General features: G+C 63.9%; 10 protein-coding genes across 20 annotated transcripts in view; 7 read left to right on the top strand and 3 right to left on the bottom strand.

Annotated features, from left to right (window-relative positions):
- Positions 1 to 2,076, top strand: part of PRKAG1 (protein kinase AMP-activated non-catalytic subunit gamma 1) — a 9,016-nt gene extending 6,940 nt beyond the window's left edge. For both annotated transcript variants that reach the window (XM_075901977.2, XM_075901978.2), the window contains 3 exons: positions 222 to 259; positions 658 to 804; positions 1,135 to 2,076. In XM_075901977.2, coding sequence (XP_075758092.2) covers positions 222 to 259; positions 658 to 804; positions 1,135 to 1,239 — 290 coding nt within the window. In that variant the 3' untranslated portion in view covers positions 1,240 to 2,076. The remainder of the gene's footprint in view (positions 1 to 221; positions 260 to 657; positions 805 to 1,134) is intronic.
- A 1,336-nt stretch (positions 2,077 to 3,412) lies between these two features.
- Positions 3,413 to 8,600, top strand: DDN (dendrin). 2 transcript variants are annotated; one of them, XM_075901979.2, is made up of 3 exons: positions 3,413 to 3,772; positions 5,118 to 5,204; positions 6,073 to 8,600. In XM_075901979.2, exons 2-3 carry the CDS (start codon positions 5,131 to 5,133, stop codon positions 7,916 to 7,918), a joined length of 1,920 nt encoding a protein of 639 aa, XP_075758094.2. In that variant the 5' UTR covers positions 3,413 to 3,772; positions 5,118 to 5,130; the 3' UTR covers positions 7,919 to 8,600. The 2 variants fall into 2 exon arrangements, with proteins under 2 accessions (XP_075758094.2, XP_075758096.2); XM_075901981.2 differs by lacking the exon at positions 3,413 to 3,772 and adding an exon at positions 4,188 to 4,618.
- A 14,655-nt stretch (positions 8,601 to 23,255) lies between these two features.
- On the bottom strand, positions 23,256 to 29,920 carry WNT1 (Wnt family member 1). Its single transcript, XM_075901982.2, has 4 exons — positions 29,068 to 29,920; positions 27,374 to 27,627; positions 25,811 to 26,076; positions 23,256 to 25,111 (listed from the first exon to the last, which is right to left on the bottom strand). The coding sequence occupies exons 1-4, from the start codon at positions 29,193 to 29,195 to the stop codon at positions 24,623 to 24,625; spliced, it is 1,137 nt and encodes a 378-aa protein (XP_075758097.1). The 5' UTR covers positions 29,196 to 29,920; the 3' UTR covers positions 23,256 to 24,622.
- A 12,148-nt stretch (positions 29,921 to 42,068) lies between these two features.
- WNT10B (Wnt family member 10B) lies at positions 42,069 to 52,419 on the top strand. 2 transcript variants are annotated; one of them, XM_075901984.2, is made up of 5 exons: positions 42,069 to 42,217; positions 45,326 to 45,474; positions 46,857 to 47,119; positions 50,048 to 50,409; positions 50,977 to 52,419. In XM_075901984.2, the coding sequence occupies exons 2-5, from the start codon at positions 45,434 to 45,436 to the stop codon at positions 51,433 to 51,435; spliced, it is 1,125 nt and encodes a 374-aa protein (XP_075758099.1). In that variant the 5' UTR covers positions 42,069 to 42,217; positions 45,326 to 45,433; the 3' UTR covers positions 51,436 to 52,419. The 2 variants fall into 2 exon arrangements, with proteins under 2 accessions (XP_075758099.1, XP_075758098.1); XM_075901983.2 differs by lacking the exon at positions 42,069 to 42,217 and adding an exon at positions 42,226 to 42,408.
- Positions 52,420 to 57,858: 5,439 nt separating this feature from the next.
- On the top strand, positions 57,859 to 65,481 carry ARF3 (ARF GTPase 3). Its single transcript, XM_075901988.2, has 5 exons — positions 57,859 to 57,997; positions 61,528 to 61,747; positions 62,869 to 62,979; positions 63,333 to 63,457; positions 63,606 to 65,481. Exons 2-5 carry the CDS (start codon positions 61,600 to 61,602, stop codon positions 63,765 to 63,767), a joined length of 546 nt encoding a protein of 181 aa, XP_075758103.1. The 5' UTR covers positions 57,859 to 57,997; positions 61,528 to 61,599; the 3' UTR covers positions 63,768 to 65,481.
- A 13,009-nt stretch (positions 65,482 to 78,490) lies between these two features.
- Positions 78,491 to 85,017, top strand: FKBP11 (FKBP prolyl isomerase 11). 2 transcript variants are annotated; one of them, XM_075901995.2, is made up of 6 exons: positions 78,491 to 78,622; positions 79,746 to 79,811; positions 81,317 to 81,404; positions 82,522 to 82,555; positions 83,419 to 83,489; positions 84,783 to 85,017. In XM_075901995.2, exons 1-6 carry the CDS (start codon positions 78,599 to 78,601, stop codon positions 84,998 to 85,000), a joined length of 501 nt encoding a protein of 166 aa, XP_075758110.1. In that variant the 5' UTR covers positions 78,491 to 78,598; the 3' UTR covers positions 85,001 to 85,017. The 2 variants fall into 2 exon arrangements, with proteins under 2 accessions (XP_075758110.1, XP_075758109.1); XM_075901994.2 differs by lacking the exon at positions 78,491 to 78,622 and adding an exon at positions 79,302 to 79,548.
- A 728-nt stretch (positions 85,018 to 85,745) lies between these two features.
- Positions 85,746 to 92,913, bottom strand: DRC2 (dynein regulatory complex subunit 2). 2 transcript variants are annotated; one of them, XM_075901990.2, is made up of 9 exons: positions 92,780 to 92,913; positions 89,639 to 89,777; positions 88,588 to 88,755; positions 88,178 to 88,347; positions 87,817 to 87,955; positions 87,339 to 87,536; positions 87,002 to 87,220; positions 86,505 to 86,657; positions 85,746 to 86,218 (listed from the first exon to the last, which is right to left on the bottom strand). In XM_075901990.2, the coding sequence occupies exons 1-9, from the start codon at positions 92,797 to 92,799 to the stop codon at positions 85,919 to 85,921; spliced, it is 1,506 nt and encodes a 501-aa protein (XP_075758105.2). In that variant the 5' UTR covers positions 92,800 to 92,913; the 3' UTR covers positions 85,746 to 85,918. The 2 variants fall into 2 exon arrangements, with proteins under 2 accessions (XP_075758105.2, XP_075758106.2); XM_075901991.2 differs by lacking the exon at positions 92,780 to 92,913 and adding an exon at positions 90,919 to 91,068.
- RND1 (Rho family GTPase 1) lies at positions 90,997 to 102,694 on the top strand. 3 transcript variants are annotated; one of them, XM_075901992.2, is made up of 7 exons: positions 90,997 to 91,096; positions 97,458 to 97,597; positions 98,293 to 98,517; positions 99,019 to 99,106; positions 100,590 to 100,699; positions 101,523 to 101,657; positions 101,875 to 102,694. In XM_075901992.2, exons 2-7 carry the CDS (start codon positions 97,586 to 97,588, stop codon positions 102,118 to 102,120), a joined length of 816 nt encoding a protein of 271 aa, XP_075758107.1. In that variant the 5' UTR covers positions 90,997 to 91,096; positions 97,458 to 97,585; the 3' UTR covers positions 102,121 to 102,694. The 3 variants fall into 3 exon arrangements, with proteins under 3 accessions (XP_075758107.1, XP_075758108.1, XP_089630753.1); XM_075901993.2 differs by lacking the exon at positions 97,458 to 97,597 and having other exon boundaries at positions 91,033 to 91,096; XM_089774627.1 differs by lacking the exon at positions 90,997 to 91,096 and having other exon boundaries at positions 96,691 to 97,597.
- A 1,684-nt stretch (positions 102,695 to 104,378) lies between these two features.
- DDX23 (DEAD-box helicase 23) lies at positions 104,379 to 115,309 on the top strand. Its single transcript, XM_075901996.2, has 17 exons — positions 104,379 to 104,532; positions 106,826 to 106,995; positions 107,081 to 107,173; positions 107,814 to 107,913; positions 108,553 to 108,618; positions 108,803 to 108,941; positions 109,102 to 109,235; positions 109,540 to 109,652; positions 110,155 to 110,298; positions 110,535 to 110,760; positions 111,407 to 111,552; positions 111,681 to 111,858; positions 111,929 to 112,171; positions 112,381 to 112,532; positions 112,721 to 112,829; positions 113,673 to 113,847; positions 114,297 to 115,309. Exons 2-17 carry the CDS (start codon positions 106,826 to 106,828, stop codon positions 114,518 to 114,520), a joined length of 2,412 nt encoding a protein of 803 aa, XP_075758111.2. The 5' UTR covers positions 104,379 to 104,532; the 3' UTR covers positions 114,521 to 115,309.
- A 601-nt stretch (positions 115,310 to 115,910) lies between these two features.
- On the bottom strand, positions 115,911 to 130,874 carry CACNB3 (calcium voltage-gated channel auxiliary subunit beta 3). 4 transcript variants are annotated; one of them, XM_075902004.2, is made up of 13 exons: positions 130,809 to 130,874; positions 122,753 to 122,875; positions 122,231 to 122,353; positions 121,935 to 122,050; positions 121,516 to 121,580; positions 121,041 to 121,060; positions 120,619 to 120,699; positions 119,789 to 119,847; positions 119,535 to 119,644; positions 118,916 to 119,067; positions 118,455 to 118,550; positions 117,364 to 117,513; positions 115,911 to 117,063 (listed from the first exon to the last, which is right to left on the bottom strand). In XM_075902004.2, the coding sequence occupies exons 1-13, from the start codon at positions 130,845 to 130,847 to the stop codon at positions 116,782 to 116,784; spliced, it is 1,416 nt and encodes a 471-aa protein (XP_075758119.1). In that variant the 5' UTR covers positions 130,848 to 130,874; the 3' UTR covers positions 115,911 to 116,781. The 4 variants fall into 4 exon arrangements, with proteins under 4 accessions (XP_075758119.1, XP_075758118.1, XP_089630711.1 ...); XM_075902003.2 differs by lacking the exon at positions 130,809 to 130,874 and adding an exon at positions 129,348 to 129,566; XM_089774585.1 differs by lacking the exon at positions 130,809 to 130,874 and adding an exon at positions 125,932 to 128,030.
- Positions 130,875 to 131,602: the final 728 nt, after the last annotated feature.

Here is a 131,602-nt window from a genome sequence, read left to right as displayed (position 1 = left end):
CAATTGTATCGACTACACAGTTCGCTGGTTAACCACAATTTCACACCCTTACCGCCCCCCCCCCCCAACTCTGCGCTCCCACAACCAGGCCCAGTCCCCAGAGAGCCCGCAGGGCTGGAACGGACCCATCTGGCTAGGGGGAGGGATTCCCACCCTGCAGCCACTGTGGGGCAGGGAGGGGGGCCTGTGCTCATCTAACCAGTGTCTCCCCTCTGTCTTAGGTCGGGTGGTCGACATATACTCCAAGTTCGACGTAATTGTAAGTACTGGAGCTCCAGGGGTAGCCGGGTACTGACCCCAATGCAGAGCTTAGGGGGCGCTGCCTGCGTGGGCCAGTGGAACGGGGTGGGGGGTGCCGGGTGCTGGGACAGGGAGGGGTGGCGGGCTGGGGGGGGCCTTCGGGGCACCTTGCCTGTGCGGGCCGCTGGGACAGGGCAGTGAGACTGCAGGGGCTGCTCTGGCCGGTGGGCAGGGTGCTTCCCGCCCCCCGGCATGTGGCTGCCACATGCGCACTCCCCCGGCAGAGGTGCTGGTGGGTGCCTGTCACTGCTGGGCGTGGCCGACCCCAGCGCCTGCCACGGGCGGTCTCTGTGGGGCAGAGTGAGGGGAGCAGGCAGGTTTTGCCCTGCCCTGGCTCACCCCCAGCCCCGCCCCCAGAACCTGGCGGCCGAGAAGACCTACAACAACCTGGACGTGACGGTGACGCAGGCGCTGAGGCATCGCTCGCAGTACTTCGAGGGCGTCCGCACCTGCTACCGACACGAGACCCTGGAGACCATCATCAACCGGCTGGTGGAGGCCGAGGTAACCTCCCCCCCACCCCGGGACCCTTCATGGCCCTTCCTTTCCCCTGGGGTCCCTGTGGCCCGCAGGGCCCCTCCTGTAACTCCTGGGGAGGGACACGGCCCAGCAGCTTGGAGGGGAGCCCGGGGGAGGCCCTGGCTGGGTGTGGCATTAGCTGCACTGTCCCAGCCAGTCCCCCGCTTCGCCCCCAGCGCCTCCTCCCTGCACTTCCTGTCCCAAGGCAGTGTCCGTGCTGGGGGGCCGGCCTCTGGGTCTGCAGAGCCGTGGGAGGGAGCCGTGGGCTGCAGCGCCCCGTCTGACGTCCGTCCGTCCGTCTGTCTGTCTGCGCAGGTCCACAGGCTGGTGGTGGTGGATGAGAAGGAAGTGGTGAAGGGCATCATCTCGCTCTCGGACATCCTGCAGGCGCTGGTGCTCCCGGGAGGCCCCCGGCCCTGAGGGCGGCCCCGTGCTGCCTGCAGAGAGACTCTTGCTGAAGTGGGGGCCTGAGTAACAGGGACCAAGGAGGCCAGGCCCCCCCACCCAGCCATGCATCACCTGCTGGCTCTGCCACGGCTCCACCAGCATCATGCCTGCCTCCTTCCCCCTCCCCCCCAGCCAGCGGGAGGGGGGGCGTCATGCCAGCCAACAACCAGCAATAAACTCAGCCCCTTCTCCGGGGCAGGCTTGGTTGCTCCCTCCACGGGGCATGGGGCAGGGCTGGGCCCAGCCCTTTCCAGCACGTCTGTACCATGTGGGCGTTCGCCTGGGTGGAGCCTGGCCGGGCACCCGGTGGTGGTGCTGCCAGCCCCTCCTGCCTGGCCAGGGAAAGCCTCTGCGATCAGCTGCCCCCAAGCACCAGGCCTGTTCCCATTTCTGCACTCCGGGACCCTCGACTTTCCCATCTGGGAACTGGATCCGTTTCCTTATTTCCTTCCGGCCCCAGTGTGGGTCCTCAGCCAGCTCCTGCCCTGCAGCACTGCATGGCCGGTGCCCCTGGGCATCTGCCACGACCTTCCCCAGAGAGTGCGCCCGCGGTTTTTACTGAGCACCATTTTTGTAGCCTGTCTCCGGAGCTGGCTCGGTGTGGGCCGGGGCCTGGCTCCCTCTCTTCCTCGCGGGCCCAGGTTTGGAACCCATCCCGCCTGGCGTTGGCGGGTCTGGGCTAGTGCTTGTGGGGATTCTGGGGCGAGGAGCGTCTAGGGGCTTGTGTCTGGGCCCCCGCCCCGGCCCCCGCTGCACCCATCACTGTTCATTTATTGCAAGTCTAATAAAAACCAGGCCCTGTGTCTAGGAGCGGTTACTGGCCGGAGGCTGTTCACGTGGATGCGGCGTAGCTGGGGGGGGTGCGACAACTCCAGGGATCGATGGTTCTCCGGGGCCACTGGAGCCAGGACCTGCAATGGGCTTCAGCCCCCTGGGGACTGTTTGGGTCCGGGAGGGAAATCCCCCGCTCTGGGTGGAGGTCTCTGTCAGGGCGGGGCAGGTTCCTAGCCCTACCCCCACAGCCCCTGCCCTGCACGTCTGTGCTGCCTCCCCGGGCGGGCGAGACCCCCAGCCCAGCTGGGGGGCACGTGGCCTAGTGCTCAGGTAGCAGGGAGCTGAGAACGGGAGGAGTAAGTCCCTGTATGGAGCGGAACAGAATCCTGCAGCCCCCAAGGAGGCTCTCCCCAGCTTGGCCTGAGCCCGCTCCCCAGCTCCGCTGCAGCCCCTTCTGGCCCAGCCCTGTGGGTCAGCCAGCAGGGGGCAGTGGGGGGGGGTTTGCTTTCTTCCCTACCCCTCCGTGTAACCATCCCTGGGACAGGACGCTGCTGAGCCTGCGCCACCGTCCAGCCCGTAAATCCCTGTTTGTTCCACCCGTGGGTTTTCTAAAAAGGCTGGAAGCCAGAGCGGCTGCCGGACCCCTCCCCCAGGCGCGGGGGCTAGAGCTGGGCTCCAGCAGCTCCTGATCCCCCTGGCTCAGCAGGGAGCCTCCGGCTGGGCGGAGAGAAGTGGCCAGGGCATCAGGGGCTGAGGGTGGCTGCAGGGAGGGAGCATGAGCTAGTGGTTAGAGCAGGCCCAGGGCACTTGGGCAGAAACATGAGCTGGAGGTAAGTGCCTGGCTCGTGCTCAGGACACCTAGGTCCCTCTGCTCACATGAGCCTCCTTGGGGCCCAGCAACCCCCCTTCCTGGGCCAGTTCCCCCCTGCCCCCCCCCCAACACCCAGGGCAGCAACTGCCAGTCTCCCCCACTCCCTCTAGACTGGACCCTCCTCTCAATTGGGTGGGGGATGGGCAAGGCTGGGAGCAGAACGAGCTAATTAGCAGCTGCTTGTGGAGGGCAGGAGGATGCAGGGTGTGGGGGGGGTCAGGGAGTGGCTGCAGGGCGTGGGGGGTGTAGCAGGCACAGACTGCAGGGGGGAGGTGATGGATACAGGCTGGGGGAGGGGAGTCAGGGAATGAGTGTGGGGGGGTAAGTGCCAGGCACAGGCTGCAGGGGGCTGGGGAGGGCAGGTGATGGGTCCGGGCTGCAGGGTGGGGTTCACCAGGGGGTGAGGTACAGACTGCAGGGTGGGGGGGCTGGGAGCAGGCTGATGGGTAGAGGGGGAGGTGTTGGGGTGGGGGCTGGGTGCAGGGGGGTACCAGGCTCAGGCTGCAGCTCCCGAGGGGGGCTGACCCAGCTGGCTGAGGCGGGTCAGGGGTCTGCAGCTCCAGTGAGCGCCAAGCTGGGCAGCGCCACTAACAGGCCTGCTGAGAACACGGGTCTCAAGGCAGGGGGGGGCTTTCGATCCCCCCAAGTCCTCTGGCATCTCCGGGCCCCGGCTCCCCCGCCGTTGGCATGGTGCCGACAGCCCTGGCGCCTCCCCGGGCGGTGCTGAGCGAGGCACATTCCCTGCCGGGTGGGAGGCTCCGGGGGGCTGCCTAAGAGCACGGCCTGGAGCCGCCTGCTCGTCAGTGCGAAGGGCCCAGCTCCAGGGCCCTGCAACCCAGCCGGGGTTGGCGTCAAGGCCAGGTAGGGTGCCCGGGGCGCCCCAGGGTGCCGGCTCTGATCCAGCCCGGGCGTGACCCACACGGGGCTGCTGCTGGGATGGGCGCAGGGGGCTCCCTACTTGGGTACAACCTCGTCTCCAGAACCAGGCCCAGCCTGGCACCTCTGTGCCCTGGGGCCCAGATCCTGCTCTGGCCCAGGAGGGAGCCCTGAGCCGACCCGCTCACCTGGGCGCTCTGGCCGCTGTGCTGAGCAGGGGCCGGTCAGAGCCCCTCCCTGCCCCCTCCCTCCCCCCGCGCCGCGGCTTTACCCAGAGGCACAACCCCCAGCCCCCTCGGTGCATCCCTTGCTGGAGCCCAGCTCCGGGACGGTTGCCATGCCGGCGCCTCGTTGCTAGGTTTCGCTCCGAGCCCGCGTGGGCTGCAGCACGTTGTGCCAAACCTTATAATTTGTGTGATTGTTGCATCTCTTGGGGCGATGGGGGGGGGTCCCTGTGCAAGGCCTGGGGTGGGTCTGAGCCCCGACCTCCCCCGGGTGTTTATGCCGCCACTCCCCCATGGCAGGCTCAGCTCCCAGCCTCCATGCACAGGCGGTGCTGGCCCTAGCTGAGGGAGGCGTCCCAGCCCCCTGCCCCCTCCCAGAGCCGGGAATAGAACCTGGCTCTAACCACTAGGCAGGCTTGCCTCTGAGTGCCCCCCCCCCCTCCATCAGCAGGCTGGGGGGATGTGGTGCCGGCAGGGCTGGGGGTCCTGTCTGCGGGGCCCCTTCCAGAGGCTGTCACAGGCCGCAGGTAACTGTCCCTTGTAGAGGCATCCGCATCAACGTGCTGAGCTCTGCCCGGCTGGGCTTGCAGCAGGTGCCTGTTGGCAGGTACGTGGGGGCAGCTCAGGGTCGGGGCGCCTGCAGGGCAGAGGGAGAAGGGGCCGTGCCAGGCGTCCTGGCTGATGCCGGGTTGCAGGCCCTGCTGGAGGGCTGTGTGTCTGCACGGGGAGGGGCGGGGGTGTGCGCACGCTGCGTGCCGTGTGCCTGTCTCCCCGTGTGCACGCTCTGTTCCGGCTGCTGGCAGGCTGGCACTCACCCGCCCGCACAAAGAGCTGCTCCTCTTGCCGACACAGCCCTGGCGCTCAGCTCCCAGGCTCACCAGCAGCCCGTGGGCACAGGCAGCCCCCATCCCTCCCTCTCCTTGCAGCTCTGCCTCGTGGGCACGCCCGGCTCCCTGCGACCGGACAAGCAAGTCCCCTGGCACCATGCTGGGCTGCTCGGCGCTGGGGGGCCCCGGGCAGCAACGGGGACCAGGCCCTGGACGCCTGCAGATCTGCAAGCGGACGGACCTCCTGGTGCTCGAGATTAACACAGTTTCTTGTTGCAGCCAGGGAAGCACCATGGACCCAGGGCACTGGCCTGTTCAGGCCCCCGGCACCCCCTGGATCTACCGGAGCATCTCGGGGGAGTACGCGTGAGTCAGGGCCTGTCTCGCTAGATCAGTCATCCTGGCGGGGGCGGAGGGCACCATGTTGCAAAGCTTTTCCCTATGCTTGCCTGGTGGGAAGTGGGGGGGGGGGCACCGGCAGGGCTGGGGGCGCCCAGGGCCGGGCTGGCAGGGGCTGCAGGTCGTGACTGAGGGGCACCAGCAGGGTTGGGAGAGCCCAGGACTGGGCTGGCAGGGGCTGTGGGGCGGGGGTGAGGGATACCGGCAGGGCCAGGCTGGCAGGGGCTGCGGGGCAGGGGTGAGGGGTACCGGCGGGGCTGGGGGCGGCCAGGACTGGGTGGGCGGGGGTGAGGGGTACCAGCAGGGCCAGGCTGGCAGGGGCTGCGGGGCACGGGTGAGGGGTCCCGGCAGGGCTGGGGGCGCCCAGGACTGGGTGAGCGGGAGTGAGGGGTACCGGCAGGGCTGGGGGGAGCCCAGAGCTGGTCTAGCTGGGGCTGTGAGTTAGGAGTGGGGGACACTGACATAGCTGGGGGGAGCCCAGGACTCAGGTAGGATGGGGCTGTGGGTCGGGCTGCATCTCCACTTTCCCCGACATCCTGCCACACAGGGTGCCCCCTTGCACTGCTGGCCAACGCTTCCTTTTGCCTGACCGCTACAGACCCTTCACAGACTCAGCCAGGGCACCTCCACTCGCCCCGTGGGCCAGGAAAGCCCCAGGGCGTCTGCCAGGCTGGGCGGGGGTGGTGCCAGGGTCACCCATGTTCCACCCTTGCGTGGCGCCCCAGTTAGCAGGATCCCTGCCCCCACAGTGGCCTCTCCGTAGCCCCCCTTGCAGCCGGGCTGCCAGTGGGTGGTGTGGATGTGTCCGCTGAGCGGCTCTGTCTCTGCCCCGCAGATGCCTGGAGAAGCGGTTCGCAGCGGAGCTGTGGCCAGCCCGGTCCCCGAGGCCCTGCGAGCGCCAGGACCCCATGTGGAGCAAGGCACCTCCCCAGCCCCAGCCGCCTTCTGGCTGTGACCCCCGGAGCCTGCGGCTGCTGGGCAGAGCAGCAGGAGGGCACCAGGCCGCCCCCCAGGAGAGAAAGCCCCGCAGCGGCTCTGTGGGCGGGAGGGGCCTAGGCTGGTCAGCTCCCCCGGAGAGACTGGGGGAAGCGGCATTGAAAGGCATGCCAGGCAGGCGGCGGCTGGCAGGGGACACCAGGGGGCCACTCCCGGCTGGGCCCCCCAGCTACGAGACCCACATGCTGAGGCGGCTCCGGGTGGAGCAGAGCAGCCGCAAGCCCAACGAACTGCGGCCCCCACCCTACATCTCGCCGCCCGCCTACGACGCGCCCCACCGCACCCTCCCCACCAAGCGGCCCCGCACCACCCCCAAGCCACCGGCTGCAAAGCGGGGCCGGGCAGCGCCCCGTGGGAAGGGACCTGCCGGAGGCAGCCCGGAGCCCCCCCGCTGCTCAGGAGCCCCCCATCAGCGGCGGCCCAGGCTTCCCCAGGAAGTCCTGAGTGGCTGGAGCTACCACGCTGGGTCAGGCTCCCTCGGCCACCGCACTGGATCGGGGCTGGCGGGTGCAGCCCGGCGCTGCTCAGCCGAGTCCCTCTTCCACCCTCTGTCCAGCCCCGATGGCGGTAGCCACACGCTGCCCCGGGCAGCTGGGGGGTCTGTCAAGGCCCACGGCTGGGGGACGGCGGGGACCGGCTCTGCCCCAGGCTGGCAGCGGCTGCCCTCTGGCTGGGGGTTTGGCTATGCGCCCAGCCCTGCGGGCAGTGCCAGGAGCGGGCAGCAGGAGGGCTGGGAACAGAGGGGCCGGGCAGGGCCTGGGACGCTTCCCTCTCCCTGCCCCAGGCGGAAGGCGCCTGGCCAGTCCCCCACCACTCCAGGCCGACGCCGTCACGGAGGGGTGTTTGTGATCGATGCCACCTGCGTGGTGATCCGGGCCGAGTACATCCCGCCTCCCCGGCGGGAGCAGGTGCAGCTCCTGGGGTCCCCCCCACCCCGGGAACCAGTCTCTCCTTGTCAGAGGCTGCTCCAGGCCAACCGGCCCCACCCTGGGGCCTCCGAGCAGGCAGCGGGGCCCCCACCCCCTTCGCCTGGCCACAGCTCCCTGGGGCAGCGGGCAGCCCGGATCTTGGGGCTCCCTGCTGCTGAACTAGATCTGGTGGAGCCACAGGAGGCCGGTGCCCTGCGTGGGACCCCTGGGCACTGGGGCCAGCAGACAAAAGCAGCCCCTCCTAGCAGCCTGGAGCCATTGGCTGGGGGCCCCACAGCGCCTGGGCTGGCCTGCCAGGCCACTTCCCCCAAGCAGCCTCCTGGGCACCTGGGTGGCAGGGAGACCCCCAGGGGGCTCCTTGGGCCTGGGGCCAAGCCCCCCACGGAGCCGGGCCCCCGTTGCACTAGGGAATCTCCCAGTCATGGGGAGCCGCGGGCCATGCCCCCCCATGCCCGGCCCTACGCCAAGCGCCCGGCGCTGTGCACCCATGATCTGCGCGAGGCCGTGTCCCGCATCCGCCGCCACACGGCGCCCGACTCAGACACGGACGAAGAGCCCGAGGACCCGGCCCCGCGTGGCCCTATGGCCCGGAGGCTGCGGCCGCGCCACGAGGCCCGGGTCTACAGCAGCAGCAGCAGCTTGGACAGCAGCGGCTCTGACACCACCGTGGTCCCTGCCGGCAAGGGGGAGCCCCCAGGGGTGGCTGTGGGACCCAGCCTGCAAGCCTGGGAGCTGGGCCAGGAGGGGACGAGCTGAACCTGGGCGGAGACAGAACCCAGACGGGACGGAGGGTGACGGAGGGTCCCCGCTCCTCTCCACTGCTCCTGCCCTCCTCTCTTCTCATTGGGGTCTGCAGGGCATGTCCAGGGCCTGGGGCAAACCCATGAGGGGCGGGCCCAGGAGTGGGTGGGGCCTGGCAGGGTGTGTCCAGAAGAGGTGAGGGTGTACCAGGGAGGAGCAGGTCCTGGCATGGCTTAGCTTGGGAGGGTGTGCCCAGGCTAAATACCATTTTGCTTTGGGAGGACCAGGCCGAGCCCCCCGAAGGTCTCCCCAGCCCAGAGAGCTGACTGGAGGGAGAGCCCGGCGTTCGACCCAAGACCGCCCAGCTGGGCTCCCTCTTCACCTCCTGCATAGTCTGGGGCGGGTGCACCTCCCCGGTGGCCCATTCGGCACGATTCCTGGCATAGCCGTACCTGGGAATTTTAGCATCTGCGTGAGCAAGCTGGTTTGCACCCCTCCCCCCCATCAGGCGGGGATTTTTTCTTCATCGTTTTTCTGCCTTTGCAGCTTTGCACCCTGACCAGCTGCCCTGCCAGAGCTACAGCCCCTGGCGTGGGCAGTTAAAGGAGGGGTCTGTGTCCATCCCCAGACTTATCTGTATCACTCCAACCTGCTGTAAAATGGTCTGCAGAGAAATAAACCCCTTGGCGGCCTTTGCCCCAGACTTATTGCTGTTTCTGTGAGCTTATACCTCACCAGCCCCTCACTACTTGCGGCTGCTCCAGCCCTGGATTCCGCTAAGAGGCTTGCCCCAAACTCCTGTGCAGTATTGCTGTGCAACAGCTGCGGGGCTCCTCCCCAGAGGTGGTTGCATCTCACTGCTGGGTGAGGGATTCCCTAGGCCTCCAAACAGCTGCTGTGCCCCACCCAAGAGGCAGCTGCATGTAAGTGCTGGGTGCAGGCAGTAAGTGCTGGGGAAAGAGACTTTGGGCTCCTGTGATGTGAAAGCAGCACATGATTAGTGGCTGAGTCCCCGAGGGGCGGGGTGAGCGTCCCATCCCTGGTGCAAAGGTCAAAGCCAAATACACCAAGGGAGGGTAGGTGGGAGCCCCCCCCCCACCAATAATTGGGAGGTGCCTTTCCCTGAACCGCCACTAGAGGGCACGAGGCACCCAATTTTCATCTTCTTTCTGCTACACACCTGGCCACAGCCCCCCACCCGCTGCACAAGGTGGGGGCCCTCCAAGGCCCAGCTGGGTTCCATGGTTCTATGTCTGCTGGTGCTTCACCCCAGGCCCAGGCATCCCCTCAAGCAACCTGTATTAATAACAGGAGTCCTTGAGGGCTACTGCTCTCTCAGAGCTGGGAGAGAAACCAAGCATCCTGGCTCCTAGCACCCCCCAATCTAACCACTAGCTCCCACTCTCCTCCCAGAGTAGGGAGAGAACCCAGGTGTCCTGCCCCCCCCCCAACCAGTAGTCCCCAGTCCCCTCCCAGAGCAGGGCAAGAACCCAGGCATCCTGGCTCTCACCCACCCCACTCTAACCACTAGTCCCCAGTCCCCTCCCGGAGCTGGGAGAAAGCCCAGGAGGCTGGTACCCCCCACATGCTCCAACCCAACAAATCCCACTCCCCATCTAGAGCTAGAACCCAGGAGTCCTGGCCCCACCCCATGCGTGAATCCTGGGGTAGTATTTCAGTGCTGGGCAAGGCGGGGCTCTTTGCAACTCCCCTCCCCTCGTTTCCCCTCCAGCTAGTGTGGCTGGTGAGTGAAATGCCCCCCCCCCCCCCCCCCGTTTGGGTTTGGGCAGTGGCTGAGGGCTCTGACCTCACGGAGCACGGGGGGGGGGTGCTGCTGGGACTCCAGCGAGTGAGTCACCGGGGAAGGGGGGGAATGTGATGACAAACCCCCCTCCGCTGGGACAGCCACCACCTGTTACTCATGCTGCCCATGGGGCAAGGATCCCCCAGCTGGAAAGAAAACAAACCGCAGGGCTAATGTGTCCAATTTGCACTTTATTTAAAACCAGCTCCTCCCCCTCCCGCCCGCCCTGTCATTACCCGACACAGGTTTGCAGCGGCCGGGCTGGGAGTTCACGCGCAAGGGCAGCCAGGAGGTGCCAGGCATGAACTTGGACTCCAGGAGTCCTGCTTCCCCCGGAGCCAACCCGCTTAGCTCCCAGTCCCCAGGGAACCCAGGAGTCCTGGTTCCGGGCCCTTGTGCTCTAACCACTAGACCCCACTCTCTTCCTGTCAGTGGAAATAAGGTGTCCCGGGCCTGCTCCCAGTCATCCCCCTCAACCAGTCCGACGCCTCCCTTTCCAGCCCTGCATCTCCCCTCCGTCGCTGGAGCCCCTGCCTGGCCCTCAGCCAAAGGGCTCCATTCCAGGCCGCGGGCTCGCGGTGGGGACACGTTCGCTGTCCTTTAGCTAACCCCAGCCCACAGGCGGCCCCGACTCCGGCCCCCGCCGCGCTGGCCCAGATTCTGGGCAGGGTGAGCGCGAGCTGAGTCAGGCGGGTAAATAACCCCCCCCACCCCCACCCCTGGCGGGACCCTGCAGCCAGCGACTCACCGTTTCCTTTTTTAAGGAGCCTTTTCGAGGACTCCGCCCACAAACACAGAGGCCTGGCGCTGGCCGCTCGCCCGCCCCCTGCGGTGCCCGCCAGCCCTATTTCAGGACTGCGATGACTTTTCTCCTTGTTCCTTTTTAAAGGGACCCGGCAGGTTAAAAAAAGCCTATGCCCCCTCTCCCCCCAGCTGGAGGGCTCCCCGCTGGGGCCGCTGCCAGTCCGGTGGCCCCAGGGCCCCAGTGCAAAGTTCTGCTCAGCCTCGGCTCTGCGGGAGAGCTGGGCGCTCAATTCCAATTGTCCATGGCCCAGGCTGGGAGTCCCAGCTGGTGACTCTGGACTCTGGCCCTTAGGGCCTGGCAGGCACCGCTTGGCTGAGCACTAGGGAGAACTGCAGGTGTGGGCTGTGCCCAGCAGCCCCCTAACGGAGTCCTGCCTTGGTCCTCCCCTGGGAGCCAGCCTCACACGTGGCGCCCACCTGCCCTTCTGCCCAGCATCTGGCTGTAGCACGGGCAGGGCTCGGTGCCCCCTGGACGGCACGTCCCACAGCACCTTTGGGCTGCCCCCTTGGCACGAGGCATGAACACAGCCAGCTGGGATGGAGGCGGAGTGGGAACGGCGCTGGCCCTGTGGATCGGGCTGGGTGTCGGGGGGGGGCACCCAGTAGGGCCAGGTCCCCATTGCACAAGGAGCTGTGCTGATTCCTGCATCACGCCCCCCCCGCCTTCCCCAGGGGTCACTTGCCCTGGGGTAAAATGCAGCCCACAGCAGGAAGAACCCCAGAGGTGCAGGTGCTGAGTAGGGTTACCAGGTAGACCCCACCAAAAAACCGGACACACTTGATGGGGAAATCGGCCGGGAGGGGGGTGGGGCTGGCCGGGGGGGGGGGCAGAGCGGGAAGCAGAGCTGGCGGGGGGGGGCCTAGCCAGGAGGAAGGGGGAGGACAGGAAGCAGAGTTAGGGGGGGCTGCGGGGCTGGCCGGGAGGAACGGGCAGGGGGTCTGGGAGGAAGGGGGGCCGGGAAGCAGAGCTGAGGAGCGTCGGGGGCCATGGGGCTGGACGGGAGGAGGTGGGGCCCGGAGGAAGGGGGCCGGGAAGTGGAGCTGGTGAGGAAGGGGGTGCAGCCACTGACCGCAGCCGGAGTCCAAGGGGCCACGCCCCGGCAGGCACTCCCTCGAGTTGCTAGTAGAAGCCGGGTGGGGGGAGTGGCTGGGAGTCCCAGCCCCCCCCTTGACCTCCCCCCAGCTTTTGCACATGACTAGAGGCTCCTAGCGCCAATCGTGGCCCCGCCTCCCAGTCGCTCCCCCGCCCCCGCCCGGCTTCCATCCGGCACCCAGCCGGAAATGCAGAACATGCCGGACATTGCACATTGCACGTGTCCGGTATTTTCTGAATTTCTCTACCGGACAGACTGGACACCTGGCAACCAGCAGGCAGGGCCTGATTGCAAGGCTTTGGCCACGCTGGGCCCAGGGCGCCTTCCTCTGCTGGGGCCGGGCAGGTCCAGCAAGGCGCTTCTGTGACAAGCTGAGACCCACCCAACTCGACTCAGATGGGAGCCCCCTGCCAGAGCCACTGAGCAAGGCCTAGACTGGACCCAGCCACTCCCAGGAGAAAGGCTCCAACCACTGGCCAGCCTGCCTGGCCTGCTGAGCCCTCCCTCCACCGATGCGCCGCAGGGCAGGGGGTCCCTGAGATCTGCTCTCCACCCCCCCATGTTTCCTGTTGAGGCCTGTCCCCCATTGTCCCCAGGTTAGACCGCAGAGCCCAGGCGACTGGAATAAGCCCTACCCTCCTGTGGGTCATGAGCCCTGTAGTGCTGACGGTTAGGAGGGATTCTCCGCCAGTGGGAGCGGCCGGGGCAGGGATACTCAAGACGTGTGCCTGCGGTCTTGCAGTCGTCCCAGGGATCTGCACTGAGCCAGGCAGCCATGGGTTTGTGGCAACACCTTGGCTAGTCCCACCTAAGGCTGGAGCAGAGCCCTGCGGGACTGGGTCAGCTCAGGGAGCACAGGGTGCTGGGCTGGGCTCGGTGCTGAACCAGGTGAACCACCTGGTGAGTGGGTGTGGGGGGAGGTGGAGCAGAGGGCCTGGGTGCTGTGAGCAAGGGGGTGTCAGGCCCCCTGGGGCTGGGGGTCCGTTGCAGTGGGCATGCCACAGACAGCGGGGGAAGGCAAGGCCGACGGTTTCCATGAGCCGAGTGCAGCCCAAACCCTCCCTGTTCCCTGCTGAGAAAATGGTTTTCTCAATCCAGCTCAGGCCCGCACCAGAATGTCTGCTCCCTCCCTGCGCTACCCCGAAACCCAGGGCCTGCTGCCTGACCTCAGCCCCCAGAGAGCGCCCCCGGGAATCACTCATCCGCCCTCCCGGGGGTCTGAGCATAGGCCAAGGGTGGGCGCTGGGTCCTCCCCCCAGCTCCCCCCATGGGACTGCTGCCCCAAACGCCATACCCAGGGCCAGCTCCTGCCCGCAGAGGGTGTGCCCAGGGGTGTGATCATGCACCTCCTCATGTGCGTGCTCGGAGTCTGCCCCCGGGACACACACATGGGACCCATGAACACACGCGGTGACAGGTAAATGCTGGCACAATACACGGCTGTGGTGGGGGGTGCACGCACACACTGGTGGGTGAGTGGGTGAGTCACGAGGGGGTGTGGAGAGATTGTGTGTGCACGGAGGTGGGTGAGCATATGAATCACTGGGGTGTGTATAGATTGCATGTGTGCGCGTGCGCATGTTGGTAGGTGAGTGTGCGCGTCACTGGGGCGTGTGCATGGATAGTGTATGTGTGTGCATGCACGTTGATGGGTGAGTGGGTGTCATTTGGCCGTGTGCGTGGACCGTGCACGCGCGTGTGCACATCTTGGTGGGCGAGCGTGTGTTCGTAAGGTGCTAGGTTTGTGCACGTGACACACAGTGTGGTGCCGCACAATACACCAGCTCTACAAGCCGGGCTGGGCCCATGGGCTCCCCTGACCCCTGACCCCAGCCATGGCGGAAGAGCGGGCGGCGGTGCCCACAGGTGGGCTGGGCGAGCTGCCCAGGGCCCCGGCCACGCAGCCTCTGACTGTGCCGGGTGACACAGGAGCTGCCCGCGCCCGCCGGCAGACCTGCAATTAGGACAGATCCCAGCTTGACCACAGGGGCCTCTCGTCTGGGATGCCCGGGGCAGCACAACGTCACTGGGTGGATTCTGCTGAGCAGCGTCTGTCGCGTTTCCACTGCAACCCCCTCCGGCTGGGAAAACTCCCCCTTCCTGCGGGGGTAGGAGACCGCGGCCAGGGCAGGAGGGGGCCCCATTAGGGAGAGGAAGGAGCCCCCGACTCCCCCATGTCCCAAGCCCCCTTTGTCCTGTTGGTCTGTCCAGCCTGGTCTCCTCCCCCCTTCCACCCCGCCGGCCCTAAGCACAGCACAGGAATCTCCGGCATGCCTGGCCTGGGTGAGCCATTGGGATTGGAGCCAGCCCAACCCAGGGCAGGGGAAATGGCCATCCCATGAGGTTTCGGGGGCAGTGGAACGGGGCAGCACGTCCCCCCCCCCCCGGCGGTGGGTCCTGCACCGTCTTATGCCGCTTGGTGTGAACCGGGCACAAGCCAAGTGCTGAATTTCCAAACACACAGAAAAGCCGCACAGCCCTTTGGGTAACTGACCTGCTGCTCACTTCCCTACACCCCCAGCCAGTGCGCCTGCCCCACCCCCACAGCGCCCCCTGCTGGAAGGGGCCAGGGCTGGGCTAGTGGGAAACTCCCCATTCAGCCAGCACCCCCACCTCACAGCGCCCCCTGCTGGAAGGGGCCAGGGCTGGGCTAGTGGGAAACTCCCCATTCAGCCAGCACCCCCACCTCACAGCGCCCCCTGCTGGGAGGAATCAGTGCTGGACTAGCCAGGCGCCGCCTTGCAGCCAGCACCCCCCCACCCCAGGGTGCCCCCTGCTGGTGGGAGCTGGAGCTGGACTAGCTGGGAGTTCCTCCTGCAGCCAGCATCCCCACCCCACAGCGCCCCCTGCTGCAAGGGGCCAGGGCTGGACTAGTGGGGAACTTGCCCTGCAGCCAACCCCCCCCACCCTACAGCGCCCCCTGCTGGCACTGTGTTTTGCTTGCTGCTCTCTGGCTCAGCTGTATTTGAGTCTGTCTCTCTCGGCAGCACGGAAAACAGCGCAGCCAGCAGCCCCAGCCAGCTCTGGAGGGGAGGGGGTAGGAATGAGGTGTTCTGTGGTGAGACAGTAAGGGGGCTCCAGATGTGAACCCGCCGCCCGCAGAGGAGCGTGGCCGCCCGCCGGAGCGAGCGCCTGAGTCACAGCAAGCGGCCGCCCGCCCTGTTCCTGTAACGCCCAAGCTGGCCGGGCAATCTGCTTCCAATTTGCCTGGGCTGGCGCGTCCTCCAGGACAGCCAGGCCGAGATAAATCCTCCTTCACCTGGTGGGTGGTTGGAGAGGGAGCAGAGGCCTCTCAGGAAGGCCCTGCGCTTGGCCCAGACTCAGCTGCCTTCCAGTGCCCGGAGGTGGCCGAGACCCCCTGCCCCCACCCCTCCCATCCACAGGCCCCAGGCGCCGGCCTTGCCGCGTTTGGAGTGATGCGAGTTGTTGTCTGTCCCAAATGACAATTGTGCCAAGGCGGGTCCGTCCCGCCAGGCTCCAGCCTGCAATCTGGCCCTGATTACCAGAAGGTTGTGTTGTCGCGGCTGCTGCATCAGCTGCTGGACAGGTGGGGATCGCCGGGAGTCTGCTGCCAGGCGCTGTCCAGGCAGGAATCAGAGCCGGGCCCAGCAAAGGTCAGCCCACCAGGGTGAACGTTAGGTGCTGGCCCTATGGTGTGCATGTGCACGCTTGTGCACGTGTGTGCGTGCGCGCATACCTGCGAAAGCACATGCACGTGTTTATGCGCGTGTGCATGAGCCCATGTGTACATGTGAGCATGTGCCTGTGTTGACACTCATGTGTGCACGCATATGTGCCTACATGCACATGTGTGTACATGCTCGTTTATGCATGTGTATGTTCACGCATGTGTGTGGGTGTGCGTTCATGGGTGTGTGCATGCCCACGTGTGAGTTCACACTTGTGTATGCACACACCCAAGCCTTGCACCCCTCTGTGTGGCCATGAATCCTGCACTCTGCCTCTGGATGCAGCGAGTCCTGGGATCGGGGTCCCAGCCATCAAGAGCCAAGGAGTCTGGCTGGGGAGAGGGCCGGGTCAATGTCTCCCTGCTGCTTTCCTGCAGGCTGGAACAGCTCCCCAGGCCCAGCCTCCTCCCTGCAGCCCCCCGGTTTGGGGGAGCCCTGACCTCCCTCCCTGCTGGCCACACAGGCTGGGGCTGGGCTGGGCCAGGCTTGGCCTCTTGCTGAACTGCCCAGTGAGAGCAAGCAGCCCCCACGAGCGAGCGACACGCCCAGGGCCCTGGCTCACCACAGCCGGGAACAGCTGCTCACTCGACCACAGCCACCCTCTGAGGCCTGGGGTTCGCTCCCAGCCCCACCCTGCTGGCCACCAGGCCTCTGCCACAGCATGGAGCCAGCTGGGCCCAATGCCAGCAGGGCCTGGCCCTTGGCAGGGGGGGGAGAAGCCAGCTTGCCTCCTGCCTGGCCAAGGAGGAGTGTGGTGCACAGTGGCAGGCTGGGGTCACAATACCAGGGTGATGGGCACGTTGCAGAGCGACAACCAGAATGATTCTGACAGTCCCAGAGCCTTGTGTAACCTCAGTGCATGATAAACCTTGGGGAGGGGCTCTCAGTGGGGACCAGGGACTCCATATGCCTGATATTTATCCAGGGGCTGAGAGGGACGCAGACCTGTGGGGAGCTGGGCTGGGGGGTACAGAACTGCAGGGGACTGGTCTGGAGGGGTGCAGGGCAATGTTCCCTCTAATCTTTTCCACCCATGTGCGGAATAATTGTATGTGCACCGAGGCATGTGTGAATGTGCACCACCCATAGAAATAGCCCCTAGCCATGGGCGTGCTGGTGCTCAGCTGGGCGGCACTGGAATGTCTCCTGAGTGGCCACACAAGAGCCCTGCTCACAGGGACACTGAAGAGGAGGCTGGGGGTGGAGAGCTGTGGGGAGGGGAGCCAGGCTAGGGGGACCTTCATTGGCAGGCTGTCTACCCCCCCCTTGCTGCTCCATGAGCCTGACCCCTCAGGGATGGGGCCCAGATTCACTGCAGCTGGGCTGCCCTGGAATCCAATAACATGCTGCAGCTAAAAGCAGGATCTGGCCCCTGCCCTTCCCCTCTCCCAGCCCCCGCCCTCAGGCTCCAGCTAGTCCCCGAGGTGGGATCTGGGGGTCCTAGGAGTACAAGACCCAGGGCTGGAGGGGGCTGTGACCCTGGGGCGATGTTAACACGGGGCTGCTTGGGGTGGCCGGATCCCTGGAAGTTCCCTACATGGAGGATGCTGCATTGCTCCTTCCTGGAGCCCCCAGGCCAGGCCAGGAGGGTCAACTTCCTGAGCAGATGGGGCAGCAGCCCCTTCTCCTTGGGGCCCAGCTGGTGCTGGCCTGGCAAGGGGGGCAGCTCTGGGTAGGTGTCAGGCTGCTGCGCTGTGCTGTGCTGTGCTGGTGCCCAGGCCATGGGGAATGGGAAGGGGGCTCTCTGGGGGCTGCGGGCTCCCAGCCTGCAGCCGTGCCCCATAGACTGAGCAGCTGGTTAGATTGCCTCCTTCCCAGGCATGTAAACCAAATCTGGGGAGCACCCAGAGCACCCATAGGCTGCTCCATCTCTGGCCCCCAGGGACACCTGTTTGGAGCCTGCCTGACTCCCCCACCAAGCTGCCTTTGCCCCCCTGCAGGGCAGGCGATGGGGCATCCTGCTGGGCCAGCACTATCTCCTGCCCGCTCCCCAGCCCCAGGAGTTGCTGCCTCTGCTCAGCATCAGGCGAGGAAGGGAAGAGGAGCTGGGAGCCTGCCTGAGCTTCCTCCCTGCAGTGCCCTCTTGAGGCCTGAGCTGTGAGCTTCCTCGTGACAGTGCCAGGTGGGAACCCCAGCACAAAGAGCTGGAGGGGGTAGGTGAAGGTGCACAAGTGTGTGTGTGAGAGACGGGAGGGGGGTGCGTGTGCAGGTGGACCCTGGCCCTGCCCGCAAGAATGTGCCAGACCCTCCCGGAGCCAAGCACCTGCCTGTGATCACAGGCCTCCCTGCCGTGTGCTGTGCCAGCCAGGCCACCCCGCTGCAGGGCAGCCAGGCTGGGAGCAGGGCAGAGGCGGGGGCCAGTGGGGTGCTGGTAGCTCCCTTCCCTGCCCCAATTCAGGGCCTGACAAGACCACCACTGTGGGGCTGGCAGGCTGCGCCGGGTGCTTGGCTCAGCTGTTCCCTTGCCCCTACCCCACAGCACCCTGCTCTCTGCAGCTGGGAGGGGGAGTCAGGGGGAAGATGGTGCTAGGCTGGGCTGTGACAGGGCCCCTCCACTTCCACACTGCTCCCTGCCCCCTGCCTGTCCCCACGGGGGTAGCACCTGGGCCGGCTGCTCCCCATCTTCTAGGCACCCTGTGGTGGGGACCCCCGGCTCAGCACTGTGCAGGCCAGCCCGGGAGGGGGCGGGGTGCTGGCCAGAGTGGGGAGGGCAGCAGAGGCTGGGGAGGGGGGTGGAGAAGGGGAAATAGAGGAGGGGGATCTGGGGGTGTGCAGGTGGGCAAGGCACAGGGAGAGCGAGAGCCCTCCTCCTGGGGTGCGGTACCCATGGGTGGCCACAAGATGGCGCTGTGCAGTAGGCCAAGGCAGCACTACTGGGGGGGGGGGGGGGGAGTCCTGCATGGGACCTTAGGGAGGTGAATTCTCACCCGTGCAAGGTGCGTGCAGGGGAGAAGTGCGGGAGAACAGCCTGGGCACCGAGGGGCTCAGATTGCTGCAGGATTGGCCCTGCCCTCCCCCCCCCTTAGCTACAACACCTGCTCTGGCAAGGCATGAGTGGCACCGGGGCGGGGCACTCACAATCAACACACCTGCCCTGAACCCCTGGCCCAGCATCTGGGCACACCAGCCCCCTCCCCCCGCAGGACTCCAGAGGGCTGGCAGCAACCTGCCCATGGGAAAGGAGCAGGCCTGTGAATCCGGGGCCTCCATCTCCGCCCCGCCCGGCCTAGATCCTCCTTTGGCCAGAGCCCGTTGCCCAGGCGGACTGAGCCAGCTGGGAGACCTCGCGCGCTCCCAGAGATGCCCGTGGCCGGACCAGGGGCTGCGTTTGCCCCTTGGCAGGCGCAGGGCCTTGTGGGCTGTTGCCGGCTCTCCCATGCTGCGCTGCGCTGCGGCCCCTCGGCTCAGAGGAGCTGCGTGGGGGGGGGACAGCTTTGCGGCGTGAAAGCGGCATTGTTAGGCAGGGCTGGAGTCACAGATAATTACCTCAATTAGTTACAATGGAAGAGTAATAAATACAGGCTTAGTGGCTCCTACCCACTGTGGTTTCTCAGATTAATCCAGCCCGGCCGAGCAGACCTGAAAAGCATGATGGACAATTCATTAAACTCCCCAAATGCCACACAACCGTCCCATGAAGGTTTGTATTAGACCCCTGGGGCTCGCAGCTTTGTCCCTAATTGTTTCTCTCAGGCCTTGGTCACCTAACAGCCAGTAGGTGACGGGCTGCCTTCCCAGCAGATGCCGGCGTGCCCGCGGATTACTGCCGATCCCGGCCACGGTTGCTGGGGCGCATTGGCCCGTCGGGACAGGAATGCTCCCGGGGAGGGGGGAAGCGGAGAGGCGGGCCCGACAAGGTGGGGTATTCGCGGGACACAAAACCGGAGGCGCAAGGAGTTAATTAGAAGCCAGGCCAGGGGCTGGTCGGGCCACAATGACGGGGCTGCGAGCGGAGACGGCTAAATTACTTCCGAGGATTAATATGAACCGGGCTGAGCTAAAGCCGACGTTGAGTAATCGGTGCAGGGGAGCGGCTCCTGGGTTCCCACCACAGCCCCCTCCCCTGGGCCAGGATGTGGCTGGGGGCACATGAACTAAACGCCACATCTGGTCTCTCCTCCCCCTCCCTGGTATTAAGGGCCCCGATCTTGCGCACCCGCTGGCGTCCAGGAGGGGGGTCTCCCTCCTTTGAGCCCCTTTGGTGATAGGCGTGATCCTGGCGTGAAGGGAATTTGCACCAATGTAGCTGCAGAGGTGGGAACCCCCCTGTCCTCCCCGAGAGAGAGGCTGGGTTGGTGCCAGCCACTCCTCTCGCTTCTCTCACTGCTGAGAGGCAGCCACCTCTGGGATGGAGCACAGCAGCTGTTTCATGACACAGTGGTGCCAGGCCTGGCTGGGGCAGGAGGAACCAGAGAGGGTGGAGCCCACAGGGATGGGGCAGGAGCAAAGAGGAACTGCCCACCCTGGGCTTTATGATGCAGGCTACCTTGGCTGGGCCCGTGCGACACTCTCTAGCTGCTAGTGCTGTACTGACAGGAGCTGCCCTGGCCAGCTTGGTAAGGGGGCTGGCTCGTCTCACACAGCCAAGCTCCCCTGCACCCTGATGGCAGGTACCCTTAACCCATCTCTCCCGAACCCTCTCCGAGTCTGTCCCAGGGCAGGCCTGGCTGGTCCCAGCAATGGCATCCCATGGGTGCCTGTGCAGGCCGCAGCTTCTCCATCCTAGCTCACCCACCCCCTATCTCGCTTGCTCTCTCCCTGAGCCGCTGGCCGAGAGAGCCCCCCCACCCCTGGCAAACCGATGGCGCTCACGGCCCAACTTTTCCCGGGTGCTCGGGCCCCACCGCCGCAGCCTCCATTGCGCAGCACAAAGCTGAAGTTCGCAGGGAGTGTGTGGCACAGGCGAGGGCGAGTGTGCGTGACACCAGCACGCACGATTTCGTGCGCTGAAAAGCTGGCACGTTTCCTGCAGCGCTCAGCTCCCAAACCCCACCCTCCCCCAACAACAACAAGCCCTTCTCGAAAGTCCAGCTCCAGATGTGCGCAGCTTCCCAGCTGTGCTGGGCTTTCCACTGGCTGGGGAGGGCAGGGCGTGCATTTCCCAGCTCAGGCCCAGAACAGTGCAGGCTGGAGGAGGGGGCGGGGAGCTATATTTAAAGGCACCCGGTGTATTTATAAAAGCCCAGCTAATTTGCACCCTGCAGTCCAGTTGTGAGTGAGTGTGTCTATCTCAGGGGGCTTTGTCTGCTGAAGGTGCGATACGGCCCAGCAAGCCCGCTGGAAAAACTGAGTAACAGAGGTGACTTATAAGAATGTCATTATCTATATTCTTAACTCTCCACCGCAGGCAAACAGGGTTATTTTCATGCCCCGACCATGGCAGAATTTAGCAGAGAGATAGCTCCTGGCAGACAACGGGGATGCTACAGGAGGGTTATTTCGGGATGTGTTTCTTTCCAGTCGGGGTTTTTTTTTTCGTGCATTTCTTCAGGGAATGTTTTTACCTTGGCAAGAGAAAGGGACTTTTTTTCTTCTTTCTTCTTTCTAAGCATCAGCTTTTCCACTAGCGCCACTGGAAGGTATTTCTGGACCCGCACCCCGTGTCATTGCTGAGCGTTTGGTACTGTCCCGTGTGCGACGCTGCTTCGCTGGCTCGTGGCCTGCCTCCTGCTCTCCGTAGGGCTCTTGGGGGGGGGGTGCCAAGTGCCGATCCCTGACAGAGATCAGAAGGGGACCAGGAGCAGCTGGAGCTGGCAAGACAGGGCAAAGCCACTTCCCTTCGGCGGTATCGGTGGGAAAAGGCCGTGCTTTTCTTCCAGCTGGCATTTGTCTGGTTTAACCACCAGTGGTGTGGCCTGGCCTGGCCTGCCCCAAGGGAGTGGGCCCAGCCCCTCCTGTGTCAGCAGCCTGGAGAACCCCTCCTGTTCTGCCCGGGGTAGCGCTAACACAGAGGGCCACATCTCACGAGCGTAGCACCCAGTGTCCTAGGGACTGTCTCCAGGACTGAAACCAATGGGAGTTGTGTACCTCCCTGTACCTGGGGCTGTAATGCTGGGTCAGGGTCGGGGTTCCCCTGCGAGTGGCCACAGTTAGTGGGTGCCCACTGGGCTTGGGGGTGAACCCACCAACCTGCCAACCACCACGGCGGGTTCACAGGCACCGCGCTCACTGCCCACCCTGCTAAAAAGGCCAATGGAAAATTCTGCCCAGGGAAAAGTGCAGCGTGGAGGGCCCAGGTCTGGCCCAAGTCAGCCAGCAGCTCCTCCCCAGCTGGCCCCACAGAGCAGGGGAAAACACTGTCCCTAGAGGCCCTGCCCCAGTGGATCAGGCTCCATGAAAGCAGGGCACCCTACAATAACATCCCGCTCCCTCGCTTTGCTGCCCATGAGCTGTTGGCTCCTGGCCAGGGGGCAGCGTTGGCCAATGCTCATTCACTGCCTTGGCATCTTTTGCCTCCAGCGGTCGCTAAAACCCCTTGGTACCAGCCCCACAGCCCCAAGCAAATGCCAAAGGCCAGATCTCCCACTGTATCAGGGTGCCTGGATGGCACGGTGAGGGGCACAGGAGAACTGCTGAGAGACGGACAAGCATTATGGATGGATTAGGTTAGACCTTGAAAGGACGCATCATGACTGTGTGGCTGTTAACCAGCTACCCCCTCCACCACAGAGGGGGCTGCAGTCCATGGCGGGCGCGGTGACTCCTGTGTGCAGCAATTCTGGAGGAACTGTGTGTTACTCTGGAGTGTCCTGGCTCTTCAACATCCTCTTCCCCAGGGCGACCAGCCAGGACTGGGCCAGCTAGAGCAGGGCCCTTCGTCGGCATCGCACACCGGGCAGCAGGGGCTGGTGCAGGGGTGTTCACCAGCATTGCACATTGATCACTGTGAGCTGGTGCAGGGGTGTTACCCGCATCGCACACCAGGCAGCACGGGCTGGTGCAGGGGTGTTCACCAGCATTGCTCATTGATCACTGTGAGCTGGTGCAGGGGTGTTACCCGCATCGCACACCAGGCAGCACGGGCTGGTGCAGGGGTGTTCACCAGCATTGTGCATTGATCAGTGTGAGATGGTGCAGGGGTGTTACCCACATCACACACCGGGCAGCACAGGCTGGTGCAGGGGTGTTACCCACATCACACACTGGGCAGCACGGGCTGGTGCAGGGGTGTTCACCAGCATTGCACACCAGATGGTGCAGGTTGGGACAGTGGCCTTAGCCGGCATTGCACGTCAGGCAGCACATGTGCTTGCTTGTGGCAAGGAGTTTGACAGCATGTTGGCAGCCAGGCCCTCGAGGGGATGTGACGGTGGCTCCCTCCTCCCCACCCAGACAGTGCCCCAGCTCCTTGCCTGCTTCCACTTAGTGCCGGCTCTGGCGGGCAGTTTGCTCTCCGGCTGATCCCGCCCGGCGGGGGCAGGGCTTTGGGATTTTTCTTTCTCCCTGTCAGAAGGGAGCTGTGGGGTTGAGGCGCCCGGCTCCCTACGCACTCGCTTACGCTCCTGAAACCCCAAAGCCGGTGGGGAGCCAAGTGTGCCAGACCGGGGGCAGGGGACTCGCTATCCTGGGGGCTGGCTATTGGAGGGGGGAGCCAGGCCCAAGCGGCAAGGGCAGAGCACGTAGCCTCGTGGGCTCACAGCCACCTCGCGGCCTGCTCCTTGCTCCTGCTTTAGCCCCCAGGTGCAGCCAGGTCCTGCCTGAGGCTCCGGGATCAGGGCAGGGCGATGTGGCCCAGGAGCTGTGGTGCCTGGGATCCATGTCTTCCGCATCCTGCACCGAAGCCAAAGCGCAGGGCGCGTGACAGGCCGAGCTCTGGGTGCCACAGCTCCACTCTCGGTCTGGCAGCGAGGGGTGGGGGGAATGCAGGTTGTCTCTAGTGTAAAAGAAGGATCCCGCCCAATCCAAAGCTCATACCCAGCTAGAGATCTCCCAACCCGGCCCAGCGGAGAGTGTGTGTCTGATGCAGGCGGCTGAGAGGAGCCTGGGGGAGGGGAGAATGCAGCCACCTCTGGGGGGGAGCGTGGCGACTGGTTGGCAGCCACTCGGCCCAGCTATTGGTGTAGCGTTCATAGTTCTGTGTCAACGGCCCTCGTGAGACTCCCCACAGGCAGCGGGCGCCTGAGGCCAGTGGCCGGACGCAGAATGGGATCAGTTCAACCTGGAAATAAGTCCCAGCGACCGTTGGAACCAGCTGTCCTGGGTGTGGGGTGGGCTCACTACCACTAGTGCAGCAGCTGTGGGAAAGTGCTGCTCCTTCAGGGTGGCTCTATTGTGCACTTTGCACTGGTGTTAATGCCACCACGGCGTGCAAATTAACCCCCCTTCCCCACATTAAGCTCCACCGGGTCGATAAAAATAATATCCTTTATTCCTCCCTAGCCCGCGGTGAATGAGATCCGTCACAAAGCATTGTTGATTATTTTAATTAGAAACCAAAAGGCAAGGGGGGGGATCTCTTTCTCCCCCGCGAGGAGGGGGACAGGCGAGGGGACCCCCTCCCGCCCCGGCCTGGGCTAAGGGACAGAAAACCCTTCACAATAAATATTCTATTTACAAAACCAGGCTGGCGATACCGACCACTTCGTCAGTGCACGTTCCGGACCAAGCTCCCCCGGCCTCTGCCCAGCTGGGACCAAGCAGGACTTCCTCCCGTGGCCTTGGCAAAATGCTCTGCCTCCGAGAAGCGGCCAGGTGGCATCGGTGAGAGTTGTAAACACGCGGGCGGGCGCCGGGCGCTTTGCGAGCTGCCTTTGGCCTGGCCACGGCGGCGGACGGAGGGCAGGTCACATCTGTGGGCACCCTCTCTGCCCAGGGCTGGGAGCAGCAGGGAGGAGGGGCTGGCCTTCCGCAGTGACGGCCCCCAAGTGCAGGGGCCCACCCCCACCTTCTGCGAGGGGCATCAGCAAAGGACCCAGGGAGGTATTTAGCCAAGGACGGGATCCAGGCTGCTGATCCAGATGTGCCCGGGGATAAGACCTGCAGGGTGGCACAGAGGGATCTCCGCCTCCCTGTAGTGGTCCTGGCTGGACGAGTTTGGAGGGGTCAGGGGATGGTCCCTCCCACCATGTCTGCCTGACCCTCCCCTTCCTCTCAGTGTCTTTATGGCCTCTCGGGATCTGAGCTCCTAGGCTGGACCAGGCCTGCGGCGAGGGAGCCAGGTCTGCCATTGGGAGCGGAGGCTTCAGAGCCACCCTGCACTTACAGGGGCTGCAGAATCCATCTTGCAGCGGGGCCAATGCTCTCGCTGGGCAGGGTGGGGGTCTTGATTTTGATCCCCCCCCTGGGGAAGTCAGTGGCCTCTGTCTCCCTCCTCCTGCCCTGCCCCGGCTCACAAGCACTCGTGCAACACTTGTGTGTTGGTGCAGTTCAAGCAGCTGACGTGGCAGCACCAGTGGAAGGTGCAGTTGCAGCGCTCGGTGACGCGCTGGGTCCGTGTGCGGTAGCCCCGCCCACAGCACAGGAGTTCGCAGCCGTCCAGAGCGGGGGAGGAGCTGTTGCAGAAGCGCCCCGCCGTGCCCGCCGTGCCCGCCTTGCCGCTGTAGGTGCAGAAATTGGGCGACTTCTCGAAGTAGACGAGGTCGTGTGGGGAGGGGGGCTTGTGGGCTGGGTTCTCAGGCTCCAGGTGGGGCCCCTCCACCCGTGAAGCCCGGTTGCTGCCCTTGTTGCCGTAGATGACGCGGGAGGCGCCGTCGAAGCGGTCCTTGAGGAAGTCGCCCACCGTGCGGAAGGTGGGGAGCCGCATCCAGCAGGTCTTGACGGTGCAGGAGCCTGACATGCCGTGGCACTTGCACTCCTGCCGCATCTCGGAGAAGACGGTCTGCAAGACAGGCACGGCGTGGTGAGCAGGGGCCGAGTGCTGTGAACCTCCCAGCAGCAGTGCCCTGGTGCTGTGAGCTTCCCCATAACAGTGCCCAGGTGGAACCCCAGTCCATCTTCCCTAGCCCGGTGCCCATGGCAGCCTCCACTATGTGCGCGCCCTCCCTGCCCATGCTCGCTCGTTAGCCAGCACGTCTGACAGCTCCGGCCAGAGGCGGTTTGCTCTGAGCAGAACCATTCCGCAGCCGCCGTCCCTGCGGCGCTCCGCCTGCCCCCACGCTGGAATGCCGAGGCAGCCCGCGGAGGCTCCCAGGGCTCCTGTCCAGGGGGGTTTTACTGCAATTAGAGGAATTGGCGTCATTTCCTCCCACATGTGCTGGATGCCGGCAGGGTCACGCGCGGCAGCACGCCTGGACTTGAAGCCCTGGCTTTGCCCATCAGGGCTGGCGTGTCCTGGCTCAGCCCCAGCCTTGCTCCACCCATCACGCCTCCACCCTCCCTTCCCTGGGCTCCCGCTGTCCCCTTTGAATGGTGTACAGTGTATGTCTGACCACACGGGCTGGCAAAGGGCCTCAGAGATGAGGCCTCCCCACATGCCCGGACATACACACCCGTGCACAGACACGCATAGGTGGTCTCCCCGCCCCTGCGGCAGGCACACCTCCGCGTGCCCACCCGCCCGTGCACACATGTGCCTCACCATCCTTCCCGCCTCGTTATTATGCAGGTTCATTAGGAAGCGCAGGTCCCGCCCCTTCTCACTGGAATCCACGAACTCGCGCCCGAAGACCCGGCCAAAGTCGATGTTGTCGCTGCAGCCGCCCCAGTGCCAGTCGGGGCCCCCGGGGCCGCGGCGCCGATAGTCACACGTGCAGGACTCGATGGAGCCCTCGGAGCAGGAGCGGGCCACGGAGTGGGTGACGCCGGCGCTGGTGATGGCGAAGATGAACGCCGTCTCTCGGCAGCCTGGGGGTAGGGAACAGAGGCTCTCAGGCACCAGCACTGTGTGGGGGCTAATGCAGACACCCCAGAGTGCAGGAGAGGGACTGGTCCCAGCCTGCTGGTGCTGCAGCCGGCAGTGAGCTAACCAGGAGCTGCCAAACCCCCACTGCACCCATCGGCCTTTTGGAGAGCACCCGAGGACACTGGCCAGCCACGCCGCAGTGGACAATTTGCAAGGGGAAGGGGGGGGGCAGAGATGACAATGGAGCAAAGGCGGGGTGGGGGGTGGCTGAGCCAGGCTGGGCCTGAGTCCCTCTGCCTCCCAGCTCTACCTTGGAGAAGTACCTGGCAGGGTCAGGTAACACACCTAGTGCCAGCTGGTGGAAGCTCCCCGCATCCTCTATCTGAGACGGGCCCAGGAAAGGTGGGTTCCCACCTGAGGCCAGGTTCGCCTGTATCCTGCGCTCCCTGGCTCCCCCTAGCGGTGGAGAGGGGGAAGTGACGGGGTGGAAGGCGTAGGTGCCCCCCAGCGAACTGAGAGGCCGGGGAGCCGCAGAGGCTGTTCAAGGGGAAAGGTGGGTTGTGACCGGGGGGGGGGGCCCTATGCGGGGCGGAGGCTGCAGCCATCACGGGGGCTCGCCCCAGGCGCTCTGGGGTGGGGGCACCCCGGGACAAGGCCTGACCTTTGCCTGTTTTCCTTCTGATGGAAGAGTCTGGGCCCCAGGACTCCTGCGCTTGGGGGGGGGCGGCTGGCAGGGCGGGATTTCTGCCTTAGAAAGGACCCCCCCCCCCCCGGTCACTGGCCCTTTCACTCTGGCGTCTCGTGGGGAGGGGACACTAGCACCGCCCTTTGGGCGGGCACGTGTTACCGCGCAGCCGGCCTGCACCGACCAGGCCTCCACCGGGGGCCCCCTAGGCTAGGGGAGCGGGACAGTGGCAGGGCAGAGCCGGGAGAGAACCCGGGAGCCACAGACCGAGGAAGGCGGAGGCGCTGGGGCTGGCACATCCCGAGTCTCCCCGCTGGCGGGCCGGGGACACGTGGGGAGAGGAATCCCCTGAGCACGTGTGGCGGGGGGGGGGGGGGGAGCGCGTCCAATCAGGGAAGGCGAGGTGACGTCATGTCACATCCCTGGCCAATTGTGTGACGCGCGGGGATGGAGCGGGGACACCCAATTTAGGCGGGGGGAGGGGCGTGTGACCCACGCAGGGAGAGGGGGCCGCGTGGCACATGGAGCCCCTGGGCCTGCCGCCCTCCCTGCCTCAGTTTCCCCCTCTCAGCCTCCCTCCCCCCCCCGCCGCCGGGAGCCCCCTGCTGCCTCACCGCGGTTGACGATCTTGCCGAAGATGTTGGGCCCCGGGGTGGTGGGGCAGTCCCAGCGGCGGTTGCGGAACTGCCACTTGCACTCCTTGATGGCGCTCTGCAGGCCGCTGCTCACGCTGTGCAGGATGCCGGGGTTCTGGCGGATCAGCTTGCGCTGCTTGCGGCTCAGCAGCTGCAGGCTCGGGTCCAGCACCAGCTGCACGTTCTTGGAGTCCGTCAGGAGGTTGGTGGACGAGGCCACGTTGATGATGCCCCTGCGGCCGGCGGGGGCAGGGGATAAGGCGCCATGCCGCAAGCCGCAGGAGCGGCCGTGATCAGTGCAGTCCCCTCCCCTGCCCGCCAGAGACTGCACAGACCAACGGGACCCTGGGGGTCCTAGCGCCAACCCCCATCTAACACTAGGCATCACTCCCCTCCAGATAGAACCCAGGAGTCCTGGGTCCCAGCTCTAGCCACTGAACCTCACTCCCCTCCAGGTAGAACCCAGGAGTCCTGGGTCCCAGCTCTAGCCACTGAACCTCACTCCCCTCCAGGTAGAACCCAGGAGTCCTGGGTCCCAGCTCTAGCCACTGAACCTCACTCCCCTCCAGGTGGAACCCAGGAGTCCTGGGTCCCAGCTCTAGCCACTGAACCTCACTCCCCTCCAGGTGGAACCCAGGAGTCCTGGGTCCCAGCTCTAGCCACTGAACCTCATTCCCCTCCAGGTGGAACCCAGGAATCCTGGCTCCCAGCCCCCTCTTCTCTGCTCACTAGGACCCCCAGAACACGTGCCCTAAGCTGGCCATTAAGCCGGCTCATGGGCGAGGAATGACCCCAAAAGGAAGGCTCTGACAGCCCTTCCCGGCTCCGAGGTGCCAGGGTGCAGGATCTGGCTCCAGGCTGTGCTCCGGATGAGAAGCCAAGTACCCCCCCCCCCCCAGCCGCCGCCCTAAATCAGCCCGACAGGCCCGGACTAGGCAGTAATTAAAACAAGAGGAGGGCGAAGCCTTTCCCAGAGCCGGCCAGGGAGGGGAAGGAGCTGCCGCTGCCCCCCCGCCCCCAGCAACCGCAGGGATGGGATAGTCCGTCAGACAAATGTGCCTCCACGGAGCCTAATGCCCCCGCGCACACCCGTACAGCACCGACGCAGCGGCTGTCTGGCAAGACACCTGCAGCCCTTGCCGGGCCCTGCGGGTGCGCGCCTCGCCGTGCGCGCGCAGGGCGGGATGTCCGCGCGGAGCGGTGCAGCAGGTGTCGGCCCGTCTAGCGTGTGTGGACAGACCCTTGGTGTCCGGCGCGGGCTCAGACGGGCCTTGAATGCGCCCCGCGCGTGCTGTGGGTCTAAACCGCCCGGGCTGCGTGGGGCTGGATGGAGCTGGGTGTCTGGGGGGAAGTTATAGAAAGTTCCCTCAGCAATTCCCCCTCCCCCCATGGACAGAGGGGCACAGAAAAGGGTTTGGTGTAATCGGTCTGCAGGGGAAAAGGCTGGAGGGGCTGGCGGGACTGGGGGTGGGTGAAACTGGTCCAAGCTCCTTGAAAGGCGCCTTTCCTCCTTCGAAGCCAACACCTGAGCTCCTATGGAGAGCAGCTGCCTGCACCGAGCTCAGCCCCCATCTGCACTTGTCTGCTGGGCTCCGCTCTCCCTCCACCGGCCACGGGAGAATTCAGAGCTCGGGGTCCTGAAAAGGGACCGAAATGCAGGAGCCGACACTTACCACCATCTCCCGCTGTTATTCACCGCCAGCGTGTTGGAAAGAGACGAAAATGCCAGAACCCACAATGTCTTCAACCCTACCATTAACGCCACAGGTCTCATGGCTTGGGCGGCAGGGCAGGGGCTCATAAAAATTTCCCCAGCCTAGTTTGTCTGGAGGCCAAAAGAAAATAAAAACGACCAAAGAAAATATCGACCTAGAAAGTCCTGCTGCGAGTAGAATTCTTGGGCTGCCTGGTTGCTGGGTCCCCACGGCGAGATGATGCATATGGCGGCGGATAAATCTATAGATCCATAAATCTATAGATCCAGGGAGAGACACTCCAAAAAAAAAAAAAGGCTAAAAATAGACTCGAGATCAGAAGTGGTGTCCCACTGGAGTTCGCAGTAGCGATGGCATCCCCAGAAGTATGAAAATGCTGGAGGAAAGGCTCCAATCTTCTGGTTTCTGGCAGCCACTTAGAAATGATTCCCCAGAGAGGAATTAAACCGCTAGGGGAAAGTTTGATGGTCTACGGCTGTGGAGCGCTTAGCATCCTCCAGCCATCTCCAGAGCACCCCAGCGCCCCTTCCTTCTTATAGAGCCGGCGAGGAGGGTCTCCGTGGAACGGGACATCTGTGTCGGACCCAGACAGCGCTCTCATGCTAACAATGGGAAGGGGAAGAGACGCGTCCCTTCTTATGGGGCAGCCCGCGCGGGGCTCTCAGACTGTCCATCACCCCGGGTCGAGATTAATTCTGTCAAGTGTCCAGGCTGTGTAAATCCATCGGGTGCTCCGAAATCCTTCTCTGCATGGGAGCAAATCCAGATGGGGAGGGGGGGAATGAATGTGAGTGTCTGTCACTCACACGCCCCCCCCCTCACCCCACCCCCACCCTACCCCTCTCCTAGCCAGCTCCAAGCAGCAGCATCTGTTCGGCCCCGGCTGAGTCCAGGAGGTTCCCTCCAACTCATCCCCCCCCCGCACGCCCCCCCGCAGCAGGAGAGTTCGGAATAAGGGCTTGCCCCTGGCGCAAGGGATAGCGGAGCCCAGAGGTGAGGGGTTGCGGAGGAAGGGGCCGCAGCTCGGATCTGCCGGCTGGACAAGGCTGGGGGCAGCAGACTGGGTCTCCGGGCTGGTCCAAATCCCCCTGCTGAGGCTGACCCGGGCTCAGGCCCTGCAGATGGTCCCTGGCTTCCTGGCGGGGTCCCGCCGCCTCCTGCTGCGCTTCTCCCCGGGGTGCTGCGCTCACAGGCAAGCCGGGGTCTCCGGTGGCCACATTTGGCTTCCCTAGGCTCTTGAGGCTTCTGCGGCCGCTCGGGTCCCACTCCGATTTCGCTCCGCGCTTGGCTGCGCCTCGCCAGACGTCATCCCGCCTTTGCGCTCGGCTTGGCGGGACCCGCTGCGGCCTCGCGTCCCACGGGGCCGGCGGTCAAGGCAGGCGCTCCGGGAGATCAAACCCGAGCAAGTCCCCAGCCCCTCCGAGCAGCTGTAGCGAATTAAGGGCGCAGCAGCGCGCGGGCTCCCGTCCCCCGAGGCCTCCCCGAGCGGGAGCCCCGAGCTGGAGAGGGGGTCGCCTAAGGGGGAAAGAAACAAGTCAAAGGCTGGCACGAAAGACGAACGCTGCCAGGCGCCCTGCGGCCCTGCCCGGCCAAAGCGAGAAGGGCCGCGGGCAGGTGGCCAGGGCGCCCGGGAGCGGTGCCCCGCGCTGTCAGGGAATGGAGAACGGGGCATGGAAAGAGCTGGAGAAAGGGGCCTGTTCTTGGGCTGCGCCCCCCACCTGGAGAGCCCCCCTCTGGCTGCACCCCCCCCCCCTCAATCCCCGGAGAGAGAAGCCCCGAGGGGGCGCGCAGAGCCGGTGCCCGCCGGACCGGCTGTGGTCCCACGTGCACGCCGGAGCTTCTGCAGGCGGGGTGTGGGGGGCGGACCCCCGGACCGGGATGCTCCCCGCCGAGTGACTGGGGGGTCCATGTTCGGTCTCCGACGAAGCTGGACCGGGGCTCGCAGGGCCTCCGGGCGGGGTGGGCGCCGGGCTGGGGGGAGGTTCCCACAGAGGGGCCTCCTGAGCCCCCCAACCCCGCGCGACCCTCAGCGATGGGGTTTGTGTGTATGACCGGCCACCCCACGTGCGTCCCCTCAGGGCGGGAGAGGAGGCGGTTCAGGGCCCGGGGGCCGGACACCTTGGCCTTGTCCCGGGCCCCTGGTTCAGCTAGTCTGTGTGGGCCTTTGTGCCTGAGTCTACTTCCGTTCAAATCCAGGGGACCCCCTCCTGCCGCCGGCCGGATCGGGCCCTTTGACGCGTAGTGACTGGTCGGCCGAGGGGTGCGCAGATGCTGATGTCGCTGGGGGGCCTGTGGGGGCAGCGAGGAGGGGGCGACACTCCCAGCCAGGGGACCTCGCCGCATGCCAACCGCAGGCTCGCGTGGCGGGGATCCCCTGCAGGCGGCCCGGGGGGGCCCGAAGCTGTGAGAACGGGGCCTAAAGTGGCTGCGGTCCCGGGCTGCGTTTCAGCAGCTGGACCCCAGTCCCGGTCCCCCCCCCCCGCCTTTCGCTGTCCCTGGTGTCTCCCTGTTGGCTGTGAGACCCACCCCGGCTGAGGCTCCGCAGTGACTCCCCTGGAGAACCAAAGGAAATAGACACACGCAGGCGCAGGCACACACCCCTTTTATCGCTCTCTCTCTCTCTCACACACAACCTTTTATGACCAGCCGATTACATACACACACACACACACCTTTCTCTCTCTCTCTCTCTCTCTCTCTCTCACACACACACACACACACACCTTTCTCTCTCTCTCTCTCTCTCTCTCTCTCACACACACACACCTTTCTCTCTCTCTCTCTCTCTCTCACACACACACACCTTTCTCTCTCTCTCTCTCTCACACACACACACCTTTCTCTCTCTCTCTTTCTCTCTCTCTCACACACACACCTTTCTCTCTCTCTCTCTCTCACACACACACACCTTTCTCTCTCTCTCTTTCTCACACACACACACCTTTCTCTCTCTCTCTCTCTCTCACACACACCCCTTTTATCGCTCTCTCTCTCTCTCTCTCTCACACACACAACCTTTTATGACCAGCCGATTACACACACACACACACACACACACACACACACACACACACACACACACACACACACACCTTTCTCTCTCTCTCTCTCACACACACACACACACACACCTTTCTCTCTCTCTCTTTCTCTCTCTCTCTCTCACACACACACACACCTTTCTCTCTCTCTCTCTCTCTCACACACACACCCCTTTTATCGCTCTCTCTCTCACACACACACAATCTTTTATGACCAGCCGATTACACACACACACACACCTTTCTCTCTCTCTCTCTCTCTCTCTCTCTCTCACACACACACACACACACACACACACACTTTTATCGCTCTCTCTCTCTCTATCTCACGCACACTCACACACACACCTTTTCTCTCACACACACACAGACACACACACACACTTTTATCGCTCTCTCTCTCTCTCACACACCTTTTTATGACCAGCCTCTGCAATGGGCCAGAAGGGTGCTGTTCCATGTCTGTCCAGCAGGGGCTGCTGCTGGCTTGGCTATTGCCATGGGGCATGCCGGTGCCAGGCCGGTGATGGGGGGCTGCGGGGAGGAAGGGGCTGCCAGGGTGGGATTCAGCACCGGGGGAAAGCGCCCCCCGGCTCCCCCGCAGTGAGAGCGCCCAGGGGGCAACCCTCCCCCCACACACAGAGGGCAGGGGTCCGGGCCGGCATAGGCCCTATGGGCAAGAGGAGAGGGGCGGGGGTCGATGGAGCAAGCCCATGATGGGTGTAAGGGTGAACGGAAGAGATGGGTGGGAATGGATGAGGGTGGGGGGAAGGTTGAGGTAGGTGGGGGTGAGGGGATGATGGATCAGATCAGCAGGAGCATGGGGGTGGATGAGGCAGATAAGGGGTTGGGGGGTGAGGCTGGAGGGTGGAGGAGATCACCAGGTGTGGGGGGTGGATAGTTGAGGCAGGTGAGAGGTTGTGGGGGGGTGGATGAGGCTGGCAGGTGTGGGGGGTGGATGAAGAAGGTAAGGGGGTGTGGGGCAGTGTTCCCTGTAAGCTGGATACTTATGCAGACACTCAGGAGAAATCCCAATGCTGCCCAGCTAATTAGCACAGTACCCACAGCCAGGTTTGTTTCTCCTGGTGGTGTTCATTCACACATGACTTGGTGCACATAACAACAGTTATTCTGCACATGGATGGAAAAGAGAACACTGGTGTGAGGTGGTGGATGGAACTGGTAGGTGTGTGGGGGTGGCTGTGGCAGTTAAGGGAGTGCAGGGGGAGGCTGAGGCTGGTAGGTGTGTGGGGGTGGCTGTGGCAGTTAAGGGAGTGCAGGGGGAGGCTGAGGCTGGTAGGTGTGTGGGGGTGGCTAAGGCAGTGTGGGGCAGTGGATAAGGTCAGTAGGGGCCTGTATGGGAAGTATAGACAGTGGCTGGCAGGGCTCTGTGGCAATGGATTATTTGATGGAGGAGTTTGTGGCTATCTCCCCCAGCAATGGTCCAGGGGCTCAGACACCAATTGTGCCCCCTCCCCAAGCCCTGCACCCAGAGCCGTTGCTCTGGGCCCCCTTCCATCCCCACGCTTGTCTCTAGGAGGTGCCAGGAGCTCCGGGCCACGTGGCGTTAGTTGGCTGTGAAATGAGCAGCAGGCAGGCCCGGCTCTTCAGCGGCCTCCAGCCCCCCCAGGCCTAATCCCCAACACCGTGCGTTTCCCTGCGGTCAGTCATGCGCGGGATGGATTAGCCCCGCTCAATCCCTTTACTGCCTTGAAATGGCCCTTTCTTCTCCTGTGCCCAGAGAGGGGCATGTCTACATTCCATTAAATGGCAGACAAAGCCCTGGGGCTGAGCCCCCCGCCCCCAGCGACCCTCATTTCCTCCTGTACAGGAAACTCCACTTCCCAGGACCTTCTGAGAACTCCCCCACCAGGGGCCCCACTCTCTTTAGCCTCATAGACACCCCCCATCCTCCTCCTCCAGCATCCCCACTTCCCCACACACCACTGCTCCCCCCACCCCTCCAAACACGGGGGCCCTCAGCTAAGGCCCCCCCAGCATAAGGTGCTGCACAGGCCGAGCCCCCAGATGGGTTTGGGTGGGGTGGCCTGGGACCCAGCAGCCCCTCCCCCAAACCGTTGGTTGTTACAGGTGTGGGGGGTGATGGTTTAAGGGTAGGGTCAGATTCCTTCTAGTGCTATTCACGGCATTCGTGAATACAGACCCTGCCCCCTAGCCTTACAGCAGTATAGGGTCAGGTAGGACTTTGCCCCACCAGGGGCACTCAGGGACGGTACCTTTATCTCAGGAGGCGGGGGCGTCTGGCTGGTTTAGCACATGCTGTTTTGGAAAAGTATTACTTCCAGTGTAACCTCATCCTGGCGGTACTATGGACAACCTGAGACTTGAACCAGGTCTTCCCTGAGCTATGTTAAGTGTCTCACCTCCTAGATTAGCTTGCCTTTCACGCTGTCCTATCTCACTGGCCCCACCCCTCAAAAACATCCCCCCCTCCCACTCCATGCTAATCGCTGCTCCTTTTCCTCAGTGGCTGGACTGGCAGGTCCCTCTCCATAGTGTGGAGGGGGTGGGGGGCTATCCTGGACAGGCAGGGTGTGGAGACATTGCAGGGCCGTGAAGGCACCCAAAGCAGCCAGGACATTCATGGCTGGAACAACTGTTGCCTAGGTGCCGGAGGCAGTGGGAGGGAAGAGCTGGCCAGTGGGATGGGGTGAGATTTAATGTTTCAAAAGTATGAAAAATAAATGCTCAAATACTTTCTCAGTGCAGACTTAATGTTGCCCAATAGGCAGCGGGTTTAAAACAAACAAACAAACAAAAGTTTTTCTTCGCTCAGCGCACAGTTAATCTGTGGAACTCCTTGCCAGAGGATATGGTGAAGGCTAGGACTTTACCAGGGTTCAAAAAAGAGCTAGATAGATTCATGGAGGTTAGGTCCATCAATGGCTATTAGCCAGGATGGGTAGGAATGGTGTCCCTAGCCTCTGTTTGTCTGGAAATGGGTGACAGGGGAGGGATCACATGAGAATTACCTGCTGCATTCCCTCCCTCTGGGGAATCTGGTATTGGCCACTGTAGGCAGACCGGATACTGGGCTATATGGACCCTTGGTCTGACCCAGTGTGGCTGTTCTTATGTAATGCTGCCACCGACGCAGCCTTTCCAGAATGTGGCACGTGGCTAAATGTAAATCCAGGAAATACAGAGTTAAGGGCCACACTAGACTTGCAACATCACCTTAACTCTGCCCTTTGCCCAGACTAGCCTGTTACAGAGCCCTGTGGGAGCATCGCCTGTGAGCGATGCAGGGGAAAGCCTAACACTGGCTCTTTGCTAAGGCCTCAGTGGATGTTGGCCAGTATCACAGCCCCTTGGCAGCTGCACCGGTGCGAAAATAACCTGCCTCCTGGCTGACTAATGAAGTCTGGTGTTAGCCTGAGGAACTCCTGGGCCTTATAAAAAGGACTATGAGCAGTGGAGTGATCCAGGAGCTAGCGCCAGCAGGCAGACCGGCCCATGCTGCTGAGGGTAGGCTCTATTGGAAGCCAGGGGTCCCTGGGGGAGGCAGTGGGGATTTGGCCTGGAGGAAGCAGTGCTAAGCAGCCAGGGCAAAGCCGAGCTCCGAGGAAGCCCAGGTGAGGCCCAGTAACCTTCCGGTGGCTTGACTTTCAATTGGACTCTTCTGCACTGGAAAGATGAGCTGGCCGCTGAAGTGGGGGAAATGCTCGGATGCTGGATCCCCCCTGTTCTCTGCCCATGGCACACAACAGTCTAGCAGCCTGTGGGCTGTTGGGTTGGGGACCGGTGCTGGGAGGTTGGACTTTATGACCTGGTGGGGCTCTTCTGGCCTTCAGCTCTATGACTGGGCACTGACGCAGGGGCTGCAGTGGGAGAACTCCTGCAGCGCTGTGCCCTGACTGTAGGGGGTGCCCTGGTTGTGTTTCCCCCTGTAGGGGCAGGAATAGAAAGGGGAACTGCTGCCCCTGCCCGCAGGGTTCACCCCAGGCCTGTGAAGGATCCTCAGCCCTTGCTGCAATGCAGGGCAAGACCCCTCACACCTCTGCTGCAGCATGCAGTGCCCTGGAAAGGGGGGGCCGTGACCCCTCACGGCACGCACGCACCTCTCCTTGGCTCCCGCAGCGCAGCGCAGGCGGGCGGAACGTGTGCAGTGGGAGGTGGCCGTGCAGCTCCGTGGAACACGGCGGCGGTGTTCACCATGGCACACGCCTGCTTATTGGAGAGTCAGAAACTGTGGGGCTGGGAGTGGGGAGGGACAGGATCAGGGAGTTTGACCTGGATATTGCAGGCCAGATAATTTCAGCAACTTTCCCCTGGGCCGAGCCTAAATTGGGTTTGACTAAGCATCTTCCAGCCAAGCTGGGAGGCAGGACTGGGCCACACCCAGAGCCCAAAGCCAGTTCACTACCTTTTTTTCCCCCTTGGACATGTTCTGGGATGCGGGTCTAGGCCTTTCTCCGGTTTTGGAGGCAACCCCGCCTACGCCTCTCCAACAATAATAACCCAGCCTGCATACACGAGCGCAGGCTGCATTTGGCCAGGCCCTGCCCCACGTCTGTGGGACCAGGGCCGGCCCGAGCCATTTTGGCGCCCTGGGCCTCAGGTGCACAGCGCTGCCCCCGGGGTGCACGGCCCTGCCTCCAGGCGCATGGCGCATGGCGCATGCATGGGCCCACCCCCGAGGCGCGTGAGCTGACGTACGGTGCATGTGCTGCCCAGTCGGCCTGGCCACTGTCGATGGTGCACGGCCTGGGGCCACCCGGGGTGGGCTGCACCTGGCCAGGCAGGGCCCTGCAGCCGCGGGGGGAAGGGTGCTGCTGGCCGGTGCTGCGGGGGTTAACACGGCCTCTGCCCCAGATGGCCGCTGCAGCCCCCACAGGTTGGTGCCTTGGGCAGCTGCCCAGCTAACCCACCCCTTAGTCTGGCCCTTGCGGGACGTAGCCATACTGGGAAAGGAGACGTCCTTTCTGTGCTGGTTAGGTATCAAGTCTTTACAGGCTTGCATGTTACCTCTCCGGGTTACGCTGCCTGCGCTGAGCCTGTCCGAGGCCCATGGGGGAAGAAGTGAAGCCATGCGGCAGGGTGGCAGGGACCGTAACTCATCGTGCCTGGGCTTCAGAGGGGTAGGGTTAGGTGCTCGCCATGTTGGGGGAAGGCACAGGGAATTGCTGGGCGACCTTGGCTGCACGAACTGACATTTGGGGCGGCTAATCGATTCAAACCTGGCTTCCGTCTCTTGTGAGATGCCCAGAGCTGGAGGAATCTGTGTCCCCTCTGGATCTCACTGGCCTGAGGCCACTACAGCCAAATGGCGGCAGGGCCCCCTCTGCTCTGCTTTAAATGTGCAAGGAGGTGGGACCAGGCTGCCCCCCTACCAGCTGGAATCACCACTTGTCCATCCCCACTTTGCCCCTCCCCCATTCTCATACTCACTCCTTACAGCACCTCCTGCAGGCTGGGGCAGGGAAATGACTAGCCTGCCCCTCCTGCAGGATTCATTCCAGAGCCTGCCTCTGCTCTAGGTCATGGACTCCTCCCCCTGCTCCCCCCCCAGCAGATCTCTCCAAAGCGTCCCTCTTTCTGAACCGGTTAAGCATTAACGGCTCCCACAGGGCCTAGGGGGATTGCACGTTGGCCTAGCGAGTTCAGACAGATTCGTCCCAGCATGGGGATGCTTGGAATTCAGGAGAACTGGAGGCTCGCGCCTGCCCGGGCATCTGTCCCCAGAGGAGATCGCACATGCGCAAGCCCTTGTAGCTGTGTGGGGCATTGCGGGGGGAGATGTGGGGCATGGCAGGGGGAGATGTTCTAGGGACAGGCAGAGCATTTCTGGAGTGAGAGCCATGGATAAGCAGGCCCTGGGCACCCCACCTGCAGCACAGAGTGAGGGACCCCCCTCCCCAACCCCACCAGGAAACACACAAACCCACTCCAGCATGGGTCACAGCAAGCTCTGAACCCCAGGCCTTCCACCACCATCGTCCAGCCTGTCACCACTGCCATCCCAGCAGACGCAGGACACCTGTCCCACAATCAGTGGGGCCACTGGTGGATGGAAGTGCCGAGGGGGCTCTCAGGGAACACCAGGCGGTTGCAGAGACAAATCCTTTGCCTCCACCTTCATTGCAAAGGACGTGCGGGAGATTCCCAGCCCTGAGCCATCTTTTTAGGTGACAAATCAAGGGAGCGGTCCAAGATTGAGGTGTCAGTAGAGGAGGTTTTGGAACAAACTACTAAAGTAGACAGTTATAAGTTATCAGGGACAGGTGGGAGTCAGCCCCTCACTCCGAGCTACTCGCTGGGGAGTGCAACCTGTCCTTTCCAAGCCTCAGAACCAGGTCGGGGGAGAGCGAATGTGATGCAGATTCTACCGGGTAAATTGGTAGCAACGAAAGCAGACTCCACTAAAGGCAGGTTGTTAGGGAAGAATCAGGAAGTGGCTTGGGTGTGGGCAGTTGGGGGGGCTGATGGAGCAGGGCATTAGTGAGGGCAAGGGGTTTACCCCACCTCCGCCACCCCACAGGGGTTCACGCTGCCAGCAGCAATGGGGCAGATGGACTGAGACCTTCCTAGACTTGACACAGGCAGAGTCCACAAACTCTCTCCCCCTCCCCCAGGCTGGCCAGGGAGCCAGGTAGGGTCCAGGCGCCAGCAGGCCCCAGGGCAGGGTCCATGCTCCAGCCCCAGCAGCTCAATACGGCATCCACCCCACCCCCCCAGAAGACAGCAGCCTCGCTGGGCTAGTGGGAAGGGGGCAGAGAGCAGCATATGTGGGGCATTACCCCCTGCTGTCCCCCACCCCTCCCTGGCTCCCACTGACCCCTCCAAGCCATGCTTTGCCATGGGGGGGGGGGGGGAGGGGCGGAGTCCCTGGCACTGACTGTTTGGAAATCAAGCCTGCATGTTCTGCTCTGGGAACTGTGCTGGGCAGGTCTCTGGCCTTCGTCCCCCAGACCAGCCTGGGCGGTCGCTCCTCTTGGCCAGAGTCTGAGCCAAAATTCACGAGCTCAGCGCTGGGTAACTGGGGCCTTCCCAGTCCTGGCTCCCCGCCCCTCCCTAAGCTGCGCATAGAACCCCAGAGTCCAGGCTCCAGTGGCTCCACACTGAGATCTAGAACCCTAAGAGAATCCTTTCCACAGTGTGAGGCCAGGGTCATGAACCCCCCAAAGCCTTAGGGTGTGGGGGACCCCCGGGGAGCTGGGAAATGCCCCCATCCATCCCTCTGGGGCTCTTCTCTGGGTCAGCCCCTTAGTCACCATCACCTCTGGCAGTCCCAGCAAATGGAAGAGGGAGAGCTTGGGGGGGTGCACTCTGGGCAGTGGGGTTCCAGATGTGGGCTGAGGAGGAAAAAGCTGTGCTCTGGGTGGGGGAGGGGGGCTATTCCCAATGAGGCTGCAGTTAGGAAGGGTGGGGCTTGGAAGGGGAGACAGAGATGGGGGGGCTGCGCTCCGGGAGGGGGCAGGAGTTGGAAGGGGAGACAGAGATGGGGGGGCTGCGCTCCGGGAGGGGGCAGGGGTTGGAAGGGGAGACAGAGATGGGGGGGCTGCGCTCCGGGAGGGGGCAGGGGTTGGAAGGGGAGACAGAGATGGGGGGGCTGCGCTCCGGGAGGGGGTTAGGGGTTGGAAGGGGAGACAGAGATGGGGGGCTGCGCTCCGGGAGGGGGCAGGGGTTGGAAGGGGAGACAGAGATGGGGGGCTGCGCTCCGGGAGGGGGCAGGGGTTGGAAGGGGAGACAGAGATGGGGGGGCTGCGCTCCGGGAGGGGGCAGGGGTTGGAAGGGGAGACAGAGATGGGGGGGCTGCGCTCCGGGAGGGGGCAGGGGTTGGAAGGGGAGACAGAGATGGGGGGCTGCGCTCTGGGAGGGGGCAGGAGTTGGAAGGGGAGACAGAGATGGGGGGGCTGCGCTCCGGGAGGGGGCAGGGGTTGGAAGGGGAGACAGAGATGGGGGGGCTGCGCTCCGGGAGGGGGCAGGGGTTGGAAGGGGAGACAGAGATGGGGGGGCTGCGCTCCGGGAGGGGGCAGGAGTTGGAAGGGGAGACAGAGATGGGGGGGCTGCACTCCGGGAGGGGGCAGGAGTTGGAAGGGGAGACAGAGATGGGGGGGGCTGCGCTCCGGGAGGGGGCAGGGTTGGAAGGGGAGACAGAGATGGGGGGGCTGCGCTCCGGGAGGGAGCAGGTGTTGGGAGGGGAGACAGAGATGGGGGGGCTGCACTCCGGGAGGGGGCAGGAGTTGGAAGGGGAGACAGAGATGGGGGGGCTGCGCTCCGGGAGGGGGTTAGGGGTTGGAAGGGGAGACAGAGATGGGGAGGCTGCGCTCCGGGAGGGGGCAGGGGTTGGAAGGGGAGACAGAGATGGGGGGGCTGCGCTCCGGGAGGGGGCAGGGGTTGGAAGGGGAGACAGAGATGGGGGGGCTGCGCTCCGGGAGGGGGCAGGAGTTGGAAGGGGAGACAGAGATGGGGGGGCTGCGCTCCGGGAGGGGGCAGGGTTGGAAGGGGAGACAGAGATGGGGGGGCTGCGCCTCGGGAGGGGAGGTTGCGGGGGTGGGGCTGTGTATTTGGCCAAAGGCACGTGCGGCTCCCCGCCCTCCGCGGAGCCCAGAGGGGCGGCAGGGCGGAGGCGCTGCGGGCCCAGTCCCAGCTCCAGGGAGGGGGCCGAGGCGCGCACGGGCCCTGCCCACCAACGGGGGAGATGAAACGCGCATCCCCACCCCGGAAAGTCCCGGCTGCGCTGGCCGCGCGCCAGCTGGCAGGCATCGGCGGGCCGCGCAGTCTAGGGCTTCCCCTGCTGGCGCAGCGGCCTCGGGAGCCCGCTCGGGCTGGGGCCGCCCAGTCAGCTGCCCCCCGGGTCCTATTGCCCCGTGCGAAGAGCTGAGGTAGCAGCGTCTGCGCCTGGTGTCCAAGCCAGGCCCTGCGCTCTTGGCGCGGCAGAGCGCAAGTGCTTGCCCGGTTGCGCGCTGGCTGAGCCATGACCCCGGCGCTGTGCCCCTCGCGGGCGTGGCGGAAGAGTGGGGGAACCTTTAGCAGCTGACCCCCTGACAAGAACCCCGGCCCTACGGGCCCTGGAATTGCCTGGGAAGCGATTACTTGACACCCCTTCGCTGCAGGGCAGCCACCTCTGGGGTGGAGCGCAGCAGCTGTTCGGCGGCGCACAACGGCGAGCTGTGGAGCTCGCTCTCCCAGCACTGAGCAGTCCGAGTCTGGGGTGCCGCAGCAGCACGTGGCAACAGCTACACAAGGCTTTGGGGGCAGGAAGTAGCCAACCGAGGGGGCAGGAGGTGGCAGTAAGACCTGACCCAGAGCGGGTCTGGGCCAGGACACCGGGGTTTGCCCCCTGAAAGTCACCATACGACACCCCATGATTTCTAGGAAGCGTAAACTTTGGGGACGTTGTCTTCATTAGCAGAGCACTGAGTCACGGTCACCAGCGCCTGCAGCTCCTGGGGGACAGTGGGTAGGAGTGAGCTCAAAGGGAGGGAGGGAGTGCGAGGGCGGAGGGGTGCATGGGGTGGGGGTAAGGATGGCTAGGGAGAGGGGATTGTGGAGTCAGAGAGGGGGTGAGCATGGAGAGGAAAGGATGGATAGCTAAAGGGTGTATATAGACACGGGGGTGCATGGGTCAGAGGGGTGTATGGGGAGGGAGGGTGACTAGCTAGGGCGCATGGGGCAGAGGAGTGTATGAGGAGGGAGGGGTAGCTAGCTAGGGCGTACGGGGACAGAGAGGTGTAAAGGAAAGGAGGACTGGCTAGCTAGGGCGCATGGGGACAGGGGGTTATGGGGAGGGAGGGTGGCTAGCTAGGGCGCACGGGGACAGGGGGTTATAGGGAGGGAGGGTGGGTGGCTAGCTAGGGCGCATGGGGACAGGGGGTTATGGGGAGGGAGGGTGGTTAGCTAGGGCGCACGGGGACAGGGGGTTATAGGGAGGGAGGGAGGGTGGCTAGCTAGGGCGCATGGGGTTGGGTAGGGGCCGCTCAGCGGTCGGGGCGGATGTTCTGCCGAGCTGGCTAGGCACAGGCAGGGGGAGCGGCCCAGGGAGTGGCTGCATCTTCCCCCCAGATCCAAGAAAAACTTGCGAGCGGCTCTGCAGTCGCAGTGTGAGCCTCCGATCCCAGCGGGGCCGCACCTGGGGTGGGGCGGGGGGCTGGAGCGAGCTCGCTCGCAGAGCCGGTGGGAGGGTGCAGAGAACCAAGTCGCCCGGCGGGGGAGCGAGCGGGAGCTGTCGAGCCCGGCAGATGGAGAGGAGCGGCTGAGGAGCCAGAGTGGAGCCGGCCGGGCCGGGCGGAGAGTGAGCAGCGGAAGGGAGGGAAGCGAGGGAAGGGAGGAGTGCGTCCGGCGCACGGCTTAGCTGGGAGGGGGGACCCTGCCACTGGGGGGACGCAGGGTGTCAGGGGGTACAGGGTGTGTGGGAGGGAGTTAGATAGACAGGGTGTGCGGGGTGCATAGGTAACCGGACAGAGGGGGATGGATGGGTAAATAGACAGGAGGTGTTTGGGGATGGATGGATGGATGGATGGATGGATGGGCAGATAGACGGGGGCACGGGGACAGACAAAGGAGGGGATGGGGATGGGCAGGCAGACAGAAAGAGGGGATATGGGGATTGATAGACGGGGGAGATATGGGGACTGACAGACACACGGGGATGGATAGACGGACATAGAGCGTATGGGGATAGATAGACAGGCATGGGGGACATGGGGATGGATGGGTGGACAGATAGACGGGGGTATGAGGATGGACAGACAGGCGTAGGGGACATAGGGCTGGACAAAGGAGGGTTGGGGTGCACTGGTGGACAGAGTCGCTGTGGGGGCGGGCAGTGAACGGGAAAAGGGAAAGCAAATGTCTGAGGGCGCTCCGGAGTTGTGGGAAACACACGAGAGTGGGGGGAAGCAGAGGAGGAGGCGCGCTGGGGCCAGAGGGAGGCATGTGGAGGACCAGGGTGCGCAGTGTGCTGGTGTGTGGCGCAGGAGGTTCGCAGTACACGTACAGTGGACTGTAGCGGGGTGCTGTGCCAGTACAATGTAGATGAGTGTGCAGTGAGTGTACAGTGCGAGCTGGGGACGTGTGGTGCAGTGTGTGTGTGCAGTGAGGTGCAGGGGATGTACCATGTTGGCTCTGGGGGTGTTTAGAGTGCCTCATCTTTCCAGAAGGGACTGTCCCATCCCTAGAAGGAGGAGGGCAGGGCTGTGGTCAGTCTGCCCCATGCGCTGCCAGGGAGATGCCCACTAGCTCATCCGTGTGCCCGTCAACAGATCCCAGGGCTTGGCCAACTCCAGGAGTGGGACCCCCGCCCCAGGACAGCAAGTCCATCTCACTCCGTCTGGATCCCCCTCAGATCCAGCGTCAACCCCCCTTTCCAACCAGTGCCCTGTCAGCCACCTGCCCCTTTCACACTCCTCTTGGAGCGTTTGGCCTCAAATATGTCACTGGAGCTGGGAGCCAGGACTCCTGGGTTCTCCCACCGGCACTGGGGGGTGGGGGGGCTGGGTGCCAGGACTCCTGGGTTCTCCCATCGGCACTGGGGGGGAGCGGGGGCTGGGTGCCAGGACTCCTGGGTTCTCCCATCGGCACTGGGGGGTGGGGGGCCTGGGTGCCAGGACTCCTGGGTTCTCCCATCGGCACTGGGGGGGAGCGGGGGCTGGGTGCCAGGACTCCTGGGTTCTCCCATCGGCACTGGGGGGGAGCGGGGGCTGGGTGCCAGGACTCCTGGGTTCTCCCATCGGCACTGGGGGGGAGCGGGGGCTGGGTGCCAGGACTCCTGGGTTCTCCCACCGGCACTGGAGGGAGGGGGGGCTGGGAGCCAGGACTCCTGGGTTCTCCCATCGGCACTGGGGGGGAGCGGGGGCTGGGTGCCAGGACTCCTGGGTTCTCCCACCGGCACTGGAGGGAGGGGGGGCTGGGAGCCAGGACTCCTGGGTTCTCCCATCGGCACTGGGGGGAGGGGGGCCTGGGAGCCAGGACTCCTGGGTTCTCCCATCGGCACTGGGGGGAGGGGGGCTGGGAGCCAGGACTCCTTGGTTCTCTCCCCGGCACTGGGGGGAGGGGGGGCTGGGAGCCAGGACTCCTGGGTTCTCTCCCCGGCACTGGGGGGAGGGGGGCCTGGGAGCCAGGACTCCTGGGTTCTCCCACCGGCACTGGGGGGAGGGGGGCCTGGGAGCCAGGACTCCTGGGTTCTCCCACCGGCACTGGGGGGAGGGGGGCTGGGAGCCAGGACTCCTGGGTTCTCTCCCCGGCACTGGGGGGAGGGGGGCTGGGAGCCAGGACTCCTGGGTTCTCTCCCCGGCACTGGGGGGAGGAGGGGCTGGGAGCCAGGACTCCTGGGTTCTCCCACCGGCACTGGGGGGAGGGGGGCTGGGAGCCAGGACTCCTGGGTTCTCTCCCCGGCACTGGGGGGAGGGGGGGCTGGGAGCCAGGACTCCTGGGTTCTCTCCCCGGCACTGGGGGAAGGGGGGGCTGGGAGCCAGGACTCCTGGGTTCTCCCACCGGCACTGGGGGGGAGGGGGGGCTGGGAGCCAGGACTCCTGGGTTCTCTCCCCGGCTCTGCCAGTGCCCTGCCGCTGAGGAGATCCAGGCTCCGGAGCTTTCTCGGGTCAGTTTTTCGCGGAGCAGGCAGGACGCTGGGGAGAGGGGCCGGTCCGAAGCGCTTAGCTCAGCTTGTGGCTGGTTGGAGCTGTGGCTCCCCCAGGCGCGGGGCGAGGCCCCTGCGATCGGTTCCCTGCCCTGGCCCTTGGGGTCCCCACCCGGGTGGGGGCCCTGCAGCCTGGCCCCGGGGCAGGGTGGGCGGGCTCTGAACCCGCCCAGCTCGGCGATGCGGTCCAGGCTCCCGCTGCTTGGGGACAGGGAGGGGGCCGCGTTCACGGCCCCGCCCGGCGCAGAGCAGCAGGACGGGGAAGCCCCCCCAGCCGGACACCTTGGGGTGCGCGTCCCACCGCCTGGGGGGGAGCCTCGGGACCTGTGCTATGGGGGCCGGCGCTGGGTTCCGGGGACCCCCCCCCCGTCCCTTCAAACCCGTTGGCTGTAGGAGCTGGGCTGGGGTTGTCCTCTGGGAACCCATTCGTGAGGGCGGGTCCGGAGTCCCCTGGCCTGCCTCAGTTTCCCTGCCTATACCGGGGTGAGGCCCCAGGGCTGACAGGAGGTGGCGTGGGGGAGGGGACTGGGACATCTCTCCCCTAAAAACCTCCGCCCTTTCCTGCCCCCAGCCCGCGGCTGCCCGGAGCAGGAGACGAGCCCTCTGGACCGGGACATGAGGGAGGAGGCGCCGCCCGGCCCGCCACAGCAGCCCCGGCGCCGGCCCGCCATTGCGCAGCATGGGGCTCGCCCCCCTTCTTGCCCTCTGCCTCTGGAGCCGGTAAGCAGGGGGCAGGAGCTTGGGGGAGGGGTGGGGGGCCCGGTCCGGAGAGGCGACCGCGGCCTCGGTATGAGGTGTCTGGGTGGGGGGGGGGGTCTAGAGAGCAGAGTGGGGGCGGGGCGGGGCCGGGCGCCAGGATCCTTCTAACCCATCTGTGGAGGGCAGTGGGGCCAAGTGGTTAGATTAGGAGTGGGGCTGGGAGCCAGGAGGCGGCCGGCGACTGGATCTCATGGGCGGCCACGGGGCGTTGGGGGAGTTGTGGGGGGCAGGTCTCCTGAGTTACGGGGCGTCCCGGGGGGGTCACGGGGTCACGGTCCCGCCTCACGGCTGGGAGCTTCGCTATTTCCCCTTCAGCACCAAGATGTTCTCCGCAGTCTCCGGGTTGTTCGTGCCCCTCCCTCCGTTGCCGTGGAAACCTCTGCTCTAGACCTGGGGGCTCTCGCATCGTCACGGGAACACCCCCCCCCCCCGTGACGCACCTAATCCTCACACCCCTTTCATCTGGTTCCAGGGAGCGGGGTGGAGCGTGAGGGGGGAATTTCCCCTGCAAACGGGGCCAGGTGCAGAGCTCCGGCTGGGGGAGGGGGGTGGTCCCAGGTTTGCACTCCTTGCACACGCGGGGGGGGGGGTGGTCCCAGGTTTGCACTCCTTGCACACGCGTGTGATGCAGGCTGCACGTGGGTCCAGCTGCCAGCAGGGCTGGAGTGCGCATAGCACATTGGACTTCTGGTTCTCTGCCCAGCTCAGGGAAGGGAGTAGGGTCTAGTGGTTGCGGGGGTGACCAGGGCCCTTGGGTTCGGGGGGAAAGCAGGGTCTGGTGGGTTGGAGTGGGGGGTGGGGGGGGCAGCACTCTTGGTTTTCTGTCCAGCTCAGGGGAGTGGGGTCTAGTGGTTGTGGGGGTGACCAGGGCCCTTGGGTTCTCTCCCCAGCTGTGGGGGTGGGGGGAGCAGGGTCTGGTGGGTTGGAGTGGGGGGGGGCAGGGCCCTTGGGTTCTCTCCCCAGCTGTGGGGGGGGGGAGCAGGGTCTGGTGGGTTGGAGTGGGGGGGGCAGGGCCCTTGGGTTCTCTCCCCAGCTGTGGGGGGGGAGCAGGGTCTGGTGGGTTGGAGTGGGGGGGGCAGGGCCCTTGGGTTCTCTCCCCAGCTGTGGGGGGGGGGAGCAGGGTCTGGTGGGTTGGAGGGGGGGGCAGGGCCCTTGGGTTCTCTCCCCAGCTGTGGGGGAGGAGCAGGGTCTGGTGGGTTGGAGGGGGGGGCAGGGCTCTTGGTTCTCTCCCAGGCTCTGGGAGGGGAGCAGGGGCTGGAGGGCTGGAGCCGGGGAGGGCTGGGCACCAGGACTCCTGGGTTTTCTCCCCTCCGCTCTTCTCCCCTGCTTCGCTTCCCTTCCAGGGCCCTGGGGAACACCGTTCTGGGCCCGAAGCAGCCGAGTGACCCCCTCCTGACTCCCAACACCGTGTGCCTGACGCTGCCGGGGCTCAGCAAGCGCCAGATGGGGCTGTGCGTGCGCAGCCCCGACGTGACCGCCTCAGCCCTGCAGGGCATCCAGATCGCCATCCACGAGTGCCAGCACCAGCTGCGGGACCAGCGCTGGAACTGCTCCAGCCTGCAGGGCGCGGGCCAGGTGCTGCAGGGCAGCGCCATCCTCCAGAGAGGTGAGGGCAGAGGGACCCCGCAGCCCCCGCACAGCACGGTCCAGGACTGGGCCCCCCCCCCAGCCACAGGGGCATCAAGGGGAACGTGCCCAGGGGTGGGCTTTGCAGTCCCCGGTTTGGGCCTGTCTGCGGAGGGCATAGGAGCTGGGCTGGGGAAGAGGGGACCATCGGGGAGAGGCTGCCCTCTCCAGGGGTCTGGACTGACCCTCCCCGTTCCGCTTGGCACTGGCCCCTGCCTTGGATCCACGCGCGGCCCCTCAGCTCCTTGGCCTCCAAGCTACCCATGCCCTTCCTGCTGGCCCCTCTGCTGTGACTCCCCTCCTCCCCCACCCTCCGACTGCCGGGATGGCTCGTTGGGGCTGCCCCTTCCCTGCTCCCGGGACCTGAAGCTGCCTCTGCCAGAGGGAGAGGAGCTAATAACGCCAGGATCAAAGCGAGGGAGCTGGAGCCAGCTGGAGCCAGGCTGCTCCTGGGGCACAGGGCGTTTTGTGGGTCTCGGCTGGTGCTAATGGGGCAGCTTCCGCAGAGACGCCCCATGGCCCCAGCTCTGAGAGACTGGGAGGCATGGCTGGAGGGCTGGTCAGGGGAGCGTCCCAGGTCTGCTCTCCCGAATGAAGGGGAGACAGCACCCCCAGGGCAGCGCAGGGGAGGGGTTCCTGGCACCTTTAACCCTTCCGTGCCCATGGAGCGTGGCAGCCCAGCTGGGAGCAGGGGTCACTAAGGCTGTGGGCTCTGGAGACCTGCCTTCAAACACCAGTGCAGCTCAGTGGGGTTAGTGGTTTTTGTCAGGGGCCGAATCAGAAAAGGGTTAATAGGGCCCTGCAGGTCGGGAGTGAGGGGCACGGGCACCCCGGAGCTGGAGGGGGTAGAGCCTGGGTTGGAGGGCTGGGGGTCAGGAGTGCAAGGCAGCGGCAGAGCTGGGCGGGGGGGGGGGGGAGAGCCCAGGGCTGGGCTGGGAGAGGTTGTGGGTCAGGAGTGAGGAGTCTTTGATGACTCCCATTCCCCAGCTGGGTAAGCAGCAGCTGCTGCCTCCAGGGACTTTCCCAGGGACAAGTTGCAGCAGGAACATCAGGGGTCGCTGTGCAGGGGGAGCGATTGGGCGCAGCGCACAGGGCTGGGGCTGTGCAGTGAAGGTGGAAGGAGCAAGAGCAGCTGGAGACACTGTGCGGAGGGAGTCATTGGAAACAGTGCACAGGGTTGGGGGTGGGAGGGGATGCAGCGCTGTTGGGATGGGGGGCCATGCAGTGGGAGCGATTGGGTGCAGTGCACAGGAGTGGCAGTGGGAGGGGATGCAGCGCTGTTGGGATGGGGGGCCATGCAGTGGGAGCGATTGGATGCAGTGAGCAAGGTTGGGATAGGAGGGGATGCAGTGCTGTGGGGGGGCCATGCAGTGGGAGTGATTGGATGCAGTGCGCAGGGTTGAGGGTAGGAGGGGATGCAGTGCTGTGGGAGAGGCATGCAGAGGGAGCGATTGGATACAGTGCACAGGGTTGGGAGTAGGAGGGGATGCAGTGCTGTGGGGGCATGCAGTAGGAGCGATTGGACACAATGTGCAGGGTTGGGGGTAGGAGGGGATGCAGTGCTGTGGGGGGGCGTGCAGTGGGAGTGATTGGATGCAGTGCACAGGGTTGAGGGTAGGAGGGGATGCAGTGCTGTGGGGGCATGCAGTGGGAGCGATTGGACGCAGTGCACAGGGTTGGGGGTGGGAGGGGATGCAGTGCTGTGGGGGGGCCATGCAGTGGGAGCGATTGGACACAGTGTGCAGGGTTGGGGGTGGGAGGGGATGCAGTGCTGTGGGGGGGCATGCAGTGGGAGTGATTGGATGCAGTGCACAGGGTTGGGGTGGGAGGGGATGCAATGGGAGTGATTGGATGCAGTGCGCAGGGTTGGGGGTAGGAGGGGATGCAGTGCTGTGGGAGAGGCATGCAGTGGGAGCGATTGGATACAGTGCACAGGGTTGGGAATAGGAGGGGATGCAGTGCTGTGGGGGCATGCAGTAGGAGCGATTGGACACAATGTGCAGGGTTGGGGGTAGGAGGGGATGCAGTGCTGTGGGGGGGCGTGCAGTGGGAGTGATTGGATGCAGTGCACAGGGTTGAGGGTAGGAGGGGATGCAGTGCTGTGGGGGCATGCAGTGGGAGCGATTGGACGCAGTGCGCAGGGTTGGGGGTGGGAGGGGATGCAGTGCTGTGGGGGGGCCATGCAGTGGGAGTGATTGGACGCAGTGCACAGGGTTGGGGGTGGGAGGGGATGCAATGGGAGTGATTGGATGCAGTGCACAGGGTTGGGGTGGGAGGGGATGCAATGGGAGTGATTGGATGCAGTGCGCAGGGTTGGGGGTAGGAGGGGATGCAGTGTTGTGGGGGGGCATGCAGTGGGAGCAATTGGATGCAGTGTACAGGGTTGGGGGTAGGAGGGGATGCAGTGTTGTGGGGGGGCATGCAGTGGGAGCAATTGGATGCAGTGTACAGGGTTGGGGGTAGGAGGAGATGCAGTGTTGTGGGGGGGCATGCAGTGGGAGCGATTGGACGCAGTGCACAGGGTTGGAGTGGGAGGGGATGCAATGGGAGTGATTGGACGCAGTGCACAGGGTTGGGGATGGGAGGGGATGCATTGGGAGCGATTGGACGCAGTGTGCAGGGTTGGGGGTGAGAGGGGATGCAGTGCGCAGGGTTGGAGCCGTGCGATGAGGGTCGAAGGGGCAGAAACAGCAGGGGACACTGGACGGTGCAGCTGCATCCCAGAACAGGGGGTCAGCGGAGCGGAAAGGATCCTGTGATGCTCTGGGAAAGCGCCCTGGTGAAATCTGACTCCAGTGACGCTGGGCCCTCTCCCTGGCCCTGTCCATTTCAGCTGGGTCCCTGGTGTCCCTACTTGGGAGGGGTCCGGCCTGGGCCCCAGCTCACCCCCTTGCCATGTGCTCCACAGGCTTCCGGGAAAGCGCCTTTGCCTTCTCCCTGCTGGCGGCCGGCGTGATGCACTCCGTGGCCACGGCCTGCAGCCTGGGCAAGCTGCGGGGCTGTGGCTGCATGTGGGGGGAGCGCGGCAGCCGGGACAAGCCGCGGGCGAAGCTGAGCCAGCGGCAGGTGCAGTCCCGGGGCAAGGGGCTGCCCACGCACTTGGCCTCGCTCCTGGGGGAGCCCAGCCCGCAGGACACCTGGCAGTGGGGCGGTTGTGGCCCCGACGTCAGTTTCGGGGAGCGCTTCTCCCGGCAATTCCTGGACTCACGAGAGGCGCCGCGTGACATCCAAGCCCGCATGAGGATCCACAACAACTGGGTGGGCAGGCAGGTACGGTGCCCATGGGGCATGGGGCAGGGATCTGGGGGACAGGGGCACAGTGCCTGCAAGGCATGGGGGCAGGGATCTGGGGGGCAGGGTCACAGTGCCTGCAAGGCATGGGGGGCAAGGATCTGGGGGGCAGGGTCACAGTGCCTGCAAGGCATGGGGGCAGGGATCTGGGGGAGCAGGGGCACAGTGCCTGCAAGATATGGGGGGCAGAGATCTGTGGGGGCAGGGGGGCAGTGGCTGCAAGGCATGGTGGGGCCAGCACCAGGACAGGGCATGGGGGTGCGAAGAGGAGGGGAGGGGTGTTTGGGAAGACAAGTATGGACCAAAAGGGACCAGGGTTCAGAGACACGGTGCTGGGGGGCAGGGCGCTATTGCTGAGGCTCATGGCAGACACCTCAGGCCTCAGTGCACCTGAGCGTGTGTGTGGGGGGGGGGACACATCTGGTGGGAGCAGCCAGTGATGAGCTGCAGAGGGTCCAGCAGCCTGTGGCTGTGGCAGTTGCTGTGGAACTGTCCAGTGGCAGGGAGTTCCACCGGCTCACCGGTGTCCCTGTTTCCCCCGGACAGGTGGTGACGGAGAACATGAAGCGCAAGTGCAAATGCCACGGCACCTCGGGCAGCTGCCAGTTCCGGACGTGTTGGCCGGTGGCACCCGAGTTCCGGCTGGTGGGCACGGTGCTGCGGGAGCGGCTGCAGCACGCCGTCTTCATCAACGCACACAACCGCAACACGGGCGTCTTCGGGCCGCGGCTGGGCCAGCGCCGCCTGGCCCGCGAGCTCGTCTACTTCGAGAAATCGCCCGACTTCTGCGAGCGCGACCCGGTCCTCGACTCCCCCGGCACCCGCGGCCGCACCTGCAACCGCACCAGCCCCCGCATGGACAGCTGTGCCAGCCTCTGCTGCGGCCGGGGCCACAACATCTTGCGCCAGACCCTCAGCGAGCGGTGCCGCTGCCACTTCCACTGGTGCTGCTACGTGGTGTGCGAGGAGTGCCGGCTCAGCACCTGGGTCAGCGTGTGCAAGTGAGCGGGGCGGCGGCTGCGCCCCAGGACTGGTCCCCCAGCCGCCCTGCCCTCCTATGGGCTGGAACGGAGCAGCCCCTGGCCAGCAGTGACTCGGTCCCACGCTCCGCGGCGTGCCAGGCTCAGAGATCCAGGGGGGGTTCCCCCTCTGCCTGACAGGGGGGTCCTTGCAGGCACTTCGGCCCGGGGCAGGTGCCCCAGGAATGAGCCCAGAGTGGAGGTGGCACCCCCACCCCACAGCTGGAGAGATGGGGTGGGGAGACATAGCTCCCAGGGCGCTGCAGGAAGGAAAGAAGAGACATGGGAGGCAGGGGCTGTAGCCGGTCCCAAGACGTGGGCAGGAGGGAAGCTATAGACGGGAGTAAACAAATGTAGCAAATGCTTTAAATGCTGCAGTGAAAGAGGGCACAGGGATCAGTGGGGGGGGGGGGGGTACGGGAGATGCCAGGAGTCAGTGGAGTTTTGGGGAGGCCTGGGGGACTCTTGGAGAAACAATGGGGCATTAGGAAGCTCCAGGAGCAGAGAGGATATGGAGGCACTGGCCCTGCACAGCAGTGCAGTGGGGTGCCTGGGGCACAGTGGGGTATCAGGGCTGGGAGATGTTCTGGGCAGCAGGGCTATGGGGAAGCTGCATAGCAGAGCAGTGGGGAGCCAGGGGGCACAGTGGGGTATCAAGGCTGGGGGAAGTTCTGGCCAGTGGGGTTATGGGGGAGCTGCACAGCAGAGCAGAAGAAGCTAGGGTGACCCAGTGTGGTATCAGGGCTGGGGGATGTTCTGGGCAGCAAGGTTATGGGGGACTGGGGTGGGTGAGAGCACCGCAGGGTTAATTTACGGCTCTAGGGCAGGGTTACTCCGCTCTCAGGGGTTCCCGAGCACAGTCCATGAGCGCCTTGTGCCCCCACTGGTGTCACCCCCAGCCCGAGGCGTACCGCAGAGCAGCACCCCATGTTGTCACGCCAGTTACTACCAGTAAACGCACCTGCCTGGAGAGCCTCTGGTGAATTCACTGGTGCCAGGTCCCAGTGCCCTGTGTCGGGTGGTGACACGGAGCTTCGGCCCAGCCATGCTTCTCCGACACCACCTTTGCTACCTGCAGCTGGCGGCTGCCCTCTGCCGTGATGGGTCCCACTGCATGGACGCTTTCACTGGGGAAGGACTGTGGGGCAGGGAGAGCTCTGGGGTAGCAAGCCCCAGCTCTCAGACCAGGTCCAGCAAAGAGGAGAGTTGAAGTAGAAGGAGGGCTGGGTACCAGGACTCGGAGGTTCTATCCTCAGCTCTGGCAGGGAAGTGGGGTCTAGTGGTTAGAGCAAGGTGGGGCTGGGAACCAGGACTCTTGGGTTCTCTCCCTGGCTCTGGCAGGGGAGTAGCGGGCAGGCTCCGGGTGATGCTTCATCTCATGGGGCCTGTGTTTGGAGCTGGCAGGGGAGCCCCAAGCGGACCCCTTCATGGTGTGGCCCAGGTTAGTAAGTGGCTCATTGCCAAGGAGAGGCATGTGCAGTGTGGGTACACACTGGTGTGAGCATGTGGGGGGGGGTGTATCCACCTGATTCGGGGCAGCTCTTAGGGCTCGTAGGAACCAGGCTAATGAAAACAGCGGGCAGCCAGGGCCTATGCACGTACTGTGGCTGGGCGCAGCAACAGCTAGCGAGGGGCTGCCGGGACAATAACGGAAAGGTGGTGCCAGTAGCAGCCACGGGGGACTCCCACCTTCCTAGTGAACTCACGTGGCCCCGCTGCTGTGGGACTCCTTGCGGACGTCTCATTGCGGCAGGGCTCCCGATGGGGCTGGGAGCTTCCTGGCAGCAGTGCCCGCACCCCACCCACCTGTAAGCTTCCTGATGGCAGTGCCACCAATAGGGCTGTGAGCTTCCTGGGGCCCCGTGGCTTGGGCAAAGCAGAGTCCCAGTGCCAGTGTTCCCTGTAAGCTGGGCGCTTGTGCGGCCACCCAGCTGATTAGCAGAGCGCCCACAGCCAGGTTTTGTTTCTGCTGGTGGTGCACATTTGCACATGCCTCGGTGCACCAAAAATATTCTGCACATGGATGGAAATGATACGGGGGGACATTGCCCGGTGCCCAGGGGTGAAGGCTGTGGAAGCTGACGGATGGTCCTGACCTGGCCCGTGGAATAGCTGGTCTGTGTACGGGGATTTTATAGCAGCTGCTCAGGGATACAGGACAGGGAGCTGCCCTGCTAGGCTGCAGGTTCAATTCTCACCCTAGGAGGCTGGGGCTGGGTTACTAGCTCATTGTGAGGTGAGTTTGCTGGGGCTCTGCTCACCGCTCCCCACCCTGCCCAACTCGGCTGACCCTGAGAACAGGTGGCTCCTGGCTGGCAGCTCAAGGGACACACTCTCCCCCCTCCCCTAGTGGCTTTTGGGTGCCATGACCCAGAGGAGCCAGTCTGAGCCAAAAGCACCAGGGGGCAGAGGCAGTCCCAGCCCAGTGCAGGACAGGACACAGGGCTGCAGGCACCCTTTGGCAACCAGCCTTGCTGCTTTGCATTCCTTGCTGCAGCCTCCCTGCCCACCTACAGGCAGGACAACCAGTGTTGGTGCCTCCCCTCCCCCCAACCAGGGGCAAAGATGAAAGTTCCCAGGAGGTGCCTGCAGCTACAGGCACCAAATTAACCAGAGCCATTGGCCCAGGGAGGGCCGCCATCCTGCCCACTGACCCGCCCCCCTCCCAAGTGCTCTGGGTTCCCTGCACAGCCTCCCGTCGGCAGCACTGCAGGGCAGCGAATGCAATTGCGACCTAACTGACTGCCATTGGCGCCGTGTGCAGGTGACCAGTGGAACTCACAGCCACTGGGCGTTAGAGGGGAGCACAGCAAGGTGGGGTCAGGCTGTTGTGCATGGAGAGGGCGAGCAGTCAGCAGGGATAGATGCCCTCCTTCACGGGGAACGAAGCAAACCCCCCCTCCCCGGTAGAGCAGGGGCCTCCCCTCTGGGCCACTGGTTCCAGAGCTGACCGCTGTGGAGTTCCCCAGAGCAGCAGGCCCTGGGAAGCAGATTAGATGGGCGCTCCTGGGATCCAGGACCCCGAGTGAGGGGGCCCCCAGCGCATAGGCTGGCCCGAGGGCAGAGACCCTGATAGAAAGCGTGCTGGGATTCTGGGGCAGGTGAGCAGGGCACAAGGGGGCAGGACATATCCATGGTGGGTCACGGAGTGTGGAAGCCATGGGGGGCTGGGAAGAGCCCCACCTTGATGCCCTGACATGAGGCTGAACCCCCATGTGCAATGAGGTTTGGGGGGCTCAGCCCCTGCTGCTGGGACATGCCTTCCCGTGCCCCCCTCACCAGCCTCGCTGGAGCCGGGCTGAGGGGCGTCAATAGGAGGCTGAGCCTGCCCTAGGGATGCCTCACTCGCCAGCATCCTTCTCTGCTAGCAGTGGAGTGAGGACACTCCCTGGGAGTCGCACACTGACTCACGCTACAAACACACAGCCTGACCTCAGCCTGCCCTGCAGCCCAGCCCAGCCTCCAGCCACACAGCAGGGCAGTGGAGCCACTGGGCGGGGGAGGGAGGGGTGTACAGCGTGCGTGCACATGTACTCCATGAGCAGGGCTCTGTGAGTGTACATACAGCTCGCAAGGCTGTATGTAGGCACATATACAGGGAGCATGGCTTTGTGTGTGTGTGTGTGTACAGTGTGCCAGGCTGTGTGCACACAGGAACAGTGAACAATGCTGTCTGTGTACAATGTGTGCATATGTATGCATATGTACAGTGAGCATGGGTCTCTATGTGTGTATACAGTGCGCACAGCTGTATGTGTGTGTGTGTGTACAGGGTGCCGAGCTGTTTGCACACATGTCCGGTGAGCACGGCTGTGTGTGTCCAGTGTGTCCAGTGAGCACGGTGCTGTGTGCACACATACAGTGAGTGGGATTCTGTGTGCAGTCACTCATGTATCAGGGAAGAAGGGCACCCAGGAACCCCGATTCCCAGGCTGCTGCACACCCCTTGCTCTGCAACAGCCCCAGCGCCCTGGGTCTCCCCCATCTCCCGTGTGAGCAGTCCTGGCCAGTGGAAAGACAAGCCTCCACATGGTTCAAACTCGGCGGCTGCCCATGGGCAGAGGTAGCCAAGCCCAGCTCCCAGGGCTAAGTTCATGTTAGGATGTGGAGACAGTGGATAGAGCTCAGAAGCAGGCAATGAAGATGATGAGGGGGCTGGAGCACGTGACCGACAAGGAGAGGCTGAGGGATTTGGGCTTATTTAGACTAGGGATGTAATAGTATAGTCGATTAACCGATAAGCAAAAGCTGATAGGTTAATGCTATAGGCTACACGCATTCCCCGCCCCCCCACTTGCCAGTAAATATTTTAGCACGCTGGCCGGCAATCTGGCTCAGTCCTGGTTTGAAACAGGTCCAAGACCTACCCCTGCTGCAGATCTCCATTTAAAGTGTATTAGAAGCCAGGCGGGGCAGGCAGTCCAGCTAAGTTCTGGCTTGCACTGGATTCGGGAGCTCAGACTCACCCTAGACAGAGGCTGCTGCCACCCTGCGTTGCTGCCTCTTTATCAGAGGCAGCAGTGCAAGGCAACAGGCAGCTGGTCGGCGAGGGGAGCTGGTTTTTAAAACGGCTCCCTGTGCGGACCAGCTCCTGCCTGGCACCCTGCACTGCTGCCTCTGTATCAGAGGGGCAGAGGGCTCCTAAGGAGTGAGGCCAGAGCGTACCAGCTGCTGGCCCTGCCTCCGGGGACTATAAAACAGTCGACTGATAAGAATTCATGAGGTTGCTCGATTATTCAATTAGCCGATATTTAACATCCCTAATTTATACTACAGAAGAGAAGAGTGAGGGGGGATTTGAGAGCAGCCTTCAACTTCCTGAAGGGGGTCCAAAGAGGATGGAGAGAGGCTGTTCTCAGTGGTGACAGGTGACAGTATGAGGAGCAATGGTCTCAAGTGGCAGAGGGGGAGGTCTAGTTTGGATTTTAGGAAAAGCTATTTCCCTAGGAGGGTGGGGAAGCACTGGGAGGGGTTCCCTAGGGAAGTGGCGGAATCTCCATTCCTAGAGGTGTTTAAGTCTCGGCTTGACACAGCCCTGGCTGGGAACACTGAGTTGGGTTGGTCCTGCCTTGGGCGGGGACCTGGACTTGATGACCTCTGATGGGTCTATATCACAGCCAGGCGAAAGGCGCCACCTGCTGGGGGAGAGCGGCACAGCGCACTCCCCAACACCCATGGGGTGCAGGGACACGCTCGGAGCCACTGCACGAGGGAGATGTGCCCCACTCCCACTGCAATCCAGTCGATCAGTCCATGGCAGAGCTGAGGCTAGGACCAAGGAGTCCTGGCCCCCAGCCACCCCTGCTCTAACCCACTAGCCCCACTCTCCTCCCCATGCTGGGGAGAGAACCCAGGGGTTCTAGCCCCAGTAATGTTCTTTAGCCATTCAACAGCCCTGCCATGGCGAGGGGTGAGTTCACTGCCTTCTGGCCAGCCCAGGAGCAGAAGGGTCACAGAGCCAGAGAAGGGGACAGCTCTGAGAACAGGGGGATGGGCTCCCTCCCATGACCCTACTCACCTGGCAGGTCCAAGTGGCTGGGCTGAGTGTAAGGCTGGGACTAATAATCAATACCCAGCTCTCATCTAGCTCTTCCACAGGTGGGGAAACTGAGGCACAGAGAAGGAACTGGTGCTTACTCCAGGCCTCCCAGCAGAAAGGGGAATAGAATCCAGCATCTCAGTCCAACTCCCTAGCCACTAGGCCACACTGTCCCTAGCAATGCAGCAGCACCTCCTGGCTGCTCCAGAGGGACCCCCAGCAGGCAGCACCCAAGGAGAGCCAGAGGAGTGCAGCTCCTACATGTCCCTCTGGCTGTGGTGTGTTGGACCCTGCAGGAGGCTCTGCAGTGCCTCATGAAGCCTGTTAAAATAAGCTGGGGCAAGCTACCTCCCCGGGGTGGGGTCCTGCCTTCTGCAAGTAGCGATGGGGCCAGGCCTCATCCCTTACTCACACAGCAGGGCAACCAGCTCCTATTGCATTGCACCTCTCTCCATGCACATCACTCCCGCTAATGCAGCATGACCCCCATGCACACAGCCTGCTCATGCACCACAGCCCCCCATTAATACAACGTGCTCCCCCTTGCAGACCTCGCATGTCAGCCTCACCATCGCCATAGGAGCCCTCCATGCATTTCAGCCTCCCTACTCACGCTCCAGCCCCCGCGTGTTCCACCCCCACGCTGATGTGACCCCCCCCCCCACGCATCATCCACCGGCGTCGAGCCTCCCGCCCCCCCAGGCACGCAGCGCCCCCCCCCAATACTTCACACCCTTAGGTCCCCTAATACACCCCCATGCCGTCCTCCCTTGCACTTCCCCCCCCCTACAGGTGCAACCCCCCCCCCATGCATTGCAACTGTTGCCATAGCGACCGGCTCTGATGTCGCGAGGTTTGCTGCCCCCCCCTCCCCGGCTCCCCAGGGCCAGGCGAAGCTCTCGCGAGATCGGTGGTGCGTGCCCTGGGCTTGCTGCTTCCGGCCGGCGGGGGCTGGGTGCAGAGTCAGCTGGGGAGGAGGGGGCGGGAGGAAGAGCCCGAGCCGGAGCAGGTAGGCGCGGGGCGCGTCGGGGGGGGAGCAGGGCAGGCGCTGCAATGGGCCCGTACGGGGGGGGGGGAGCAGGTAGGCGCGGGGCCCGTCCTGGGGGGGGGGGCAGGGCAGGCGCTGCAATGGGCCCGTCCTGGGGGGGGAGCAGGGCAGGCGCTGCAATGGGCCCGTACGGGGGGGGGGGAGCAGGGCAGGCGCTGCAATGGGCCCGTACGGGGGGGGGGGGGGAGCAGGGCAGGCGCTGCAATGGGCCCGTACGGGGGGGGGGGAGCAGGGCAGGCGCTGCAATGGGCCCGTACGGGGGGGGGGGAGCAGGGCAGGCGCTGCAATGGGCCCGTACGGGGGGGGGGGAGCAGGGCAGGCGCTGCAATGGGCCCGTCCTGGGGGGGGGAGCAGGGCAGGCGCTGCAATGGGCCCGTCCTGGGGGGGGAGCAGGGCAGGCGCTGCAATGGGCCCGTACGGGGGGGGGGAGCAGGGCAGGCGCTGCAATGGGCCCGTCCTGGGGGGGGAGCAGGGCAGGCGCTGCAATGGTTCCGTACGGGGGGGGGGAGCAGGGCAGGCGCTGCAATGGTTCCGTACGGGGGGGGGAGCAGGGCAGGCGCTGCAATGGGCCCGTACAGGGGGGGGAGCAGGGCAGGCGCTGCAATGGGCCCGTACGGGGGGGGGGAGCAGGTAGGCGCGGGGCCCGTCCTGGGGGGGGGGCAGGGCAGGCGCTGCAATGGGCCCGTCCTGGGGGGGGAGCAGGGCAGGCGCTGCAATGGGCCCGTACGGGGGGGGGGGAGCAGGGCAGGCGCTGCAATGGGCCCGTACGGGGGGGGAGCAGGGCAGGCGCTGCAATGGGCCCGTACGGGGGGGGGAGCAGGGCAGGCGCTGCAATGGTTCCGTACGGGGGGGGGAGCAGGGCAGGCGCTGCAATGGGCCCGTACGGGGGGGGGGAGCAGGGCAGGCGCTGCAATGGGCCCGTACGGGGGGGGGGAGCAGGGCAGGCGCTGCAATGGGCCCGTACGGGGGGGGGGAGCAGGGCAGGCGCTGCAATGGGCCCGTACTGGGGGGGGGGCAGGGCAGGCGCTGCAATGGGCCCGTACTGGGGGGGGGGGCAGGGCAGGCGCTGCAATGGGCCCGTACTGGGGGGGGAGCAGGGCAGGCGCTGGGGGGGGGGGGGAGCAGGGCAGGCGCTGGGGGGGGGAGCAGGGCAGGCGCGGCAATGGGCCCGTCCTGGGGGGGGCAGGGCAGGCGCGGCAATGGGCCCGTCCTGGGGGGGGAGCAGGGCAGGCGCTGGGGGGGGGAGCAGGGCAGGCGCGGCAATGGGCCCGTCCTGGGGGGGGAGCAGGGCAGGCGCTGCAATGGGCCCGTCCTGGGGGGGGGGCAGGGCAGGCGCGGCAATGGGCCCGTCCTGGGGGGGGAGGGGGGGCTGGGGGGGGGAGCAGGGCAGGCGCGGCAATGGGCCCGTCCTGGGGGGGGAGCAGGGCAGGCGCTGCAATGGGCCCGTCCTGGGGGGGGAGCAGGGCAGGCGCTGCAATGGCCCTGCCCGAACCAGGGAGCACCCTGAGTGGGATGGGGAGGCAGGGCTGAGCGTGCGGGGTGGGGCAGGTCGTCTGGGGTGCACACACTTCAGTCGGGTCTATTACTCGGAGGGGAAGATGGGAGTCTGAAGCAGGGTGGGGGGGGCATCAGGCCTGCCCATGTCATTGCCAGTAGGGAGCCCTGAGAATGGGGATGTCTCGGATCCAGCAGAGGGGCAGGACCCCAGGGTGCCATCCAGAGTGGGGTGGCTGGGGCTGTGCCCTTCAGCCAGAGCAAGGAGCCCAGCACGCAATGGGGGCAGCAGGACTCACCCCTGCTGCTGGGGGGAGCTATTTTTGGGGGACTAGATGCTGCCCCGTTCTCTTGAGTGTGCCCCCCTCAGCTCAGGGGCTGCCTTTCTCCCTGGGGGGCCCATCTTCCCCAGGCAGGGGGGCCAATGAGGAGGCTGAGGGACCTGTGCTCTTGCCCCCATGCTGACCAGAAAATAACCCCCCTATGGGTTTTCCTGCCCCCCCCCCCCCCCATTATTCCATGTAAAGAGTTGGGGGTGGAAGGCAAGGACCAGTGTCCTTACCATTAGCCATTTTCCAGCCTGGGCCTTGCCTTAATGTGGGGTGGCTTGGAGCTCCTGGGGCCAGGGCATTCGGGCCCAGGGAAAGTCTGAGGGGGCCCTGGCAGGGCAGCATGACGGCTGGAGATGCAGGCAGGCTGCCGTGGGGAAGGATCAGATGGCTGGCAGGGGGGCACTGGGATCTGAGGGAGCCAGAGGAAGGTGTGGTGGGCAGGGAGTGCTGCTACACCGAGGCAGGGAGCGGCGTAAAACACCGACCCAAGGAAAAAGGGTTGGAAGAATGAGAGGCCATGGTGCTCCCATCCCTTGTGCAGGGACCACAGAAAGGCCTACTGGCTAGTATAGGGGAGCTGAGAGCCAGGACTCCTGGGTTCTGTTCCCAGCTCTGGGAGGGAAGTGGAGTCAGGAGTTTGGGAATTCTTCTGTTGACTCCTTGGCCTTGGGCAAGTCCCCGGCTCTTTGCCTCAGTTTCCCCTTCTGTGCAGCATGTTATGGCTGGTCTGGACTCTTCTCCTGGGGGCTGAGGTCTGTGTGTGCTGCGGGGAGGCCTGTTTTGATTGGCCAGCATGCAGTGATGGAAGGGGGGGGGCCTTTCCCTACAGTAACCCCCCCCCCATCCTGCATGTGCTGTTCCTTGCTGGCAGCACTGCTGTGACCCTGCGCCCATTGCCTTTGAGGCCAACACTCAATAGAGGCAGAGTGAAGGCTGCCGATCCAGCTGGCCGTGGTGGGCGCTGAGCACAGCCTGGCACAGCCGACCCCCAGCTCTGCCTTTCAGTATTGTGATGCAGGGAGAAAGGGCCCTTGTGGGACTGTGGCCCTGCCCTGGGCTCTGGACTGATCTGTCTCACAGGTTGCCTGCAGGTCTTCCTACCCCCCAGGCTGCGGGGCTGGGCTGGGGTAGCCTGGAGCCAGTGGGTCAGTAGCCCCCCACCTCCCCTCCCCTCCACAGCCATCACCAGCTGCCCGACTAGGAAGGCCGGATAAGGGGCGCCCGAGAGGTGGGGCGGGTTCTTGAGTGGCCTAGGGGTTAGGGCATTGGCCTGGGGATGCCCAGGTTTGTGGGTTTGAGCCCCGCCCACCTAGGGTGCATCCTGAGGGCCAGCACCAGCTGCCCCATTAGGAAGGCTGGACAAGGGGCACCCTGGAGGAAGGGAGGTGGGGTTGGTTCTTGAGTGGCCTGGGGTTAAAGCATTGGCCCGGGGACCCCAGGTTTGTGGGTTCAAGACCTGCCCACCTGGGGTGCATCCTGAGGGCCAGCACCAGCTGTTGAACACATGGAGGTCTGTGCTGGCATAGAGCTGGGACTCAGGGCCAGACCCACCTTGCCATGGAGCTGAGCTTCTGGGGTGTGCGCCCCCAGCAGCCGGCTGCACGGGGAGGTGTTGTCCCCCGCGGGCACCAGATGCCAGCCAGCCTTGCCCTTCCTGCTGCCCAGGAACCGGCCTCGACGCCAGGCGTGCGCTGCAAGTGATCCGGCCCCAGAGCCCCTGCACTGCTCCCCGCCGCCATGGGCAACATCTTTGGGACCCTGCTGAAGAGCCTGATTGGCAAGAAGGAGATGCGTATCCTGATGGTGGGGCTGGATGCGGCCGGGAAGACCACTATCCTCTACAAGCTGAAGCTGGGCGAGATCGTCACCACCATCCCCACCATAGGTAGGGCTGGAGTGGGGCCATGGCCCTCGGGGTTCAGACCAACCGGACTTGTCCCCTCCTCCCCTCGTCGGTCAGGCTCACGGGACTCTGTTGTGACAGGCATGGGGTCCTGTCATGCTAGCCTGGGGGTGGGAGGAGAGGACTGTCTGACCCAAAATGGGCCTGGGCTCCGGCTGGTTTCGTGGGGCATTTGGCACCCCACAGAGCACATCATTGAGGCTCCTGGGCAACGTTCGCTTGGATTTCTTCCATTCACGTGCGGAATAATTTTTGTCACTTGCACTGAGGCATGTGCAAATGTGCACCATCTGTTACACAACACCTAGCTGTGGGCGCTCTGCTAATCAGTTGGGTGGCATTGGGATGTCTCCTGAGTGGCTGCACAAGCGCCCAGCTTGCAGGACTCGCTGCCTCTGGGTCCTGTCTGCATCACTGGGAGGCGAGTGGCGGGTGGGGTACAGTGATTAGAGCAGATCTGGCCTGGGAGCCGGAACTCTCAGTTCTATGCCCAGCTCTAGGAGAGGAGAGGGGTCTAGTGGTTAGAGCAAGGAAGGCTGACCGCCTAGATGCCTAGATTCTATCCCTGCCTCTGGATGGCTAGAGAAAGGGGGAGGAGGATGGACTGGGAGTCAAACCCCTGGGCTCTTTGCCCTGCTTTGCTGCCCTGCTGGAGGCAAGTTGCTGACTTAAAAACACATAAGGACGGCCACACTGGGTCAGACCGAAGGTCCATCTGGCCCAGTATCCTGTCTGCTGACAGTACCCAAACCCGCATGCCCCACAGGGAGTAAACAGAACAACCCTCACATGATCCCTCTGCTGTCGCCCATTCCCAGCCCCTGACAAACAGGCAAGGGACACCATCCCTCCCCATTCTGGCTAATGAGTGATGGATCTAACCTCCATGATGGACCGTCTGTGCCTCAGTTTCCCCATCTGTACAATAAACCTGACCTGCCCCACTGAGGTCCCCCGTGCTGTATCTCAGGCCAGTACCCAGAGACCCCGCATTGGCTGGTGCTGAGCAGTGCCCCTTGCTGACAGAAATGCCTGGGCAAAGAGGATTGAGCTCCCTGCCGGGCACAGGGCCAGACTGCGGCTAACCTCTTCCCCCATTGCAGGGTTCAACGTGGAGACCGTCGAGTACAAGAATATCAGCTTCACCGTGTGGGACGTGGGCGGCCAGGACAAGATCCGGCCCCTGTGGCGGCACTACTTCCAGAACACCCAGGGTACATCGGGCAGACACCCCGCCCCCGACTCCCTGTCTTCAGAATCCAGCATGGAGGGGGGGGGTGGGGGGGTGTCCCATGCCCTTCCCTTGGTGGGGGCTTTCCCTCCCCCACCCAGCAGTAGTCCAGGCCTGGCTGAGTATATGTGGGTGCAAGGGAAGGCTAGAGGGTTTGTCGATTCCCACCCCGCACCTGCCCCGCCATGGTGTGAGTGAGTAGGGGGAGGGGAATTGGTGAATGACTTTGTGCGACCCCCCTTTCAGGGGTCGGGTGTGCCCGGTCACACACCCCACCCCACAGCAGAGTGGGGCTTCCTAGCTGGGAGTCAGCGGGTCGCACCCTTCCCCCCTCAGGGCTGATCTTCGTGGTGGACAGCAATGACCGGGAGCGGGTGAACGAGGCGCGCGAGGAGCTGATGCGGATGCTGGCCGAAGACGAGCTGCGGGACGCCGTGCTCCTCGTCTTCGCCAACAAGCAGGTGGGTTCCCCCCTTCTCCCTCCCCCCCCCCCCCCCCCGCGTTCATCCCCAGAGCTCCTGCCCCTGGCTGGCCCCCTAACCAGATGGCAAGGTGCCCATCGCTGTGGTGTCTGGTCAGGCCAGCTTGTAACCCCTTCCCTCCCCGCAGGACCTGCCCAACGCCATGAACGCAGCGGAGATCACGGACAAGCTGGGCCTGCACTCCCTCCGCCACCGCAACTGGTACATCCAGGCCACCTGTGCCACCAGCGGCGACGGGCTCTACGAAGGCCTGGACTGGCTGGCCAACCAGCTGAAGAACAAGAAGTGAGCGAGAGCTGCCCCGTCCCACCCCCCGTGCTGCGAGGGGCCGGGCGGAGCCGCCTTTCTCCCCACCCCCTCTCAGGCTGGCGGGGCCCATCGGCTGCCCGGGCGGGGCTGTTTGGGTCTCTTCCCTCCTCCCCCTCTTGTTGGGTTTTGCTTTCTTTCCGGCACCGGTTGCTGTGGGTTTGATTTGGGGTCTCAGTTCTGGTCCCCCTGGGGTTTGCATGGATCTCAGTGTGTGTGCGCGTGTGATGAATATATAGATATATAAATATATATGGGGCGGGGGGCATCTGCTTCCAAGTGGGGCAGGCTCCCTGCCACCTGGGGGCCACAGGCTGGGGAGGGACCAGGGGGACACAGACTGCCCCATGTGTGGCAGTGGCCTTTTCTTTTGTGTTGTTTTTATGTTGTTCTTGGTGCCCTGTGATGTGATTCTGAACACGGAGGTGAATTCCTCAAGGCAGCTTTAAGTTTTGTGTAAGGGGGTTTAGGAGGGGGGCCTGCCCAGTCTGTGCTGGGGGGAGGATTTGGGGGGAATCTTTGGGGGGGGGGGTTGCATCACATTCCATCTTTTATCTCCTGGGGGTTGTTGAATTGCTTGCTAGGGCAGCGCTCCCTGCTGGCAACATGGCTCTTCCCCAGCCCTCTGCTGCATGTGCCCTGAGAGCCCCCTGCCAGCCCCCACGTTCCCTCACCCGCCTTGCACCACCAAGCTGCAGACACGAGGGGGGGCCGGGTCGGCGGAGTCTCCGTTCCAGGGAAGTGAACGTTCCCGAGGGGGCCAGAGGGGGCAGGGTGGGAGCGGTGGGGTGTGGATTTGGGGGCAGAATGGGGACCATGGTGGACATCGCCCCCCCCCCCTCCAGGGTTTCAAAAGCTGCCAGCCCCTTAGTGCAGCTCCTGTGTAGCACCAGCAGCCGGCCCTAGCGTCCCCCTGCGGTTCCCTGCATCTCCCTGAAGGCCCCCACAGCTGCTAAATGACCCCTTCCCCCCAACCTCACCCAGAACAAAGCCAGGCTCAGTGGGGCCCCTCCCCCCATCATGTCGCTTCAAGAGGCTGGATTCCTCCCCCTCCAGCCGGCTCCCCCTTGTTCGCCCACCAGCCCCTTTTCTGTGTCAGTGGGGGGCTATGGGAGGGACCCCCGCTGGCCACTGGGGCTGGTCTATAGCAGAGGAAGGGTAGCCGGGGGGCCCCGTGTGCCAGGAGGAGAGCTCATTGGGCTCGCTTGTTAGGGCTGTTCTCAGCAGGCTGGTTAGCAAGGAGTGTATTCGGTTTTTCTCTGCCCCCCGCCCCCCAGCAGCCAGGCATATGACTCCCCAACCCTCTCCCCCAAGATGGAGGGAAATTTGATCTCCCCTGCCCCGCCCATTGGGGGAGCCACCCCAAACCAGCTGGCAGGGGACAGCCGGCCTGCGCCTGGAGCTCCCTCCCTCCCTTGTGTGCAGCTCAATGATTGTATCGAACGTTCCCCCCCTGCCCCGTGGACGGCTGGCCGAGGGCTGTAGATCCTTGTACTGTAAGCGCCTCCCCAGCACATGTATTTATACCCCCGGTCTGTGCTTGGTGTGACATGTTGCCCGCGGTTCTGCCCTGGCTTCACCACCACCGCCCTGGGACATGGCCTGTGTGCAGAGCACCCCTGCTCCCCTTGGCTCTTGAGGAGTTGGATACACGAGGACTCCTGTACCCCCATTGAATATTAAACATGTTTTATGTAGAGCTGGCCCGGCCTCGCTTCTTTCCCCTCCCGGGGCGCCTGAAAATCTGAGCCACTCAGCTGCTCTGTCAGGTGGGGAGGGAGCCAGGACCCGTGGGTGTTAGCTCTGGTGCTGGGAAGGGAGTGGGGGCTAGAGGATTAGAGCAGGGGAGCTGGGAGGCAGGATTCCTGGGTTTTAGCCCCAGCTTTTCCACGGACTAGCTGTGTGTCTCCCTTCACAGGTGGCCTGGATCTGGTGTAAGATGTGCTGTACGCACCCCCTGCCCTTGAGTACCAGTGGAGCCAGGGGCCCTCGCTGGGCCAGGGGAGGGCTGACAGACAGGCCGGGGCTGACTTTAATTAGAAAGAGCTTAGGGGAGTGATGGCACTGAAGAGGCAGGGAGATCCGGCGCTAGAGAAGCTTTACACACACTCCCCCCGAGCCCTGTTTTTAAGGGGATATTGGCTGAAATGGTAAATCCCATTAGCTCTAATCCGGGCTGGGGGAGGCGGATTGTGCCTGTTCCGCACTCTGATTTGAAAGAAGTGGAGGCAGGGGCTGAATCCTCGCCCCAGCCCTGGGCCGGCCCAACTTGGGAAGGTGGGGGCAGCCGGGAGGAAGGGTGCTACCTGCCTCTGGAGAAAGGACGCGGCAGCCGGCTCTGGAAGGGAGAGGGGCACCTGGGTCAGGACTCCAGTTCTGCTGTGTGATGAGCTGAAGTGGGGGCAGGTTGTGGCATTCACACTGCTCCAGCCCAGTCACCCTCCTCTTGCTGGATTCACCCCATTCCCCTTCCTGCGCCCTCCTGCACTCTGGAGAACTTATGCCGCCTCGGCTTGGCCTTCAGCCATGCAGCCTCAGCCCCCGCCAGGACTGGGCCTCCAATCCAGCATGGAGTACCACAGTGGGGCAGACTGGACGTTCCATAGCGGCGCGAAGTTTAGATGGCAGCTGGGGTGAGCAGTGCTGCTGCCCCGGGAGACCTGGGGGTACAGCGGTGCCCCACCAATGTGTCATGAGAACACCCAGACGGGGAGACAGGCTCTACCCGGGAGCAGGCACAGGGCCCTGCAACAGCTGGGGAGAGCCAGTCCGTGCCCAAAGGCGCACTCAGAGGTGCTGTACAGACAGCCCCAGTGGCCCTGTGCCATTGAGGGCTGGTCCCGGCTCACTCACGGTGCTGTTGAGGGCTGCAGGTGCCAGCCGTGGGCTCTGCCAGTCTGAGCGAACCGGTGAATCCGCTGGCAGGGCCCAGCTGCAGACGTGGGTGTCTCCACGCGGCTCAGGCAGGTTCCCCACCTCTCAACTGTGCTGCTATGGGCACAGCTCAGGAGGCTGAACTGCATCTGTACAAGGGCTCTTCCCAGCCTCGCTATGGCAGTGATAAATGCACCCCTTGGCTGGGGCCCTGTCCCATTTCGCCAGCCTGCTCGCACTGCAGGGCCTTGCTGTACCGGGGCTGTTCAACGGGGCAACTTTGAAGTGCAGAGGAGACTGAAGGGCCTTGGCCAAGCTCCGGTAGCATGAGGAGCCGGCACCTTCCCTACGGGCAGAGCACAGCCCATGGGTTCTGCTGTGCCCCACAGAGGGGCAGGGCTGGTGCCGGGGCAGGGCGTGAGAGGAAGAGGCCAGGCCTAAGCCCCTGGGTTTAAATGCCCCTGCCGGAGCCTGGCTACTCTGTTGCTGAATTGAGCCAGTGCTGAACCGCAGCTGAGCTCGTGCACGGCAGGCCCACGTGGGGGGCAGGACACAAGTGAGGGGCGGGGTGCATGGAGGGGGAGAGACGGAAGCCTCCCTCTCCTCCCACAAGACCGGGCAGTTGTGCTGAGGTGGGGGCTGCGGGCACCAGGCCTGAGCCCGGGGTGGCACCGAGTCGTGGGTGAGTGACTGAGTTGGGATGGTCTCTTAAGAACATCACATGCCTGGGCACAGGGCGGGGGCCACAACCCCCCCCCCCCCACGCTCTCCAGAGCTATTGCTGCCCCTCGGTCCTCCGTGCGAGGAGCAGATGGTCAGAGCAGGGTGAGGGGGACTGAGGTCTCCTGGGCTCTGGGAGAGGAGAGGGAGCCAGGACTCTTGTTTTCCTCCCCGCGCGTCGGCCCGAGGAGCCGCGGCTGCAGCAGCTGAGAGGTGACGGGGCCCGATCCTGCATCCCATCTCTCGCCTTTGTTCAGGGGTCTGTTGGGGCTTCCCTCCCCCATCCCAGGCTGGAGGCTGGTGCCGAGTTCCCACCAGCCCGTCCAGTTCAAATTGTCTCTGGGGAAGGGAGGGGGCCCAGCCCCAAGTTGCCCAAGCCCCCATAATCCCATTAGAGCCCCATGGCCTGAGCCGCCAGCCCGTCTTCGCCACATCACGGCAACCGGGGCTGGTATGTCGGTGCAGGCGGCGGGGCTGCAGCCGGGGAATGACAGGCGTGGCCCAGACAATGGGAGCAGCGTCCTGGCGGGGGAATAGCTGGCATGCCGATCCCGTCGCCCTGGGAGCCGGCACCACGGCTCAGCCCACGCTCCCAGGACCAATCTGTCTCCCCGTGGCGCCTTGTGCTGCTGGGTGGCCCCAGGGCCCGTTGCTGCCGGGTGATGAGCAGGCTCCCAGCCAGCCGCTGACCCTGCCGCTGCTTGGCCTGGCGAAAGCAACATGCCCACAGGCCGGAGGGCCAGCCCACTGCCTTAGCTGAGGCCCACCCTGAGCCAGCTTCTCCCCCAGAGCCACGCTCCGCCCGGGGCCAGGCACCGCTGAGCTGGACGACTGGGTGCTGGGGCTGCGAGGCAGCTGGAAGGGTTCGTGCAGCTTCTAACGCCCTTAGCAGGGCCTGGCTAGTGGCTACACCGGGTCCCTTGGGCCCAGCAGCTGTGCCCTGGGGTCGGTGCCTTCCAGCCAGTGGCCGGGGGCGACTGTAACTGAGCCTGCCAGGCTGTCCCACCCGCTGTGGCCAGGCCCCGTCACCACTGAGTCATGAGACGGGCCGATGTACTAGGAGGGACTGCGCACACCCTCCTGGCCCCTTCCTCACGCCACAGCGCCCTGGTGCCGGAGCCTGCCCCAGCCCTGCAGGGGCTGCAAGACACTCGCAGCCGCCATGGCCCAGGCATCTGCCCAAACAGCTTCCCCCAGGGCTATGCAGTCCCGGGAGCCGCCTGGCTCTGCTTGTGCCTGACTCCTGCCTCCTCGCACTGATCAGAGACCGCTGGTGGGAATTTATTCCCTCAGGCGCCGAGCTCTTGGGGGCAGATTCTGTGTCTCCCGCTGTGCCTGGGCAGCACTGCCACGGCCTGGTCTGGTTCCCTGGCTGTGCTAGGGGCTGCCCAGACAGGGAGGGAGTCGCTGTCCCTGCCATGACCCACCTTCCCCAACCCAGGAAGACGCATTAGCCCCATAGCACAGGGGTGGTGTCATGGCCCAGTGAAATGAACTTGTTTACCCAACATCTCCCCACGGGGCAGCCGCAGGGCCAAGAATGAACCCAGATGTCATAGAATCACAGAACACTAGAACTGGAAGGGACCTCCAGAGCTCATGAAGTCCAGTCCCCTGCCCTCACGGCAGGACCAAGCACTGTCTAGATCATCCCCGAGTCCTGAGCCAGCCCCCCAAGCGCTAGATCACCCCCCCCCCCTCCATTCTGAGGCTGCAGGGTGCTTGGGGCAGGGCCATGCCTCCATCTGGGCACCAAACAGCCTCCTCCAACACAATTCAGGTCCAGGGACCATGAACATGAAATGAGGTTGACTGAGTCCCTGGCAAGTCAAAGCCTCCACAAGCATTAAGGGCCCCATTTGGACCATGCCAGCTGGGATGCTCATGTGGCGAGCTTCCCCCCAGCAGTGCCCTACGCACACTGATAGGCGGGTCCAAATAGAACCGGAGGAATTTTTGATGATTTGCTGCCACCTACTGGGGTTGGGAGCTTGGTGCCCTAATAGCCGGGCAGGACCTAGTGGCTCTGCTCCTGCTCAGGTCTGCCTGTCACTCTGGAAGGCTGGGTACAGAGCAGTGCGGGGGTGGGGACTAGGGAAGAGCAGGCACTGAACCCCAAGTGTCACCGCGGGGCAGGGAGCCACCGGGCCCTGCACCCCCATCCGCAGCCAGACGTGACACTCAGTCGGCAGGGAGAAGGAAGGTTTATTAGTTCACAGGGACACAGCGCAGCTCAGACTTGTCAGCACAGGAACCGGAAGCCAACAGCACAATCTACCCTGAGCCGGGCCTTGGCCTCCATCTCTGCCCCCAAGCCAGCCACCTAGCAGCGTACCTGTCTCCAGCCCCACCTGCCCCTTTGTCCAGCCTCCTGGGCAAAAGGTGTCACCTGGTGTCACACCCCCTCCCGGGCTCAGGTTACAGTGAGCCTGGCCATTGTGTGCCTGATGGGCTGAGCATCCATCTCCAGCGAATCACACCCGAAACCCCCATCCCCATCTAGATAGCAATGCAGTGCCCAGGGAAACTGAGGCACACACAGGACGGGGTTACTACAGGACAGCTGAAATCTCATGCGACGTGACATAAAGCAGAGTGAACACAATCCCCACTTCCTCCCATCTCTCCCCCCTGCAGCCCGAACCAAGCAGGGGTGCTTAGCCAGAGGCCTGGGGAAGTTCAGACCCCCCACTCCGAGAAAAAGCATTGGCCCTGCCATTCGCACTCCCCTTAACATCCATCACGTCCATGTCGTGATCCCGCAGGAGCAGGCTCCATCGCAGCAGCTTGGCCTTGGTCCCTTTCATTTGGTGCAGCCAGGAGAGGAGGCGGTTACACCGTGAAATGCTGCCCAGCCAGATAGGACTACAGCTTTCTAAGGGCCCACTCCAGGGCCAGGCGTCCTTCGCTAGGGCTGCATGGTTCTGTTCCCGGGGCAGCAGCAAGTACACAATGGGGCGTTGCTCCCCTTTTTCATCCACCTGCATCAGCACCGCTCCCAGCCCTTGTGTCTCAGGCGTCGGTGAGGCCCATAAAGGGCTCGTCACAGGCTGGGTTTACTGGCTAATGACACAAACATCGGGGCGATAAGCCAGGGCAAAGCTCTCCATCCCCCTCAGCAGCTGGTCCACCAGGCGCAGGAAGGTGGCCAGCGCCCCCTTGAGGCCGAAAGGCAGGACCAGGAACGCTCAGACCTCCACAAGGATGATAAACGCCAATTTCAGTCTGGCATCAGGGTCCAGCAGTACCTGCCAATAGCCCTTAGTGAGGTCCATGGTGGTGAGGTAGCGAGCGCCCCCCCAGCTTGTCTAGGAGCTCATCAGGTCCAGGCGTGGAGTAGGCACTGGACACAGTGCTGGCGTTGAGCTTCCGATAGTCCACACAGAATTGGATTGATGGTCTTCTTGGGGAGCAGAACCGCTGGAGAGGCCCAGGGGCTGGAGGACGGTTGGATCACCCCTACGGCCTCTCTTTCTAGGTCCTGGGCCGTCTTCTCCGTGGCTCTGAATGGGGAGCAGCGCACAGGAGTGGGGTGCCTGTCTCTACCCAGTAGATGGTCAGGTTAGTGAGACGGGGCTTGTTGGAGAAGAGTTGCTGGTGGGAACGCAGCACCTCTCTGATCTCTGTCTGCTGGGCAGGTGTTAGCTCAGGTGGGCAATCCTTTTTGACCGGGGGGGGGGGGGGGGGGGGCAAAGCGGCCCTGAGCTGTTTCAGAAGGGGTGGAGCCAGGTGGAAGGGGTGGGGCCAGGATACTTCCCCACCCACAGACCCTGATTGGTCTGTGGGGGGGGAGCATGTAAAGTCTTTGCCCCCGCCCCACCCAGAGGGACCCGCCCTGCCCAGAGGGAGGCACCTGCACCAGGAGGAGACTTTGCACTCCCCTCCCACCCAGGGCCGGACCGAGCCATTCTGGCGCCCCGGGCAGACTGTTTAATAGTGCCCCGGGGTGGGGGAGGGCGCATGCGGAGCCCCGACCCCGCGCTGGAGCGTGGGGGAGGACACGTGGAGCTGGCGGCGGCAGGATGCATGGGCCCGGCCTGGGTGGTCCATGGGCCATGGGCTGCCCAGGGTGGTCCGAGCCTGGCCATGCAGAGCCCCATGGCCGCGGGGGGGAGGGTGCTGCTGGCTGGCGCTGCGGGGGTTAACGTGACCCCCGCCCCAGGCGGCCACTTCAGGGTGGCCGCTGGGAGCTGCTGCAGCCTGCGATCCAGGAGCCGGGCACGTGGCGCCTGATGGCAGCTCTAAGGGGCACTGCACGCCACTTACAGCTACCATCAGGCACCCCCTATAGGTTGGCGCCCCGGGCAGCTGCCCGGCTAGCCCATGCCTTAATCCGGCCCTGCTCCCACCCCCACGTTAATCAGGGCTTGGGGGCGGGGGAGCGGCAGGACCTCCGCAGGCCGGATCTGGCCCATGGAGGCCCTTTTACCCACCCCAGTGTTAGCTGGTCAGAGAGGGGGATAGATTCCAGCAAGGAGTCAGCCCTGGTCCCAGGGAGAAGATCCACCTAGGGATCGTTTCACAGCCCCTCCAAGTGCCTACACACGGCCAGCCCCGAATTCTCCCTGCCCCGGTGCGGTTTGATCATATTGACGTGGTACACCCGGTGGCTGGGCGCCCGGTTGGGCAGCTCCACCACATAGTTTACCTCATTTAGCTGCTTGGCGACCTTGAAGGGGCCGTCCCAGGCTGCTTGCAGCTTGTTCCTCCGCATGGGGATGAGAGCCATGACCTGGTCCCCTGTGGCGTAGGCACGGGCCCGGGCGGTGCGGTCATACCAGATCTTTTGCTTCCCTTGGGCCCTGCCTAGGTCCTCTCTGGCCAGGCCCAGGAATTCACCGAGCCTTTCTCGGAAAGTCAGCACATACTCCACCACCGCATCTCCATCAGGGGAGGCCTTTCCCTCCCATTCATCTCTTATCAAGTCCAGGGGTCCCCTCGCCCGTCTCCCGTACAACAGCTCAAATGGGGAGAATCCTATGGACTCCTGGGGCACCTCTTTGTATGCAAACAGCAGGTGGGGTAAATACTTGTCCCAGTCCTGTGGGTGCTGGTGCATAAAGGTCTTTAGCATCTGCTTTAGCGTCCCATTGAACCTCTCCACCAGCCCACTGCACTCTGGGTGATAGGCGGAGGCCCAGGTGTGCCGGACCCCACACCTCTCCCACAAGCACTGGAGCAGGGCGGATATGAAGTTGGATCTCTGATCTGTACGCATCTCCTGGGGGAACCCCACCCTCCTGAAAATGGTCAGCAGCGCGTCAGCCACAGCGTCTGCCGCAAGAGAAGGCAGCGCCACAGCCTCAGGGGACCGAGTAGCCAAATCTACCACCACCAGGACGTATTTCTTCCCCGACTGGGTCACCTTGCTGAAGGGTCCCACTATATCCATCACCACCTTCTGGAAAGGCTCCTCTCTGATGGGCACTGGCCTCAAGGCGGCCTTCCCCCCCCTCTGGCAGGAGTCGCAGGACCGGCAGTACCGCTGGACAGCACCAAAGACCCCAGGCCAATAAAAGTTCTGGAGCAGCCTCTGCCTGGTGCGCTGGGTCCCCAGGTGTCCCCAGAGCGGGACGTCATGGGCCAGGTACAGCAGCCTGTGGCGATACTTTTGGGGAACCACCAGCTGCCGCTGAACCCCCCATAACACCACTTCCCCTGGAGGGACCCATTCGCGGTACAGGAATCCCTTCTCCCACAGGAACCTCTCCTGGCAGCCTTCCCCCAGGCGCTGAGCCGCACCCAGACCAGCCTGGTGCCTCCACTCCTGCAAGGAAAGGTCTTTCTGCAACTCGGCCTGGAATTCAGCAGCCGGGGAAGGGATGGGGACCGGTCCCCTCTTGCTGCCTGTGTCACTGCTGAACCCAGCCCCCTGGAATGCCTTGTCTGCTGGGGTAGGCCCCCGCATCCCCTGCCAGGTACCCTCCCCAGGGCCAGGGCAGAGTGCCTCCTGCCAGCTCTGGCTAAGGGTAACAATCAGGGCACTGGGGGGTCCTTCCGGCCAGTCCTCTAAGTCACCCCCCATCAGCACCCCAGAAGGCAAGTGCGGGTGCACCCCCACCTCCTTGGGGCCCTCCTTAGCCCCCCATTTCAGATGCACTCTGGCCACAGGTACCTCGAACGAGGACCCATTGATGCCCTTCAGTTTCAGGTGGGTGTTGGGTACCATGTGGTCTGGCGCCACTACCTCAGGCAGGACCAGCGTCACCTCTGCGCCTGTGTCCCAGTACCCTGTGACCTTCCTCCCATCCACCTCCAGGGGAACGAGGCACTCACTCCGCAGGGGCAGGCCTGCCCAGTTAACCCTGGGACCTCTGGGTTTGCTCCGTCTGTCCTGGAGTTTGGGGCACTGAGCCTTCTTGTGGCCCCTTTCCCCACAGCGATGGCAGGTCAGGGCCCGTCGGTTCCCTCGGGCCGGCTGGGCCGCCCAGGTAGCGGTTGTCCCCCTAGGGAGGAGGTTGCTGATTCCTCTCTTCTGGGGGACCCCAGTGGGCACCTCCCCCTTTTGCACGGCTGCGAGTCGATCCTGGGGCTCACTCCCGGGCCGGCTGTCTGTAAACGCATCAGCCAGCCGGCCTGCACTGGGCAGGTCCTCCGGGTTCTTGTCTATCAGCCACAGTCTCAGGTCAGGGGGGCAGATTTCATAGAGCTGCTCCAGGACCATCAGCTTAACCAGATCCTCTGTGATCTGGCTCCCAGCCCCGACTACCCATTTGCAGACGTATCGCTCCATCCGGGAGACTAGAGTCACGTAGGTTTCCTCAGGGCCCTTCTGCGCTCTCCGGAATTTCTTCCTGTACTCCTCAGGGGTCAGCACGAATTTGTGCTCTAGGGCTTGTTTGAACAGTTCGTAGTCTCCCCCCTGAAGCCCACCATCCATTTGGCTGAGCAGCTCCATGGCCTCGGGATCCTGAAAGAAGAGGGTGAGAAGCCGGAACCAATCCATTGGGTCGAACTGGTGCAAATCGCAGGTTCGCTCAAAGGCACTCAGGAAGGCATCTATGTCCCCCTCTTCCTTGTTCATTTCAACGTTCCCTACAGTCCAGGCCCCCCTGGGCTCCTCCCTTCTCACTGCAGCCGGGGTCTCTCTGCCTCTCAGCTCCGCCATGGCCTGCTCATGCTGCCGCTGTCTCTCCTGGGCCTCCAATTCCTTTAGCCACAGCTCCAGCTCCAGGGTTCGCAAATCCGCTGAGGAGGACCCCAGCCAGGATGAACTGCTGCTGGCCGAGCACCTCCTAGTGGGAGCTTTGTCCATCTGGCGGTCAGCCCCCTCTCCTTCCTCAGCCCCTGAAACGCTCCCAGGGGCTGTCTGGCAGCTCCCAGCTGGGACAGGGTCCTGCTCCCTGGAACGATCATTTTCTTCCAGCAGGGCAATTAGATGGGCTTTGGTGAACCCCCCAACGCGCAGCCCTCTCTCCTGGCAAAGCTCAACAATGTCCTTCTTAGGGAGACGGTTATAGGCCATCTCCCCGCTGCTCCCCAGGGTGCAGACTCTCAGGCCAGGGCTTGCAGCGCCCCACGACTCCCAGGAAGAACCCTTCAGAGTGCCAGGTTCCTTGAGGGTCACAGTTGCCCCTCCGCCTCCAGGGACCACTTCCCACAGTTCTCAGGGGAAACCCCTCTTCGGGGTGACACCCTTTTCGAGGATCACAATCGGGCTAAGCCGCAGGCCCCTCTGCTTCCTGGAACTGCTCCTCACTGGCTGTCAGCATGCCTGGCTCTTGCTTGTCCCCCTTCTTTGTGCTGCACCTCAGTCACTGGATGCTCTGTCCATGGGGTTCAGTGCCACCCCTGGGCCCTGCACCCCCATCCGCGGCTCTCAGCTGGCAGATAGAACAGGAGCTTTATTAGTTCACAGGGGTACCGGGCAGACTTGGCAGCGCAGGACCCGGAAGCCGTCAGCACCATCCATCTTGGGAAGACAGGGGCCCAGAGCCCCGGCCTCCATCTCTGCCCCCAAACCAGCCAGACTCCCTCACTCATCTAGCAGCATACCTCTGTCTCTAGCCCCACCTCCCCCTTTGTCCAGCTTCCCGGGCAAAAGGTGTCACCTGATCACCCCCCCCCCCCAGGCTCAGGTTACAGTGAGCCTGGCCATTGTGTGTGTGATGGGTTGTGCATCCTTCCCCAGTGAGTCACACCCGAATCCCCCACCCCCTCTAGATAGCAATGCAGTGCCCGGGGGGGAACTGAGGCACACACTCGGGGTTACTACAGGACAGTTGAAATCACTTGCAACAGAGCGCATACAATCCCTACTTCCTCCTTTCTGTGAGAAACAGAAGACACAAAGAGCAAGTCACTCACAGAGAACCCAGGAGTCCCCCTTTAACCACTAGATTCCTCTCCCCTCCCAGAGCTCAGGGTAGAACCCAGGAATCCAGGCCCTGCCCCTGCTCTAACCACTAAGCCCCTCTCCTCTCCCAGAGCTAGCAGCAGACTCCAAGGGTATGTCTAGATTACATGTGACAGAGGCATGTAAAATAGGCTACCCGACATAGTCCATGAAGCGGGGATTTAAATATCCCCGGCTTCATTAAAATAAAAATGGCCGCCGCGCTGTGCCGGCTCAGCTGATCGTCAGCACAGCGTGGCAGTCAAGTCATGGATCCATCTACAGGGAACGCCTTTGTCAACTGCTCCCTTATGCCTCGTGAAACGAGGTTTACAGGAGCGGTTGACTAAGGCTTCCCCTGTTGACCGATCCGCGTTTTGACTCACGCACTGTGCCGACGATCAGCTGAGCTGGCACAGCGCAGCGGCCATTTTTATTTTAATGAAGCCTGGGATATTTAAATCCCCGCTCTATTGGCTATGTCGGGTAGCCTATTTTACATGCCTCTGTCGGCAGAGGCATTTAGTCTAGTCGTACCCCAAGTAGCCAGGAGTTTCCGGCAAGCTCCGGGCAGAGGGTGTTTCTACCCACCCGGCTCCCCCAGGCCTGCTCCATGCTAAAGGTTAGGTGGGCAGAGTGGTGGTGCTCAGAGCCACTGGGACAGCTCTAGCGAGGCTGGTGGATGAATTTTCTTTGCTGCTCAGGATGGTGGATACCAACACTGAGGGAAACGCCCCTTTTGCCAGCTGCAGTGTGGCGGTAATGCCCAGAACGTGGCCGTGGCCACGGTGAGTGCGCTGGGGAATGGAGCCCGGAAGGGGCACACCTATGGAGAGGCGATTCCTCCAGGGCGGCCTGTTCCCAGCGAGGGGCACTTGTGAATGGTGGCCGGACACCCGGATGGTGGGAGCTATGGGCCGTCCGGGACATCAGCTGCAGTTGGGTCTCCACAGGCAGCTGGTGGTAGAGCAGGATTCCGCCCAGCTGGTGGCAAGAGACTGGAGTCCAGGAAAGGGAGCGGAGCTGAGTGAAGCGCCTGGAGAAAGGGCCATGACTCCTGTAGGACAACTGAAGGAGGGTTGGCTGTCTCCCTGCTAGTGTTTTTGTTTGTTGGCCTCTTCCTGGTTACGAAGGGGATACCCCAGATACCTGCAACCCAGCTTGGACTTGTTTGTGTCCTGGGTGCAGGGTAGTCAAGGTAGGGTGTCGGTGGTGCCCAGTCTGGCCACAAGAGGGTGCTCTGGGACAGCATGCACTGCCAGCTTGCTGGCCATTGGGGCCACTGGTACTGTGTATCAGGTATGGTCAGGCCTCCACCCCAGAGCACTGTGAGATGTAAGGCATGATCAATGCAGCATCTTCTCCCCCAGAAAGCAGGGGGTTGGTTTCCTGTCCCCTGGCCTTTCTGGAGGCCGTGAGCCAAAGGTGGAGTTAGTGCAGTTCAGCAACTGAACAGGAACTAAGGATGTAAAATCCCATTTAATTGGTTAACTGGTTAAATGTTAACTTTAACCACTTAACTGATTAAATGGGGGGGGGCTCAGTCCGGGAGGCACTCCACCCTGACTGGTCTGGAGCTGCCCCTCAGCTGCAGATGGGGCTTGCTCCAGCCAGACTGGAGCACCCTGGGCCCAAGGTGAGTCCCGCAGGGCTGGAGTAGGTCTGTGCCTGCAGCAGGGGGCTGCTCCAGCCCCTAGTGCAGTGGTCACCAACCAGTAGAGCAGCTGCCTCTCCCCCCACCGATGCAAACCTCCTGCCCTTTGCCTTGGAGCTGTCCTTCCCCGGGAGCCTCCTGCCTGTGGTGCAGGCCAGGGAAGGAAGAGGAGGGGACGCTGATGTCAGGGTGCCCCCTCTCCCACCATATATTCTATCTCCACAGAAGGGAGCGGGGGGGGGGGGGGGACAACAGGGCTTGGGATGGTGGGAGTTTGCTGGCTGCTTTTGAGAGTGGTGCAGGGCCAGGCCTGCCTTAGCCCCACTGCACCACCACCCAGGAGCCACCTGAGGTAAGCAGTGTCCACCTGGATCCAGCGCCGAACCCCTGCCCCAGTCATGAACCCCCTCCTGCACCACAACTCCCTGCCCAGGCTTAGCTCAGAGCCCCTCTCGCGCTCCAGATCCCTTGGCCCAAGACCAGAGCCTGTGCCCGAACCCTGGCTGGTGAAAGGGACGGAGAATGGGGGAGGGAGGACGGAGTGAGCAGGGGCGGGGCCTTGGAGAAGGGGCACGAAGGAGGCGGGGCCAGGGTGTTTGGGGTGAGCAGGGGCGGGGCCTTGGAGAAGGGGCACGAAGGAGGCGGGGCCAGGGTGTTTGGGGTGAGCAGGGGCGGGGCCTTGGAGAAGGGGCACGAAGGAGGCGGGGCCAGGGTGTTTGGGGTGAGCAGGGGCGGGGCCTTGGAGAAGGGGCACGAAGGAGGCGGGGCCAGGGTGTTTGGGTCTGAGGTAGATCCTGGATTCCACTTAAATTCAAAAAGGGATCTTGTGCTTAAAAAGGTTGGAGACCCCTGCCCTAGTGATTTCCCATAACCTGTAAGCCTCACCTATTCACTAACCACTGAACCCTCCTGCCACCCACTAGCATCCTGCCGTGACCCTGGTGCTGTTAGTCTGTGCCAGTGATGTGGGGAAGGCCCCACTGCTTGGAGCAGGGGAGTGAGGGGACAGTGGGGTGCTGAATAGGCTGGAACATGCTTTGCACCTTGTGTAGCTGTTTGCATCTGGGCAAAGGACAAATGTAGGAGGAGCTGCCCAAGGGGAGGAGGAAAGGGGGACCTAGTCACACCCTCACCCCCAGCTCCCCGTCTCTGTTCTGCCCTAGAGGAGCCCCCGGAACCACCTTCACCAGCAAGCTGGAGTAACTCTAGGACTGATTTACACCCGCTGGGGATGTGGCCCCATAGGGGTAAGGGGGTAAGAATGATTTACATCAGCCTGGTGGTTTTGGCAGAAGGCCTGGGTACGCCCTGCCCCTGTTAGAAGACACTGCAGCACCCCCAGCTTGGCTCCCTTCAGCCAGCTGCGCAGAGGGGCTTTGCTGCTGGGTGCTTATCTGGGGGGCGGGGAGGGAGGGGTCTGTGACAGCCCAGCCAGCTTCGCACAGCTTGAAAGGGCTGAAGCCCCGGCTGCCCCTGGAGTTAGGGACAGGCATAGGGGACGCTTGGGGCTTTCTCCCCCTGGAGTTTGTCTGGGAACCTGAGGCCTGTGCCCAACCCCCAAACTCCTTCACAAACGGGGTGCAGCCGCCTCCCAGGAACTGGGTGCTGCGCATGCACATTAGGTGACTGCGTCTGGACTCTCCCCCTCCACGCTCATAGCTCCTCTCCCCCACCCCACCAGTGACCCGTTTGGAGCCAGACCAGCCCCCCACACCCTGAACTCGTCTTGCTGCCTGGCCCCGCCCCGCCCTAGGGCTCCTGAGCCGTCCTGCCCTTGGGGCCCCCAGCCAGCGGCTGGACAAGATGTGGGGCGGACAGAGGGCGGGGCTAGCGGGTGTGTTGACTTTCCACGTCAGTGTTAGTGCTGAGGGGGGGTGGGGGGGGCAGCCACAACTGGCACGTGTCCCCTGTGCCCGGCCGGGGCGGAGCTGCCGCGGGAGGGGGAAATGACGGCGTGGGAAGGCACCAGGCGGTGCTAGTACCGCCCGGGGAGGGGGAATAGGGCGGGAAGAGGCGGCGCCCCCCCCCCACACACACACTCTTTGGTCAGGCACCGCCGTACTGACCATGCTGCCTCGGCTCCCGGCCGCCCCCCTCCTCCTCCTCTTGCTGCTGGGGTACGGGGCGAGGGGGGAGAGCGACGGGGACAGCCCGCCCCCCGCGCTGCAGCTGGAGACCCTGGTGAGGGAGCGGGGCGCTCCGGACCCGGGTGCGGGGGGAGGCGCCGGGCGGACCTGTTCTCAGCTGGGGGGCTATTGAGGGAAGGAGGCGCTGGGCTTGTCCACTGGGGGTGGAGGGCAGAGGGGGGGCTGGAGCCCGGGATGCGGGGCGGGAGGGGACCGCGGGAGAGCCCGATCTGTGACCCCCTCGCCTTGCAGGTGCCGCCCCCCGAGGACTGCGCGGAGCGCTCGGCGCTGGGGGACACGCTGCAGATCCACTACACGGTGAGGGGGTGGGGCGGGAACACGTCAGCACGGGCGGCTCCTTCCTCCCGGGCTGCCCGACGGGCCCTGCCGCCGCCTGGCCCGCCCGGTCGGTCGGGGAGGGGTCTGCGGGCCGAGGATGTGACGGGGCCGCTCCTGCAAGCCGTGGGGGTGGGACAGCAGCGCCCCCGTGTCGGGACGCTGCTGTGTCTGGACGTGGGGCGCGCTAGCGTCCCTGTGTCGGGGGGGGGGGGGGCAGGAACGCTGCTGTGTCTGGACGTGGGGCGCGCTAGCGTCCCTGTGTCGGGGGGGGGGGGGCAGGAACGCTGCTGTGTCTGGACGTGGGGCGCGCCAGCGTCCCTGTGTCGGGGGGGGGGGGGGGGGGCAGGAACGCTGCTGTGTCTGGACGTGGGGCGCGCCAGCGTCCCTGTGTCGGGGGGGGGGCAGGAACGCTGCTGTGTCTGGACGTGGGGCGCGCCAGCGTCCCTGTGTCGGGGGCTGCAGCTGTGCCCCTTCCAGGCAGCCTCTAAGCCTTTGCCGAACAGGCGCCTTCCTTCCCGTTTCTGCGCCCAGCTCCGCCCATTCGCCTCACTGCCACTGCTACGGCCCAGCTGTCCCTTGCGGAGGCCTAGGGAGCCCAGAGGGCGTGGGGAGGGCTGGTGCCCACAACCGGGGTCCCTGCCCCTGCACTCACCGGCAGTGGCGAAGGAAGCAGAGCTGCACAGTCCCAGGCACAACATGGCCAGGGGTGCGGAGTGAGCTGGGGCCACATGGCTCAGCTTCCCCTGCCACTGGTTCCAGTGCTGCCAGTGCCCCTCTCTTGCACTGCTAGACCCCTGGCCTGGCTACGCCCCCAGGCTGCATCAGCTGGGGGAATGGGCAGGACTTGGGGTGGAGGGGGGTTGTCCCAGCTGTTCCCTGGGCTGGGGGGGGGGGTCACATGGCTGGTGTGACGTAGTGGGGGTACCTGGCTGGTTTCTATGCTGCTGGTCTGGGGTAACCCCCACTGGCTGCCCTGGGTCCAGCAAAACAGGATGAGTCACTATGCAAACGAGTATGGCCAGTCACCCCCCATGGAGAGGAACAAAGGAAGGGGGGGGCTGGGGGCAGGGCTGGAAGAGGGTTAGTGAGTTCCTGGCTGGAAGGCAGGGAAGAAGGAGCTGGGGAGGGGGCTGGGACCCCCCTATCTCAAGGGGGCACTGAGGCCTCTTAGCCCCAGTTCCTGTAACCAGATTACATCTGTGCTGCGCTGTGCTGGAGGAACAATAAACCACCTCCATTCTACTGGCTGGTGAAGTCTGTTCATGCCATTTCCGGGGTGCAGGAGACGGGGGACCCCCAACGCGCCATCACAGCTGGTGCCCCCCATTATCCCTCACCAATCGCCCTGTCCAGGGTGATGCCCTCTGCGTGTCTGTCCCAGGATCTTGACCAAGGTCCTGGCCCAGCTGGAGTAGCCCTGGCCTGGCAGCAGGTCCCATGGTGGGGTTCTTGGAGGTTACCCACGCGTCAATGTCTCCCGGCAGGGCAACCTGGAGGATGGCCGGATCATCGACACCTCGCTCTCGCGGGACCCCCTGCAGGTGGAGCTGGGTAAAAAACAAGTGATCCCTGGTACGTTCTCCTTGTCTCTAGTACGGAGGGAGGCTGGGCTGGGCCTCCACACATCTGGGCTGAGGTTCTGTCTTTGCCATTGACTGAATGCGTGCCCTTGTCTCAGGTCCTTATCCCCACCTGCGAGGGGCCGTGCCTTTCTTCTACCCTTTGCCATGTCTGCAGAGCAGGAGATCCTGGGGCACAGGCGGTTTCTCCCTTTGTACCAGTGCAGCGCCTAGCATGACTGACCCCCCTGCTCTGTTGGGGCCAGTGCAGCGCATGACATGATGGGGGACCCCCCCCCCCCCGCAGTGTTGGGGCCAGTGCAACATCTGGCATGATGGGAACCCTTGTTCTCAGGTGGGGCCTACAGTTGTAATTGGCCTCCTAAGTGCAGTGGATGTGCAGGAGTCTCTTCCAGCTGGTCTCTGTTGGCACCTGCTGGAACGCTCAGCTGTCCAACAAGCCCCCTGCACTGATACAAACTGGCTATTCTCTGGAACCCGCTGACACGTTCCCTGGCTTGTCCTGTCGGCAACCATGCAATGAGGGGCTGTGAAGGAGCCACATACCCTTGCCCTGGTATTTGTGTGACAGAATCTGCCCTTCCAACCAGTGTCCCCTCTAATGGTTCAATCTGTGTGGGATAACTTTTGTTATGTGCACTATCACATGTGCAGTGGTGCACCACCAGTAGAAACATGCAATGGGTGCTCTGCTAATCAGCTGGATGGCATTTGAATCTCAGCTGGGTGGCTGCCCATGCTCTCAGCTTAAAGGGAACACTGCTCCCAACCCCACCCCTTGTAGACATTCAGTAGAGCCTGGGTGGGGAATGGGACCATCTGGGAGGGGGGAGTATTAGGAATTCCCTGGCTTAGCTCAGGCTCAGGTTTGAGAGGTTTCTGGCTCCCAGTTCCCTGGCCTGCCAGCCCACACTATTGCTCATCCTCCTGCGGTGCCACGAGTCTGACAGAGCTCAGCAGGGCCACAGGCTCAGAAAAGAGGCCTGCTGGGACCAGGGCTGGGAAGATGAGTGATCTCAAAGTGGCCCCGTCACCCAGGAGGGCGACAAACCTTTCTGAGAATCCCCCTGATCTGTGTCTCTTCTTCTGTGGTTTTTCCCTCCTCCCAGGCTTGGAGCAAAGCTTGCTAGACATGTGCGTTGGGTAAGTGATGCCCTGGCTTGTTAGCAAGAGCAGTGGTGGTGTGGCTGGGGAAAGGCATCCTGGCTCAGTCACTCTTAGCCAAAGCAATAGACAAGAGGGGGATCCCCCACCCCCCCACTCCCACTATGGGGCTAGTGTATCGTGGATCAGCAGAGTGGGCAGGGGGGCTGGACACACACAGGCAATTCAAATCAGGTCAGAGCTTAGGACGGGAGCCAGCTCTTTGCTGTGACTGCATTTTCCCTCAAGGAAGCAGGGCCTGGGTCGCAGTGTGTGCTCATCTCCAGGCACAGGAAGGGCTCCCTGCCTGCCCTCTGGCCTGGGCTGCCCGCTGGGGGCAGGGCAAGGAGCTCCTTTCATGATGGGAGGTAGCCACGGGCCTGCAAGCTCTTGGAGATGAGTACACAGCTCTGATGTTAGACCTCCCATGGCTGGATCGGGTCCAGGAGTGGAGGGGGAGTGCACCGGAGGCTGCTCTCAGTCACTGAGCCAGTGTTCCAACCACTGCCGCTGGCCATGCTGCCTTGGAGAGGAGGCCTTAACGTGTTCTGGTTATTTAACACCTCCAGGCTCTTCTCCTGGGACACGGGCTGGTACCCCCAGCATCCTGCCCACAGCCCAGCTCTATCAGTCTCCTGCTGCCCACGTACAATTTTGGTTTGAGGTGGCAATAGGTACTTGGTGCCCTGAACTGCGATGGACTTGTGCTGTGTGGCTGTTGAAGAGATGTTGTGATCTGCCCCTGCAGTGGTCGCACCTCTCTGGTAGATGGAGTGTCTTGGGCAGGGGATGCTGCGTGCGAATGGCAGCGCTATGGGCCAAGGCCCCTCTGATGTGCCCCTCTCTCTCTCTCTGCCTGGCAGGGAGAAGCGGAGGGTGATCATCCCACCTCACCTGGCCTATGGCAAACGAGGATCCCCACCAGCTGTCCCAGGTAACCGCCCCTCGCTGCCACCTCCACACCTGCCCATCCAGGCCAGCCACAGGATTGTTCCTTAGTCTGCCTGAGTTGCAGAGCCAAGCCCTCATGTCCCCACCCCAGGGCTAGGCTCAGGGCTGGCTCAAGCCATTCCTGCGCCCTGGGCAGTGGGCACGGGATGCATGCGTGGCCCCGCCCCCTGGCGCGCTGTGCATCTTACAGCTGCAATCGGGTGCACAACGCCGGATTGCAGCTCTAAGGGGCGCTGTGCAGCCCCCGACCCCAGGCGCGTGGCACCTGATTGCAGCTCTAAGGGGTGCTGTGCAGCCCCCAGCTCCAGGTGTGCGGTGCCAGATTGCAGCTCTAAGGGGTGCTGCGCAGCCCCAGGTGCGTGGCACCTGATTGCAGCTCTAAGGGGCGCTGCGCAGCCCCCAGCTCCAGGTGTGCGGCGCCTGATTGCAGCTCTAAGGGGCGCTGCGCAGCCCCCAGCTCCAGGTGTGCGGCGCCTGATTGCAGCTCTAAGGGGCGCTGCGCAGCCCCCAGCTCCAGGTGTGCGGCGCCTGATTGCAGCTCTAAGGGGCGCTGTGCAGCCCCCAGCTCCAGGTGTGTGGCGCCTGATTGCAGCTCTAAGGGGCGCTGTGCAGCCCCCAGCTCCAGGTGTGCGGCGCCTGATTGCAGCTCTAAGGGGCGCTGTGCAGCCCCCAGCTCCAGGTGTGCGGCGCCTGATTGCAGCTCTAAGGGGCGCTGTGCAGCCCCCAGCTCCAGGTGTGCGGCGCCTGATGGCAGCTCTAAGGGGCATTGCGTGGCCCCCGGCCCCAGGTGTGTGGTGCCTGATTGTAGCTCTAAGGGGCGCTGTGAGCCGGGCGTGCGGTACCCCTTACAGCTGCCATCAGGCGCCCCCCATAGGTTGGTGCCCTGGGCAGCTGCCCAGCTAGCCCCCCCGCTTAATCCGGCCCTGGCTAGGCTACTGTTAGGTGTGTCCCTCGCCACCTCCCAGCCCTCTGGTTACTCACCAACTCCTGTCACAGACTCTGCTCCCTGGTGCCAGGTTGCCAGACACCCGGATGTTGTGTCCGCCATGGCCCAAGGAGGGAGGGAGCTTGGGCTCGGTAGCCCCTTTAGTCCTTGGCCTGCCTGGAGAGGCTGCAAGAGCTGCAGCCACCTCATTTGCTCTGGGCGTGGCAGCCTGGGGATGGCCTGCTCGGGGGACCGGAGCAGTACTGGTCCTGTGTCAGCTGTGCCAGAACCACTCCTGCCCCTGCCTTGTGTGTGGGGAGCTGAACTCAGGCACGTGCCCTCTCTCCCCAGCTGACGCCGTGCTGCAGTTTGACGTGGAGCTGGTCGGCCTCTCCCGCGCCAGCCACTGGCAGAAGCTGACGAACGACGTGCTGCCCCTGCTCTGCCTCGTGCTGGTCCCAGGCCTGCTGGGCCTGATTGGCTACCACCTCTACCACAAGGCCAGCACCCCCCCGGGGAGCAAGAAGAGGCTCAAGGAGGAGAAGAGAAACAAGGCCAAAAAGAAATAAATCTCTCCCCAGCGTCAGCACCTGCTCTGTGGCTGCTTGTCAGGCGCCTGTGGAGGAGGGGCCAAGGCAGCAAGATGGGCTTGAACCCTGCAGGTCAATGCGGGGGCGAAGCCAGCTCCCAGGGCTTAGACAGGGTAGGATGAGCGAAGGCATCTCGCTCACTCAGCTGCTTGGCAGGACCTGGCCTGCAGAGCTGCGCCAACCAGGCTGCTTGGATGATGCCCTCAGCTCCCCTACACTTACAGGCCCTCTGTGTGGCCCAGGGCAGCCCCTCACTGCCTCTGGGCCTGGAATCAGGCCTGCCTGGGTGGCGGGAGAAGAGATCCCTGCACCCACCCCTCACATCCCCTTTCTCTGCAGCTGGCAGAAGGGAGGCTGGGCTGGGTTTAATGCTGGCGGAAGCAGCCAGGGTTTCCCAACCTGTGGGTCGCCATTACATTTCGAAAGGGTCGCCAAGTGTCTCCCCAGGTGGCTCTGTCTCCCCTCCTCCCCCTGGTGTTGAATTGCCCTGGGTCACCAAGTCTTCCTGAATTGTCAAAATGGGTCCCCATCTGGAAAAGGTTGGGAACCGCTCTGGAGTCTGATTCCACCAGGCTATTCCCAGACCAGGCCAGTGGGCTCAGCTCCACCCCCGAGAGCGGAGGAGGAGTCATCCCTGGCTCAGACTGGAGATGTACACTTCAGGGGCCAGTCCCCTGGGGTGCAGCCGGCGCTGCCGTAGGCCTCACACCCATCAGCCACTGCAATCGGTTCAGCCCTTTAATGGCAGCTTCCCATGGCCGAGGCGTTTCCCCAGCGAGTGTGCCAGCCCCTCCGGGGAAGCGCTCGCCGCTCCGTGGGCCTGACTCCCAGCTGCAGGTGCCAGGCAGGAGCTGCTGCAGCTCGCAGAGTGCTCTTCCCAGCATGCCCCGGGCTGGCTCACAGAATGTGCGACACCTCGTGGGCGGCCTCAGTGATGTTGTAAAGGGGCCGTTTGCAGGCGGCTTTCCCGGCGGGCCCAGGCGCCTGGGGCTTGCGGTGGAGGATCAGCAGGGGGTTGAGCTGGCTGAGCACCTCGTCGCTCACCGAGATCCCGTCCAGGTACTGCTTGAGCAACAGGCGCAGCCTCTGGTTCTCCTGGCCCAGCGCCGCCTTCTCACGCTCCAGAGACAGCTGCTCCAGCTTCACCTTGTTGTACCTCTGCCAGAAGTGCTCCAGGCCCAGGTAGTGCTGCATCAGCTACATGTGGAAAGGACAGAGGGACCTGAGGGTGGCAGCACTGCTCGGGGAAGACTCCCCTCATGCACCCCATCTTGTGCTGCTTGTCTGCTCCACTAAAGGGCACGTGGCTCGCAATCTCGCCAGCTGCCTGTCATGGCACCAGCTGTGCCAGCCTGTCCCCCGCCACCCCTGCCTTCCTCTTGCTGGGGGAGGCATGTACCCAGTTGCATCTGGGCTCCTGCCCTACTTCCAGTGCCCTGATAGGGAGGAGTCTAGGGCTAGGCCAAACGCTTTCACCCCTTACTTGGGCCAGTGGCTCCTCAGGCTTCTCCAGGGAGACTTGCTCCACCTGTTCCTGCTCCTCCCTGCTCAGCAAGGAGGCGTAGAATGGTAGCACCTTCTCCTCCTCCGTCTCTAGCTTCCGACACATCTCGGCCAGCCTCAGGATGAACTCTGCCTGCGTGGCAAGCAAGGTTGGGGACAGCTCAGCGTGCAATAGAGAATGGCTGTGTCCTTTGGACACCGGAGGGGGTACTTTTCCTGGGGGCTTCTGGATTGTCTCGACAATGCAGGGGAGGGAGCAGGCAGCAGAATTGTCTCCCTAGGACCAGGAGGGTTGGGGGGAAGTGAGTCTCCCACCAGCCAGGCCATATGGCACCCGGGGACTTGTCTGGTACAGACCTGTTTCTGTCTGTACCAGACAGGCAGCTGTGAGCTGCATTTGGCAGGGCCGGGGAGAGCAGGGTCCCTGTGGGCAGGGCAGAGGCCTCTCCTTCAGGGTTAGGGGAGTCTGGCCTTTACCTTTTCTATGATGCCCCTTAGTGTCTTCAGGGCAGTGCCGCTGTCCATGGTGAGCTTGGCCAGGTTGCTCCTAGCTTTGGCCCTGGCCTGATTCATCTGGCTCTTGAGCTTCTGTAGCTGCTTGAGCACGACCTCCTTCTCCTCACGCACATGCCGGTTCTGCTCCTCGGCCTCCCGCATGTGCGCTGTGATCTTGCCCTTCACGACGGCAATGGAGTCCTGGCAGGGAAATAGCACCTGGTGCAGTCAGTGAGGAGCTCTGCACATAGGGAACCCCATGACCTCCAAGAGAGCCAGTTCCCTGCTTCCAGGGCCTGGGCGGGACAGCCTCACTGACCTGAATTTTCTGCAGCTTCTTCATCTGCATCTCAATCTCCTTGGAGCTCTTTTCATCCTTCAGCTTGAGGGCCTCAAATGCGATCTTCCGGTCCTCCGTCGCCTCAGTGTAGTTCTTCAGTGCCTGCTGGAACCGCTTCCACAACTCCTCCACTGTGCCCTCCAGCTGCATACGCAGATAGTGCTTCTCCTCCAGGTTCTGAGAGGGGAGACATGTTAGCCCCTCACCCACCCTGAGCCACCAGCCATGCCTGCAGAGCCCACCAAACAACACTCCAGGGCAGGAACCCAAGCAGCAGCCCACTAAGCCAGCAGAGGTGAGGGCCTGGTAGTAGAGATGGATTCTTGCCCATACCTTTGCCTTAGCAAGCCTTGCGCATATAGGAGTGTGGGGAAGAGGAAGAAGCAGAAGAAAGCTGGCTGGTGTCACCAAGTCCCTCCCTTACCCCAGGCTGACATGAAACCGCCTCAGCCCATACCTTGTTCTTGACATCATCCCTGGTGCTCTGGAAGTCCAGCTTGGCCTCGTACTCACTCTCACTGAAGTTCTGCTCCAGGGCCAACAGCACATCCTGCATATAGCGGCTCTCTTTGTCGTGGTGCTCAATGATCATCCTCCTGGGGAAGCAATAGTTGAGCCCAGGCCTTAGCCAGCATGGCACGCAATGGGGAAGGGAGGGGAACTGACGGCAACCCAGAAAGCTCTGGGGAGCTGCTCCACAATGGGGCTCTACACAAGAGTCGTGAAACCAGGGATGAGGGCTCATGGCCCTGGGACCTCGTCCAGCTGCCTCCCCATCCCTGTGTTCATCAGCTGCCTGCCCGTGTCCTCTGCTGTACCTTTCTGTCTCAAATTCCTTCTTCAGGGTCTCCAGCTCGGTGGTGTAATCCTCATCCAGGTACTTCAGGCGACAGTACTGCAACTGCAGCAACTGGTCGATGTTGTGCAGGTGGCTGCACAAAGCATGAGTATACTGTGCCTCTGCCTCTGATAGGTCCCTGGCCAGTGACTGGACAGAAGACAGAGAATGGTCAAGTGCTGCAGCACCTGCCCCGGAGCTGTTACCCCAGTGCACTCAGTGGCAGTAAGGGCTACAAGGCGTGTGGTACCCTTCAACTTAGTCACTTGGTTTGCCCTCTGGCAGCAGGTCCTCCTGGGGGCATTGCTAGCCATTCTTTTGGTCCGGTTCAGGGGCACACAGAGCTACATACCCCTCCCAGCTCACTCACCCAGGATCCCTGCTGCTTACCCGGATGACACTGTCCTTGCAGTCCACCACCCGCTCAAAGGTCTGGCTCAGGATCTCAATGTCTTTGCGCAGTTCTTTGGCCTTGACTTCCCGCAGCACGGTGCGCCACTGCAGGTTGATTTTATGCATGTTGAGGGTGCTGTTATGCTCCTCCTTGGCCAGCTTGTCCTGCCGGGTGGGTCACAAGCTTACATTGGTTGGCTAGAAGCACATCCCAACAACCTAATGGGATTTAACTGGCTAGATCGGAGCCTCTATGCCCCAAAGCAGTGCACAGGCTCCAGAGACTCAGCGATCTTCCAGCTCAGCAGCAAGACACAGAACTGACAGGGATACTTAACACACCCTTAAGATGGGAGAGCATGGTGCATGAGGTGCAGTCTGTAGGGAGCCTGGCTCACAGGGAAGAACGAGACACCAGAATGACACATGCCTTGGGCACACGAGATACATTTCAGAAGCAAAATTGTAGGGTTTAGATCAGCGATGGGCAACCTATACTAGTGAGTGGGCTGCACAAGTGGCCCTCCTTCATCTCGGTGGGCCACAAGAATGTTGTAACCAAGATGGTCTCCCAGGATAGCGTAGTTTTGCTAACTGCACTTGTGTACCTGGCATTTGTGGGCTGGGCTGATTGCACTGTAGCAGAACTGTGACTGGATGCAGAGGGAGCGCACAGCTCTCAGGTCAATGTGGTGTGCAATCAGCTTGCGCCTCATTTCATATGCCTTTGCTTTATGTGTGTGTCCCTTTAGTAATGCCGGTAGGAAAACAAAAACAAACAAAAAAATGCTGGTAGAAACCAGCAGAATCTAGCAACTCTGCACATGGACAACAGTAAGCAAAATGACTCATGTGCCATACACAGAACCCCAATGGGCTGCAGGTTGCCCACCATTGGTTTAGATTTTTTGTCAAAAAGTTGACTCCCTCCCCCATCAGTTTCCTACTCCCACTCCAGGTTCCAGGGGAAATTTGCAGATGGTGCTAAACTGGGATGGGATGAGCAGCCAGACCCCGGCCCCCACCCTGCCTGCACCCTGGGCCTTGCCTTCAGGAACTGGGTGAGCATGTCCTCCTTCTTCTTGCTCAGCTCCTCCTCCGCCAGCATCTTCTGCTGCATCAGCAGCAACTGCTCCTCCTCGCTCAGGGCAGTCGCCTTGCGCCCCTTCTTCGGCATGGCGGCTGGGCTGGGGGGGAGCCTGGTGAGATGCTGCCCCGAGATGCACACCCCCACCCTGCATGGGATACCTCCCTAACACATGGAATCCCACCCCAGGGCCCCTTCCGCCACAGGCCCCTCCTCCCATGGTGCCCCCCGGATCCCTCCCCCCAGGGCCCCTCCTCCCATGATACCCCCCGAATCCCTCCCCCCAGGGCCCCTCCTCCCATGGTGCCCCCCGATCCCTCCCCCTAGGGCCCCTCCTCCCATGGTGCCCCCCATCCCTCCCCACAGGGCCCCTCCTCCCATGGTGCCCCCCATCCTTCCCCCCAGGGCCCCTCCTCCCATGGTGCCCCCCATCCCTCCCCCTAGGGCCCCTCCTCCCATGGTGCCCCCCATCCCTCCCCCCAGGGCCCCTCCTCCCATGGTGCCCCCCCATCCCTCCCCCCAGGGCCCCTCCTCCCATGGTGCCCCCCCATCCCTCCCCCCAGGGCCCCTCCTCTCATGATACCCCCCGAATCCCTCCCCCCAGGGCCCCTCCTCCCATGGTGCCCCCCCATCCCTCCCCCCAGGGCCCCTCCTCCCATGGTGCCCCCCCATCCCTCCCCCCAGGGCCCCTCCTCCCATGGTGCCCCCCCATCCTTCCCCCCAGGGCCCCTCCTCCCATGGTGCCCCCCATCCCTCCCCCCAGGGCCCCTCCTCCCATGGTGCCCCCCCATCCTTCCCCCTAGGGCCCCTCCTCCCATGGTGCCCCCCCATCCTTCCCCCCAGGGCCCCTCCTCCCATGGTGCCCCCCCATCCTTCCCCCCAGGGCCCCTCCTCCCATGGTGCCCCCCCATCCTTCCCCCCAGGGCCCCTCCTCCCATGGTGCCCCCCCATCCTTCCCCCCAGGGCCCCTCCTCCCATGGTGCCCCCCCATCCCTCCCCCCAGGGCCCCTCCTCCCATGGTGCCCCCCCATCCCTCCCCCCAGGGCCCCTCCTCCCATGGTGCCCCCGGATCCCTCCCCCCAGGGCCCCTCCTCCCATGGTGCCCCCCATCTCTCCCCCCAGGGCCCCTCCTCCCATGGTGCCCCCCCATATCTCCCCCCAGGGCCCCTCCTCCCATGGTGCCCCCCCCCCACGCTGTTTCCCATGGATTTTCCCCCCACTCCTCAACCCCCCCCGCGTACCTCTCGCTCCTCCCCCAGCGCAGCACGTCGCGTCCCTCTGTCTCCTAGCAACAGCCGCTTCCGTTGCGCTGCGGGCGCTAACGAGCGGCCGCTGTGACAAAGAGGGAGGCTCCGGGGCGAGGGGAAGTGAGCGGCCCCTGGGTCTGGAGGACCCGCCGCGCCCGGAGACTGCGGGCAGGTAGGGGCGGGGTCAGTGGGAGAAGGGGGGATAGACGGGGAGGGGTCAGTGGGGGGAGGGGGTTAGAGGAGGGAGAGCAGAGGGAGGGGTCAGTGGGAGGAGGGGGTTAGAGGAGGGAGAGCAGAGGGAGGGGTCAGTGGGAGGAGGGGGTTAGAGGAGGGAGAGCAGAGGGAGGGGTCAGTGGGAGGAGGGGGTTAGAGGAGGGAGAGCAGAGGGAGGGGTCAGTGGGAGGAGGGAGAGCAGAGGGAGGGGTCAGTGGGAGGAGGGGGTTAGAGGAGGGAGAGCAGGGGGAGGGGTCAGTGGGAGGAGGGGGTTACAGGAGGGGGAGCAGAGGGAGGGGTCAGTGGGAGGAGGGGGTTACAGGAGGGAGAGCAGGGGGAGGGGTCAGTGGGAGGAGGGGGTTACAGGAGGGGGAGCAGACGGAGGGGTCAGTGGGAGGAGGGAGAGCAGGGGGAGGGGTCAGTGGGAGGAAGGGGTTGGGGAGGTTGTCCAAGGAAACACCTCCTTGCCCTGACCCCTTACATACACAGCCTGGCCCACTGCCTCCAGGCCCCTCTCCCATCTGCAGGCTTCTGTGCACCTGCCATCCTGCCCTCCCCTGGATGCACAGAGCTGGACACTTCCCTGTACCCCTCCACCTGCCTCTCCCTTGGGATCATGCCTCTCTATTCCCCTTTATAGGTGGAGCCTGTTTCCATGGGGGACACTGGGGGCCCTGGTACCCCACTTTGGGGTGTCAGCACCAGCTGTTGCTGGACCCAGCCCAGTGCTGGGGTACTGCCAGCTTGACCATGGGCACAGAGGGCTCCGGGCCAGGGGAGACACCAGCAGAGGTTAAGGATCTACAAAGATCAGTAGTGGCCAATTCCAGGACATTCTGGTGGGCAGGAGCCTAGGCTAGTGAATCAGTGCCGGGATCCACTCCTTCTGGGTTCTATTCAACGCTCCACTGTTGACTCAGGATGTGAACTTGGGGGGATGCACATCCCCCTCTGTGCTTCACTTTCCTCATCTGACCAACCCCCTGGGGCGGGTGAGGTTCAGTCCCAATGTGGAGGCCCCGAGGTGGAAGGTGCTGGGGATGGACAGAGGATGCTGCTCATACCCAGTCCTGCCCCCAAGCTGAAGAGGGATAAGCGACTCTCACTCCCTAGAGGTGGCTCTTTGCTAAGTTCCATTGCCCCACACTCCCATGCTGCTGCTCTCGGCTCCACTCCCCTGTCCCAAGTCAAGTGCCCACTTTGGCATTGCAGGCACTTTGCAGCCAGTAGAGAGCGCTATGCCCATGCAGAATGGAGCCAAGGTGGGGGGGCTCATAGGCTTGGGGTGGGAAGAGTCAGGGCCCCAGGATGTCTTGCAACTGAGAGCCAGGAAGCCCAAAGAGGGAAGCAGGTGGGTTTGAGACCAGGGCTTAATGTGATTAATGCCAGCGGCTGCCTTCAAAGCGCTAGGAACCAAGTCTGGGAGTTGGGGTTACTCCCCTGTTATTGTTTTAATGTGGGGTGTTTTTGCAGCACTGTTGTCATGGTAACCGACATGGACTTAATTATATGAAGAGAGGCCAAATCCTCTCCCTCCCTGCATCATTGTATTCCCTCCCCCATCTGCCTCCCCCCATTTGGGACAGGTCCAATTCAGTCCGTTACTGGATCTGGGCCGGAAAGGTTGGAATCAAGAACTGACCTGGTGCTTGGATCCCACATCGGTGTCTAGGGCAGGATCCCGTCTCCCCATTAGACTCTCCAGAGCACAGGAGCCCGGAGCTTGAGCTCTCCCCCCACCCTGGCTGGTGTATGACGAGGGCTCGCTCTCCAGTACATCAGCATTTCCTCCTGACGGGAAAGACGTTCTCAGGAAGCAGCAGTCCTGGAATTTCTGAGCCGTCTGGTGCAACCTCTGGACTTCCCCCAGTCCCCCTCCCCCAGCTGCATGGCCCACTCATGCCTCTTCCTCCTTTTCCCACCCTGGTTACTTGCCACCAGTCAGCCTCACTCCTAGAGGCTGTTGGGATTACCCCAGCCTCATGGGCAGGTGTGGGGGAAGGGGAGAGGGGGCATTTGAGGAACGTGGCACAGGCTGCTTTATCCCCATCCCTCCTGGGGTGCCAGCCTGTAGCTGACCAGGGGCCAGCTTGGCCCAGGGCACCAGCACCTCCTGCTGGGGGAGACTGGGTCTACAGCAGCTGCTGGGCTCCTGCCCAAACTACTGGACACAGATGACTTGGAAGTCTTCACAGACGCCTCCTCAGCCCTCATCCTTCCTGCTGCCCTATGTGACTGAGCAGATGGGCAGCAGGGGCAATGCTGCCCCCCAGTTGTGGGCGCACCACCCTGAGCTGCTATGCAGCATGGAATTACAGCACAGCAAGGCTAGATCTAAGGAAAAGGGAGGCTCGGGAGCTAGCCACTCCACAATAACAAACCAGAGTGCATGGTCCAGCTCTCATAGGATACATTACAGCAAACCAGGAGGTGTTCTCCCATGACTGAGGAGCAGCCCTAAAGTAACAAGTCCTCCTGGCTACTCCAGCCCTGGTCTCTCCCAGCAGGAGGTGCTGTGTGGGTATTATCGCACCATACACTGGGTGCTAGAACCAGCCAGCCCCTGACGTGTTCCAGGCCTGCAGTTCCAGTGTCTAGAGCAGGATCATTGTGGCCTAGGAGGGACCCCCTAGGGAAAAGCTTCAGAGGGGCAGCCGAGTTAGTCTGTAACAGGAAAAACTTTAAAAACAACAAATAGTCTAGTAGCACTTTAAAGACTAACAAAACACGTATTGTAGATGGCATCATGAGCTTTCATGGGCACAACATTCCACTCCTCTGAAGAAGTGTTGTTTTTTTAGTTTTTCTTTTAGGGAAAGACCGGGGGGGGGGGGGGGGGGTCAGATCTGTTCTGAACAAAAGCAGCCAACCTGCCAGCCCCTGACAGAACTGCTCGGCCCTAGCTGCCCACTAGATTAGCTGCTGAGGAATTTGCATGGGTGAGTAGCAGCGGCGCTGTTTACTAATCAGGCTGGAGAGTACCAGGCAAGTTCCAGGTACCTCCCTCCCCTCTAGTGCTGTGGGAAAGTCCCAGACTCCCTTCCCAGAAGCCAGGCGGAACCTGGGATTGGAAAGTGCTTCCTCATCCAGCCTGCCACAAAACAGCATGGAAGCAGCAAGAGCCCACTTACGCCCTGCCAGGTCCTAAAGGAGCTTCAGGGTGTAGCCACGTTAGTTTGTTACAGAAAAAACCAACAAATGGTCTGGTAGCACTTTATAGACTAACGAAACATGTAGGTGGTATCATGAGCTTTCGTGGACACAGCTCGCTTCTTCTTCTTCATCTGCAGAAGCGGGCTGTGCCCACGAAAGCTCGTGATACCATCAACATGTTTCGTTAGACTATAAAGTGCTACCAGACCAGAGGTTCTAAAGAGTCAGAATAGTGATAGAGATGCAGCCTTATTAGTCTGGTCTAGCTGAATCAAAATACAGGACTATGCAGCACTTTAAAGACTAACAAGATGGTTTATTAGGTGATGAGCTTTCATGGGCCAGACCCACTTCCTCAGATCAAGGATTCTTGATCTGAGGAAGTGGGTCTGGCCCACGGAAGTTCATCACCTAATAAACCTTCTTGTTAGTCTTTAAAGTGCTACATAGTCCTGTCTAAAGGGTCAGAGATACTTCTTGTTCCCAACCTTGGGGCTGATTCTCTGGCTTCAGCCCCAGTCAGCCTTTTTGAGTATCTCAAAAGCACTTACCCAGCCATCAGTAGTCTGATGGGGAAACGGAGGCACAGAGATGGCTGCAATGTGATTGACCTGTGATCACTACATTCCAGGAGTCCTGACTCCCAAGCCTCCACTCTAACCACTAGACAGCACTTCCCTCCCACTGCTGGGACCAGAATCCAGCAGTCCTGTTGTCTCCTTTAATCAAATGCCACCCTACCAGGGCTGGGAATGGAACCCAGAAATCCTGACTCCTCACGCCCCAGCCAACTGCTAGGCCCAGCTCTCCTTCCAACACTGCAAGTAGAACCCAGGAGTCCTGGCTCACAGACCTTCCCCCCCACACTCACACACTCTGTCTCAGACACTGACTCATGTCATGTGTTTGTGGCGGTCCTGAGGGGGGTTGTTATCAGAGCAGAGTCCGCTGTGACCTCAGCTGGCACTGGGATGTGAGCCTAGGAGGCTGGGGCAGAAAGGGCAGAGGACTGACTACTGGAGGATTTGGAGCAGCGCCTGTGGGGAAAGCCCAGATCCCTGCCGCAAATTCTCCAGGACATCCAGGCCTCCCTGCTGTGTGGGACCTCTGAGGTGGCAGAGAGGGGCTGGCTCCTGCACCTTGTGGGCACCCAACAATGAGATCCTTTCCCTGAGTTGCTCCCCACCCCCCGGATACTGCAGAGACAGGGTGGGGCCCAGATCTCTGATTCTTCTTTACACAGCATGTAGTCAACCTGTGGAACTCCTTGCCCCAGGAGGTTGTGAAGGCTAGGACTATAACAGAGTTTAAAGAAAAGCTAGATAATTTCATGGAGGTTAGGTCCATAAAAGGCTATTAGCCAGGGGATAAAATGGTGTCCTTGGCCTCTGTTTGTCAGAGGCTGGAGAGAGATGGCAGGAGACAAATCGCTTGATTATTGTCTTCGGTCCACCCTCTCTGGGGCACCTGGTGCTGGCCACTGTCGGTAGACAGGATACTGGGCTAGAAGGATCTTTGGTCTGACCCAGCACGGCCGTTCTTATGTTCTTTATTCTTCCCCTGCCTCTCTCTGGGCTCCGTTGAATAGCCCTGCCCTGGCGTGAGTCCGCAGAGCTGGCCCTGCCCATGGGCAGGCTGACACTGAGGGTCACAGGACAGGCTGAAAGGTTCCCAAGGAAATACCAGCACACAGTGCAGGGGACCCACCGCCCAGGCACAGAGGTGCCCAGCGCTCCGTGCCAGAGGGAAGCTGGGAGGGGCATGGCCAGGTTTGGGGGATGGAGAGCGAGCTGGGAGCTTCTGCAGCTCAGTGAGAGGTTGGGTCCAGACAGCCTGAGCCCAACTCCCAGCAGGGGCCCCTTCCCAAAGGGGAAATTCCAACGCAGGCCGTCCTCTCCAAATAGCCCTAGCCTGGGTGCAGAGGGCATTCTGGGGTGTCTCAGGAGTGGGGGGCGTGAGGGCAGAAGGGAGTTGGCTGGGGTTCTCCTGCCCGCCAGCTGTTCCCTGGATAGGGCTCTGGGGTGGCCAGCTGAGGCAAAGGCAGAGGGATGAACAGCGGGTGGGGGAATTCTAAGCAATGCCCGAGAGAGCCCAGACGCTGAATGAAGAAGCGTGCCCCTGGCTACCCTAGTGCCCAAGAGGTCAGGCCATTCACCCAGGGAGCGGTGTTGCCATCGCCATGTTAAACTTTAGCCAGTTCAGGGGCTGTCAGGCACTTCTAACAACCCAGCCAGCTGGACAGACGCCCCTCGCTGTTGGGCAGCCCATGGGAAGGGAGCTGGTGAGTTTGTGGTGCACAGAAGGATCACCGGGAGACAGCAACACACCCTATAACGGGCTGGAAAGCTCATCCTCCCCTCCCCCCATGCAGATGCAGTTCCACTGGGGTAAAACCATAGCTTATTCCAGTTCAGGGAGGGAAATGAACCTGTCCCGAAGGGACGGCCTGCAGCCCAGGGCTGCCCCGGGAAAGCATCACAGCACCACAGACACCAAATGGGCCCTGCCTACGCTGCCAGCTCCTCCCCAGCACGTGACGTTTAAAAAGTATTTCACACAATTCAAATACAACCATCCAGTAGAAACCGCGGGTTCGAAAGCTTGACCAGCCTGTGCTCCCCGGCGGGGTGTGCAACCCACATACGGCGAGACAAAGACCGAGGGACAACGGTTCTCAAGTGGCCTCTGTGCATGGCGGTTTGTGGTGATCGGCTGTGTCCCACCCCGGAGGTAGTTGGCTCTCAAGGGCAAGTGACTTTATTCTGAGTCAGGGCTGGATCTTATCAAACCGTGGCTCCCAGGCTGTCTGGACTATGTGCAGGCCAGATGGCAAAGTTGGGCTGGAGACCGGACTGTGGGGTTGAGAGGCCAAGCAGAGTTCTCTCTCTCCTAATCACTGCCCCATTTCCTCCTGCCCCTCGCCAGCTCCCTCCCTCCGCCTTGGCCCCCATCTGTTCCTTACAGCCATGCCCCCCACCCCTGTTTTCCACACTTTCTCCCCAAGTCCTCATGTTTTCACCCTCATGTTCTCCCTCTCTGCTACCCTAGTCCTCTGCAGCCCCCAATCTACCTTCTGTACCCTCTCAAGTGCCTGCCTGGATGTCACTAAAGGGCACCTCTCAATTTTTAAAATTCGGGATCATCAGTAGACACATCTGTTTACTCAGGTTGGTAAGACACCTGCGGATAGACCATCCAGCTCCAGAGGGCACAAGAACAGCCAGACTGGGTCAGGCCAGTGGTCCCTCTAGCTCAGTGTCCTGTCTCCTGACTGGCGCCAATTGCTTCAGACGGAATGAACCCAACGGTAATTACCCAGCGATCCATCCAGTCGCAGCTGCTGGCAGTCAGAGCCTAGGGACACCCCGTGCAGGGGGCTGTGTCCCTGGCATGGAATCGGAGAGACTTTGCCTCTTTGATTTCTCTCTTGTGGGACTCTGAAAATCAATGGCTATGCAAACATCGGTCGGCTGATGCCAGAAGCTAAAACCCAGGGAGGTGCTGGGCACCTGGGGTTTGGTGCCTGCAATCTGAGGGGTGTCGAGGTGCCTGCCCCCATGTGCTGAGTCACGGCCCCTTACTACCACTCAGCACGACCTGCAATCTGAGAATTTCCAGCCAGCAGGCGGCCAGGCCAGCCGAAAGGAGGGAATCTCCCTCATTTCATTGGAACTGTTTTCCTGCATCACTGCTGGGGGCGGGGGCAGAAATCCTTGTAGGCCTGTTAATTGGCTGGTAATTAAATCAGCTAAAAAACCTCCCCACCAGTTCAACGGCGGGCACAGGCTCTGCCCTGCGACCCACGCCTGAGCGGATCCCAGCAGAGAAAAGGAAGCAGGGGAGTGTCGTTATCGGGGATTCAGTGACTCAGGACCTCTGCCATTGGCTACCAGGCAAGAGCCCTGCCTGGCCGATTGGTTAAGGAGAGACCCATTTCTGACTGTGATTGGCTGTTAAGTTCTATATAGGGGCAGCGCTTGTCCCTCCTCCTCATTCCTGCAGGGCTTCAGTGGAGTGGAGTGTGGTGACTTGGTTGGAGCTGCAGAGTCTCCTGCGCTGGGCTGGAGAGAAGCCAGGACCCCCACCCCACTTCACGCCCTCCTCATCATGCGGGAAAGGAGGAGTCCTCAGCCAGCTGTGGCCAGGTGTAAGCTAGTCCTGGTGGGGGATGTGCAGTGCGGGAAAACTGCCATGTTACAGGTGCTGGCGAAAGACTGCTACCCTGAGGTGAGTGCCTGGGGGCATCTGGCCTTGGGCTACCCAGGACTGGTCCCTATAGGCCCCCGATCTGCTGGGTGAGCATTCCTGGCATGCCTCTCTGAGCCTCTTTCTGGCCCCTTCCAGAGTGCTGAGCATGGACTTGTGGGCACTGATTTCTTGGGGGTCCCCTGGAAACCTCTGACACTCAGTGTGGGCTCTGGGGCTGGCATCCTTCCTGGCAGGGGTCTTTGTGCCTGAGCCAGCTCTGCCGGTGGCTCCCTGTAGCAATGTGGCAAATGGCTGCTCCTCTGCAGGGGAGGCCAGTGGGGGGTGTGAATATGGCTCCCCTCCCCGCACACATTCCGCACTGTCCAGCGGAGCGTGCCTGGCTCTGGCTGGCAGCTGGGCTAGTGCAAGATTGCTGGGCAGGTCCCAACAACCCCCTGAGCACCTAGGATGGCAGCATCCTCCCCTCAGGCTGGGGGCTCTGGGGCCTGGGTGGTGACAGGTGCCCGCTCTCCATCACAGACCTATGTGCCCACGGTCTTCGAAAACTACACTGCCTGCCTGGAGACAGAGGAGCAACGCGTGGAGCTGAGCCTGTGGGACACCTCGGGTAAGGAGCCCCCCAGGTGGGCGGGAGCTGGAGAGGTAATGGGGGTGGGGGGTTCTTTGCACATCCCCTCTGCCCCTCCCAGCTTGGAACGTGTTGGGTTCTGTCTAGGGGTGTGGGGGAGCTCCCGGTGCAGGGTGGGGACTGCCCACTGCAGGGAAGCGTGTGAAGAATTGAAGAGGGAGCTCTTTAAGGGGGTGGCCAGTTCAAGGCATGAGCCCCCCCCCTTAATTCTTTCAGTGGGGTGGGGGGGCTACCATTGCAGGGTCAGACTTGGCTTTACCTTGGGAAGCCCCCCTGCCCGTAGCATCTTACTCCCCCCCCCCCCCCCCCCCCATGGGGATAGGCTTTCCCTGGCGTCTCTGAGCACTGGGGGCTTGGCTCCCGGCAGGGGGGAGGAAGGGACATGAGCCCGCTCCCACTGACCCCACCAAATGCAGCCAAGGAAACAATAGCAGCCCTGTTTGGTGGGGGGGGGGGCAGCTTGTCACCCCAGGGAACAGGGCCCTGCAGGGGGCATCTCTGATACTGGCAGAGGTGCTGCATCTCCAGACTGCTCCGATCTGCCTGCACCCCCTGGGACCAGCAGGCTCCCTGCAGCCTGTCCCCCCCCCCCCCCCCAAGTCCCAGTGCCCAGGCAGAGGCAAACAGCTGGGAGGACAGGGCGTGCTGCTCCCCTCTGCAGCGCTTTGCTGCGGCTGTGCTGTGGAAAGGGGCCGGGGGGGCTCACTGGAAATCCCCGGGCAGGAGGCTCCTGATTGTTTTAGCAGATTTGTCCCCCCCCCACACACACACACTCCCCGAGGACAAAGGGGGCTGGAGGCTGTGGGGGTGGGGGAAGCCTTGGCTGTCTCTAGCAGCAGGGAGGTCACATCAGGGAGCCCCTGCAGCAGGGGTGCAGCCCCCTCCCTCGCCGCTGCAGTGTCCCCCCTCCAGAAGGGGGTCCCAGTCTCGCTTGGCTCCCCCTTGTTGCTATGGCGATGCGCTGGCGCAGGGAGCGCGGCTGTTTGCTATTCTGAGCACAGAGCGTCTGGGCTGCAAAACCCGGGGATGTTGCTTCCGGGGGTGGGGGAGGGCACCTGGGCTTTCCCTCCCCCAGTGCCCGCAGGGTGGGGGAGCACCTGTGCCAGACCTCTCCCCCCACCCCTGCTGCCTGCATTCCGCTGCCCCCAGCTCCCTGGCTGCTCTCCTCTGGGGGGAGGCAGCTGGTTATATAAATGGCTCCTGGATGCTCGTAGCAGAGGGGCCGGGGATGCAGGGAGTGGGAGGACGGGGAGCTGCAGGGCCCTGGCTGTGCAGCTGTACCCAGTGGGGGTCAGTCAGCACCACATGTGGGGGCTGAGGATGCTTAACCTGGGCCCCCAAGCAGTGCCCCCTGCCTGCGAGGATCCTGCTTCCCCACCGGACATGGGTGCTGGCGGAGCCTTGATTTCCAGCAGCTCCCCTGGTTCATGGGGCTCACCTGTGGCCTGCCCCCTTCTCGCAGGGTCCCCGTACTACGACAATGTGCGTCCTCTCTGCTACAGCGACTCTGATGCCGTCCTGCTCTGCTTTGATGTGGGCCGCCCTGAGACCATGGACAGTGCCCTGAAGAAGGTGAGGGGGGGCCCATGGCACATCTGAGCACTCATGTGGAGCAGGGGGCCCTGGGGCAGCTGGCCCCAGACAGAGATGAGGTGGTGTGCTTCCAGCCAGCAGTGACAAGAGCTGGTGGCAACCCTGGGGTGTTCTAAGGGCCCTGCCCCCCAGCTCTCCGCACTCGCATCCAGCAGGCCTTCCCCAGGGGTCTGACCGCAGGGGTGAGGTATTTCATACTGGGAAGGCCAAGCCCCTCTCATGGGGAGCCAAACACTCCTGTGCCCCCAGAGCCGTTCTATAGCTGGAGGCTAAACCCTGGGGGTGACCCCTAAATTTCCTTCTCCCAAGACTCTCTGCTTGGCTTAAACACGGGGGGGAGCTTCATCTGCCCCACTGCCTGAGAGTAGCACCCCCGTCGCTGCCTGTGCTGCTCCCGTGGGCACCAGCTGTTTCTTCCCGGAGATGGGGGTGACCCTGGGGTTCAAACATGGGGTTGGGAGGGGAATGTTTCTTTAACCTTCTTTGCCAGGGCTCAGACCTGGGGTCACTGCCCAGAACGACCCGCCCACAAGCCACTCTCAGCTAGTCCTGGGGGGAGGTGGCTTGGACTGGGGTGCTCGCTGCAGGATCCAGTTGTGGGGTGAGGTTCCTGACTGGGCTGAGCTATGTTGTCACCAGGGTAGCGCTGTGGGGCCCACGCCCTTCCTGTGGCTGTGACCCAGAGATAGTGCAAGGGCTGGGCTGCTGATAGTCCTGTGGGCTGCAGCTGAGTCAGGCCAGGGGATTTAAGCCTGGTGACTCCAGCTCCAGGGCCTGATTCACTTGGGGTTTCTCCATGCAGTGGAAGACAGAAATTCTGGACTATTGTCCCAGCACCCGGGTCCTGCTGATTGGCTGCAAGACAGATCTGCGGACTGACTTGAGCACCCTAATGGAGCTGTCCCACCAAAAGCAGGCGCCCGTCTCCTATGAGCAGGTGAGTGGGCTCAGCTCGTCCCCCATCGGCCAGGACTGCTCCTAAAAGGGGGGTGCCCAGGCTCCAGTTCAGATCCCAACCCAGAGGGGCTGGCTTTCTGGTTCCAGCATGGCTGGAGCTCTGCACCAGAAGCTTGGCTTAGTGCCACAGCCCCAAACCTACCTGGCCAGCAGCTTCCAAGCTCTGTCTGATGGCTCTTTCCTTGGCTGGCTTACAGGGCTGTGCTGTGGCCAAGCAGCTGGGAGCAGAGAGCTACCTGGAGTGCTCCGCCTTCACATCGGAGAAGAGTGTGCACAGCATCTTCCGGACAGCATCTGCCATCTGCCTGAGCAAGGCCGGCCCCCCGGCTCCCAAGAGTCCCGGGCGCAGCCTCTCCAAGAGACTCCTGCACCTGTCCAGCCGCTCCGAACTCCTGTCTTCCACCTTCAAGAAGGAGAAGGCTAAAAGCTGCTCCATCATGTGAAGGGGCCTGGCCCCGGGGCAGGGACAGACAGACCAAACCCCAACTCTGGCCTCTGGATGTTCTCGAGCCGATGCTATGGGGGAGGGGTGGGGGGCTGCCTGGTGGCCCAGGCCAGATGGGGCGGTGACACCTCAGCCTGCAGAGAGGCCTCTAGTTCCCGACTGGCCTAAGCAGCCCCAGGATTGGCCCTTCACCATCCCAGTGCTTCCCACGCTGACTCAGCACGCGTTCTCCGAGGAAGAGAGAGTCGGGTGATGAGCGCCCCGGGGCGTCTCGATGCAGAAGGACCTTGGCAAGCAGCTGCTCTTGACACGTGCCCCCCCCCCCTTGGAGCGGGGGGGGGGGAAATCCATCCATTTCTTTGAATGCCCACTCGGTGTCTGGCTGTGACGCATCCCCTTCATCTGCTGCCTGTCTCTGGAGCCGGCTGCTTCTAGGCTCACGTTACCCGCTTCCCGCGCGGGGGCGGCTCCACCTTTGCCTCTGGGGGGGCAGGAGGCAACTGGTTTATAGACTTTGGGGGGGCAACTCGTCAGTGTTCAGTGTTATTAAAAAGCTTATTTATTATGGAAAATACACTGGCTCAGCCGTCAGCGGCAAGGGCGCCTCCTGTGTCTGTCAAAACACCTTCCCCCTTCCACCACTGCAGTGCCAACCGTCTTCCCCGACAGGGTCACTAAGGCGCCTGTGGGCAGGGACTTGCCCCAGCTATGTGCAGACTGACCAAGCTGGGAACAAGCCTGGGAGCCAGGACTCCTGCTAACCACTGGTCCTAGCTGTGGGTATCCACAGGGCTCTTGCCCCTCCCTTCAGCCACATCACCTCCAGCAGGGCTACTGTGGGTGTGGAGGTGACGCCAGCTCCTGTCTCTGTCTGGTTGAGTGAGCGTCCGGTGGGCCACTCAGCCCTGGAGCAAGTGAGTCACTGTCCTAGCAGTGTGAGTCTTAGGGCAAAGTCTGGCCAGCGGAGGCAGGGCCAGATTCCTGGTGCTCTGTGTTGGGTGCAGCACCCCCGTGTGGCAGAAACAAGAGGGGACTTGGCTTTGAGGAAGGACAGGAGCTTAGTTATGGCTGCACACAGACCCCCTGCTTCATGCTCTGCCCAGGGGAAGGGGCTGGTGAGGGCTGGGATGAATTTCAATAGATAGAGCCTATTTCTGGCTGTAGTGAAACAGTTGCTGCCCTTTGCCCTCTTACCTGCATGGTGGTCCCTGGGCCAGTCCCTGCCAGGACAGCAGGGCTCTCTCCTGAGACTGGTGGAGCTCAACTCTGCTAGGGTGCAGAGAGAGGCAAGGGGATGTGATCACAGTATAAGGACCCTTCAGGCCACAGTGACTATGGGGTTCTGGTCCAGGCAGTGGGGTTGGTGTCTAGGGCCAGCCTGGCCCTGTAACTCACAGCAGCTCCTTCTGCTGTGGCAGACAGTCTGGAGGGAGGTGGTTTGGTTACAGCTGTCCTTCTCTCTCCTCCCCTGCCCCCTCTTCAGCCCAGCCCCTTCTTCACAGCAATCAGTGGGGCCATGAGCTTGGCCGGGCCAGCCCCAGGAAGTCTCCCATTGCCCCTGAAGCTGTGACTGCAGTGGTTCTAACATATTGGGGGGACGAGGGGGGCTCTTCAGACTGGCCCCAGAGGGCTCCTTGTCCTGGAGATTCTGAGCCACCGGCTCACAGCGGGCCAATAGCCCCGTGGGCTGACACTCTCCCTTGGAAATGTTGGGCTGCAGAACCAGCTGGCTCAAGAGAGCTGGAAGCCCTGGGTGTTAAGCTAGTGAGATCCTGGTGAATGAAGTGGAGGAGACTACCCTGGCTCTGGCTGCCGGGTTGAGGAGCGTCCCCAGGGGCCGTGCTGCTGGTGGGGAGAGGAGGAGCAGGCTTGGTGTCTTCTGCGGAGCCCAGCTGCATGGGAACCCAATGCACAGAGGCTGGATGGGTGGGGGCAGGGCTGGGTGCACAGGAGGAACTGGAGCAGGGGCGGTGAGGCCAGAGGGCGGTGTGGGGGGGGGAGAGGGAGAAAGAAGCAGCAGTGAGGCCAGGGCCAGTGATAATGAGGGTGGGGGTACAGGCAGGAATGGGGGGAGGAGGAAGGGCAGTGATGGGATTGGTGCTGGTGCAGCAGGGCAGGCTGCTGCCAGCAGTTGGGGGGGGGCGGTGGCAGGGCGCGCTGGGGCAGCAGGGGGCGCTGTTTCGGACTCAGCGCCGGGAGCGACCTTCCCTAGGATGCCGGCGGCGAGCCGCGCGGTGCCTGCTGGGAGCGGTAGTTGCTGCGCTGCGGACGCGGTCGCCGCCGGCCGCCCAAGCCGGCCTCGCTTTCCCGGCATGCCGCGCGGCGTTGCGACAGTGTCGCGCGGGGGCCTGTCGTAAGATGGCGGCTGCTGCGCAGGGGCTGTGAGGCCTAGTAGGAGGCGCGGCGCGGGGTGAGTGCGGCGCTGTGGGGCCCCGGAGCGCTCTCGGGGGGAGGGGAGCCCGGCTCTCGGGGCAGCCGGTCCTGCTGCTCCTGGGGGCAGGGGCTCGAACCCGCCGCCCTGCGCCCCGCAAGCCACAGCCGGAGCCCGGGCCCTGGGGTCTCTGGGGGGGGGCAGAGCCCGGATCTCTGGGGGGGGGGGAGGGGGGGGGGGGCAGAGCCCTGGGGTCTCTGGGGGGGGGCAGAGCCCGGATCCCTGGGGTCTCTGGGGGGGGGGGGCAGAGCCCGGATCCCTGGGGTCTCTGGGGGGGGGCAGAGCCCGGATCCCTGGGGTCTCTGGGGGGGGGGGCAGAGCCCGGATCCCTGGGGTCTCTGGGGGGGGGGGGGCAGAGCCCGGATCTCTGGGGTCTCTGGGGGGGGGGGGCAGAGCCCGGATCCCTGGGGTCTCTGGGGGGGGGGGGCAGAGCCCGGATCTCTGGGGTCTCTGGGGGGGGGGGCAGAGCCCGGATCCCTGGGGTCTCTGGGGGGGGGCAGAGCCCGGATCCCTGGGGTCTCTGGGGGGGGGCAGAGCCCGGATCCCTGGGGTCTCTGGGGGGGGGGGCAGAGCCCGGATCTCTGGGGGGGGGGGCTGGGGGGGGTCCCTGGGGGGGGGGCAGAGCCCGGATCTCTGGGGTCTCTGGGGGGGGGGCAGAGCCCGGATCTCTGGGGGGGGGGGCAGAGCCCGGATCCCTGGGATCTCTGGGGGGGGGCAGAGCCCGGATCCCTGGGGTCTCGGGGGGGCAGAGCCCGGATCTCTGGGTTCTCGGGGGAGGGAGGGGCAGAGCACGGACCTCTGGGCAGTCTCGTGGGGTCAGGACAATGTTCCCTCTAATTCCTTCCATCCATGTGCAGAATACATTTTGCGTGCCCTGAGGCATGTGTGAATGTGCACCACCAGTAGGAACAAAAACCTAGCTGGGGGCGCTCTGCTAATCATCTGGGTGGCATCTGAATGTCTCCTGAGCAGCCGCACAAGCGCCCAGCTTAGAGGGAATAGTCTGGGATGCGGAGGAAGCCCCCTCTGCTGGGTTCTCTCGCATGGTTGGGGAAGAGGCGGAAGGGAGTCTGGGAAAAGCCCTGCAAATCCACAGATATCTGTGGGTGTCCCCACACGCGGATGTGGATGTGTGTATCTACGGCTCATTTGCGTGGATGTGGTTGCAAATGTTGGATCTATAACACTGCATATATTCTGGTCATCTGTGGATGACCCTTTTATACCCACAGGTCCTGCTTGGATACCGCTGCTAGGGATGTAAATATACAAAGTGAACTGGTTAAACGATTTAATTGTAATCAATGAACCGGTTAACTGTATTGCTGGGGTCTGGCCATCCTGCTGTGGGGGGGGCTCTGCCCTCTGTGTGCGGGTGGGGGACTGCTCTGGCCAGCCTGCTGGGGTTGCGCTGTGCTGTAGATGAGGAATTGCTCCAGTTGGCCAGCTGTGGTCACGCCACGCTGTGGACTGCTGTGGCCATCCACTTGGGGTCGCACTGTGGGCGAGGGACTGCTTCAGCCAGCCCACTGGGGTTATGTCACGCTACGGGTTGGGGACTGCTTTGTGTTGTGCTGCGGGACTGCTCCAGCCAGCCCACTAGGGTCAGGCCACGTCACAGGTGGGGGGGCTGGTCCAGCCGGTCAGCTGGGGTCGTGCCGTGGGCGGGGGACCACTCTGGCCCACGGGTTCCTGTCAGCCGGGCCACAGCAGATGGGGGACTGCTTCTTCCCCCCCCCCCCCTCCGTTTAACCAGTTATCTGGTGAGCATGCTAGTATGGCTAATGCTTACAGGTAACCTTTTACGTCCTTAATGGATGCGGATATCCGCAGCTCACTTTTGCAGATACAGATGCAGGTACAGAACTTTGTGTCTGTGCAGGGGTCTATTCCTTGGTTCTTTCATGGAGTTGCGGGGGAAGTGGACTCCTGGATTCTCTCCCAGGGTTAGGGTCATGGGTTTACTGTGGTAACCCTGTATTAAAAAGGGTGTATGTCCTGTGAACTGCCCAGACACCCCTGCTGCACCAAGGCCAAAATAGGGAATCACCCTCTTCCCTTCCCCTCTGCCCTTGGGCCAATTCTGGATGGGAGTCAGCGCCCCCCAGAGGGGAAGATCCTCATTCTCTGCTCTCCCCAAGCCAGCCTGCACCTAATGATGTGTCCCGTGTATTTTTTTTTGGGGGGGGGGGCAGTGCCAAGCTAATGGAAGCTCAGTTCCCCTCTCACACCCTCCACACCCCCATTAACAGCCTCTTACTGCCCTGCACAGATGGCTGGTGACGTGCCCGACAAGAAGGAGCGGGACTTGTCACCCCCCAAGGAGGAGAGGAAACGTGCGAGCTCCCTGGACAGGGACCGTGACAGGAAGCGACACAGGTCTCGGGAGAGGAGGCGGGGCAGCCGATCAAGATCCCGCTCCCGTTCCAAGTCAGCTGAGAGGTAGCAGCCTCCAGGCCTAGGGGTGGGGGGCCGTGTGGTTGGCTCTGACAGGCTGGTAACTGATCCCCCGGCTCTACCCTTGTAGGGAGCGGAGACAAAAAGAGCGTGAGCGGAATAAGAAGGATCGCGAGAGGGAGAAAGATGGGCACCGGCGGGACAAGGACAGGAAACGCTCCAGGTAAAACCTTGCACCCCCACCTCTGCCAGTGCGTACAGTGTTATGGGAGAGTTTCTGGGAATGCAACCACTTCTGGGGTGCAGCATGAGACATCCGCACTGCACTGGCACCCGTTTGTCAGGTTAAGACTGGAAATGAGCAGGGTCTGGCCGGGCTGGAGATTTCAGGGAGCAGAATGTCCTTGGCCAAGGTGTGATGTTGGGGTCTTGCCACCACCCTGTGGTGCCGATAACGATGGCGAGGGGCAGGGCCCTGGTTCCCCTTCTCCTCCAGGAGATGTTGGCTCCAGCAGGCAGCGCCTCCTGCCCAGTAGTCGCTGAGCCAGCAGCCCCTCTTCCTGCTGTATCTCAGCTTTGCCTGGGGTGGCTTGCGCTTAACAGCCAGAACCTGCTTCGCCGAGAGCCCAGCCCGAGTGGCCCTGCGCCAGGAGGGAGCTGCCTGGTTCCCAGCACTTTCTGGATAAATGGGAGCCACAGAGCCCCACGTGTTCCTGGAGACCTTGCCACGATTGCCGAGTGGGACCAGGATCAGTGGACGCGTGGCCCCAGGCCTGCTGCATGGGAGGCGTGAGAGGCGTTGAGCTCTGGCTGAGGGAGAATTCGCCCAGGAGCGTCTCATGTCTGCTTTTTCACTCCCTCAGAAGCTTGTCCCCGAGCCGTGGCAAAGACTCCAAATCGCGGAAGGAGCGAGACTCGCGGAGGGGGGAGGAAGAGGAGGATGCCGCCTTGAAGAAGGAGAAGGTGGGAAGGCAGGAAGATGGGCAGCTCTGGGCTGAGGGGCCATGGGAGCCATGTAGGGGTGGGCACGGCCAGTGTCAGTCTGCGCGTGCTCCAGGGAGCATGCAGAAGACACAGTGCCTGCTCCTGTGCCTTGTTGGGCCCTGGCGTTCAGCCTCCGCGTGCTCCATGTGCGTCCTCTGGGTTCCCTGCCTGGGTCTCAGGTGCAGTAGCCCAGCCCCCCGGGAGCAGCTGGGGGTCTTCCCTTGAGCCTGCCTATTCCAGCCCAGCCCCCAAGCTGTTCTGCTGCTCGTCTCTGCGGCTGCCTCAGCCAGGTCTCCCCAGAGCCCCCTAGGAAGGGGCCGCCCGTCTGTGGGTCGTGAGGGTTGTTCTCTGCGCACACAGCCGTAGAACTGAGACCCCTCCCCACCGCCTGCCCCATCGCAGCCTCCTGTCTGGCTCAGTCTGCTGGAGCCCAGGAGTGTCTTGGACGGGCACGGGGCAGGAACCCCCTCCCCCCTGCTACCCCAAGCGCTTCGATGCTCCAGGGGGCCATGTGCTGCCTGTGCAGTTTGGGGCAGGTGGGCTGGAGCCAGGGGCAGGTGGGCTGGAGCCGGGGGCAGCCATCCTGGCTGAGGAGATGGTAACTCCTTGTGTTTCCAGGCCCAGCCTCTGTCTCTGGAGGAGCTGCTGGCCAAGAAGAAGGCTGAAGAGGAGGCCGAGGCCAAGGTAAGAATTTCGTCCCCATCCCCGCTGTAGGGGCATCTTCCCCTCCTCCATTGCTCTGGCAGAGCAGACGTGGCCCCTTTTCCCCCGGGTCTGGAGGCGGTTGGGGGCTCCCCACGCAGAGTGAGCCGAAGGGTCCGCTCCAGGGCAGGCCTGGGCACTGCTCACTGCCCTCTCTGCCCCCCAGCCCAAGTTCCTGTCCAAGGCGGAGCGGGAAGCTGAGGCACTGAAGCGGCGGCAGCAGGAGGTGGAGGAGCGGCAGAGGCTGCTGGAGGATGAGAGGAAAAAGAGGAAGCAGTTTCAGGATATGGGGAGGAAGATGCTGGGTAAGTGCCCCCCCCCCCCCTCCCCCGCGCAATGCACCCTGGGCAGCCCTCCCGGGGAGCAGCTTGCAGGGCCCAGGCAGCCCTGTCCAGCTTGGGGGCGAAGGGGGTGGGGCTGGGAAGCCATGCCCTGTTCCCATCCACCCTGTGTCCCTCCCCCCAGAGGACCCCCAGGAGCGGGAGCGCAGGGAACGCCGGGAGCGCATGGAGCGAGAGACCAACGGCAACGAGGACGAGGAGGGGAGGCAGAAGATCCGTGAGGAGAAGGACAAGAGCAAGGAGCTGCATGCCATCAAGGTGCCCGCCATGCCAGGGGCCCCAAGGCTGCCCCCCACGCTCCCTGGGCAAGGGAGACGCTGGGGACCCAGGACCCCTGGGTTCTAGCCTGGCCTTGGGAGTAGTGATTACAGCAGGGGGTGGGGCTGGGACTCAGGACCCCGGGTTCTCTTCCCTTGACACCCTCTGTGACCTCAGACAAGTCCTTTTACCTGGCCTTGGTGGGACTGATCCTCTCTACTGGGGTGGTGTGGGGCGGGGGGGGGGAGCTGGCAGCTGGGCTGGGAGTTGGAGGCTGACAGCACGGCTGGGCTGCCCCCTCCAGGAGCGGTACCTGGGCGGGATCAAGAAGCGCCGACGCACCCGGCACTTGAACGACCGCAAGTTCGTCTTTGAGTGGGACGCCTCCGAGGACACGTCCATCGACTACAACCCGCTGTGAGTAGGGCAGGGCAGACAGGGCAGCCCTGCTACGGACTGGGGGCTGGAGAGGCGGCTGGGGGTGCACAGGGGCGATGGAAGCACACAGCGGCTGCCCGTACAGCGGGGGGGAGAGTCGTCTAGCAGTGCTGGAGTTGTGCTCATCTAGTGCAGCAGGAGAGGGGTGCAGAGAGCCAGGACTCCTGGGTTCTGTCGCCCATTCTGGGAGGGGAGTGGGATCTAGTGGTTAGAGCTGGGGGGGGGTCAGAACTCCTGGATCCAGGAGGGGAGTCAGTTTAGTGGTTAGTGCAGGGCACAGCAGTGTGAGGGGCAAGATGCATCAGTCCCAGGGAGGGGAAGCTCCCTGCCCCAGAAGGGTGCAAAATAGCAGGTCGGCTACCTGTGTGGAGCAGTGGGAACCAAACCTGGCCCCAAGCCTGCCCCGCCGGTTCCCCCTCTGCCTGGGCTATCCTGAGATCTGCCGGGGTCCCAGGCCAGCAGGCTCCGTCTTCTCCCCCAGGTACAAGGAGCGGCACCAGGTGCAGCTGCTGGGCAGGGGTTTCATCGCTGGCATTGACCTGAAGCAGCAGAAGCGGGAGCAGTCGCGCTTTTACGGGGACCTGATGGAGAAGAGGCGGACGCTGGAGGAGAAGGAGCAGGAGGAGTGAGTGACCCGCTGGGGCGGGGGTCAGGCCAGGGCACCGCCACCTGCGCCCTGTGGCTTGGCCAAGGCTGGGTTTCCCCTTCCCCGACTCAGCCTTGCTAGGCCGGAGATCCCTGGCTGGGTGGGCTCTGGATGCCGGGACACAGAGTCCCTGTGGGCCTTGGGGCGGCCCAGTGCATGCTGGGACGTGTAGGGCTCGTTGGCGAGACCTGAGCTGCTCCCCTCCCTGGCGCCAGGGCCCGGCTGCGCAAGCTGCGGAAGAAGGAGGCCAAGCAGCGCTGGGACGACCGGCACTGGTCCCAGAAGAAGCTGGATGAGATGACGGACAGGGACTGGCGTATCTTCCGGGAGGACTACAGCATCACCACCAAGGGGGGCAAGATCCCCAACCCTGTCCGCTCCTGGAAGGACTCCTCCCTGCCCCCCCACATCCTGGAGGTGATAGACAAGTGTGGCTACAAGGTGAGAGCCGGGCTGAGCCCTGCAGCTTCTTGGGGGAAGGAGTGACTGGCCCTTTGCTATCAGGAATCCAGGTCCAAGCTTGGGTCTCGTTGCTTGGCCTGGAGGTGGGAACTGGGTCTGGACGTAGGGCTCTTGTCTCTGGTGGGGACGGGGGAATGCGAACGAGGGAGCCAGGGCTCGTGGGCAGAGCTGTCAGGTCCATAGAATGGTTCAGGGCAGCTTCCCTGGGCCTCGCACTTTGCCCCCCCCCCCCATTCCCCATCCCCGGAGGCTGCTCCAACCATCCTATCAACGCCCAGGGCAGTCTGGGGGATTACCAGGGAGCCTGGTGCCTGTAGCAGGGATCGCACTAGCAACCCAGCACCTGCTCTGCTCTGCTGCCATCTCCCAGCCAGGTGGCTTCACTTTCTCTCTCTCTGCACCAGGCCTCTTGGTAATCCCCTGGGTCACGTCTCTCTGGGGAGGGGCGGATGCATGGGAGGGGGCAGAGCTTGGGTGAAGAGATGGGGCAGAGGTGGGGTAACCCCGGGCCCTGCACCCCCTTTGGTTGCTCTGCTCCTCGGTTTAGTTCCCTGCCCCACACTCCCCTTGGTGAAAGGGACATGGGTCCGTCTCCATCCTGTGTCTCTGTTTTTCGCCTGCCCAGGAACCCACCCCTATCCAGCGCCAGGCCATCCCCATTGGCCTACAGAACCGCGACATCATCGGCGTGGCTGAGACCGGCAGCGGCAAGACGGCCGCCTTCCTGATCCCGTTGCTGGTGTGGATCACCACGCTGCCCAAGATCGACAGGTGTGGCCCGAGCAGGGGAGGGGTGGCTGGCTGGCCCGGGGGCGCCGGGGCACAGGAGGGCATTCTCTGGGTGTGGGAAAGGCTGGCTCCGGGGTGAAATGGTCCCACGGGTGCTCTATCGCCTGCAGGATCGAGGAGTCGGACCAGGGTCCCTACGCCATCATCCTGGCCCCGACTCGCGAGCTGGCCCAGCAGATCGAAGAGGAGACCATCAAGTTCGGGAAGCCTCTGGGGATCCGCACGGTGGCTGTCATCGGGGGCATCTCCCGGGAGGACCAGGGCTTTCGGCTGCGCATGGGCTGCGAGGTGAGTGCCGTGGCTGGGGGCGGCCGGGGCCTGGGCCCTGCGGGCTCTGAGCCTCTTGCTGTCCCCTCAGATCGTCATCGCCACACCCGGGCGACTCATCGACGTGCTGGAGAACCGCTACCTGGTGCTGAGCCGCTGCACCTACGTGGTGCTGGACGAGGCGGACAGGATGATCGACATGGGCTTCGAGCCCGACGTGCAGAAGATCCTGGAGCACATGCCCGTCACCAACCAGAAGCCCGACACCGACGAGGCCGAGGATCCTGAGAAGATGCTGGCCAACTTCGAGTCGGGCAAGCACAAGTACAGACAGGTCAGCGGGGCGAGGCCCAGGGCCGAGGGGAGGGGGGCAGCCATGGGGCTGGGAGCCGGGGGGAGTGGGGAGCCCGAACAGGTCGATTGAGGGGCCATCCAGCCCGTTCTCTGGTCCCGGGCTGCTGCCCAGCTGGGTCCCATGCCCTGAGGGCGGGGTTGGGAAGGGAGCCTCTGCAAACTGCTGCACCCACGGGCCCTCTCTTGCAGACGGTGATGTTCACAGCCACCATGCCCCCCGCCGTGGAGCGCCTGGCCCGCAGCTACCTGCGCCGCCCTGCCGTGGTCTACATCGGCTCGGCCGGCAAGCCCCACGAGCGCGTGGAGCAGAAGGTCTTCCTCATGTCAGAGTCGGAGAAGAGGTACGAGGGGGGCCAGTGGGGGCTGTTGCTGGGGAGATGCGGGGGCTGGGGTGTCAGGATGTCGACCAGGTTCCTGTGGGGGGCTCTGGCAGGGGCTGTCCTGGGGCACGGTGGTGGAATGGAAGCGGATTGTGGGGGGCGGTGTCTCTGACGGGGGGGGCCTGATTTTCTGCCTGGTGACCCAACAGGAAGAAGCTGCTGGCCATCCTGGAGCAGGGCTTCGACCCGCCCATCATCATCTTCGTCAACCAGAAGAAGGGCTGTGACGTGCTGGCCAAGTCGCTGGAGAAGATGGGGGTAAGTGCCAGCCCCCGAGGGGTGTCACTGGCCGCCATGCAGGGCCAGGGCGGGCTCACTGGCTCTAGGGGACCCCAGGGCCCTAGCTCTTGTCTGGTGGGTCCCCGTGCTGCTCTGTGGGTCGGGTGCGCTGGGCAGAACCCCTGGGGACCGGAGTTCAAGGAGGGGCGGGTGGGAAGCCGGCCTGCTGCTGTGGGGTCGGCTTGGCTCTCCTGCTGCCCGGGCACTGGCCTGCGTGTGTCCTGGCGGGAGCGCGCCCAGGAGTTGCAGCCCTGTTCACGGCACACCCGGCCCCACAAGCTGCAGTGGGGGCCTGGCTACACAGCCGCTGCTGCTGTGCCAACCCTGTGGGCAGGCGAGGGCGCTGGCTTGCTTGGCGGGGCGGGGGAGCTGCAAACTTGGCCAAGTGCTCTCTGACTCGCGGTGAGTTACCGCCATTCTGCGGAGGCTCCTGCGCTGCAGCCCACGGGACCTCTGGACAGTCAGAGCCAGCGTGCAGGGACGCTTCCTACGTCCCTGCGCTGAGCCATATGGGCCAGGTGAGCCGGCCTGGGGGCTGTGGGGGGCAGGGCGCCCATTCCTTTGTACGTCCCTTTGTTGCCCGCTGCCGGGCGGGGGAGACGTCTGTGCTGCCCTGCAGGCGGGCCGTCAGCTGGCAGGCTGCACGCCCGGGTGGGCTGTGGGCTGCATGTGACAGGAGCTCTGTGGTCCACCCGTCTGCCAGCCTGGAGCCTGCGGGTGAATTCCCAGGCCCCTAACAGCAGGGGCTGCCGCTGGCTCTGTGCCGGGCTGCGGGGCGGCCTGCCCGGCCCTGCGGTAAGTCTCCCTGTCACCCCCACGCAGTACAACGCCTGCACCCTGCACGGCGGCAAAGGCCAGGAGCAGCGAGAGTTCGCCCTCTCCAACCTGAAGGCCGGCGCGAAGGACATCCTGGTGGCCACGGACGTGGCTGGCCGTGGTATCGACATCCAGGACGTCTCCATGGTGGTGAACTACGACATGGCCAAGAACATTGAGGGTGAGTCCCGGCCTTGGGGGGACACAGGGACACACAGGGAGTGGTGGGGTGCAGGGCTGCGTGGGGGCTTTCCCCTCGCTCGGTGCTGACCCCAGGACCAGCCCACCAGAGGGGCCCTCCGCTGCTGCAGGCTGACGGGGACCGCGTCTCTGGGTTGCAGAGGGATGTTTCCTCTGTAGAGGCCCATTGCCCCACCCCCTTCCCGACTTCACTTCCTGTCTGCACATTCTCCAGCTTTCGGAGGAGGCAAACCAGAGGGTCGTTAGATCTCAGGGCAACTGATTAATCCTGACATCTGGCCGGAATTCCAGCCTGGGTGACCCGGTTCTGTCTTCCTGAAACTCCCCGCCCCCAAGCAGTTAGCTAAGCTGCTGTTGTGCAGCTGCCATGCCCCACCCCAGAAGTGGCTGCATTTCAGTGCGCTGTCTGATCCTGGTGTTTCTCTGCAGATTACATCCACCGTATCGGCCGCACGGGCCGAGCCGGCAAGAGTGGCATGGCCATCACCTTCCTGACCAAGGAGGACTCCACAGTCTTCTACGACCTAAAGCAAGCCATCCTGGAGAGCCCCGTGTCCTCCTGCCCCCCGGAGCTGGCCAACCACCCAGATGCCCAGCACAAGCCAGGCACCATCCTCACCAAGAAGAGACGGGAGGAGACCATCTTCGCGTGAGTCCCAGGCCAAGGGACTTGGGCAGCTGGGTCCTGGCTGCCATCGGCTACCAGCCAGCACCCCTAGGTACCAGGGGCTGCCAGGCCTTTGGAGCTAGGTCCCCTTCTGCGGGGAGCTCTGCAGGTCACCTGCGCCCCCCCCCCACCTCCTCATCAAGGAGGGACTGATGGAGGAAGAGCCCCCATTTTGGGGCAGCAGCTGTCCCTGTGCTCTCAGGCCTGAACTTTAGCAGCCTGGATTGCAAGCCTGGCCCCTCGTGCGCCACAGAGGGCAGCGCCTGTCAGAACACCTGGGACCAAACTAGGCCAATGGACCCCCGGCTTCACTCGGGTCCTGCTCTGCTTGGCTGCTGATCCGGAAATCCAGCCCGGGACACTTCTGGCTCCCTTGGAAGGGAGTCGAGCTGAATTCACCCCACCCCCACCTCATGGAGAAAAACTGGGACTGAGCAGAGACCAGCCAGCCCCGGCCTGTAGCCTCGCCCCCCCCCCCCCCATTTCCAGGCTGGCTCCCCTGAGGAGGGCCCTGGCACAGAGGGGGCAGAACCCTCCCCCGCTGGCTTTAAGGGCTTAAACCAAACCCTCTTCACAAATGACGCAGACTGTGCGAGGGGGGTGGGGATCTGGCCCCAGGCAGCACCCAGAGCTTCTGGCTCCTTTTGGGGCGAGTCTCCTTTGCGGGGGGTGGGGCCTGTGTTCCAGCAGCCGGTGGGACATGGTGCCGGGGCTTTTTGTATGTGTAAATTCTTGTTGACTCGAGCGCTGCAGGAATAAAACTGCTGAGAGCGTCTGTGTGCGCAAGACACTGGGCCATGTCCGGCCCCGCGGCCGGCGAAGAGCCAGAGCTGAGGTTGGGTGGGGAGGAGGCATGGCGGTCTCCCCCCTCCCCCCTCCAGCCAGCTGGGGGCGCTGCTGCTAACGAGTCAGTGAGCCTCCCTGGTTCCCCACCTGTGTCCTACAGGACCCCTGCCAGGAACCCCCTGGGAAGGCCTGCCCTGCCCTTCAATGCCCATGGAGGGAGGGCCCTACTGTGTGCTCGGCACCTTCTGGAGTCTTTAGCTGCCCCGGTGAGGTGGTGAACAGGGCCCCTTATGCTGCCTGGGCTGCCCACAATGAGCTTTACCCCGCACGGATTTGGGGGCTTTCCAAAGGGGACTTGTACCCCCTCAGTGAGCACAGGCCCGGGGGTTCTGGCACCCAGCCCCTTCCACCCCCGGGGGTTCTGGCACCCAGCCCCTTCCACCCCCGGGGGTTCTGGCACCCAGCCCCTTATAGCCCAGGGGGTTCTGGCACCCAGCCCCTTCCACCCCCGGGGGTTCTGGCACCCAGCCCCTTATAGCCCAGGGGGTTCTGGCACCCAGCCCTGCCCACGGACAGACTCACACAGACCATTTCTAAACTGCAAACGCTTCTTTGTTAAACAGGCTGCAGGCGGCAGTGCAGTAAGTGCTTCCTACGAAAGAGCCAAACCAACTGTGGGGCTGCTCCCTGCCTCCGGGCTGTGCGAGGGCTCGGCCCAGCTCTCCCCTTAGTGCAGCCCCCGCTGCCCCAGCCCAGGGGGTCAGCCCAGTGCCTGCCACACCCTGAGGCACAGTCCCCAGTGCAGCCGGCGGAGGGCGGTGGGTGTGGTATGGCCAGGCTGCGTGGGGCAGTGGCTGGCACTAGTGGTTACGGGGTGGGGCAGTGGGGCTGGGAAAGTGAACGGGGAGGGCAGGCAGGGAGTGAGTGCACAGGGGCAGGTCTGCCTGGGACCCTCTGCCTAGCAGCACCTGCCGGGGCGGGCTGAGATTCCCCATGCTTGCAGGGGTGGGGCAGTGCCCTTTTAGCTGAACTCCATGGCTCTGCCCTATGGCAGGGGGCTGGTAGCCAGCAATGCCCCCATCTCTGCAGGTTCAACCCAGAGACCTGGGGTCAGCTGGTGTGTAGGACCCAGGTGTCCTGGCTCCAGCCCTCTCCACAGCTGCACTTAGCAGCAGGGGGCCTGTGGCATTTCCCTCCAGGGAGATTGTCTGAGCAAGGGGAGGGAGCGGGGGGCTGCCGGCTTCCCCACCCGTTCAGCCAGCTGGATCCAGCTGCCTGAGGCGCCGCACGCCTGGCAAGGGGGGCTGCTGGGGGAGCCTAGCAGGGCCCCCAGGGGAAGACGGGGGCAGGCGGCCAGCCAGTGCCGGGGCCCGTGGCTCTGGTCTGACGCTGCAGGGGTGCGTGGTGGGGCCCTGGCTCGCTGAGCCCAGGGCTGGAGACAGGCAGGCTGGGCGGTGCCCCTCAGTAGCTGTCCTTGGCCCAGGGCCGGTTGCGCTGCCAGTCCCTCTCGGGGTTAGGCTCGGCCTCGCGCTGCAGCAGCCGGTCCTGCGAGTCGTGCCCGTTGGCGCTGTGCAGGCCGCTGTTGTGGTGCCGGTGGGGCTGGTACAGCTCTGGGTAGGCGTCCGGGTACTCGTCCTCCAGGTGCTGGGAGCTGCACTGGGAGGAGGCTGCCCAGGTCTTGCGGGAGGTCTCGCTCGCCTCGTCCGACGGCTCGCTGCTCCGCTCCCCCAGCAGCTGCTGGTTCTGGGGCAGAGAGGTGGAGTCAGGGCCCCACCCAGAGTGCCGGGGGGGGGGGGCATGCCTCAGAGCGCTGTGCAGATGGGGCTGCCATGGCAAGGCAGGCGAGGGGGCTAGATGGACGGTGCCCAGCACGGCCCTGGCCCCATGGCCCCAGGGAGAGCCCTTTGCCCTGGGCAGAGCTCCAGCCATGGCGGGGCTTTGCAACGCCCCCTCGCTTAGCAAGGTCTGGCCACCTCCAGGCTGTGGGGCAGTGGCTGGCCGGGAGGGAAGGGGCTGCCGCCGGGGGGGCCGTGGGGCGGGTACCTGCAGACCGGGGATGGCGGTGGGCGGCGTCAGGAGCGGCTGGGTGCCTAGCGGGTTGTGCGTGGCTTTCCAGTACACCTCCAGGTACTCGGCCAGGTGCTCGCAGGCGTCCTCCAGTTGGTTCTCATCCAGGATCACATCAAAGAGCTCCTGGGAGCAGGAAAGGGCCCACTCAGTGCAGGGGTGACGGGGGTGGGGGGCTGGAGCGGGCAGCAGCCTGGGCTGCAGGGTCCCACCCTCTCCCCACCCCCACGCTCACCGGCGGGCGCAGCAGCCTGGGCTGCAGGGTCCCATCCTCGCCCCACCCCCACGCTCACCGGCAGGCGCAGCAGCCTGAGCTGCAGGGTCCCACCCTCGCCCCACCCCCACGCTCACCGGCGGGCGCAGCAGCCAGGGCTGCAGGGTCCCACCCTCGCCCCACCCCCACGCTCACCGGCGGGCGCAGCAGCCAGGGCTGCAGGATCCCATCCACGCTCACCGGCGGGCACAGCAGCCAGGGCTGCAGGATCCCATCCTCGCCCCACCCCCACGCTCACCGGCGGGCGCAGCAGCCAGGGCTGCAGGATCCCACCCACGCTCACCGGCGGGCACAGCAGCCTGGGCTGCAGGATCCCATCCTCGCCCCACCCCCACGCTCACCGGCGGGCGCAGCAGCCTGGGCTGCAGGATCCCATCCTCGCCCCACCCCCACGCTCACCGGCGGGCGCAGCAGCCAGGGCTGCAGGGTCCCACCCTCGCCCCACCCCCCCGCTCACCGGCGGGCGCAGCAGCCAGGGCTGCAGGGTCCCACCCTCGCCCCACCCCCCCCGCTCACCGGCGGGCGCAGCAGCCTGGGCTGCAGGGTCCCACCCTCGCCCCACCCCCACGCTCACCGGCGGGCGCAGCAGCCTGAGCTGCAGGGTCCCCTCCTCGCCCCACCCCCACGCTCACCGGCGGGCGCAGCAGCCAGGGCTGCAGGATCCCACCCACGCTCACCGGCGGGCACAGCAGCCAGGGCTGCAGGGTCCCACCCTCGCCCCACCCCCCCGCTCACCGGCGGGCGCAGCAGCCAGGGCTGCAGGGTCCCCTCCTCGCCCCACCTCCACGCTCACCGGCGGGCACTGCACCAGCTTGTCCGCAGCCATCATCTGTACGTTGAGATGCTTCATCTGCGACTTGCCCCGGGATTTGATCAGCCGCTGCAGCACCTGCCCAGGGAGCAGAGCCCATCACGTCTCCGGGCCGGGCCAGGCCAAACCCTCCTCCTACCCCCACTCCTGGGCCAGGAATAGCCTCCATCCCCCTCCTAAGCTGGGCAGAGCCCCCAACCCCCAGGTTCTCCCCACTCCTGGGCCTAGCTGTGGGCTTGGCAAAGGAGCGAGCCTGCAGCAGGCTGTGACACTATTGCACAGGGCAGGCGTGGCTCGGAACTGCTGGGGGAGTCCCCCAGGTGGGCAGGCCGGCCCCAACGTGGCGCTAGGGGGCACTGTGCCACAAGGGCTCAACAGACCCCCGGTCCCAGGCCAGCCCTGGGGGTGCGGCCTGGCCCCGGGGCTCCCGCGACCTCGCTCACCTTGGGCGAGGACACCTTGACGTAGACCACGATGGGGGCCAGCGAGGTCTTGGCCAGCTGGGCCGGGTGGTTGATGGTGTCGGCGTCCAGCACCACCAGCTGCAGAGCCTTGGCCAGCTCGAAGATGCGCTCGATCTCGCTCTGCACCTCGGCTGGGGGGGGAGAGCGTGAGCCCCCTGGCGCCCCCCACCCTGGCAGGCGAGGGAGGGAGCTCCCCTCCCCTGCTTGCCTGGGGCCCCAGTGGCTCCCCACCCCCTGCCTGGGGCTGCTCCTGCTCTGCCCCTGGGAGCCGCACAGCCTGTGGGGCTCAGGGCCTGGTGGCTGGGGAGGGGGGGTGAGCCCAGGTCGCACCCAGCTCGTGTGCCCTTTCCTGGCAGCCCCGGGTTGCCCCATCTCTCTGGCTACGGGACACTTGGGCCAGGGAGCCGTTCTCTGCCCCACAGGCGCCAGGACCCCGGGGCGTCCGGCCAAGGTGGGGGGTGGGCTGAGTCCTTCGCTCAGGGGTTCAGGGAGGGGCTGGAAGCCTCCAGTCTGACTCGGCTGCTTTCCCAGGGCAGGCTGCTGCTTCGGCCAGGCCCCCGGGGGGGTGGGCTGGCTGCCCCAGCCCCGCAGGACTCACCGATGCTGGAGCGGGTGGTGGAGCGTTCGATGATGGCGCGCTTGCCCGGGTTGTTGAGGACGGAGCGTTTGGCGAGGGACAGGTCGGCGGTGACGCGGGTGATGGAGATCCTGAGCGGGCGAGAGGGCTGGTGTGTCCCCTGGGGCCAGGCGGCTGAGACACCCTCCCCCCCAGCCAGGCTCAGGGCTGCCTGGGGAGGGGAGCGCCAAGCACGTGGGGGCAGGGGGCACAGACACCGTGCCGGGGGGTCTCACCTGCCATCAAACCTGTGCTTGAGGAAGTCGAAGAGTGCCTTCTGCATCATGTCCGTCACCTGGGGGCAGAAGGACCCAGCACGCTCAGCCAGCCCAGGTGCAGGGGGTGCCCCAGGCCCGCCTAGTGCTCCAGAGAGGGGTCAGCGAGGGCCAAGTTCTGCCCCAGCCCTTCCTCCTGTGCAGGCACCGCCAGGCAGCAGATGGCACCAGGGAAGGATGTGCCAGCTGGGAAGGGAGGGAGATGGCAGCTGTGCCAGGACGCTGCGGCCTGGCCATCTGCTCTCCAGTCACGTTGGCCCGTGAGGGCGGGGGGCAGGCAGGCGCAGAGGGGCGAGCCCCCGGGGTGGGGGGGCAGGCACAGACCAGGACGGAGTCACCGGCATGTCTGGGCTCACTGCCTGCACGCTGACCCCTGCAGGAGAAAATCTGAACTGCTCTGCTGTGTGTCAAAGCCCCTCTCCCGCCCCCACCAGGCAGGCGCTTTCCCTTAACTGGCTGCCAGGGCCTGGGCTCTGCCCCCTACGGCGGCTGCAAGGGGAGCAGTGCTGACAGCGTGGGGGCGGGGGCAGGGGCCTGGGAGAGCTTTTGCCACATGGGGTCCTGCTGGGAGTCAGAGGGCTCCTCCCACCAGCTGTTCCCTGGGAGCCCCCGTTCAATGTGGCACTGCTAGTGACAAGCCCCCCCCCCAAGCAACGGCTCCCCCCAAGCGATGGGGTTCCTGCTTCCGCTGAGAGCTCAATCCACTTTCCTTTTGCCAGACAACGCCCCCCCCCCCCAGTGCCGGCTGGGAAATCCCCCCCCCCCAAAGCTCCATCCAGGCCCCCTCCTACCTCATATCCTTTCAGGGAGGGGCCCACCAGCACCACCGGTCTCATGGAGGGAACCACGTCGTAGGGCGGGATGTGCTCTGTCTGGGAGAGAAGGGTTGGGGCAGGTCAGGGCCTGTTGGCGCGGGAGGGGGGACAGAGGGGTGCTGGATGGCCAGCGCTGGGGGGGGGCCTCAGAACCAACAGGCTGGGGTTCATCAGAGAGCCCCGGTGTCCTGGCCAAGGCCCCTGAGCCTGCCTAACCCCACCCTGCAGCCTGACTTGAGCCAAGGGGGCTTTCCTGCCCCTCTGCTCCAAGCGGCTGCTCTGCAGTTGCGGGGCAGGCGAGCTCCGCCCCAGAAGTGGCCGCACAAACTGGCAGGGTGTGAGCACAGCTCACCCCACCCCCTGCCGGCGACCCGGCCCCACCTGCCCCGGCCACTCACCTGCTTTTGCTTCTGTTTAGCTTGTGGAAAGGAAAGGAGAGACAGGGTTGGTGAAAGCAATCTGGGAGCAGCAGCGAGTGAGGGGCTGGGGGGGCCCCAGTGTGGGGACAGTGGGGGTCACCCCGACTGCAGTGGGAGGCGCTAGCTTGCCTGGCCAAGCCTCATGAGCTGAGCTGAGCTGTAGCAGTGCTCTGCTCCTGCCCGAGCCAGCCCGTGATCCCTGCGGGGGCGGGGTGCCCAGGGCACCCATAGGGCAAGGCCGGGGATCAGAGGACATGGTGGCTGGCAGGGTGGGGCTCATGGCTCTGGCCCCTCCAGCCCCAGGGGGTGAGTCCACCCATTCCCTAGAGGGCCCCTCCAGCCTGGCCTTTGTGCCCTGCCTGGTGGGGGGCAGGGCTATGCAGAAGGGGCTGTGGAGTGGGGGGGGCTGAGTGGTGCGTGGGACCTGCCCACCGGGCTGCGCTGCAGCCGTTACCTAAGGACGGGGGAGGCGATCGCCGCTTGCTGGGGTCGCCGAGGCCGGAGGCGTTGCCAGATCGCCTGGGGAGAAGCGACAGTGAGTAGAGGGAAGCCCCGGAGGTGGGGGGGGTAATCACAGGGGAGGGGGCAGCCTGGGGGCGAGGAGTATTCACAGGCGGCTCGGTGTGTGACATGCCTACACACCGTGCACCACGCCTGCTCCCGTGGCTGGGCCCCGCACAGGTTAACAGCCTGCTACTGCTGCCAGTAAAGGAGCTGCCTTGGAGCCTGTCGGAAGCTCCGGGCTGCGCTGCTGAGGTGCAGGATGGGCGTGCTGCCGCTGGCTCCCCGCAAGGATGGGCGTGACTACGCTAACCCCATGGGACCAGGCTGCAGGGGACGGGCCCAGAGATTCCCCCCCGGCGGCCCCTTCACCTGGCTTTCTGCTCCTGCTTCAGCCGTATGGCCTCCAGCCGCTGGGGGCTGGGGATGAAAGCGACGTCCCCCCCCTCCTTCACTAGCCGCCCGATCCACCAGTCATTGCTGTATTTCTGGGGAGACACCGACAGGGACTGTTGAGGGGGCGAGACCAAGCCCTGCCCTGAGACGGCAGCTGGCTGGCCCGGAAGGACGGGATTCAGGGCAGCCTGGCCCAGAGGGAGCTGGTGGCAGGGCCAGCATCAGACCCCGGGCTCCCAGTCGCTCCCCCACTAGCCCGATGCCAGGCTCACCTCCTTGATGTGCAGGAAGTCTTTGGCTTCGAAGTTGATGGCGGATCCCTGCACGGGACACTCCTCATCCAGGGCTCCGCAGTAGCTGACATTGGTGCGCACAGCAAATGCTACCGGCTTGTGCTGGGGAGAGCAGGGACATGGGGCGGGGGTCAGTGCTGGGCAGCCGGGTGCCCCCATGGGCCTATGGCCCCAGTGGTAGAAGGGATCCCACTCCCCTCTGACCCGCAGGCATTGGCAGCTGCAGGAGGTAGGAGGCCAGGCTAGATGGGCCCCCAGCCTGATGTCAGGCAGTGGAAAGAGGGGATGCCCTGCTGGACCGGCCAAAGGGAGAAGGGCCTGGGACCTTCCCCAGTATGATCTGGTTAAGCAGGTGCATGTTCATCACTGCCCAGCGGTGTGTGTCCAAGCCCCTATACTGCTACTGGAGCAGGTTATGGGGAGGGGCCCTAGGTTTGTGATCCACTACAGTCCACAGTGCCCTTCCCGTGCAGAGCCCGCGTCTTGGCCCCGCCTGGCTACCTTGGCCCTCTCCAACTGCTGCTGGGCCTGGTTCTCCACCTCGCGCTGGGCGGTCTCACGCTCCTCCTCCAGGGACACGTCTGAGTCCAGGGACGGCCGGCTGGTGTAGGAATCGGCTGAGCCCTGTGGGGAGGGAGCTGAGTGCCATTGCCGCAGGACGCTGCGCTGCTGGAGCCCAGACACCCGACCCCCTCCCAAAGTGCACCCAGCGCTGTGCTCCCATGGCCAGCACTGGCTCCCACGGGCCCTCCCAGGGACTTGGCAGGGGGTGGGTGCAGCTGCCAGCCCCGAGGTGATTACAAATAGCACCTTGCAGCTGCCCTCGTGCACCCCTCGTGCACCCCCCATGCAAACCCTGAGGCTACGGGAAGGCCACATTTCGTGACACGTCTGCACGTGGGGATCACCTGGGGCCAGCACATCAACGCTGGGGGCTGGGGACCGTGGCGTGGGGGAGCCCAAGGCCGGCACGTTGCTTGCAGGGCTCCTGAGGGATTTGCTGGCAGCAGGCAGGGAGCACCTAGTGGCATCAGATGGCCCTGCTGTGCCCCGCCAGAGGGTCTGCATCACAGAGAGCTCGGCCTCCTGCCCTCCCCGCAGAGAGCAGCCTGGTCCAGGGGCAGGGGGTTGGTCCCTTATCCCCCTTCCCTGCTGGGCATCTGCTCCGTGCCTGGCCCGGGTTCCATCCCCAGATGGCAGAGGGAGTAAATCCGCCTCCTGGGAGGGTGAAGTCAGCGGCACGGCCATGCCAGCGCCCGCTTGGGGTAAACACTGAGCCGCCGTGGCTGCCAGCTCCGCTCACACGCCTGCCAGGCCTCCGGGGAGGGGACTGCACAAACAGGCCTGCACATCCCAGGGAGCGGCCGGGGAGGGAGGGGGGACAGAGGCTGCCCCTCGCCCCAAAGCGCAGAAATGTAGGGAGCATGCTCCGTGGGGTCTCCAGGCTCTGCGGAGCCGGCTGGTCCCAGCTCCACTGCCCCCCCCCCCGTATGTGGGGGGTTGGGATCATTTCTCTGCACTTCTCAGCATCGGATTTCATCTGCAATTTTCTCGCCTTGGCAGCCAGTTTGGGGAGGCCCCGTTGTGGCTCTTCGCAGCCTGCTCGGGGCTGAACCCCCTGGCGTCGGTTTGTATCCTCTGCAAACGGGGCCTCTTCTCGGGCAGCCCTCCCCCTGGATCAGCAGTGGCCGTGAGCAGCCGGGGCTCAGCACAGATCCCCCAGGACCGGCTGGTCAGCTCCTCCCCCGGCTTTCCTAAGTTCAGCCACTTCCTGACCCAGGAGAGGACTTTCCCTGGCATCCAGGGCATCTTGGTTTCCATCCAGGCCTTCGGATGAGGGACCTTGGCAGCGGCGTTCTGGAAATCCAGATCCACTGGCCGGCTGGTCGCCTCGGCCACGTGCTGGTCGGCTCCCTCCAAGGGGTCTGGCATCTGGCCAGATGTGACTTCCCTCCACAAGCCGAGGTGACCCCCCCCCCCCAATCCTTTGCTCGAGTTTCTACCCATTGGCCCAGGACGGAAGTGAGACTTGGGGGGGGTATGGCAGGCTTGGGGCCCTCGCCACCTTTCCCAGCCGGCTGGGCCAGACATCAGGGTCTGAGCAGGACGGGGCGTCCGAGGTGGGAGCCCAGTGTTGGGAGGGGGGCGCCCCAGAGACTGGCCCTTCCTTTCCCAGCTGCGTGCGCCCCAGGAAATGCCGACCCGGCAGGAACCTTTAACCCTTTGCAGGCTGAGACCACAGACCCCCTGTGACCTACGCTCCCGCCAGCCCTGGGAAATGCCAGGCCCCAGCTGGCTCAGTGGGAGCCGTTTTGTTGTTTCATCTGATTATCCGGCCCCCCTGGCGCCAGCCCACACACCTCAGAGCTAAGCAGATGTGCCCGCCACGGGTGCCCGGCCCCACGGGGCAGCGCCCAGCCCACAAGTGCCAAGTCTGGCCCCAGGCTGAGCAGGACCAGGGAGGGTGGGACGCCTGCCCCACTTTGCCCAGCACTTTCCTCCCCGATGCCCCCTCGGCTCCCCTGGCTCCCCAGCCCTCCCATCACCACCTGCCCCCCAGAATCCCCCACTCTACTCATTGCGAACCTCCAGCCCTGTTTTACCCCAAGGCTGAGCTCCCCCCATGAGCCCCACAATTCCCAGCTGACCCTTGGGGTGTGGGTGCACGAGGCAGGGCAGTGGCTGCTGGGGGCAGCTGGGGGGGGTTCTGTGCCCCCTCCCGCGGGAGCCGCCTGGTTAAATGAGCAGCTCCCGCTGCGTCCCCAGAACAAAGGCAGAAGCTGCAGTGAAATATTTATAGGTCCCCAGCTCTGTTTCTGAAAAGCAGCTTCCTCCCCCCCCCCCACGTCCCCTCCTCCGGGAGCGACTCCAGCTGCCCCTGCCAGGCTGCGTGAGCCAGGCTCAGCCATGGGCACGGCTTCTCCCAACTCCCCCATTCTCACTTGTGCTCCCCTCTTGTCCAGGGTCCCTCTGCCCCGCCCCCCTGCTCTGGCCTTCTCCTGCCCCAGCTCTGATCCCAACCCCCATCCCTTCCCTGGGCTGGCGGGCGCAGACCAAGGGGCTAGCTGTGGGGGGAGGGCACAGGGCTCTGTCCCGGGTGGGTGCTGCTGTAGGGGCCTGGACCAGCTCCGAGTGCAGCCCCTATGGCCAGGCTGGGACAGGCACAGCCTGGGGCTCTCCTGCACCCTCCGCCCAGTGCCCCCCAGCTGGCCCCCGCAGCTCAGGGGCACAGTGCCCCCCCCTTTGCAGGACACCTCACCCCCAGCCAGGGGCTGCCCCCAGCATCCCTGCCCCCACCTTCCGACAATGCCAAGAGCACCTCTCGCTTACAGCCCCCCGAACCTGGTGCCCCCCTGCCAGGTGCAGAGATGAAACCCACTGCCCCATGCAACACCCACCCCAGGCCAACACACAGGTGCCCATCCAGGCCTCTGAGCCCCTGGGCCTGCCGCTAGGTGCCAAGTGTTCACCATCCAGCCCCCCGCCCATCTCCCCATCTTCTGGGAGCGGGGCTGGAAATGCCACCGCTGCTCTGGTGCTGCAGAAATAGCCGGAGGGCGGGGGAAGGGGAGGGCTGCCAGAGCCCCCGAGCCCCCAACAAAGGCAAGCACCCCTCTCGCTCCCAGCCCTGTGGGGAGGGGGCTCCCTGCCAGCCCCCCAAGCCGGCGCCCCCCACTCACCACCTCGGAGTCCTCGAAGCCATGGAGATAGGAGTCGTCGTACATGGGGGAGCCCGGGAGAACGGGGGCCGGGGAGAGGCAGGAGGGAGCGGAGGAGGGGGAATGGCTCCCCAGACGGGCGCAGACTCGACTGGTCCCACCCTGCTCGGCCGGGCGGGGGGGAGCCAGGGCTGGCGGAGCAGCCGCGGCCGCCCCAGGGCTGGGCTGGGGCCCTGCAGGTCCTGAGCCCGGCTGCACCTGCCTGATGGGGCTGGCAGTGGCTGGGGGGAGGCGTGGAAGGGAGGCCAGAAGGAGCAGGGAGGGGAGGGGGCGTGGCAAGGAGGAGCGAGAGGCAGAGAAGAGCAGAAGGGAACAAAGAGCTGATGCCAGGGAAGGAGGCGAGGCAGAGGCAGCTGGAGGAGGGGGAAAGCAGAGAAGGGGCTCCAGGAGCAACCCACAGCATGTGGGGCAGGGAGGTCACGCGCCCTTCTGTGCACAGACTTACACTAGTGCCAGGATCCGTGTTCTCCTGTGCACAGATCTACAATTCCCCCTCCATGTGCAGTAGTGCCAGGATCCGTGTCCCTCCGTGCACAGACCTACAATCCCCCCTCCAAGTGCACTAGTGCCAGGATCCGTGTCCCTCCGTGCACAGACCTACAATCCCCCCTCCAAGTGCACTAGTGCCAGGATCCGTGTCCCTCCGTGCACAGACCTACAATCCCCCCTCCAAGTGCACTAGTGCCAGGATCCGTGTCCCTCCGTGCACAGACCTACAATCCCCCCTCCAAGTGCACTAGTGCCAGGATCTGTGTCCCTCCGTGCACAGATCTACAATCCCTCCTCCATGTGCACTAGTGCCAGGATCCGTGTCCCTCCGTGCACAGATCTACAATTCCCCCTCCATGTGCACTAGTGCCAGGATCCGTGTCCCTCCGTGCACAGACCTACAATCCCCCCTCCAAGTGCACTAGTGCCAGGATCTGTGACCCTCCGTGCACAGATCTACAATCCCTCCTCCATGTGCACTAGTGCCAGGATCCGTGTCCCTCTGTGCACAGATCTACAATTCCTCCCTCCATGTGCACTAGTGCCAGGATCCATGTCCCTCCGTGCACAGACCTACAATCCCCCCTCCAAGTGCACTAGTGCCAGGATCTGTGTCCCTCCGTGCACAGATCTACAATCCCTCCTCCATGTGCACTAGTGCCAGGATCCGTGTCCCTCCGTGCACAGATCTACAGTTCCTCCCTCCAAGTGCACTAGTGCCAGGATCCGTGTTCTCCTGTGCACAGATCTACAATCCCTCCTCCATGTGCACTAGTGCCAGGATCCGTGTCCCTCCGTGCACAGATCTACAATCCCTCCTCCATGTGCACTAGTGCCAGGATCCGTGTCCCTCCGTGCACAGATCTACAGTTCCCCCCTCCAAGTGCACTAGTGCCAGGATCCGTGTTCTCCTGTGCACAGATCTACAATCCCCCCTCCAAGTGCACTAGTGCCAGGATCCGTGTCCCTCCGTGCACAGATCCACAATCCCTCCTCCATGTGAACTAGTGCCAGGATCCGTGTCCCTCCGTGCACAGATCCACAATCCCTCCTCCATGTGAACTAGTGCCAGGATCCGTGTCTCTCTGTGCACAGATCTACAATCCCCCCTCCAAGTGCACTAGTGCCAGGATCTGTGTCCCTCCGTGCACAGATCCACAATCCCTCCTCCATGTGAACTAGTGCCAGGGTCCGTGTCTCTCTGTGCACAGACCTAGTGCCAGGCTCCAGACTCCCAGCCTCTGAGTAGCTCGTTCCACGGAAATAAAAAGGTGATTAACATTTGAGTCCTTTGCTGGCCATTTATCAGCAGTCAAGTGGGCACAGGGAGAGCAAAGAGGGGCCGAGGGGGAAATGATGGGTCGGGGGCTTCCTTCTCGGACAGCAACCTGCTCTTCCAACTCAGCCAGCTACAGAGAATGTGCTGCCCCCAGCAGACCCCACCACCAGCTGATGGCGGCTCTGGGCAGGCAGAGAAACACCCTGGTCCTTGCCCGGCCTAACCCTCCCTCACCCTGTATCCCACCGCACCCTGCCCCAGAACGCACTCCCAGCCATCCTGACGCACGGGGGATCAAACCGGGGCCTGGGCCACTATAGCAGCTCATTCCCCAGGCGGGCTGCATCTGAGTGGCACCCTCTATGGTGCTGCAGCAGGGTGGGGGGGGAGGGGTGTCTGTGACACGCCCACCGGGGGCCCCACCCAGCTCCCAGAGCTTTGGGGCCCTGCTCTGAACTACGCCCCAGCCTGCCCTGGCACCGCGCTCAGCCCTGGGGCCTTTCCAAGCAGGCTGGGGGCAGCCGGGAGTGGGGCATGTGAGTGCAGTGCATGGGGGTGTCCACCCCACAGGGGCCCCGAGTCCCCGAGGCCAGGGTGTGTCCCTCAGGCCCTCTCCAGTGCCCAGTGGGGGCAGGCAGGAGGTGTGTGGAAGAGGAGAGAGAATTTATTTCCCCCCCAGCTGGGCACCCACCACCCTGCCACACCCCACCCTGGTACCCCCCCCCCCCCGACTCTTGGGCCTGGTCCCACCAGAGTGGCTAGACCCCCTCCCCATGTCCCAACAGCTGGTGAGAGGACGATAGGCAGGAACCCTGGACCCCAGCCCGATGAGCGGGGGTGTGAGGGAAGCTCCAGCACCTTGCCCCAAATCTCACCCCCCAACAACCGCCTCAAACTCCACCCTCCACTCAGCAGCATCAGCTGTCTGCCCCCCCCCCATGGCTGTCCCCTCCTTTCCATGAGCCTCTTCCCCCTCCTGCTCACCAGGCTCCAACAGCCCCCCCAATTCACCTGTTCCCCAGCCCCCCGGATCTCCCACTCCCCTGATCCCAGGTCCTTGGCCGAACCAGCCCCTGTATCTCCCCATTCCCCGCCTGGCGCCCATCCCCCTCCCAGTCCCCCTGCCCCCAGACTGCGCCTGCCTGTCCCCCAGATTTCCCCTCCCCCCAACACTCCTTGCCCATCTATATTTTTTCTCCCGTCCCTCCCTGGGAATCCCATTCACATGCACAGCGATGGGCAAGCCCGGAGGAGAAGGGCGGGTGGGGGGGGCTGGGCCGGGGGGGGGGAAGGGCTGGGGAAGATGGATGGACGGGGGGCAGGGAAGGTCTGGGGGCGCTGGGGGGCCGGGGGAAGGGCTGGGGGGCTGGAGGGACAGGGGGGGGGGGCGGGGGAAGGGTTGGGGGGCAGGGAAGGTCTGGGGGCGCTGGGAGGTCGGGGGGCCGGGGGGGGGAAGGGCTGGGGGGCTCTGGAGAGGGACAGGACGGGGGGGCGGGGAAAGGGTTGGGGGGCAGGGAAGGTCTGGGGGCGCTGGGAGGTCGGGGGGCCGGGGGAAGGGCCGGGGGGGGCTCTGGAGAGGGACAGGACGGGGGGGCGGGGGCCCCGTTACCTCGTTCAGCAGGAAGGTTGCGCTGGAGTCAGAAAAAGACATAGACGGGGCCAGCGAGCCCGAGCCGAGCCCCCCCCCGCGCCGCCGCCCCCCGCTCCCTGCGCCCGCAGCTCGGCTCTGCCCGGCCGCTCCCCGGGTGCGTGGCCGCCCCCCTCCGCCGGCTGCGCCCGCTCCGCGCCCCCCACCCCTCGCTCGCTGCGCCCTCCCCTCCCTCCCCGCCTCTCCCTGCCAGCCCCGGCGCCAGCTGGCGCCCCTTCCCTCCCCCACTAAGGGGCCCCGGCGCCCTATTAGCGGCTGGGGGGGGGGACTGAAGGCGTCCCCGGGGAGGGGCCCGCGCTGGGGGGGGGGGGAAGGCAGCTCGCACCCTGATCCCCCTCTCCAGCCGATCACAGGAATGGGGGGAAGAGCAGTAACCCCCCCCCCCCCCCGCACAGCAGAACAGGACAAGGGCATCGCCCTGACCCTGGGCAGGGGACTCGCTGCCCCACCCCCGAACTGCCCCCATGCTCTCCTGGCTGCAGAGGGGTGCACCCCCCCCACGCAGGCTCCTCACAGAGCGGTGTCCCCCCCACTCCGAAGGGCTGGGGGGATGGGCCAATTTAATCCCTTGTCCAGGGGGGCTGCTCCCTTCCCCCCCCGCAGAGCCAAGGGGCTGCTCCCTTCCCCCCCCCCCCGCAGAGCCAAGGGGCTGCTCCCTTCCCCCCCGCAGAGCCAGGGGGCTGCTCCCCCTCCCCCCGCAGAGCCAGGGGCTGCTCCCTCTTCTCCCAGTTCCAGTGCTGATTTAATAGGGATGAACTAGCCACTTGCCGTGGGAGAAGCTGCAGACAAGCTCCCCCTCCCTCCACGCCCCCAAAACCCCGTTATCCAAAAAGCTCCCCCAGGCGGGAAGGCTGCACACTCAGACTCTCCCAGCAGGGGGCGCTGGAGGGGCAGGTGCCCTGCCTGGAGGTGCTCAGCTAGTCCAATCCCAGCCTCCCCCAGCAGGAGGCCCTGCAGGCCCTGCTGGATGGAGCAGGGTGCCCCTGGGGGCTACTCCAGCCCCAGGGGGAGTTTGTGCAGTGGGGCGTGAGAGGTGAGCGCCCAGGGCAGGGCTGAGCCCTCAGTCCCCCCCACTCCTCAGCGGGACTCCCTGGCACCTGCCCTGCTGCTCCCCTCATCCCCCCCCCCCCCCCCGCAGCCAGCTCCAACCCGGCTCTCCCACCTACCTCCATGCTGTGCCCGGACTCCGGCACCTCGGCCCTCACCGCCTGTCCTCCCTGCAGCCTCTTGCTGGGGGTGGGGACACGGCAGGAGCCTCTAGCAGCCGAGTCTGCAGCCTGAGCCCTCTTTCAGGGTCAATCCAACCCCCCCCACAAACAGTGCATCCTCTGCCCCCCCCTTTCTGCTGGACCCACGGAGCGGCGCAGTTCAGCTGGACAGACGGACGGTCCGTGGTCCTGTGAGCCGGGGGACCCTCGTTACCTCGTTGAGCAGGAAGACACTGGAATTGGAGAGAGACATGCAGGGCGGCTGCTTCACAGGAGGAGATGCACCGGCTGCCTCCTCACCCAGCGCCTGGCTGAGCAGCCCAGCCCAGCCCAGCTCCCGGGCTCTCACAGGACACAGGCAGGAAGCCCAGCCCACGGGCTCCCACGGGACAGCTCCTGGGACAGCGCACGAGCGGCTCGTGTGCTCTCCCGGGACGGTGCACGAGCATCTGGCGGAATGGTGCACGAGCAGCCGCGGGCTCGTGGGCTCTCGTGGGACAAGACGGGGGTGTCGCGTGGGACGGGGTGCGGGCATGGGATGGAGCACAGATTTCACGTGGGCATCATGTGGGATGGGGTGCTGTGGTGGATGGGGTGCAGGCTCAGGCCTCCTCTCCCCAGTCTGGGTCCAGCCCCGCAGAGCACCTTGGGGGGCCCAACCCGGCCTAGTGTTGGCTCAAGGACCCCGAGAGGCAGAGCCGAAGCTCCCCCCTAGGGCGTCTTCCCTCTGCTCCTGAGCCCTTGTCCTCAATTCTGCCCATTCACTGAGCCCGGAGGTGGCTTGAGGCCTATGCTGATGTGCACAGCTGGGTGTCTGGACCGTGGGCTGAGCGGCTTCCCCTGCACCCCCATTCTACCTGCCGCTCCCCCTCCCGGCTGCTGGAGCCTGCCCACCTTCCCTGAGTGGCCCAGGTCCCCCCAGAGCGTGCTGTTCCCCCCAGACACTAACCCCTTCCCAGATGTGCTCTGGGAGTCACAGGGGTCAGAGGCTCCCACCCCTGCCACCTG

This window comes from Pelodiscus sinensis, chromosome 31 (assembly GCF_052426305.1).
Source record: "Pelodiscus sinensis isolate ZL-2025 chromosome 31, ASM5242630v1, whole genome shotgun sequence".
Classification (NCBI taxonomy): domain Eukaryota; kingdom Metazoa; phylum Chordata; order Testudines; family Trionychidae; genus Pelodiscus; species Pelodiscus sinensis.
The sequence above is the reverse complement of the archived record's forward strand: the minus strand, read 5'-3'. Positions and strand labels throughout refer to the sequence as shown.

Bases quoted from the DNA above. Each gene is read 5' to 3' on its own strand.
- DDN (XM_075901979.2), top strand. From the start codon at position 5,131: ATGGACCCAGGGCACTGGCCTGTTCAGGCCCCCGGCACCCCCTGGATC. The intron at 5,205-6,072 runs GTGAGTCAGGGC...TCTGCCCCGCAG, and splicing joins AGCATCTCGGGGGAGTACGC to ATGCCTGGAGAAGCGGTTCG.
- WNT1 (XM_075901982.2), bottom strand. From the start codon at position 29,195: ATGAGCCCCTGCCCTGCCGCCCAAGCCATGAGACCTGTGGCGTTAATG. The intron at 27,628-29,067 runs GTAAGTGTCGGC...CGCCGGCCGCAG, and splicing joins AATAACAGCGGGAGATGGTG to GGGCATCATCAACGTGGCCT. The intron at 26,077-27,373 runs GTGAGGCAGCAG...CCCTACCCCCAG, and splicing joins CGGCAAGATCGTCAACCGCG to GCTGCCGAGAGACGGCGTTC.
- WNT10B (XM_075901984.2), top strand. From the start codon at position 45,434: ATGGGGCTCGCCCCCCTTCTTGCCCTCTGCCTCTGGAGCCG. The intron at 45,475-46,856 runs GTAAGCAGGGGG...CTTCCCTTCCAG, and splicing joins GCCCTCTGCCTCTGGAGCCG to GGCCCTGGGGAACACCGTTC. The intron at 50,410-50,976 runs GTACGGTGCCCA...TCCCCCGGACAG, and splicing joins ACAACTGGGTGGGCAGGCAG to GTGGTGACGGAGAACATGAA.
- ARF3 (XM_075901988.2), top strand. From the start codon at position 61,600: ATGGGCAACATCTTTGGGACCCTGCTGAAGAGCCTGATTGGCAAGAAG. The intron at 62,980-63,332 runs GTACATCGGGCA...TTCCCCCCTCAG, and splicing joins CTACTTCCAGAACACCCAGG to GGCTGATCTTCGTGGTGGAC. The intron at 63,458-63,605 runs GTGGGTTCCCCC...CCCTCCCCGCAG, and splicing joins TCGTCTTCGCCAACAAGCAG to GACCTGCCCAACGCCATGAA.
- FKBP11 (XM_075901994.2), top strand. From the start codon at position 79,435: ATGCTGCCTCGGCTCCCGGCCGCCCCCCTCCTCCTCCTCTTGCTGCTG. The intron at 79,812-81,316 runs GTGAGGGGGTGG...GTCTCCCGGCAG, and splicing joins CGCTGCAGATCCACTACACG to GGCAACCTGGAGGATGGCCG. The intron at 82,556-83,418 runs GTAAGTGATGCC...TCTGCCTGGCAG, and splicing joins TTGCTAGACATGTGCGTTGG to GGAGAAGCGGAGGGTGATCA.
- DRC2 (XM_075901990.2), bottom strand. From the start codon at position 92,799: ATGTGGGATCCAAGCACCAG. The intron at 88,348-88,587 runs GTAAGCAGCAGG...TCTTCTGTCCAG, and splicing joins GCAAGGACAGTGTCATCCGG to TCACTGGCCAGGGACCTATC. The intron at 87,956-88,177 runs GTACAGCAGAGG...TTGCTTCCCCAG, and splicing joins AAGGAATTTGAGACAGAAAG to GAGGATGATCATTGAGCACC.
- RND1 (XM_075901992.2), top strand. The intron at 98,518-99,018 runs GTGAGTGCCTGG...TCTCCATCACAG, and splicing joins CGAAAGACTGCTACCCTGAG to ACCTATGTGCCCACGGTCTT. The intron at 99,107-100,589 runs GTAAGGAGCCCC...CCCTTCTCGCAG, and splicing joins GAGCCTGTGGGACACCTCGG to GGTCCCCGTACTACGACAAT.
- DDX23 (XM_075901996.2), top strand. From the start codon at position 106,826: ATGGCTGGTGACGTGCCCGACAAGAAGGAGCGGGACTTGTCACCCCCC. The intron at 109,653-110,154 runs GTGAGTAGGGCA...CTTCTCCCCCAG, and splicing joins TCCATCGACTACAACCCGCT to GTACAAGGAGCGGCACCAGG. The intron at 112,533-112,720 runs GTACGAGGGGGG...GTGACCCAACAG, and splicing joins ATGTCAGAGTCGGAGAAGAG to GAAGAAGCTGCTGGCCATCC.
- CACNB3 (XM_075901998.2), bottom strand. From the start codon at position 123,499: ATGGCCGTGCCGCTGACTTCACCCTCCCAGGAGGCGGATTTACTCCCT. The intron at 122,354-122,752 runs GTAGCCAGGCGG...TGCTCTCCCCAG, and splicing joins AGCAGTTGGAGAGGGCCAAG to CACAAGCCGGTAGCATTTGC. The intron at 119,068-119,534 runs GTGAGTCCTGCG...CTCCCCCCCCAG, and splicing joins CACCACCCGCTCCAGCATCG to CCGAGGTGCAGAGCGAGATC.